The following is a 120,419-nucleotide window of genomic DNA, read 5'->3' as shown; positions in this document are numbered from 1 at the left end:
ATTGCCTCACTGACATTCCTCAGGCCTCACTGGGTCAGCTTTGTCCTCGGGCCTTCAGCCTGGCCCACTAGTGCAGACATTCTCCGTCACCGAGGCTTTGAGATCATGAACACTTGCCTGCAAATCATGACAAATTCCTCCAGTTCGCCAGCCCAGGATGGACCTGAACTTGAGAATTCCAGAACTCTGGCCTTGCCTTCAGTGGTGGTCCACTCCCAGCTGCTTCCCAGCGTGGGCGAAAGGTTGCTGGCTGCTGCTCCATGGTCCTGCCTGTGTGGAGGAGGTCCCTTCGCCCCTGCACCCTGTTGCTCCCTGCTCAGTATCAGATCTGTTCATGATGGCGGAAGATCTGGGAAGTGGAGGCCTGTGTACACCGGTGTTCTGTCTCTTTCTTCAGATGTCACTGGTTCTGCCTCAGGCATGCTTCCCATCAAGTGCCTTATTCATCAACGTGCTCTGAAGCCTGACACACCTCTGCCACCCGCTGTCCCTGCAAGACACCTCTGTTAAGCAGAAAGTTGTTCATTTGTCTCCAGTTAAAAGGTGGGGGGGCCAAGGGCCACTGGCTCTAATCTTTCTCTCTGGCTTGGAGAGCTGTGTACTCCCATTCTGTGGGCTCTGCTTGAATGTGCAGGTGATCGGTTTTACACAAATCATATTTATACCTTTTGTATGCCATATAAATAAAGATAATTTATATAAAAAATAACATTACACAATGTCACCTTCTTTCCAGAATCCCATCCCTTGGGCTTCCTTCTGTTGTGTTCTGTGGGAATGTTCTTTTTTTTTTTTTTTTTTTTTTTTTGGTTTTTTGAGATAGGGTTTCTCTGTGTAGCTTTGGAGTCTGTCCTGGATTATCTCTGTAGATCGGGCTGGCCTCAAACTCACAGAGATCTGTCTGGCTCTGCCTCCCGAGTGCTGGGATTAAAGGTGTGTGCCACCACGGTTTTTTGTTTGTTTGTGTTTGTTTTTTCAGTACTGGGGTACTCCAGGCCTCACGCTAGGTCACACTCTTAGGCAAAAAAAAAAAAAAAAAAGGTCAAAATTGAGCATGGTGACATGTCTGTAATCCTAGAATTTGGGCTGAGTGAGGAGACTTGGGTTACATACTGAGGTCCCGTGTGAGGTTTTTTTTTTTTTTTTTCTTTTTTTTTTTTTTTTTTTAATTTTTAAAATTCAAGGTCTTTAGTCCTAGCTGGCTTAGCACTCACTATATAGACGAGGCTGGTCTTGAACTCAGATCTGTCCGCCTCTACCTCTTGAGTGCTGTGATTAAAGGTAGTTGCCATTATACTCAGCCTCTGAATTTTTTTTTTTTTTAAGACAAAAAAAATCTCATTTTGTCCCAGGCTATTGTTCGAATTCTAAACAGTGTTATTAAAAAAAAACACAGCCAGATATTAGGGCAAATGCTGGAAGGTCAAAGAAAGGAATAAGCCACAGCTCACCTCACCAACTCCATGGAACCCCCTGACTGAATGTCTCTTGAGTCCTCACTGGAAAGGCTCCAGTTGAAAGGAATGCTAATGCCAAAAAGCCTTTAGTTCCTGTCTCCTCGGGCGGGCGCATACACCTTTCTCTGCCCAGCCATCACTTACTGGGATTACAGGACTGTGTGCTTCCCAGTACTGGGATTAAAGGTGTGCGCCACCACCACCTGGCTCTGTTTTCTCCCCTAGACTGGGTCAATCTCTTGTAGTTCAGGGTGGCTGTGAACTCACAGAGATCCAGATGGATCTCTGCCTCCCAATTGCTAGGATTAAAGGTGTGTGCCACCACCACCTGGCCTCTGTTTAATCTAGTGGCTTGTTCTGTTCTCTGATCTTCAGGCAAATTTTATTAGGGTATGCAACATATCACCACAGGCTATCCTCTAACTATAGTTGAGGATACACCTAATGAACAGTCTCTTTTGTAGGCGGCTGTGCTGGATATACATGATCATGTGCACGTGTGTACAGTTACACATGCATGTGGAAGCCCAAGGTTGACCTCAAGTGTCATTCCTAAAGTGTCTCATTTTGTGAGAAAAGGTTTCTGACCTGAGGCTTCAGGTGAGGCTAGGCTGGGTGGCCAGCAGCACCAGGGACTGGCCTGTCTTCCTCAGAGCTGAGATTACAAACCACAAACCAGGCTGGGCAGATCTTTGTGAGTTTGAGGCCAGCCTGGTCTACGTCATGAGTTCCAGAGCAGCCAGAGCTGTGTAGAGACACCCTATCTCAAAAACAAAAACAAACGAACAAACCCCCCACAAACCAGGCCCTTTTGTGCTTTGGTAGTAAGCACTTTTATCAACTGAGCCACCTCCCCACCCATTCACCCCCACCTCACTCCACCCACTCACCCCCACCCTGCCCCAAGATCCCGAGATAAACATCTGTTTCACTACATACATCATCAGTAGGTTGACATTTATCAATTCTTTCATCCTATATGTAATTTTCTAAGTGCACAGGGACATCCACAGGGGAAACACCAGGACATTGCAGGCCACTTGGTCCCCAGCCTCTGGTCCCTTTCTGGTCTCCCTTTAATCAAGGGTTTGCGCTTTTCTTGTTTTTAAATCTCAGTCTTGAGGGGCAATGTGGTATGTGCTATCACATGCCTGTAATTCCAGCACTCCAGTGACTGAGGCCAGAAAGGGGGACCTTTTTTTTTTTTTTTTTTTTTTTTTTTTTTAAATATAAGATCTTTATTGACAGATAATTCACATAGTATACAATTTTCCTGTTTGCACAATTTGATAGACTTTAGTCCAGCATCCTCATAGGCCCATGACACCATCACCACTTCCTTTTTTAGAAAGTCACTGTCTTCAATTTCTTTCTTTCCTTTTTTTTTGAATGCTGAATGCTGTTTATTGAAGGAGGGTGGAGGTCTTAAATACAGGCTTACAGCACAATGGGAGAACCCGGGAGGGCAATCTTGCATCTAAGCTGTTAACGCCCAATATGCTGGATACACAGACAGGAACTTCCCTTAAGCATTCAGGAGGGTGGAATCTCGCAGGGAATTAGCATGGGGGGGGGGATATCAAAGTCAATGTCAGAAAGGGGTACCTTTAAGGCCCATCTGGTCTACACAGCCGAACTAGCAAAAGTCCCAGTCGGCTAAGGACCGAACTCCAGTGCCACACAAACTTTGCTTTTGTTGATAGGAGAGAAAGTAAGACGGTTTTGTGGCGCCACCTGGTGCTCAATAATACACACTACAAGTCCTTAAGAGCTCCAGTGACACCAGCCTGTGTTACAGAATAACTTTTTGTTGTTTTTCCAGACAGGGTTTCTCTGTGTAGTTTTAGTGCCTGTCCTGGAACTCACCCTGTAGACCAGGCTGGCCTCGAATTTGCAGAGATCGCCTGGCTCTGCCTCCCGAGTGCTGGGATTAAAGGCGTGCGCTACCACCAGCCCGCTACAGAGTAACTCTTAAGGTATGAGAACACCAGTAAATTTTTATTTAATTATTCATTCACTCATTTATCCATCCATCCATCCATCCACTTATTTGTTTGTTTGTTTATATATTTGGTGTCAGGGGGATTGAGTCTTGATAGAACTCTTTCCACTAGCCACACTCCTGGTTCCAAAAACTTTTAAAATAAATGTCAGGCAGCTTGTAAAAAAGCAGTTTCCTGGTGGTGGCACATGCCTTTAATCCCAGCACTTGGAGGCTGAGCCAGGCGGATCTTTGTGAGTTCAAGGCCAGCCTGGTCTACAGAGCAAGATCCAGGGCAGCCTCCAAAGCTACACAGAGAAACCCTGTCTTGGAAAAAGTAAAAAAAAAAAAAAAAAAGAAAGAAAGAAAAGAAAAGAAAGAAAGGCAGTTTCCTCTTCTTTGGCGTTTACAATGGGAGACTGCTTCCCTACAGAGACCTTACGTAGAGATAACTCCTTCACCTCTGCTGTACAGTGACAACCGTGGTTCCAGGCTGTTGTGTAGAAGCAAATTTGAAGCTAGCCTGAGCTACATGGAAGTGCCACAAAATAAATAAGCCAACAAATGAACAACTTTTGGAAGTGTGGTATGGTGGCAAACCCTGTGACCCTAGCATTTGAGGAGGGAAGGCAGGAAGATTAGGAGTTCAAGGTCATCCTTGGTACTGAGTCCAAAGCCAATCTGGGCTACATATGTTGGTTTGCTGTCCTGTTTCTGTGATAAACACCATGGCCAAAAGCCACTTGGGGAGGAAAGAGTTGTTTTGGCTTACAAGTTACAGGGAAGCAAGGGAAGGAACTCAGGGCAGGATGTTGGGACAGAAACCGCAGAACACCGCCTACCTGCTTGTTGTCTCAGCTACCCTTTTATTTTTTAAATGTGCAAATAAATAAAAGATGTCAGGGCCTAGACAGACAGCTCAGAGCACTTGTAGCTTTTCCAGAGGACCTGAGTTCAGTCCCTAGTGCTTGCACGGCAGCTCACAGCCTTCTATTACTCCAGTTCCAGGGGATCGACACCCTCTTCTGACCTCAGCAGGCGCCAGGAACACACATGGTGCACAGACCTACTGATGAGCCAGCCTGCCTCCATCTTGGGCTTAAAAGACATCTTATCGTAAAGACAAAGTAGGCTCATTCCTGTTTATGATTAAGCCTCTGTTTCTCAGGGACTGGGCTATGCCCACCTATAACCTAAACAACTAATCGTTCTAAACTGCCTGTCCCAGCAACCATGTCTTTGTTTCAAAAAAAAAAAAAAATGTTTATAACCATCTTGCAACCCTATCTTTGTTTCAAATGGTTGTTATGACTACCTGTTGTTATGACTACCTTGGTATACGACATTGCAATCATGCCTTTGTTTCAGGAGGTCATCAGGACTAACCTGTAGGCTTGTGTTCTGCTCCAGTAATCCTTCCTATTTGCCTGCTGAATCCCCCATTTGTAAACCTCTTACCCCTATAAAAACCTTGTCTTCCTCATGTCCAGTGCTGACCTCTCAAACTCCACCTAGGAGTTCAGGAATAAAGAGGCCTGTTTTAATCAATTGCTTACCTTTGTTAATGTGGCCACAATGGTTTGGGGGGGATGCTCGTCCTGCATCTTTGGGATTAACAGTACATGCTGGCAAAACACTCATGCGCCTTTTTCTTTTTCTTTTTTGGTTTTTCAAGACAGGGTTTCTCTGTGTAGCTCTGACTGTCCTGGATCTCACTCTGTAGACCAGGCTGGCCTTAAACTCACAGAGATCTGTGGACCTCTGCTGGAATTAAAGTTGTGTGCCACCACTGCCCAGCTAATTTTTTCTTTTCTTTTTTCTTCCTTCCTTCCTTCTTTCCTTCCTTCCTTCCTTTCTTTTTCTTTTTCTTTTTCTTTCTTTCTTTCTTTTTTTTAATAGCAGTTTTCAAGTATGTGACCCAAGATATATATGGTGTCCAGCTCTGCCAGGCCTTTCTGTCCATCAGCCTCAGGCTCCTTTCATGGCTGCCTTCCCCCATAGTTAGCCTGAGCAGGAAAACAGCAGAACAGTGCCCGTGGGCAGGCAAGGAGGAGGCCGGTTTTTGTTTTCTGTTTAAATAAAGTCTTCAGTGGTGAGGGCAAAACCCAGAGCTTCATAAATGGAAGGAACATGCTCTTCAACTAAACTACATCCTCAGGCCCTTGGCTCCCGGTTTTAGAATTTCTACCTTGTGGTTGGGTGGGATCTATCATGTTTAGGCTGAGGGGTCGGATAGCAAATGACAGGAGGGGTGGGGGGGGAGACTTACTCCCACACAGGAAACAAAAGAGAGGGGGGTGGGCCAAGTCCTACAATCCCCACTGGAAGGCACACCCCCACTGACCTAAGGAGCTCCGGTTAGAATCCACCTCCTAAGGGCTCCACCCAAGCTGGTGGCCAGCCTTTTCTATACAAGGGTCTTTGTGTGCCTGTCATTCAACATACAAACTGCAGCAGGGTCCTTCTGGGAGTAGACGTCTTCCTGGCCTGTGGCCACCTTTTAAACATACCTTTAGTTTAAAGGTGGTTCTGGAGCCTTGGGGCAGTACTACATACCTACAATTTGTCCTTCCTATGATTCTCCAGTATCTCTAGAATGATTCGCCAGCAGTTTTCTTTGAAGCTTGAGAAGGGACTCTAGCGGGCCCGAACATGGCTCTGACAGGCCTTGTCCGCCCTTCACCCATTCTCTCTGCCTTGCTAAAACCTGTTAGATTATATGCTTAAAGCTAGCCACCAAGGTCTCTTCCCTTATTTGGCCAATCCCTCCTCCTGAGGCTGACCACCAAGGTCCAGCTGTCAAATATTAAAGTCCAGCATTCAAAAGCCCGCTTTGGCTGCCCTAATTAACCTGTCCAAACAAAATCAAACACCTCATCCTAATACTGGGTTTCCCCTTTACCTTTATAAACGGACACTTGCCTATGGGCCACGTCTGTCTCCTCTCTATCCAGAGGCAGTCCTGTGTCCCTCTAGAACAAATATCCCTTCCCTCCTCCCTTGTCCTCCATCTCCTCTCTTTGTCCCTGTCCTCTGTCATTTCCTTGGTGCTGAGAACTCCATCTTGAGATGTCCTGTGCCCTGTCTGTCTCTTCAGCTTGAGAGCAGGAAGTCTGGGAGGGGGGTGGTTAAGAGGAGATGAGGATGACAGGCAAAGAAAGCCAGGAATGAGATGAACTTAAAACTGAGGGCTGGCTAAGTGGCTTAGCAGGTAAGGGTGCATGCCGCTAAGCCTGACAACCTGAGTTTGATCCCTAGATCCGTTCTCAAAAGTCCTCTGACTGCCACATGCACAAAAGCAAAACAAGATTACTTGCTGATCAATTGTGCTGGTGATAACAAATTCCTAGAACGACAGTTCTAAGAGCTCCGATGGCCTCTTCTGGCCTCTGCGGACATGGCCCTGCCCCACACATATGGACATACACTCACAAGATGTACACACAGGCATAGTAAAATTAGGTAAATCTTTAGAAACAAAAACAGGGCTGGTGAGGTAGCTCAGTGGATGAAGAGGCTTCCTGCCATGAGGACACAGAGCCTGACAGTATGAGTTCAGTCCCTGGGACACAGTTGGCGGAAGGAGAAAAGAGACTCCTGGAAGTTGTCTTCTGGCTTCCATGTGCACAAGAAACAAATAACTATAGTTAAAAAAATATTTAAATGTGTGGGTGACTGTTTGCTTGCATGTATGCATGTCTGTGCATCATATGCCTGCAGTGCCCGAGGAGGCCAGAAGAGGGCGTCTGGAACTCCTGGAACTGGAGTTAACACATGGTTGGAAGCCGCCAGGCTGGGAACTCAGCCTCCATCTTCTGCAAGAGCAACAAAAGCTGTTAACTGCTGAGCCATCTTTCCGGCCATGTTGTTTTTCTTTCTGAAACAGGGTCTCACTCTACAGCCCAAGCTGGCCTGGAATTCATTATATAGTCTAAGCTGACCTCAAACTCATGGCAATCCATCTGCCTCAGCCCCTGGAATACTGAGGTTACAGGCATGAGTTGCCACTTCTGGTATTTAAGCACTTCTTTAAATAATTTTACCTCCAGGGCTGGAGACATGACTGTTCTTCCAGAGGACCGGGGTTCAATTCCCAGCGCGTACATGGCGGCTCACATCTGCCTGTGACTACAGTTCCAGGGGACCTGACTGATAACATGCTGACACAGGGAAAACTCCAATGCACATAAAAATAGATAAATATTTTTAAAAAAAAGAAAGAAAAAAAATTTTTACCTCCAAACACTGTTAGGTTGTGAGGTATGGGAGGTTTGCTCCTCAGTACACAGGGAAGGGAGACAATTTAACCATTAGGACCTGCTGTTCCCGAGCTTAGTTTACCCAGAGCTTAGTAATTTTGTTATTTTCAGTGCTGGGGGTGGTATCTATCTACAGCCTTGAGCAAGCTAGGAATATCCAAGATCACTGATCTATACTCTCTGCCTAGTAGGCCCCTGCCCGGTGTGCGTGCACGTGGTGTTGGAACGCAGGACTTTGTGTATGCTAGGCAAATGCTCTATCACCAAGATAATCCTCCGGGTGCATCCTCTTTGAGGAAGCAATGGTAAAAGTAACACAGGGCTGGTGAGATGATTGGAACTCAGGTCAGGCTTGTGACTTTGCTGTTACTCCTGAGCCGTCTTGCCTGTCCTTGTTTTGTTTTGTGTTTGTTTTTCGAGACAGGGTTCTCTGTGTAGCTTTGCGCCTTTCCTGGAACTCGCTTGGTAGACCAGGCTGGCCTCGAACTCACAGAGATCCGCCTGGCTCTGCCTCCCGAGTGCTGTCCTTGTTTTTGAGAAACTGGGTCACTGGGAAAACTTTCCAGACTCACGACCTGTGACTTAGCAACAGCTGAAGTAAAAAGACTTTGGATAACGAAATCCACAGAAACCTGGGACGTTCCTCTTTATCAGTGTGCGTGCGTGTGTGTGTGCGTGTGTGTGTGTGTGTGTGTGTGTGTGTGTGTGTGTGAGAGAGAGAGAGAGAGAGAGAGAGAGAGAGAGAGAGAGAGATTGAGAGAGAGAGAGAACCTAGAGGCAGAGAGGCACCAGAGCTCCCTGGAGCTGTAGTTACAGGTAATTGTGAGCTTCCTGTCTTCTGAGTCATGAAAAGAAATCTTTTTTTGTTGTTGTTTGTTTGTTTTGAGACAGGGTTTCTCTGTGTAGTTTTTGGTGCCTGTCCTGGATCTCAGTCTGTAGACCAGGCTGGCCTTGAACTCACAGAGCTCCGCCTGGCTCTGCCTCCCAAGTGCTGGGATTAAAGGCATGCGTCACCGCCGTGGCCAAAAGAAATCTTAGGGGCTGAAGAGGTGGCTCAGTAGGTGTGGTGCTATTCTTGGTTGTCAACTTGACTACATCTGGAATTAACAAAATGGATCACACCTATGAGGGATTTTTGCTTAATTTGAATTGGGGAGATCCATATCTGCCCCCTGGACTCACCTTGTAAACCAGGCTGGCCTTGAACTCACAGAGATCCTCTTGCCTCTGCCTCCCGAGTGCTGGGATTAAAGGGGTGCACCACCACTGTCTGGTTCTAATCTGAATCTTTGAGGTGGGAAGAAACACTCTAATCTGGGACCTGCCTTCTGCTGAAAGTACCTGAAGAAGGCTTTTGCCCTTTGTCTACTTGCTTTTGACTCCCTAGCATGTCCGTTCCTTCATTGGCATTAAATACTACTTCCTGGGGATTCTGATGTATGCCAAAGACCAGCTGAGACATTCAGCCTTATGGACTGAATAACTACTGGATTCTTGGACCTTCCATTCATAGGCAACCGTTATTGGATTAGCTGGACCACAGCCTGTAAATCATTCTAACAAATCCCTTCTCTCTCTCTCTCTCTCTCTCTCTCTCTCTCTCTCTATATATATATATATATATATATATATATGTGTGTGTGTGTGTGTGTATGTATATATACATATGTATGTGTATGTTATACACACACACACACACACACACACACACACACATATATATATATATATATATATATATATATATTTGTTTCCAGAAACAAATCCTTAAAAAAACAATAACAATGACAAAAAGCCCCAAACCTTCTGGAATCAACCTGTGCACACTACTCTGAAAATCTGGCCCAGTGGTGGCGCACACATTTAATCCCAGCACTCAGGAGGCAGAGGCAGTCGGATCTCTGAGAGTTTGAGGCCAGCCTGGTCTAGGATAGCCAGGGCTGTTACACAGAGAAACCTAGTCTCAAAACGAAATAAAACAAAACAAAACAAAAAAACTCTAGGTAAAGAGAGAGGGAGGGTGGGGAGAGAGAATCTGCCCTTTTCATGTAGTAAATCATGGGTATCTGGTTTATTAAAATATCATAGTGTAGGAATTGGAGTGTAGTTCAGTGTTAGAGTATATGTCAGGTCAGGCCCTGGGTCTGATCCTCAGAACCCAACAAAGAAACAGAGAAAACACTAAAGAAAATACTACAATTTTAAACATCCCTCTGTTACCAGCAGCTTCAACCAATTCCATCACACAGATGGGAGTGAATTTGTTCAATAAAGGCTCCTTATAAATATTTTGATTATGAGCGAAGTGGGTTAAAGAAACAGAGTTTATTACAGGAATGGAAATAATACCAAACAGCATATGGTGACACTAATTAATATTCAAGTTTGACCTGGGGCCTAATCAACACAAATACCCTCCCCACATCAAAACCAGCTCTGACCACAACCACCTTGCCTTTGGCCTCCACCCACTTGTTGGACTGGAGCGGTCTGGAGCACCAGTAAATGAGGCAAGTCGTGGGCCATTTGATGTAATAGGAAGAGCTCTGTGTCTTCCAGCTGGATGTAAACAGCTGAAACAAACATTCCCACCAGCAGATTCATTCCTGCGGGTCAGTGAAATAGAGGTCTTGTCTTTTAAGCAGAGCAGATGACTTCTGTAAAGTCCCTGTGGGGGACGGAAAGATGGCTCAGTGGTTATTTAGTGTTCTTGTAGAGGACCTAGGGTTTGGCTCCCAGCACCCACATCAGGCAGCTCACACCATCACTTATAACTCCAGCTCCAGGGGAATCTGACACCCTCTGGCCTAGAGTGGTGCCTGCTGCGTGCATGCACACACATACACATCAATTAAAAAAAATCAATGCTAGCCACCAGCCCCTCAGAATGGGTGCACCTGATTAGTTTTCTTTAGCAGGAAGTGTTCTGAGATGGTCCCTATCTGCTCAGAAAGTAGAATTCCCAAAGACCTAGAACTTTCTAGAAGCCTGTAAGGGTAGGAACTAGGAAGCTAGAAGACACTTTCCCAGCTTGGATCCCCAATGGTCTTGAAGAGAAGCAAGCAAGAGGAGGATCTCCAAGCATCCTCCTCTGTGCTGTCTGTGAGGGGCTGGTCTCCTGCCTACACCCCACACTGTCCTGGCCAGATTCCCCTTCCATAGTGTCCTATTTCCCTGTAGTTCAAATTGTAATTATATTTTATTTTTGAGACAGAGTTTTGCAGTATAGTCCAGGCTGGCCCTGAATGCTTAGCCTTCTTGCTTTGACCTTCTCAGGCCCTTGCCACCAGACCCCCACACCACTTCTGGCCAGGGTGTGATGTGGTCAGCTGTCCAGCTGTAGCAGTTTTTCTATCAACTTAAAGGACAACCTCTAGTCACAGATCACACATGGATTTACCTTTATTTCCAGATCCTGAAGCTCTCTGTTCAGTCTCAGGGTCACTGTGTGTGTTTAGCACAGGACAGGAGTCTCCACATGACGTTCCAGACTGTTGTCTGGGGGTCTAATGACACCCCAAGAAAGTCACACCTGGGTCTAAGTGGTTTGCATGATGGCCACGTCTTCAGTGCAGCCGGTACGAGCCTCACAGTCTGGAGCCCATTTCTCTTACTCTTTGGTCCATGCGGGTCTTAAGCTTCATCCTCCCTTGAGCTAGGATTTCAGGTGTGGGCCACCACACCCTACCGCTTGTTTTGCTCTTAATTTTTCACATCAAACATTCCTGAAAAACCACTTGGCAAACTCATGTGTCCTTCAAGAACTGGATTGAGGTCACCTCACAGACCTGGTAGCAAAGACCTGTACTGTAATTCCAGCTATTCCCACAGCCGAGGCAGGAGAATTGACCAGTTCAAGGCACACCAGGGCTACAGAGTTCAAGGTCAGCCTGAGTAACTCTATAGACAGTCTTAAACACCAAAACAAAGTAAGGCTGGGGCCACAGCATGCTGGTAGAGCATTTGCCTAGCATACACAGAGCCCCGAGTAAACCTCACACTGAGGAAGGCCACCCTATGCCTTGACGTTCACTCTTGAGTTCATGCTGGACGTTGCATTATTGAATTGCTGTCTTGCTTCGACAGTGAACTTCTTGAGGGCAGAGGGGCCTGTTCTGCACTCAGTTTGGTGCCAGAGTCAACAGACACTCCACAAAGGTTTGTTGAATTAAGTGGAAGCACAGTTTGTACTTCCCGCTCACAGATACGCTGCCTTGTGCTGCTCTTTCATGTGAATGGGATATGACCAGGCTTTGTTATGACTCATTATTTAATAAGCACACCAGAATTTATATATCCAAATGAGGGCTGCTTCCTTTAAAGTCTTCACTTTGTGAGGCTGGATGCTACTTAGCCCCGTGATGCCGGCATTTCCGCAGACTCTTTGGACCACCTCTCTTGGGTGCAGCCGCAGCATTTACAATACTTTCTTTCCAACATTTCCCATGCTACCCTCCTCTCATTAATTATGTGTATCTCCATCTTATATTGTTAGTGTTGGGCAAAAGATAAGATAAATCCGGCAATTTACTGCCTTCAAGGGTTTTCTGTTTGGCCAAGGAGATCGGACTGGGAGAAAGAACCACAGCAATAAAAAAATAAATGATAATGTTCCAGAGATTGTTTGATTTTGGGAAATAGCCAAATCTTTTCTTTGGTTTTAAGTTTCCCAAAATGACAACGTGGGTGCTAGAGTTACGTAGTAACTGTAACTGCTTTAAGCCAAATTGTTATAAAGATTACTCAGCCCAAGCCCACGTGTTTCTCCTAAGTTGATTTGGCACGTTTCTATAACACCCGGACTTCTAACTTCATGGCGACGCTGTCCTGTATCCTGGGTCCCCAGTCAGTTCCAGCTCTCTGTGAACCCCTGCCGGGACCCTATATCCTTACTATTCTCCCAGCATCCGGTGAACTTATTAACAGGATAAAGATTCAGGGAGTTACAACCGAGCCCGTGACGGGTCTCCCCTTTCCCTGCTTTCTGAGTGACAGTTCTGCAGATCCCGAGGGACACCAAGGGAACTGAAAGGGCCAGTACTGGGCAGGGCTGGAGAGGGAAAGCGGTGGCGGATCTGGGAGCAGAGCCGGGAGTTCCTGCTTCCTGCTCCCGGAGCGAGAGTCCTCGGTAGCAGCCTCGGGGAAGGGAACAGCCCTTCCTGCTCGCGACCGCGTCCTTCCAGGAGCGCAGCGAGGCGCGCCCCACCCGGGCGGAGCGGACGGTTCTCAGCTGGAAGTGGTGGTGGGACAGCTAGGACTCAACGCCACTCGGGGATGTGGGGAGCTGGATGAGAGCGGCAAATCGGTAGATCAGAGCCTAGGCGAGTGGGCGCGAGCGGCAGAGGCGCCGAGGGACCCACGGGGTCCCGGGGTGTCTGGGCCGTGCCTGGTCCCGTGCCTGCCCGCGGTCCCCTGGGCTCCGCCCCGCCGCGCAGCCCGGCCCCTCTCCGGCCGGGTCTCCTCCCCGAGGTGAGGGTGGCAGCGCCACTCCCTCCGCTCCCTCCCCAGCGGCGCGCGTCTCATTCCAGCGCCCATTCCGCGCATTCCTGCCGGGCTCCTTTGCAAACTCCGGCCCCGGGGGTGGGGACCGCCGCAGCTCCGCGCCCCGGCCCCGCAGCCGTCGCCGCGGCTGGAAGACTTGGCGCCCCGCGCGGACCTGCTGCAGCCGGCCGAGCGCTCCCACCCCACCTCCCGCACTCTGGGACCGGTAAGGTTGCTGAGTTCCGAGGATATGGGCGTCCCGCGTGGTCCCGGGCAGAACCCGCGGGGCACGTGCGGGAGGTGGAGCCCAGGGGCTGGGCAGAGCAGGGTCGCCTGGGTTGAAGTATCAGGAATAGGCGATTTAAGAGCCCCAGCCAGGGCCTTTTCTACTTTTCGCCCTGGAGAAGCGAGCCCAAGAGGGAGGTGTGTTGCTTGGAACTTTTGCAGAGGTCTCCAGGGTTTGAGACGCTGTTGCTCCCCGTGCTGAGGAGTGAGCTCCCCAAACTCCAAGGCACTATATCCCTAGTAAGCAGCCCAGGGGCGCGCCGCGGTGCACACTCTCAGGGGTCTCCAGGCACACCCACACACTCCGATTCTGTGAGTGAGTTCTAGCGAGATCTTACTGTACAGGCCAGCATCCTTAAGTTTTGGGTGTTTCTGAGGGAGAGAGATCTGTGCGCTGTGACTCACCTTGCTTTCAGTAGGTGCATTTGTTTGTGCTGAACGTGACAGTGTGTACATTGTACTACAGTACACCTTGAAGAGGGTGCTGTCTGAAACCCGGAGTGTCGGAGTGGGTGTGTGATGCCTCCTCTCCAGGACTGTCCTCGCTCTGAGGATGTTGGTTCTGGCTCTGACTTCTTCCTGCAGAACCGGAGCAGGAGACAGTGTCTCCAAGTTCTTTGTGTGCAGGAAGAAAAATTGACAGTAGTAGTTGGAGGTGCCCCCCCCCCACTCCCCACTCCATCCCTGCTGGGTTGGGCAGAGCTGGCAGGAGGCAGCCTACACCTGCCCCCGTTCCAGGCAGCTGTCTTTCTGAGGGAGCGTGAATCCTGTTCAGGCGGAATAGTTTAGCGAACTGCTGGAAGGCTGGGCAAAGCTGAGGTCTTTGCCTTTAGGGGATAGGATGGGCTTGGGGAAATGTTTGTGGGGGTGGACCTCCTAAAAGGAAGAGACCTTGTTAGGTTGTTTTCTTTTGGGACCAAAGTCTAGTCTAGCCTGGCCTGCTGTTACTACCCTAGCATAAGTTGGCTTTCATAGAAAAAAAAAAAAAAGCAACGACAAAAAAAAAAAAATCAACTCTTTTTTTGAGACAGACTCAAAAGGCCAAGCTGGCCTTGAACTCACAAGCAGTTTCACCTACCTCAGCCTGCTGGGATTACAGGCCTGAGTCACCAGGCTTAGTTGACCTGTTGGATGTTGGGATGCTGATAGTGTTTCTAAGTTGGCCTCAAGGACGAAAGAGTGTCCATGTTTACGGGTCTGAACTACATCTCAGGGTTCGCCTCTCCTGTGGAATAATCTCTCCTTCCTTAGTAGACTCTTAGACCTAACTATTTCTTAATAGTCAGGGCCTTGCTTGTAACCCAGCCTGGGTTCAAATTGGGTGATCCTCTGCCTCAGCTTCCAGAGCGTTGGGATTACTCCCTCACTCTTCACACCTTGCTACACTACCTCGTCTCTGTGGGGAAAACATGAGCATCTCACTGCCTGAATGCTTCAATGACAGTCTGGAAGGTGAGGGCTTGGACTCGCTAGCTGGGTCCAGGATATTGACAGGAGCGTGGTGTGAGTGTCACAGGCAGGCTTGGCACCAGAGTTTCTCCGATGAACACAACAGAGAGATGAGGGCTAGGGTTTCTTGGAAGGAAGGAACAGAAAACTATGTCAGGAGTGGGGCCTCTCGTGTGTATCCTTCTGTCTATCCTGCTATTGTAGATTAGATGGTCTGCTGGGAAATACCTCATATTCCTAACCGCTTAGGCCATGTGTACTGCTGATTTACAAAAACAGCTCTCCTGTGGTGGAAAAGGCACAGGCATGGGGGTCAGATAGACCCAGGCAGGAATCTTGGCACTCACTCCTTACCTTTAAGGCTTTTGGGCTCAGTTTCCTGATGAGTTACGTGGTGGGAGTCGTGGGGAGGTGGTAAGGGGCTGGGCTGGAGTGGATGGGATGGGAGGTGAGTAACGAAAACTTGTCCTGAAAAGTCAGTGTTTGCAAAGCACCTGATAGCATATCCCAGGGCCCTTGGAAATGGTGTAGCTTATGTTTTCCCAAGCTTGCTGAGGGTGGAATCCAGGGTCTTAATAGCACTTGAAACTAGAGGGTTTTGAATGACTGTTTCTCTGAATCCCCCTTGAGGAACCATACTCTGTTCATCATGTGTATTTTGCCAACATGAACTGAACATTTGCTGTGGGTCCAGTGCCGGGGGGAGGCCTTCCTTTGCTACCAGGTAACATCATTCTCCAGTTCCCATATTCTCATTTCCATTTTGCCTTGCCCTCAGGGTAAAGTTGCTGAGCACTGGGACCCTGTTGGGTACTGTTGGACCCCCTTTGTGGGGAAACTGAGACCTCAGGAGGGACCACAAAATGTTTAGAATTGCACATGCCCAGAGTGGCAGAGCTGGGACTAAAACTCAAGCTCTTCGCGTTGAAGTCTGTCTCATGATTTGTGGATCCCAATATCTGGGCCCTCAGACCCTAGCTAACTTTTGTCCATCCGGTATGGAGACTGTAACAGTCTGACTTGGGTGGTATCTACCATCTTGTGATGTAGGAAAAGTGTATAGCTAACTACTTTGTAGTAGGATATAAGCATGCCAGTCTAGGAGGACCCCAGGAGAGCCATCTAATATTTCTAATATACTCTCCTTCCTCTAAAGGTCTAAGTATTACTGTACCAGGTGGGGTGAAGTAGTATGTATGTGTGTATCTCCTATCTATCTACCTATCTATCTACCTATCTATCTATCTATCTATCTGTCTATCTATCTATCCATCTATCTATGTGTCCATCCACTCAGTCATTTTGCTTTTTGGTTCTAGGTATGGACCCAGGCCCTTAGGTTTGCTGAGTACCTGGCTCCACCACTGAGCTTCCAACCCCAGCTCTATCTTTTCCATCTCCCAGGATGCAAATGTCACAGCCTCCTTTGGCCTCCATTCTGTAGTCTTGTGCTGGTGACTGTCACAAAGTAATAACTATTGCCAAATTTGTGTCTCCTCCTTCTCAGGGGAGGTAGAAGACATTGGTCCCTGACTGTGGCCCTTACCCTTCCTGTAGTCTAGGCTGGTCTGGTGGCAGTTGGAAATTCAAGGCTCCTGGGGGTGGCTTTACCTCTTTGCCCCCTTGACCCTTTGTTGGCAGAAGTGGGAATAGCAGCTCTGTGTAAGGCTCTGAAATTGGAGCTGAACAGCTGCTCCCCAGCACCCTGAGGGCGGGGGTGTCACCAGGCTCAGGGGCCCAGGTGGAGGCTGGGATAGGGCAGACTGCCTCACTGGGCGTGTAGTCTCCATCTCCAGTGTTGCCTTGACCTCTTGTGAAATAGTAGTTTTCTCTGTGCCATTTTTTTAAGGTTATATGTTGGGGAGAGTCTAGTCACACCTGTGTGGTTGTCCCTAGGGCCCTCAGCTGGTGGGACAGGATCTGTGGGAAATTTCCCACTAGAACCTCAGGCCAAGATCTGTTTGCTTGTAACACAGGCCAGCTTCCAGAAAGGTAGGAGGATGGGCCTGCTGCTTTCTGATTTGGGCCAGCTTCTGGGCCAGGGTGGGCAGGCAGGCCCCCATGGGTGGGGACCCAGCTTCCTTTGACCCAAACTTAATGGGAACAATAGACTTCAGAGGAGTCACCAGGGGCAGGAAATGGGAGCTGTGCTAAGGCCAGGGTGACCCTCCTGGGGGATGGGATTGCATATCCGGTTGAGTGTTAGGGCCGGTGCAGAGGGCACTGGGGAGGGGCTGAGATGACACATAGGGTGGGCCCTGGGGTGGGGCTCCCCGCCTAAGGGGGCTGTTGACTCAGAGTGAAACCTGAGCAGAAGGACCCATTATCTGGCTGAGCCCTCTGTTCTGTGTCTTACCAGCAAAGATCTTGTGTCTGGCAATCTTCTGCCGGGTTCCTGCCAAGCTCACTGGGCCAGAACCGTGCCTTCCCCCTTCCCCTGGATCCCCCAGGATGGCTTCGTGAGTTGCCTTGGCCAGGATGAAAGACTAGTGTTGTTTCTTCCTGGCTGCCCTCCAACCTGGCTGCCCTCCACCTTGGCATTGAGCCCCAAGTGATAGTTGTTGGGAGGTGATGGTGGGCAGAGCTCTAGGTAGGGAGACAGAAGCCTTGGTTCACTTGGACAACCGTGAAGAGATTTCTTCAGCCACAGTCAGAGTAAGACAGGCAGAGGGAGATTCCTGCCCGAGGCAGGTGGCGGAATGTTCTAGGAGGCTGGACATTTATCTTGCCTTCGTCTGTGGAAGTGTGGGACAGATTCTGTGTGAGTGCTAAGGTGTACTTTGCTTTGGGAGAAGTGAGAGTCATTCAGTCCATGGGGTTTCTTTCTCTCTCTCTGTTTTTGAGACAGGGTTTGTCTGTGTAGCTTTGGAGCCTTTCCTGGAACTCACTCTGTAGTCCAGGCTGGCCTCGAACTCACAGAGATCCGCCTGGTTCTTCCTTCTGAGTGCTGGGATCAAAGGCGTGCACCACCCCCCACCCCCCAGCTTCCATGGGGTTTCTTTGTTCAGGTTACCAGCTTCTCACAGGTTGTCTTTTGGGGTTCAGAGAACAGCCTTAGGAGTGGCCAACCAGGAGGGGGTGGGGTAGAGAAAACACATGCTAGCCTGATTTATTTCTCCAAGGGACAAGGTGAAGGTTCTGGAAATGGCAGAGTGCTGGGTTTCTCGTTCATCCCTTGCCCAGTTCTAGATCAGGTTTTATTCTATTTACCAGTTAGTTGGTTTGTTTGCTTGCAGTACTGAGACTGGATCCCAGGACCTCAAGCATGCTAGGCAGGTGCTCTGACCCCAGTCCTCCATGGCAGAGTTTTGTGCAAAATCTCTACGGAGAAATGGAGTTTGAAGAAACTAGTCTCTAGCCTGGATTCACTCCGTGTAATCTTTGGATGGAGAAACATTCTTTTTCTTTCTTTCTTGTTTGTGGTGCTGGGGGCCTTATGCATGCCAGGCAAGCTTTGTAATGGGTGACCTGTAACTCTTCAGTAGGTTTTTCAGTGTCGTGGTTCTCCTGGGGACAGGAGAAGTGACTGGTGCGGGTGTGTGGTGAAGGGCTATCCTGGGCACTGAGTGCAGAGCTCACCCTCCATATCCCACAAGGCAAGGGAGTGCTCTAACGTAGGGCCCACAGCTCTCTAGCTTTGTCTCTGCCAGTCCGTGGGTGCTGAGGATAGTGAGCAAGCCTGGATGGCAGAACCAGGTCCATGTCATCTCAACTGGCTAGAATGTCCCAGGAGGTTGGAGGTCACGCAAAAGAAGACATAATTTTTATTTGCCTAGGAAAGAGTTTTCTTCTGGTGCTAGGGACTGAACTCTGGGACTTGCACAGTTAGGTCAGCAAGCACTTTTCCACTGAGCCACATCCCCGGCCCTTTCCAATGTTGTTGTATTGTTTTCTGAGGGGTGGATCTCAAGCTGGCTTCACATTCATTTTGTAGCTGACAAGGACCTTGAACCGACGTCCTCTGCTGGCCTCTACCTCCCTTGTGCTTGTTCCTGGCTAGGTAGCACCGCAGGTGGAGCCCAGGGCAGGCATTCTGCCAAGTAAGCTACATCCCCAACGCTTTTATTTTTGGAGAGAGAGGCTCAGATAGCCCAGGCTGGCCTCACTCAGCCCTAGTCTATTAGCTGTGTGAACTTAAATTCCTTATCTCCCTGCCTCTGCCTCCCGTGTACTAGAACTGCTGTTGAGCTCAACGGTGTCCGACTCCTCGGTTGTTTCAGACAGGGGCACACACTGTAGCCCATGTTGGCCTTGAACTCATGGAAGTCCTCCTGCCTCAGCCTCCTGATTATTGAGATTAGAAGGTGTGAGCCACCACAACTGGGTTTAAAACTTTTTCAAATTTTTTCTTGTTAAATTAATATAGACTCATAGTAAAAACAAAACAACAAAACAAAACAAAAAAAAACCTGGAAAATTAGAAGAAAATTGTGAGGAAAAAACCAAATTGGTCCATAATACAACTTAGGAATGAGGCAGTGGAGTTGTGAGGTTTTTATTCAGCTCCATCACACTCTGGCCACAGCAAGAGCCATGTCTGGCATTTAAAGGTGGAGAATGTCTATTCTGTGAGAATTGTGTTTGCCAGATGTAGCCCAGTGGAAGAGTGTTTGCCTAGATAGTATGACAGGGCTCTGGATTTCATTCCCAGGACCGCTGAAAGAAAAAAGGACAGAATTAAGTTTGCCATTTTTGTCGTGTGTGTGTGTGTGTGTGTGTGTGTGTGTGTGTGTGTGTGTGGCAGTTTTTGCGGCTTTAAACACATATAAAATGTGATTCATTTTCTCCACTGTGTGGTCTGGCGCTGGCATTGGTGACTGATGGAGAACCCTGCTGCTTTCCATTGATGGCTTTGTGGATCTTGAAGAACACATTGTGAATGATCACACACCTATCTCAGCACAGTAGGATTGTGGTATATTGGGAGCATGTCCCCTCCCTGGCTTTGTGGACCAGGAAGTTCCTGAAGCCACTGAGCAGCATGTGCTTGTTGCCAATGCTTGGCACCAGGATGTGGCCCTTTTTTCTTCTCTGCACCGTGTTGGTTGTTTATACCTCTGGGTTCCCACCAGTTACACTTGGTTTACTGGCTAGTGCCAGATGAATAGCTTGGTTCCTTTCTGCATATGTGATCTTGGGCTTCATTGGAGGTTAAAGGGCAGTGGTGATGCCGGGCAGAAGCAGGCAGCAAGGAAGGTAGGGTTTTTGTGTCTCTCTTTTAAATTTTTAAAAATATTATTGTGTGTATGTGTGGCTTGCCTGCATGTGTGTTTGTGCGCCATGTGTGTGCAATGCCCTCAAAGGCCAGAAGAGGGGGTTAGATCTGGGGCTATAGATGGTTGTGAGCCGCCTGATGTGGGTGCTGGGGATCAAACCCAGGTCTCTGCGTCTTTGGAAGAGCGGTCAGTGCTCTTAACTGCTGAGCTGTCGCTCCAGGCCCTGGTTCTTTCTGAGTCAGTTTAAGGAGCTTAGGCAGGCCTTGAGCTCATTATTAGGTGGCCTGGAACTTTGGATCCCCGCTTCTCTGCCTCTGATGGCATTCCAGGCATTTGCCACCATGCCTGCCCAGTGTTTGTCTTAACTGAGGGGGACTGGAAGCTGTGAACCTTGGTGCTGCCACTGCTCACTCCTGAAGACTAGCAGCCCCTCTTTGTGGCCACAGCAGAGGAGGTTCATCAGGTCTGAGTTACTGGTGCAGAGTACAGCGTTTCCTCCCTCAACCCTTGGAGCCCCATCTCAGAATCTGTAGGTGCTGTTTGTTAGGATGGTGTAGAGGAGGCATCCACGCTCTTTGCTGCATGGGAAACTGGACGGATGACCTGGGTTCTGTGGTGCTGAGCTTGAGAGATCCCACCCGTGATGTTAGGGCAACTTCCCCACCAGAGATCCCTACTAGAGGGAGGAAGAGCTGCTTTCTGAACTGGGGGTGACGGTGGGAGAGAGGAGTGTCCGGGCTGGTGGAGAAAGAGAGCAGGAAGGTGGGGCAGTTGTTGTCTGCCCCGCCCCTCATCTTTGTGTTAGAGTCAGGCAACTCCTTGGTCCTGCTCTGAAGCTAGGGTGAGAGGAAGGTGACCCCAGAATGGACTACTAGTCCAGATGTCAGAGGGGAACTACCCAACCGAAATGAAACCTAAGTAAGAAGACTGGTAGATCATTTGGTTAGAGTGTTCAAGGCTCTGGCTCCGTCTTGAGACTGAGGTATGAGGACGGCTTCGGCTCTACAGTAAGACTGTATCAAAAAAGTCAGTGGCTGGGGTAGTGAGCCAGTGGCAGAATGCTTGCTTAGCATGTGAAAAGCTCTGAGTTTGGCCAGGCAAGATGGCGCCACAGGTAAAGGTGCTTGTTGCCAAGCCTGGCAACCTGAGTTCAGTCCTGGGACTTGTGTGGCAGAAAGAGAGAACCAACTCCCCAAATTGTTCTTTGGCCTCCACACTCCTGCAAGTGCCATGTGTGCAGCTCCATCCCCAGCAAACAAATAAAACAAAATGTAATTTGTGTGTGTGTGTGGTGGGGCACACCTTTAGTCCCAGTGCTTGAGGCAGAGGCAGGTAGACCTCTATGAAGCTCATATGTTCCTCTATGGAGTTCCAAGCCTTCCAAGGTCTTTATAGCGAGAGCTTGCCTCAAAGTCAACAAACAACAAACCGCGAGTCTGGAGAGGTGGCGTAGCTGGTAAGACCAAGGACCCAGGTTCAGTTCCCAGCCCCCATGTCAGTTGGGCAGCTCATCCTCTCTGTAACTCCAGCTCCAGAGGCTCCAATATCCGCTGCTGACCTCTGTAGGTGTCAAGCACCGCCGTAAGTGTACATACATACACACAGGCAAAACATTCACACACGTCACATTAAAAAATACTTTAAAATAAATATGTAAAGAAAAAAAAAGCTCTATGCTATGTCCTTAGTACCTCCTAACATTTTATAATATGTTTTGACTTACGGCAATATTATATTTTAGCGTGTAATGGATAGGGGAAGGTCGGTCAGTGATAGAGAACTTTCCTTGCATATGCAGGGCCCTGAGTTCCGTCCCCTAGTACTGGGAGAAAAAGCAAAATGATGAACGACCTAGTTGGCATTATTCATAGAGTATTGAAAAACCACATCTCATCTCAGTGCTATCCGCTGCCTGGGGCTAGTGGGTACTGTTTGGATGGTATAGCTTTCCAGACAGTCTGCTTGAGTCTGAGCCCCTGTCCTGTCCACCCTGGAAGGCCGGCCTGCCTTCCTTCCTTCCTTCCTTCCTTCCTTCCTTCCTTCCTCCCTCCCTCCCTCCCTCCCTCCCTCCCTTCCTTTTTTCCTTTCTTTCTTTCTCTCTCTCTCTCTCTCTTTTTCTTGAGACAAGGCCCCTCTGCAGCCCTGGCTATCCTACAACTAGCTCTGTAGACCAGGCTGGCCTCTAACTCATAGAGATCCATCCGCCTGCTGAGTGCTGAGATTAAAGGCATAAAGGCTTGTGCCACTACCGCCTGTCCAGAACGGCTTTTCTAGGGCAGGTTATGTAACTGTATGGTGTGCCTCAGTTTCCCCTCCACTGAATGAAGATTAAAATGTTCATAGAAACCCATATTCAGTGGCACAAACCTGTAATTCCAGCATTCCGGATGGAGGCTGAGGCAGGAGAATCTCAGAGTTCATGGCAGCCATGGCTCCATGAGACCCCGTCTCAGCCAGAGAAAGAAAGAGAAACGTCAGTAGCAATTTCACAGCATGGATGTGAAGATTAGGTGAGTTAATATTTAAAGTGCTTTGGTCCTTGCCCAGCTCCTCCTAAGCACTGTGTAAGTGTTTGTCAAATAAATGACTTACAGATGGTCCTTAAGAACTAGACACATTGGAATTTTTAAGGAGGGGCTGGTGATATGTTTGGAAGAGTCCAGTTGTGGAGTGGCCTGGGGAGTCCTGGCAGGCTGCGCCTGTACCCTTGTGGTTCTGCTCTGTGAAACTGAATTCAGATGAGGGACACCGTCATCTGTGGCTGCAAATGAGAAAGGACAGCTCTGATATGATGGGACAGTCTCCAGTCCTCTGCCAGGTGGATCTCAAGGGTCTGTCCACCAGGCCTGGGAACTCTGCTGGTGTACGGGAAACAAGCAGAGCTTCTCAGAACTGTTCCTATATAAACTGGTGACCTCCTGTTGTGATGGAGGTGGGGTCACCTCCATCACCTTGGAGTTTATGCAGTTGAGTTTAAGCAGTTCAGCATACAAGTAGACATTGTATGGGTAGCTTTTTGTGCCTCTAGAAAACACTGCAGGAGGGCCTCTTCTGACCTCACCCCTTAACCAACCCACAGCATCCACAAAATACCTACTGTGTGCTCAGTTTGCAGCAAATGTGAATGGAAGGCCTGGTGGTTGGCCTGAGAACTCAGTGCCCACAGCGAATAGTTAATGACAATCTTCAAGATGAAAAAAAGAGTAATTTAGAGGCACAAATGACTCATTCTGATGAGGTTAGGAGGAGCCAAGGAAGGCTTCTTAAAGGAGGTGAGGGAAAAGCTTTGAGAATAGATAGGGCTGTGACAGAGTGCATAGGATAGGGGGACATAGGAGGAGAAACATCTGTGTAGGTTAAAATGTCATTGTATGAGGGCTGTTATCATGTGGTTATAAAAGAGGTAGAGTTCAAAACAGAATGCATGGAGTTAGTTTGAAAAAAAAAAGAGGCAAAGTTGAGGTGCACACATCAGACAGGATGTAGGTGTGTGTGTGTGTGTGTGTGTGTGTGTGTGTGTGTGTGTGTGTGTGTGATGCTGGGGATTGACCTCTGCACTGCTGGGCAGGCAGGTTACCACTGAGCTCTGCCCAGGGCTTACGTTAAATTTACATCAACAAAATGCGCTCTTTATGATGTATAGCTTATGGTTTCTTGACAAATGCATGGAGTTGTGTGTGCACATCACAATTAAGGTACAGAACAGTTTCAACCCCCCCCCCAATATTTCTTCATTTACAGTCATCTCCTCTCCCCTATACGCCGCCCCTCTCTTTTGGTTTTTTGTTTTTCGAGGCAGCGTTTTTCTGTGTAGTCTTGGCTGTTCTGGAACTCACTCTGTAGACCAGGCTGGCCTTAAACTCAGAGAGATCTGCCTGCCTCTGCCTCCCAAATACTGGGATTAAAGGCACAGATTAAAGGCCACCACCACCATCCGCCCCATGCTCATCTCTTAGCAATAATACTATTCTCTAGTCCTATGATTTCCATGCAAACCAAATCATACAGATGTATAGCTCTTTGGATCTGGCTTCTTTAAGTCGCCCTAAGACCTTTGATGGCTATCTATGCTGCTACTTTCGCTTACCTTCAGCTGGCTCCTTTTTAGTACTGAGTAGTGTTCCATTACTGTAAATGGACGTACCGTTTAGTAATCTTGGGTTTTCCAGCTAGTTGTGAATAAAATTGATCTTAGCAGTGTTTTCTGTGTGAACACAGGACTTTCATTTTTCTTGCATTAATACTTAGGAATGGGATGGCTGGGTCTTTCATAACAGATAGATATATGTTGAATGTCTTGAAACTCTGCTATATGGGTCAGGAGAGATGGCTCAGTGGTTAAGAGCACTGGCTGCTTTTCCCAGAGGACCAGGATTCAATTCCCAGCACTCATATGGTGGCTCACAATTATCTGTAGCTCCAGATCCTGGGATCTGGTGCCCTCTTCTGGCCTCCATGGTTGACCAGGCATACAAGGTATATAATCCTCATACATAAATTCAGGCAAACACTCATACATTATATATAAATCTGCCATACTCTTTCTTTTTTTAAATTTATTTATTTCTATTTTATGTGCATTGGTATTTTGCTATGGAACTGGAGTCACAGACAGCTGTGAGTTGCCATGTGGTTGCTGGGAACTGAACTCAGGTCCTCTGGAATAGCAGTCAGTGCTCTTAACCACTGAGCCGTCTTTGCAGCCACCCCACCCCCCCCATACTCTTTCTAGTATGCACCATTCTGTATTTCCACTTAGCAACATGTGAGTGTGTTCCATGCTCATTCTCGTGACTTGGTGTGTCAGGATGTTACTGGTCTTCATTCTACGTGCATGTGAATATGCTTGACTATGTATCTGTACCACTTGTGTGTCTGGTGCCCACAGGGGCCAGAATTAGCATAAGATCCTCTGGAACTGGAGTTACAGGTGGTTGTGAGCCACCTTGTGGATGTTGGGAACAGAACCTGGCTCCTGCAAGAGCAGCCAATGCTTTTAACTGCTGAGCCAGCCTTGGTTTACATTTCTTCTAATGGCTATCGATGCTGAACATCTCACTTGCTTACAACTCTGGTGAAGGATCTGTCCAATTTTTGCCCATCTTTTCTCTAGTTTGGGGCATTCTTTAATAATATACTTTCAGGCTCTTTGCCAGGTATGTTCTTCTTTTGTTTCATTTTGTTTTTGTTTTGAGACAGAGTCTATGTAGCTCTGGCTGTTCTGGAACTATGTAGACCAAGCTGGCTTTGAACTCACAGAGATCTGCCTGCCTCTGCCTCCCAAGTGCTGGGATTAAAGGTGTGCGCCACTATACCCGGCTTCAATGATTTTTTTTTTTTAAGTTTTTATTACTTTGTGGAGGAGGGTAGAGAGCACTATGTGGGCCTGGGTGTGGAATACAGGTGAAGAGGCTTGATGGCCAAGTGCCGTGTGTGTGTGTGTGTGTGTGTGTGTGTGTGTGTGTGTGTGTGTGTGTTTCTCTCTCTCTCTCTTTGTTTTTTTGAGACAGGGTTTCTCTGTGTAGCTTTAGAGCCTGTCCTAGATTTCTCTCTGTAGATCAGGCTGGCCTTGAACTCACAGAGATCTGCCTGCTTCTGCCTCCTGAGTGCTGGGATTAGTGTGCACCACCACTGCCTGCTTTCCTCTCTCTCTCTCTCTCTCTCTCTCTCTCTCTCTCTCTCTCTCTCTCTCTCGGCTTTTCAAGACAGGGTTTCTTTGTGTAGCTGTGGCTGTCCTGGAACTAGCTATGGAGACCAGGTTGGCCTTGAACTCAGAGACCCACCTGCCTCTGCCTCCCAAGTGCTGGGATTAAAGGCGTGCGCCACCACTTAAAGAAAAAGATCCCGGAAGGAAGGTGATTGGTGTGAGGGACTCTGAAAGTGAGTCAAGCGTGGCCTCTCTTCAAGGACAAAGGTGGGACCCAGGCTGAGGAACGGGGACCCCAAAGAGTGGTCTACGGAGAAGAGATACAACAGTGCGTTCTTCTCCTCTTTAAGATCTGCCCTGGCTAAGCACCTGCTGTACAGCCCACTTCAGAGCAAGAGGCTCAGGGGGGCATCCTCTGGCTGGCCAGTGGTACCTGGTCCTCCTTCATGCCTGATGGGTCAGGCTAGGCCATCTCCACGCAGAAGAAAATAAGGGCTATTGCCCCAGCCTGCACCTCAGCCATTTACATGGCCTTGTTTCCAAAATGAATGACCATGTGTTTTGGAATGGGGGTGGGGTGACTGGCAGGCCTTCAGGGGTGCTGGGTGTGTGGCTGAGCCAGAGGGACTCGGTGTGAGTTTCTGGGTCAGGGTGGACCCTCTGCTTTGGTGACCTCAGTCTAGAGTGTCTTCCTCAGCCCTATCACTGTGGCTCTGAGACATTTCTATAGAAAATGACCAAGACTAGGTAGATGCTGCCTGCTGCCTGTTCCTAGAGCTGGGCCTACACCCTTGCCTTCCTGTGTACTGGGAGTGTGGCTCTGTCCACATGGTAAACATTCCTTCTCCAGAGAGGAATTGAGCTTAGTGAGGGGCAGAACTCTAGCCTCAGGTCCTGGATAGACAAGGGTAGCCCTGTATCCCTGGGAGAGTAGTTGAGGGCCAGCTCAGCCCTAAGGGGGAAATAAGCCTTAGGGTGTGCTCTGTCTGCCCCAGGGGACTGCCACCTGATGGATAGGATTACCATGGTCAGCCCCAGGGCTTGGCCGACAAAGACTTTGTATGGAGCTTCCTCATGTTGAGCTGAACTTTTCTGAGACAGGTCTGTTTTGGGTAAAGTTAGCTGTTCTGCTTCTGGTCCTTGGCTGTTAAGGACTGTTATCACTTTTGCTTTAGTATGGAAGCCTGAAAAAAGGTCCCTAGGCTGGGGTTGGGGATTTAGCTCAGTGATAGAGTACTTGCCTAGCAAGCACAAGGCCCTGGGTTCGATCCTCAGCTAAAAAAAAAAAAAAAAAAGTCCCTAGGAAAGAATACAAGAGTTAAATTAACCTTGTTCCAAAATAAATCAACGTTTTAAAAAATAACGTTTGGTAGTGTGTGTGTGTGTGTGTGTGTGTGTGTGTGTGTGTGTGTATTTTTGTTTTTTTGAGACAGGGTTTCTTTGTGTAGGTTTGGTGCCTGTCCTGTAGACCACGCTGACCTCAAACTCACAAAGATCTACCTCCTCTGCCTCCTGAGTGCTGGGATTAAAGGCGTGCGCCACCACTGCCCGTGTGTGTGTGTGTGTGTGTGTGTGTGTGTGTGTGTGTGTGTGTGTGTGTAAGAGGGAGAGAGGGAGCTGAGAGAACAGTTTTTAGGAGTCCATTCCCTTCTTCCACCTTGGGAGCCCTGGAGATCAAACTCACATAGTTAGGATCGGCAGCGGGTGCCTTTACCCACTGAACTATCTAGACTTTTTTTTCTTCACTATGTAGCTGTGCTTGGCCTGTACCTACCACTATGTAGACCAGACTGGCCTCATGCATGATAGGCTGCTCTATGATGTTCCACTTTATTCCCTTGACTGGGTCTTACGGAACCTGGTGATAGACTGGTGGCCAGCAAGCCTGGAAGATCTGCCTGTCTTCACCTCCCCTCTGGCACTGGGAGGTGCAGGTGTGTGGCAGGATCCGAACTCAAGTCCTTGTGTTTGCACAGAGCTGTGTCTCCAGCCCCCAAGTTTTGTCTTTTCTAGAAGAATAGTTGAGACCACAGAGATTCAGCCCTTTCAGACTCTTCTTTCACTCGGCAATCGAATACCTTTCCATGGGTTGATAGCAAATGCTTTTCTCATCACCAAATAATATTCCACTGATCTTGCCGTTTTCTTATTGCAAATGGGGCCACTGAAATTCAAAGAGGGCAAGTGTCTGCTTCTAGAGGTTCCGGCAGTCTACAGCAAACCTGAGCTTGAGCCTAACTCTTTTTTCTTCCATTACCTGTTCCCAGGAATGTAAAACCATATTTCATCATGGCTTCATTACCCGCTGTGGGGCCCCAGACAGAGGGTGGAGGGGTGTGGAAGCCAGTTGCTGTGACCCACTTCCTGGAGATGTTAGGGACAGGTCTGCAGACACCCACGGCTCAGCTGTTTGGAAAGACTAGCTGGGGTCAGGTTCTCCAACTTCCAAAGAGCAGAGCATGATGAGATGCTGATCTGAGCGGCATGTCCTCCCTCCCTCCCTCAGGCTGAGCTTGGGGCTTGTTTCTAAGGACTCTTTACCTTCCTCCATTTCTCTGGGTCTGGGAGCTTCCCTTCCCACCTCTCCTCTGAGAGGGAGGCTCCTCCCTGACTTCCTTCCCCAAGTGCCTCCCCACCCACTTACTTACCTCCCTTTCATTCCTCCTGATTCACACACAGCCTCCCCCTCCTGGGTCCCTCCCTGCACGGTTGCCCGGTTGCCCGTAACCTGGAAGGCAACAGCCCTCCTTATTTATGCTCAGCAGTCAGGTTTGAATTTGTTTATTTATTGGCTCATTTGTTTTAGGGACCTGGGCCTCCTCCTCCATCTGGAGCCTTGCCTCTGAGTAGCTGGAACTTCCAGCAGGCCAGTTCACATGGCCAGTGTGTCAGCTGAATCCTCAGCACTGGAATATTTTGGATGAACATGGAAGTCAGAGAGGTCCTGTAAGGGCTGAATCTCTGCCCTGTCAGGCTCTTTTGTTCCGATGTCTCTTTTCTCTAAAGCTAACGGGCACTTACTGCTGCCTCCTGAGGTTCCCATCCTGTCAAGAGCAAGGCCTGGTCTCTTCCTGGTGGCAGCAAGACAGTGTCTCTGCCCTGGGTGCTTGGGAAGGCCACATACAGCAGGCCAACATTCTGCCACCGAGCCAGAGCCTTGCCTGGACAGCCTGTTTAATTTTGCTTCTTTTTGAGATATAGTTTTATATTGTATCCCAGAATGGCCCTGAACTCAGTGTGTAGCCCTGATTGGCCTTGAATTTGGGATTACAGGCATAAGTCACCACATCTGGCTACAATTTTGGGTGCTAAGGTTCAAACTCAGCGTCTGGCATACACTAGGCAAGTAGGCATTCAAGGAGCTGGTAAGATATAGTTTTAAACTCTAGAAGCATCTTTCGAAGCCAGCACAAAGGCCAAGTAAGCTTTCCAGTGGTGACTTAGGCACAGGGACACCTAGGTTTGGTTTGATCTAATCTGCATTGCTGGGGAGTCATGAAAGGTGGGTGCTGATCCACTGAACCCCAGCCCAGTCCAAGCCTTGATACTCTCTCTCTCTCTCTCTCTCTCTCTCTCTCTCTCTCTCTCTCTCTCAGGCCCCCTTCTTCCCTCCGGCCAGCCAGCCTGACTCTTTGAAAGTCACGCGGGTCAGTTTTTTCTGGCTGGGTAGCTGGCCTAGCCGAGGCCAGTCCACTTTGCTGGACTGTTTTCTTTCCCTGCTCCTTCTCCTTCCTCTATTCTCCAGGAACCCATCTACCCACGGCTGGCAGGAAGCTTTCTTGTTTGGTCAATCTTCATTTCCAAGTACAATCAGGCTGCTCTTCTTCGTCATCTGTACTTTGGACCCGGTCCCCTGAAGGGCCTTCTCGGTCACATCTCTTCCCTGCTGCCTCTTTTTTTCCTTCGGGATCTCACTATGTAGCCCTGGGTGACTTTGAATTCGCTATGCAGACCAGGCTGACCTTGAACTCATAGGTATCCTGCCTCTGGCTTCTGGGATTAAAGGTGTATGCCACCTTGCCTGGCTTTTTAACGACTTTTAAATGCCCAGGAATAGAGCCATGGTGGTACGTTGTCTGTGATGCCCACACTGGGGTATGAAAGCTGAGGCGAAAGCGCCATAGGTTCGAGGCCATACTGGACTACATACAGCAGACGGTGACTCAAACAGTCCTTATGGTGAAATACAGCAGGCCAGACCTGGTGGTGCAGATCTGTAATCTCAGACTGAGGCAGGAGGATCACAAGTTCGGTGCCTGCCTGGGCTTTACAGTGAACTTGAGACCAGGAAGAGCCTGTCTCAAAGGTTAAAAAAGGACTGGGGAGGGGTGGGCATGTATGAGGCTCTTTGTTCAATCCCCAGTACCTCAATTAGTCAATCAAATACACTCGGAGTGTAAAGTTACCCTCATAGCTAGGTTTTGTTTTTCCTTCCTTTCCTTCTTCCTCCACCCCATCTCTTTCTTTCCCTTTTGGATACTGTGTAATCCAGGATGGACTCTAGAGCTTGCAACATGGCTCAGGCTAGCCAACAACTCTTAAGGATTTTGCTGCCTCAGCCTCTTTACCAAGGGTGGTTTGAGAGAGGGTCTCACTGTATAGACAAAGGTGCTTTGAGCTCCCTGAAATCTGCCTCCCAAGTGCTCAGGTTAAAGAGGTGTGTCACAGTGCCCAGTCGACTTAAGTGCTGGGGTCACAGGTGTGTGCTTCCACTTGACCCTACATGGGGGTAGCTCTGGCTGAGTTTCACAGGCTGGTTTGCACCTTGCAAACACTGGGATTGCCAGCATGTGCTAGCTTGCCCAGCTTTTCGTCATGAATACTAAAACCGTTTTTAGTGTATGTTTTGCCAGCATGTATGTCTGTGCACCACACGTGTGCAGTGCCTGTTGGAGGCCAGAAGAGGATGTCAGATCCCCTGGAACTGGACTTACAGATGGTTGTGAACCTCCATGTGGGTGCTGGGAACCAAACCTGGGACCTTTGCAACACCAGCAACTACCTTGACGACTGAGCCACCTCTCCAGCTCCTCATCATAGCTCCTGTTAAGTCTGCAGTTTTATGTCCCTAAGCATGTTCGCAGTTTAACATCACCCCATCACCCATTTCCATAACTTTTCATCCTTCCCAACAGAGTCTCTGTACCAAAAGAATAACCACTGTTTTCCCTCCTCCCAGCGTGGTAACTTCTTTTCAACTTCCTGTCTCTGAATTTGATTGTTCGAAGTACTTCTTGTAAGTGGCCAAAAAAACAAACAACAAACTGTTTTTTGTGTCTGGCTTATTCCACTTAGTAGAATGTGTGCAAGGTCCATCCATGTTGGGGCACGTGTCAACTTTTTTACTTTTTTCTGCCTAAATACTATTCCATCGTGTGGAAGTACCACATTTTGTTTATCATCTGTTGATGGACACCTGGGCTATTGTCACCTTTGGATTATTCTGGGATCTTTGTGCAGGAAGCTCCCCAGCACACTGGCTGTGGTACTCTCAGGACCTTGAGCTCAGCATCCCTCTTCCCAGGACTGCCCATTTACCTAAGCACATGTTATTCTCCCTAGATACCGCCAAGCGTTCTGTTTTGTTTGTTCTTTGAGGCAAGGTCTCAGGTCCAGTGTGGTTGTAAACTTGGTGTCTTTCTATCCCAGCTTCATGAGTATTGATTACACAGCCTCATGCTGTCACGCCCAGCTGGTCTACTGGCTTTTTTCCCCCCCCCCCCGCGGTAATTATGTCCTATAAAGTCACTGAATTAACAAACACCGAACCATTACTCACAGGAGAAACACTGGGTTGCATTCATTCAAGCCTCTGGTCACAAGATTTTTGCCAGCCAATTAATTTATAGGCTTGTTTTGTGGGTGCTTCTCTCCCAAGACACCTTGCTTAATATACATTGTTGATTCATTAGAGGCCCCGGCAGCACCAGAACTCAGCCTGCAGGAAGCTCATCTAGCACACAAGTTTTCTCCCTCAGGTACATTCCAGCCTCCTGTGCATGGGAACAGACAGCTCTTTGCTCGAGGCTGTTCCATTTGCTTTTAGTAAGAATCTTGTATGTAGTGTCAAGCAGAGGGTTAATGGGTGTGATGCTATGCATCAGCCATGAAAAGTGAAAAATAAATAAAAACAGTGAAGCAAAATAAGCTCATAGAAGATAGAATGTTAGTATACACTCACACACACACACACACACACACAATACCTACACACAAGTGTTTATTCATTTGTGTTTTCTCGTTGATTTACATAGAGACTAGAGCTCACTCTATCCCTGGCCAGCTTGAAACTTGACTATGTAGCCCTTGTTCCCAAGTGCCAGAGTTCCAGGTGCGCACCACTGTGCTTGGTGATGAAATGTTAATATTTTTTATGCTTTACAGAGAATATCCACCCCCCCACCTCTGTGTGTGTGTGTGTGTGTGTGTGTGTGTGTGTGTGTGTGTGTGTGATAGTAGCTTTTACTGTCTTAATTACAGCTTGTTTCTTTCTTACATAAGTAATGACTTCTTAGAAATAGTTTGCTTGTTTTCTGTCAATTAAATATTAATACAGGGGGTTGGGGATTTAGCTCAGTGGTAGAGCACTTGCCTAGCAAGCGCAAGGCCCTGGGTTCGATCCTCAGCTCCACCAAAATATATATATATTAATACAGTTTGATTATTTTTCATTCAACTCAGCTAGTTCACTGAAATATTCAGCTAAATAACTCTGGTTATAACTCTAAATAACCAGGTTCTTTTCCTCTTACCAAGTGGACCTTGTGGACTGAATTCAGGTCATTATGCTTGGAGGCAAGTTCTTTTACCTGCTGAGCCATCCGGCCAGCCGAGGGTCCACTTTGAATAGTGAAGTCAGTGGGGCATGGTGGCTCATGCCCTAAAATGCTGGCGTAAAGGAGGCTGAGGCAGGAAAAGTGCAAATTCAAGGCCACAGAATGAGATGAATTAAAATATATGGGAGGACATGTGTAAGTTATAGAATAGAAATACGCTGCCATTCTATACAAGACACACAAGCTTCAGAAAATTTGGCATCCTCTTTCTGGAACCATCCCCTAGAGGTCTACAAATGCTCTGGTCCCCGGTGATGTTTGAGATCACAGATATGCTTGAGTAGATGACCCCACATACAAATCTGAAGACCGATTTACGAGAACTGATTGTACTTGATTTCATGGATGGCTCTGGCTCTCCACCTTGTACATGTCTGACAGAAGAGCATCTTGCACCAGGACTGTGTCTCAGTTGGCTTTGTCTCCAGTGCCTGCCATGTTATGTATGCTCTCACCACTTACTTTTATGTATCTCTTTTTTGAGACAGAGTCTCCACTAGTCTACAATGGCCTTGAACGCTCCATGTAGTCAAGGATGACCCTGAATTCCTGATTCTCTTTCCTCCTCTCTGTCTCTTCCTCACAATTCTGAATAAGTCAGGGGAAGGTAATGGACTGGAACACAGACTCAAGGCATTGCAGCCAGGAAGAGGGACCCACTCTTCTCCTCCTGGGAGTACATCCCTCTGTTGTCTCTGAGACAAATCCAGGTTATGCTAACTGTGAAGCAGAAAGCCCAGGGCTCAGATGTTCAAATCCTAGCCTCAACCAGTTCTGTGGCCATCTGATGGTCACTTCCCCTCTTAGGGTCTCAATTTCCCCACCTAATTCTGAACAACTCCAGGTCTCCTCTGCAAGTGTGTTTCTCTCTCGCACAAAGCTTGGGGACCAGCGTCTCCCCCTTGGGCTTCTCCAGAGGCTGAGGGAGCAGCAGAGCCCTTGCTGATGTCGACTGAAAACCACAGCTCTCAAAGGGAATAAGAGAGAATTTATTCTGGAGCCTTTAATAGTAATCACGGCCCAGGAACCCAGATTTAAGTTACCCCAAATTCCATGTTCCAAGGTAGAAGCGGTTTCACAGGGTTTTTACAGTTTTCCGGTACAGAGAAAGCCACAAGTCCAGGCAAGTTTGAAATGCATTGGTGAGTACATCACAGAGGCGGCTACCGTGAAATGGGATGGGGGAGCTACGGCCTAAGGTGCCCTGTGATGACACTCTTAGCTCCTGGATTGGCAGACACTAGCGCTCTAATGACTTCTAAAAGGATTCTAGTTATGATCACAAATTGTTAGTCCAGATACAGAGCGGGCCAAGGCATGGCTGTTCCAGAAGGCTAAAATGAGACCAAAATAAAGTAATTAGCTTCTGAACCTACAAAATTCCAATCTGTGCACTAATGACATTCCAGTAGGTCCATCAGTCTCTGCAGACACAGAAAGTCCTTCGAGGAGTTTTTTGTTTTTTTGTTTTTGTTTTTGTTTTTTTGGTTCACAGCCAGACACAGCTTCTTTTCATGGAAATTCATTCACACCGAGAAAGACCAGGAAAGCTCACCGTGCGTGCACAGAGAGGCTTGTCTAGCTCCCTTCGCCGGCCACCCTTCTCACATCTGATTTATCCCCCTGCTATGGCCAAACCATGTCCCCTTCCACTGGTCACATAATAGAAGCTTGGTGATTTGCTGTGAGGAAGAGCCTCTGAGCCTGCAGACTGAGCCAGTCACTCACTAACTGTGGGACTTGGGCACAGCAATGCACCACAAAGTGTCTCAGTCTCTCCAGCTGTGAAATGGGCTGGGCCTTACTAGCTCAGAGGGTGTCGGGGGAGGGATGATGTAGTCAAGTGCCTAGTCCAGCTTGGCACGGAGTGGGTCTAGGAAAGTGTTCCCAGTAGTGTCAGTATTAAGGTCATTTACTCTCGGGGCAGGACGTGTCCCTCAGTGTCCTAGGCACCTTCTGCACACTCCCAGTTCTTCAGGCTTCTTTGCCATGTGTACTGGGAACAGTCATGGGGAAGACCGGGGAGGCAAGCGCTCTCTAACCCAGCCTGGCTCTCTCGCATCTAGACTGCCCCCTCCCTGGCCCTCACCTGCCAAAGCCAAGGGAGATGATCAGGTTGTGTGTCAGTGTGCGCTACAAGACCCGGGCCGGGTGACTCCTCCCGCCTTCCACCTTCACCTGGCTTCGGTTCAGAACAGTCCTGTGGTGTGTTGATTGACTGCTGGCAGGGGTTAAATTAGGGCAGGCCTGCCCCCATCAGGGAAGCATCCTGAATGAAGTTGGGATTCAGTAGGAGAGGGGAGGGGGGAAGGGAGGAGAAGACCTGGGCTGTGGAGATGGGTCTGAAACAAGCCTGAGATTTTTCTCTCCTCTCTCCTTTCCTCCCCGCTCCTGAAAGTGGTGGATCGATCCTAGAGCCTGTTGCATGCCTAGGTGCCAGGTAGGCATGCTATCAGCCTGGTTTTTGGGGAGGGTGGGGGCAGTAGTGGAGGTGGTAGACTGTGTCTTATACTGTGGCCTAGCCTACCCTTGAACCTGTGACAGCCATCTTGCCTCACTCAGCTTTCTGAGTGCTGGGGTTACCAACCTGCATCACTATTCTCCCCCCACCCCCACCCTGCAAGACAGGGTTTCCCTCCGTATAGTTCTGGCTGTCCTGGAACTCTCTTTGTAGACCAGGCTGGCCTCAAACTCATAGAGATCCACTTGCCTCTGTGTCCCAAGTGTTGGGATTAAAGGCATACGCCACTAACGCCTGGCCAATTTTTTGTTTTTATTTTTATTTTATTTTATTTTATTTTTTTGAGACAAGGTCTCACCCTTCATCAGTGGGTAGCCAGGAACTGACTATGTAGCCCCAGGCTGGCTTTGAACTTGTGATCTTCCTGCCTCTGCCTCCTGAGTGCTGGAATTACAGGTGTGAGTCACCACACACTGCCTAATTATCTTTCTTTTTGGAGGTAAGGTCAGAGTAGCGAAAGCTCAAAGCCTCTTCCCCACCCTCCTCCTTGAACGTTTCCAGGGCCCTCATATACTTGCCCTTTAGTTTTTGTGATTCCTCTGGATGAGTGGACCGTGGGCTCAGTCTCTCTAGAGCCCAGTCTGGTAGGAATAGCCAGGGCCATTGTACTAGATGGGGCCAGGCCAGTCCCAAATAGTGTCTCTCTGGCTGCATCTGGGTTAGATCAAGGGCAGAGTATCTGGGGTTCAGATTTGTTATTTCTCCTCTGGGTCATCAAACCACGCCGGGAGTTCTGCCAGCCTGGAGGAGAATTCTGTGCTGAAGGGGATTCCCAGCTTGTCCCGCTGTGAATTACTACAGCTGCTCTGTCACCTCCGGTGTCCTTAGGTTAGGGTGGGTCTCCCGGAAGGAAACCTCAGGTTTTCTTTTTCCCTCTCAGTTCCAGTCACAGGTTGGTCATGCATTGCGAGGGCTGTTCTAGCGACTGATGTCAGAGCCCACAGGCAGTGAGAGTCATGGTGTGGCCGGACCTTTGGCCTACACCTCCAAAGTTCTTAGAGGCAGTGGCTGGCGAGGAGGCCGGAGGGAACCGTTTCTGTCTTTGCTCTGAGTGACCAGACTCTTGCCTCATTTCTGTGTCACACCAGGCATGTCTTGTAAACATCAGGAGTTTCAATTTCTGTCACGTCCTGTTTGGATTGGGGACTGTGGGAGTTGGTGATAGATCACATATTGACAGCCCATGAGTTATCTGCACAGACCACCCCCCACATCCCCCACACCATCCCCCCCTCCCCATGTACAAAGGTCGACATGGGATTTTTCCACCACTTTACAATGGTGTGGAAGTGATGCATCGTTCAGTAGAGGTTGTTCTTTGAAACTTGAGTCTTGCTGTTTACCTGGCTAATGATAAACAGTATGTTTTTGTCACATGGAGCAGCGGCAGTGAGACGCAGTACCCAGCCAGCCACACGGTCACAGTGTTGCCAGCATTGCTGAGATGCAGGTATTGAATATATTTCATGCAAAGTCAGAGTGTAAAAGTATGTAGGCAGGGTACAGAGGTGCAAACCCTTAATGCAGCACTTGGGCACCAGAGGCAGGAAGATCACTATGAAGTTGAGGCCAGCCCGATCTATAGAGTTCTAGGCTAGCCAGGGCTACACAGTGAAACCCTAATGTTAGTATTCTAACTTAAAAAAAAAAAAAAAAAAAATCCCAGCCGGGCAGTGGTGGCGCACGCCTGTAATCCCAGCTCTCGGGAGGCAGAGGCAGGTGGATCTCTGTGAGTTCGAGGCCAGCCTGGTCTACAGAGCTAGTCTAGGACAGGCTCCAAAGCTACAGAGAAACCCTGTCTCGAAAAACAAAACAAAACAAAAAAACAAAAAAAAAATCCCACTGAGGGGCTGGAGAGATGGCTCAGCAGTTAAGAGCACTGGCTGCTCTTGCAGAGGACCTGGTTTCAGTTCCCGAGACCCACATGGCAGCCCACTACCATCTGTGACTCTGGTTCTGGGGATCCAACATCCTCTTCTGACCTTTGCAGACATTGAGCACACATCCAGGCATAACACTTCTAGACATAAAATAAAATCTGAAAGAAAGGTTTAATGTCCACAGCTATGGGGAAATAAATTAAAATTGCTTCAAGAGTCTGTCTGTCTCAGTCCAATCAGAATGGCTGTCATCAAGAAATCAGATGACCACAGATGCTGGTGAGGTTGTGGGAGAGGAAACTGTTCTTCACTGTTGGTAGACAGGGAGATTGCCGCAGCCACTGTGAAGTCAGTATGAAGGTTACTCAAATGCTCTCCAACTCATGATCCTCCTGCCTCAGCCTCCGGAATCTAAGATATAAACATGCATTACCACTCCCTTCTACATTCGGGTGTTATTAACCGACTGATAAGTTTACCCAGAATGTATCCCATTGTATGTGGAAGAACATCTATGTTGTGAAATTAAGGTATTATTTGTCCTGGATTAAACAGAGGGAGCCTTTGGCAGAGTCAACTCATTAAGGGTAGGTAATGCTGACTGCCTAAGCTCCTACTACCGATCCAGGAGCAGGGCAGACACCAGTGTCTGGAAGATAATCGTGTTCTTCAGTTGGGGGAACAGGCAAGCTCAAGTGAGATCACAGTCCAGGACTGGCTTGTCACACCAACATTGTGTACTGTGTGCTTTGGTGGCTGGGGAGTGAGTGGGGCTGAGAGATCTATGGTCATGTGGGAGATGGACAGACACGGAGAGGTCTCAGGGTCCAAGGGCTTGGCTGGCAGATGCTCTACCCCAGAGCTACAACCCCAGCTTCTAGCGGTCTGGTTTGGTTGCTTTCTCAGACTGTCCTCCTCTCTACCCACACTGTGCCCCCCAGCAGTGGCTTCTTCATGCATGGCTTGCCGGTCTTCATTCTCGTCTGTTTCTAGAAGAGCACAGGGTTCTGAGCCTTAGAAAGATCCTAATACAATCTCAATTCCTGATTCTTCTGAAATTTCCTCCATGGCCAGCACCTGTGGGCCTTGGGGTAGAGTGGCGTGTTCTTTGGGCCTGGTTGTCCCAAGTAGGACATCTGGTGGCTTTTGGGTGGGGCAGAGAGAGCTAGAAGCCTCCAGGCCAGGGCCTGAGAGCCAAGTCAAGGATTATTTTTATTTCTCTGACCATAGCACATGGTCTGGGCAGCCATGCCATCTGTCTCCCACTCTACCTCTCTCCTGGCAGTCCCTGGAGGGTCACCTGGGGGAGGAGCAGGAGGAGCGGGGAGCATCTCTGGGCTGGGGTTGACTCACTCCATTCTTCTGGCCACAGAGCAGGCTTGTGTGGGCAGTTTGCCTAGTAAGGGTGGGAGCGGCCAGCCAGTCACAACAGGGGACCAGGAGCACCACAGCCACACAGGGCCAGGGCCAGCTCGCTGCAGTAATGAATCCCATGTCCTAGGGCCTTGCATGACCTGCTGCCCCATTTTCTCTGGGAGAGACCCAATCTTGGGAACATGGAGTGCAGATCCTCAGAAAACCTCTCCCATGGGGTAGGCTGGCACAGATGGTCTCTAGTTCCTCCAGTTCTGTTCTTCTGGGCTGTCCTGGGCCCAACTGTGGAGTGTAGGAAAGGGCAATGTTGAGGAGGGGCAAGGCCCAGAGACTACCTCCTCTGGTGGGGGGGCATCACATAAGATGGTATGGGGCTAGCCCCCCTCTCTCTCCATCTTGCCCTCGACTCAGCTCAGAGTGTGTGGCTGTGCTTATGTAAGGCCTGTGGAGAAAATGAAGTCCAACACCAAAACTAATGGGGCCTTCTGCATTAGAAGGTTAATTAATCACTGTTAGATATTAATCTCCATCATTAGGGTTTAAGCTATGTGTACCTGCCAGGCCTGTTTAAGGATTCAGATCTTGCATGCCAGGCTGGGAGCTTAAGAACAGTGGTTATTAAACACCCTGTACTGAGCGCTGAGTGGGAGGCAAGCCCTGTAGTAGACTGTAACTCCTCCCCCACCTACTACCCCTCACGGGGTGGGGGTGGGGCAGGGAACCCAGAGCCTTGACTTACAAGGCAAGAGCTGTCACATGAGTTAACTTAACTCTCTTACCCCATACCTGCACATGCTTATTGACCACTGTGGGTGTACTTGGGGGGGGGGGGGGCACGGAGTCCAGGTGTGGAGCGTAGGCCACAGGCAACGCCGGCACAGAAAGAAAGAACTCAGGTCCCTGGGTTTTATGGGTGAGGTTCTCAGCGATGATGTGATTTACACGAAGTCATAATGTTTGCTGTAGGAGCGGAGCCATCACTGATCTCTCAGTCTTCACACAGCATACCACCATTTAGGACATGAAGCTGGGGGGCAGGGTGGGGACAGACAGCTAACCACCTTGTTAGAGAGCTCGGCAGTCATGGCAGAATCTGCTTGTTAAGGTTTTGTGGAAAACCTTGTGGAAATCTCTGAAATCATAATTTTACTGAAGTTTGTGTCTTTGTTTTTATTTTTCCACTTTTGGCCTGGCTGCCTAAGTGTTGGCTGTCCTGGAGCTCCCTGTGTAGACCAGGCTGGTCTCAAACTCAGGGGTCCACCTGCCTCTGCCCCTGTCCCTGTGGCGTGCCCCACCCCCCCACTGCCTGGCTTTGCATAGTGTTTGAGGTGCTCAAAGTGAACGTCCTTGTTCTTATCTTTAATTTAAAAGGTATTGTTTCAGCAAGAGACCTACTTGTTTTCAGGTGTCTTTGCTCAGACTGAAGAAATTGGTTCCCTTTGTCTCTATCATTTTTTATTTTTATTTTTTTCCCGAGATAGGGTTTCTCTGTGTAGTTTTGCACCTTTCCTGGAACTCACTTTGGAGACCAGGCTGGCCTCGAACTCACAGATATCCGCCTGCCTCTGCCTCCCGAGTGTTGGGATTAAAGGCGTGCGCCACCACTGCCCAGCTGATTTTTTTTTTTTTATTCATTCATTTATTAAATAGTTGTTTTAGAAAGGTCTTAGGTTTTTTTGTTTTTGTTTTTCAAGATAGAGTTTCTTGTATAGCCCTAGCTGTTCTGGAACTCTCTACAGACCAGGTTGGTCTTTAACTCAGAGATCTGCATGCCTCTGCTCCTGAATGCTGGGATTAAAGGCGTGTGGCACCAACACCTGGGTGAAAGTCTTAGGTTTTATCAAATGCATGTTCTAAATTTGTTTCAGAAATGTGGTCTCTGTTAAACTAGCTATCCTTTTCTTGTAGTGCAGGTTGGCACTTGGGGCCTCCCATGCTAAGCAGGTGCTTTACCACTGAGCGATGTCTCTGTATTAGCTTTTGTTCCCATGTACTCATGTTTCTGCCGGACACATTGCTCAATCTCTTTTTCCCCTCATGGCAGGCTCACTTTTGTATACACACCTCTTTATTCCTGTCTTAGTTTTCTGTTGCTGTGATAAAGACAAAAGAAAGCAACGTGGGGAAGAAAGGGTTTGTTTCCGCTTACGGTGTTAGTTCATCATTGAAGGAAGTCAGGGCAGGAACTCAAGGCAGGAACTGAAGCAGGGACCATGAGGAAGGCTGCTTACCCACTCGCTCCCCATGGCTTGCTCAGCCTGCTTTCTTATACACCCCAGGACCACCTGCCTAGGGACGGCACCACCCACAGTGGGGTGGGCCTTCCTGTGTCAATCATTAATCAAGAAAGGCCCCCACAGACTTGCCTACAGGACTCATTCTCAGCTGAGGTTCTGTTTTTTCCAGATGACCCGAGCTTGTGTCAAGTTGACAAAAAGCTACTAACCAGCATAATTCCTTTTTCTTTTCTTTTTTTTTTCCAACATTTATTTTATTTTTAATTATATGAGTTGTGTATGCCTGTGTAGGTGAGTGTAGTTATCCACATAGGTCAGAGGCATTGGATCTCCTGTAGTTACAGGCAATTGTGAGCATCTGAACTGGAGCTCTCTGCAAGAGCAGCACGTGCTTTTATGTGTCTGGGTGTTTTGCCTGCATGTATGTCTGTGCACTACATGAGTACCTAGTGCCTGTAGGGGCAAGAAAAAGGCATCAGATCCCCTGAAACTGGATGACACACTGTTGTTAGCTGCCATGTGGGTGCTGAGACTTGGACCCAGCACTCATAACCTGAGCCATCTTTCCTTTTAAAGATTTATTTTTGATTACTGTTTGTGTGTATCTCTCTCTCTCTCTCTCTCTCTCTCTCTCTCTCTCTCTCTCTCTCTCTCTCTCTCTCTGTGTGTGTGTGTGTGTTGTGTATTATGTGTGAGTGCAGACTGATAGGTACCTTGGGGCACAGGCAGAGATCAGAGAAGAGCTTTTTGCCTGTCTCTGCCTCCCATACCGCTCTGCTGGGACCACAGGTGTTGACCGCCTCATCCAGCTTTTTAGAGGATCAAACTCAGGCCATCTGGCTCACACAGCGAGTGCTTTTACCCACATAAACCATCTCCCTGGCCTGAGTCACTACCTCTTGGGACTGTGTACTTAAACCAGGCAAACTGGCTCCTGGGTTTCAGGGATTGTCCTGTCTCTCCCTCTCACCTCCAGTGGAAGTGTTGTGATTACAGACATGGGCTGCTTCCTTCAACACGTCTATCTAGGGATCCGAACTCTGGTCCTCACACTTGCACAGCAAGTGCTTTACGCCCCCCAACTTGTTTGTTAGGGTTTGAGTTATCTTGAGTCTGTTAGTATTGCTGGTGAAACCCACTATTAGATATATATTTCTTTCTGGCCTGGGGGTCGGTACAGCATCTTTTTAGCACGCAAGAGGCCATGGGTTCCATCCCCACACCATGGGCTCTTTTGTTGTAGCTAATCTGCACATTTTCATCATGGATGCTTTTAAGGTTTGTGTTTGGGCATTGTGTTTATTTGAATTTATCCATCTTAAGATTCATTTTGGTCCCAGAATTAGAGGATTCAGAGCTTTCATCAGCTGGGGAAGTTTCCCTGCCAGCTGCTTCTTTAGCTGTTGCTTTGTTTCATTTTCCAGATCCACCCTTTCCGGAATTGTTTCTTGTGCTCCTAGGCATTGAACCCAGGGCGGTGTCCTTGCTAGGCAGGTGCTACTGAGCTACGGAAGTCCACCATCTTCATCTTTCGCCAGTGTACAGGCCCCAGGTAGGAAGTATGTTCACATCATTGCACAACAACCAGACACTCTGTATCTCTTAGACAACTCCCCATTTCTCCCTCCCCCAGCCCTTGGCAACCTTCATTGTTGATGTTTGTTTTTGCTTTTGGAGGGGCCTGCCACCCGGCTCCCAAATAAATCACTCACATAGGTTTATTCTTAAAAAGAAATGCTCAGCCTTAGCTTGGCTTGTTGCAAGCCAGCTTTTCTTTCTTTCTTTCTTTCTTTCTTTCTTTCTTTCTTTCTTTCTTTCTTTCTTTCTTTCTTTCTTTCTTTCTATTTTTTTCCCCCTGGAGCTGAGGATCGAACCCGGGGCCTTGTGCTTGCTAGGCCATTTTACTTAACACAATATCATCAACACTCATCCGTGTTGTAGCCTGTGGCAGGGTCACCTGCCTTTATAGTGCTAATAGTAGTCCATCGTATACCCATGCCTCATTCTGTGTTCATGTAGGGATGAATGCAGGATATCTTCTATTTTTTGGCTGTTGTGAATAGTGCTGCTATGAACATCAGTATACAGATGTTTCTTGGAGCTCCTGCTTTCAATTCTTTTGAGTATTTGCCAAGAAGCAGGATTGGTAGATCATATTATTATTATTATTATTATTATTATTATTATTATTATTGGTAGTACTGAAGCTAGAACCCTCAAGCATACTCAGAAAACCTCTATCATTGGACTCCACCCCCTGGCCTTCACTTTAAGTTTTTTGAGGATTTTGCATACTGTTTCCATGGCGTTTGTACTGTTTAACCTCCTCCATAATATTTAAGATCCTTGTTGCCCAGAGTTCATTTGGTATGAGACTAAATCTGTCACTAGGCCTTTGTCTCCTACTTCCCAGCCTGTGTGTTCTTAGAGGTATAATCAGAGGGGTCTTTTGTGCTCATTGGACGTTTGGACGTTTGGATGCTGCAGGGAAACTGCAGACTACTGTTTAATCGTCTCTGACTCCTGAGCCCCCGACCTTTCACTGTGTTCCCTAAGTAAGTGGTCAGGTGCTCGAGCGCTCTCTGGGCATCCTGTGTCTTGCGGCCTTCACGGTCCTTCTACCTCTCACCTTTGCCTTGCTTTGGCTCTAACAGGTCCAACGGGCGCTCCTCCAAGCCGAGCCTTGGAGGGCAAGGCCGGCACCATTACCTCCAACGAGTGGAGTTCTCCCGACTCCCCCGAGGGGAGCAGCATCTCTGGGGGCAGCCAGGCACTGGACAAGCCCATCGACAATGATGCAGAGGGTGTGTGGAGTCCAGATATTGAGAAAAGCTTCCAGGAGGCAATGGCCATTTACCCACCTTGCGGCCGCCGCAAAATCATCCTGTCGGACGAAGGCAAGATGTACGGTAAGGAGCCTGTTGGAGCCGGGCAGAAGCTGGCCTTGTAGTTCAGCAAGAATGGACACGGTAACCTTGGGTTCCCTCCAAATGACCTCCTGTGGCGTCTATTGGGCGCACAGCACTTTCTTCTGTCCTGAGTTCCAAGCACCTGAGTAAAGCTTGGGAATGGATGAGGGTGGGAGGGGAATCTGCTGAGGAGACTGTGGGTTAGTAGAAAGAAATTTCCCTTTGTTTATTTAAGGTAGGGTTTCTCTGCATAGCCCTAGTTGTCCTGGAACTCACTCTGTAGACCAGGCTGGTCTAGAACTCAGAGATCCTCTGCCTCCCAAGTGCTGGGATTAAAGGTGTGCACCACTACTGCCTGTCAGTAGAAAATTTTATGAAGATCACTGTGGGTGGAATAGACTATCTCCACAGGGCAGACTAGAAATCCCCCCTTCCCCTCTCCCTCTCCCCCTCCCTCCCTTCCTCTCTCCTCCTCTCTCTTTCTCTCTTTCTAACACATGTCATTATCATCATCATAAGCAAATGCTTGCTCTTCATGCTGTCAACCTTGGATGTGAAGGGTGACAAGAACAGGAGACTTCTTCACCTGGGAGTGTAGCTCTGACCTCACATCATGAGATGTCCTGAGTTTAATCTCCAGTACCACAAAAAGAAAGGAAAAGGAGGGCTGGAGAGGTTGCTCAGAGGTTAAGAGCACTGACTGCTCTTCCAGAGGTCCTGAGTTCAATTCCCAGCACCCACATGGTGGCTCACAACCATCTGTAATGAGATCTAACGCCCTCTTCTGTATACATAATAAATAAATAAATCTTTAAAAAAAAAAAAGAAAAAGAAAAGGAACATGAAGGGATTCATTTTGGGATAGGATTCCTCCTGCCCCCTCCTCCCTCATTCATGCATTTAACACATGCCAAGCATTGTGGGTGCCAGGCACAGGTACAGCAGGTGTGGTCCATGTATATGGAATGGGGAAGCAAACAGCTAACCGTTCTCTAAGGCAGGCCGTGAGGACCCGGCTTCTTGAGTGACCTGGGTGTGGACTAGCATGTTTAGCAGTCACATGGAGAGGACCAGCAGTCTGTATGAGGCCTGTTGACTTTGGAGGAGAGGATTCTGGGAAAGTAAAAGCAGACCCAAACTGAACAGCTGCTGTGCAAGGCCTGGGTCAGGATTAGGTCAGGCTTCCACTCCCGCCGGAAACACCCTCAGGTCCCCATGCTCTAAACAGTATGTGGAAGGGTGGGCACCCCAAGGGCTGATGAAGTCAGGACAGCAGAGGGCCTCTGCCTGGTTCCCACCCCAGCTGCCACCCTTTCCCCCACGGGTTTCCATTCATGGGTTCTCTTCCCCTCTTCCCACAGCACAGGTGCTTTTCCAGCTGTTGGAGGGCTCTGTGTGGGGACTGAGTGTGTTAGTTCCCTAGGGTGATCGACAGGTTCTCACAAGCCGGGTGGCCGGAAGCAACAGGAATGAGTTGTGAGCAGCTTTGGGGGAGAGCATGATCTTGGTGTGCAGGGCTCAGGCATGAAGGTGGTATGCAGAGATTCCATTTAATAATTAGTTAATTATTTTTTTTTGTTTTTTTGAGACAGGGTTTCTCTGTGTAGCTTTGTGCCTTTCCTGGAATTCACTCTGTAGCCCAGGCTGGCCTCGAACTCAGAGATCCGCCTGCCTCTGCTTCCTGAGTGCTGGGATTAAAGGCGTGCACCACCACCGCCCGGCCTTAATTTATTTTTATGTGTATGTGTGTGTGCCTGAGTGTGTATCTGTGCACCACATGCGTGCAGTGCCCACGGAGGTCAGAAGAGGCATCAGATCCCCTGGAACTGGAGTCACCAATGGTTGTGAGCTGCCACATGGGTGCTGGGAACCAAACCCGGGTCCTCTCAAGAACAGTATGTGCTCTTAACCACTGAGCCATTTCGCCAGCCTTCCTCTTACCTTCTTACAAAGACACTACTAGTCATTGGGTTTAGGGTGTGCCTTAGTCCAGTATGACCTCAGCTTAACTAATGCACCCACAAAACCCTGATTCTAAACTAGGTCAGGTGTTGGGCTGCAGTGTGGTTCAGTGGTGGAGTGCTGACCCAGCATACATGAGGCCCTGGTCCCGTCTCCAGCCTCACAGACTACGAAGTGGGCTGGTGCTGAAGCTACAGGTGTAAGTTCTAGGGGGTTACTCCTCAGCTGGGCTCTGGGGTCAGTAGAGCTCCTGACAGCTCCTCTTTTTTTTTTTTTTTTTTCTTTTACATAAAGTCTTCCCCATGAGACCAAAACAATGCTTCCCTTCCCTTCCCTTCGCTTCTCCGAAAGTAAGACCCTTTCACATTATGTGCCCCTCCCCACTTCCACAGACCCCTGTTAAAACTGCTGCCTCCCCACACCTCGGTTCCCAGACTCTCTTCCCAGAGTCTCTCAGATACTCCGAGGATGGCAACCTCTGCTCTGATCACTTCTTGGTCTAACAGTTGCTTCCCCCAGGGAAGCTTCCCAGAGGAGAAAGCTGACCTAGGGAGCTCCCATTCGATGCCAGCTGGGGGCAGTGCTTTCCATGGGGTACCCCCCATAGCTGCCCCAGGGCTATGGGCTCTCCGGTGGAGAGTGAGGTAGACGGCAATCATAATCTCGAGAAGGTGGAGAAAGGCAGGAGGTATGCTGAGGAGGTGAGGATTGTGTGACCGCGGCGTCTGTCAGCACCCTGGTCTGGAAGCCAGAGATTGTGCACGGGACACTGAGAAGGAATCACTGTGTGAAGAAGCAGAGGAGGTGCAGAAATCATTCATTCAGCAGGGGGCAGGAGCCGAGGGTGCTGCCGGTAACTGAGAAGGCCCTGGGGTGGAGCCACAATGTGTACAATCAATATACTAAGCCAGGCGTGGTGATTGCCAAAGGGTTCCCATTGCTGTGATGAAACACCATAACCAAAAGCAAGTTGGGGAGGAAAGGGTTTATTCCACTTATATGTCTACATCTCTCCAGTAGGGCAGGAACCTGGAGGCAGGAGCAGAGGCCATGGAGGGTTATTGCTTCCTGGCTGCTCCATGTGGCTCTCTCAGCTTGCCTTCATTTTTTTTTTTGTTTTTGTTTTTCAAGACAGGGTTTCTTTGTGTAGCTTTGCACCTTTCCTGGAACTCACTTGGTAGCCCAGGCTGCTCAAACTCACAGAGATCCACCTGCCTCTGCCTCCCGAGTGCTGGGACTAAAGGCATGGGCCACCACCGCCCGGCTCTGCCTTCATTTTTATTTTATTTTATTTTTAAAAATTTTTTGAGACACGGTTTTTCTGTGTAACAGTCCTAGCTGTCCTAGAACTCATTTTGTAAGACTGGCCTCTAACTCACAGAGATCCACCCGCCTCTGCCTCCCCAGTGCTGGGATTAAAGGCGTGCGCCACTGTGCCTGGCTTAGCCTGCCTTTTATAGGACCTAGGACCACCAGGCTAGGGATGGCCTCCTCCTCCTCCTCCTCCTCCTCCTCCTCCTCCTCCTCCTTCCCCTCCTCTTCTTCCTTCTCTTCCTCTTCCTTCTGCTCACTCAGCATCATGCTCATGTTGTGGTGTGTGTCAGAATTTCCATCTGGTACGCGTAAGTTCCATACATTCATCACTTAAACCGATGCTTAGATTTCTCTAGTGATTGTGGGTAGCTGTCTCTCCCTACTTTATGTGTAAAGATGTGGGGGTTAGGAAGGTCTCTCAGGTAGTGCGTAGAGCAGGGCTAGCCACCCCCACCCCTTGCTCTCACTCTGAACTCCTTACTGTCCTTCCTGGCCCTGCCTCTGCCTGGCCTTGGGTCAGGTGGGTCAGTCTCTGGACAAGGAGACAGGAGTGTCCTGCTTCATCAGATGACTCACCTGACCTGCGTGAAGGCTGGTCTCGCTGTGAGCCAGACCCGGCTTACCCTGGTCTCTCCTTACCAGCTTGGGGGCGGCCAGCACAGCTGGGAGGTATAGATAGCTCTGAGCTCACCGCAGTGTGTGGGGCAGGCCCCCTGGGAGGCTGACTCAGACCTCCTCTCGCTCTGGCTCTTCTCCTCCGCTCTTCTCATCTTCCCTGAGGGACCTGTTGTGCCCTGTCCTCACCCCTAGTCAGCTGCCAGCACGCTCAAGAGCCCCGTCTTTACACTTCCTGCATGCGGAGATCATTTCCCAAGTGGACCAGCCAGTGGGACCCGTAGTCAGCTGACAGCAGATCCTAGAGTTGAGGCCGTGGCCTTAGTATTTTGAGGACGGGGATTAGTCCTGTTACCAGCTCAGGCCACATTACACCAGAGAAGAAGCCACTGCCCAGAGCCAGGCAGACATGCAGATCCGCAACGCAGATTAACACCTGTTATTTCTGAGCCGAGGCACCCATACCTGTTGGCTGTGGCCCCCACTTGAACACCTCCCATCTCTCCTGGACCAGCTCCCATGCCCGGGGTGCTAACCTCCTGCTTGCAGCTCCCTGCACTTTTGCCCTGTCACTGTGGGACCCTCAGTCTGTTGTTGCCCATCCTCCTCATTCTTCACTCTTGGCTGCATCCGACCTTGCCTTTCTTCGCTCCTTGGCAGCCGAATTGAGTGGTCACCTTCCTCCTCCTCCTCCTTGCTGAGGCTGGCTCCTTAATTCTTTGCATCTCTTCTTTCTGGTCCCAGCCTTCACTTACCTGGAGGTGGCTCTTGTGTGGCTGTGTCTCTCTGGCCCCTGCCTTCATTCCCTGTCTCTTGGATTCTCTGCTGTGTCTGTCCCTGGCCCGCTGTTATGTTAGTCTTATGGAGGAGCATCCATCTTGAATCTAGCTGGGGGGGGGGGGGAATTTCCATTCCCCAGGACTTCATGCTAATGAGATAGACACAGAAGAAATCCCTTTTGTGAGTGACCCAGACAGGCATGTAGGGTGTAGCCAAGAAACTAGAGAGGGCTGGGTTGGTTGTCTTGGGCATTTCTGGAGGGAAATGGAGTCTGATCTGGGGTAGGGGTAGCAAATGTGCTCAGGAAGGAACTAGAGCACTGCACCAGCTCAGAGGATTTGACATGGTGGCATCGAAAGAAAACACTTATCAGGAAAGGACCTCTCGGGTAGACAGAAATGAGTGACACCCCTGTTGAGAGGGAGAATCTGGCTGGGCCTTGGCAGCCTACGGCTGGAGTCTTGTCAAGACTCTCCTTACTGAGGGATGGGCAGAGGCTGGGTGCCCAGCCTGAGCCTAAGCCTCCTGCTCTGTCTTATTGCCATCCCATCCTTCCTTGGTCTCCTAGCCTGCTTTCCACTGCTGTGGTGAAGTAATTTAGGAAAGGGTTGATTTGACATACAGGTTCCAGTCCAACATCAAGGGAAGCCGTGACAGGAACTCGAGGCAGGAGGAACCTTGAGGCAGGAACTGAATCAGATACCATGGCGGGATGCTGCTTCCTGGCTGGCTCCTCATGGTTTGCTCGGCCTGCTTTTCCGTACAGCTGAGGACCACCGGTCCATGAGAGGTATCATTGCCCACAGTACAGGCCAGTCTGATGGAGGCAATTGTTTGCAATCACAGTTCCGTTTTCCCAGACAATTCTCGCTGTGTTAAGGTGACAAAAAGCTAAAAGGATGCTGGGGCTTTTGCCCTTTTTGGTATCACCCTTGTGTCTCCAGTGCTTCCACGGTCCTCTTAGGCCACCACCTCTTTCCGGCCTCTAGAGGCCCGTGGAAGGCTAGGTTTCTTCTACTTATGTTGCCCTAAATGCAGGTGTGATCTGGAGCAAGACTTAACCTTGCCGAGCATTGTGTTTCTCCTCTGTAGAATGTGTAGGTAATACGGCCAGCCCTGAGGGGAGTGTTCTGATTTTCTTTATTTCATGGCAGGAGTATGGGTGTTAAGCTGGTTGTATGGGCAATGGTCAGGACTGTTAAATATATTCACACTTTTTCTTTATTTTTTATTTTTGTCTTTAAAAATCATTATTTTGGGGGCTGGCTCAGTGGGTAAGAGCGCTTGCTGTACAAGCGTGAGGACCTGAGTTCAAATTCTAAGCATCTATGTACAAAGTCGGACATGGCCACAAGTGCCTGGTGGGTAGAGACAGGAGGACCGCTGGAGCTTGCCAGCCCATCTCCATATGCACTGAGAGACCCTGTCTCAAGGGAGTGACTGGGGTGACAGCAGGACATTTGTATTTGGGTGTACCTCTTACCCTCATGTACATAACACAACAGTATTTTTTTTTTGGCTTATTTTGTATGCTTGTGTGTGTATATGTGTGGGTGCTGGCATGTGTGTGGAGGTCAGAGGACAGCTTTCCCGGGGTTCTGGGGATCAAACTGAGATCATCATCATTCTGGAAGCAGACACTTTCATCCACTAAGCCATCTGCCGCACCAGCCTCCCACCCCCAAATGAAGTTTTATGGTGCTGAGGCTGGAACCCAGAGTCTTGTGTATACTTGCAAACACCTTAGCACTGAGTCCCAACCCCAGCTTGGTACATTCGTATCAAATGATGTGCAGCCACCATCCCTATGCATTTCTAAAACTTTCTCATCACCCGCAAATAAAAATTGTACCCATCAAGCAATAACTGCTCATTATTTGGGGCCCCAGTAGCCATGATAACAACATAACAATATCTCTCTCACTCTCTCTCTTTCTCTCTCTCTCCCTCCCTCCCTCCCTCCCTCCCTCCCTCCCTTCCTCTCTTTCTTTCTTTCTTTCTTTCTTTCTTTTTATTTTTTTATCCTTTTTGGTCTTTCAAGACAGGGTTTCTCTGTGTAACCCTGGCTGTCCTGGAACTCTCTCTATAGACCAGGCTGTTCTTGAACTCATAGAGAGCCACCTGCTTCTGCTTCCAGAGTGCTGGGATTAAAGGCAAGTTTTGTCTATCTTACTTTTTATCTCTGTGGATTGACCTCAGAACAGTAGAAAAGTTTACTTCAGTATTGGTGAGGGTTTTTGTTTGTTTGTTTGTTTGTTTGTTTGTTTTTGTTTTGTTTTTTGTTTTTTGTTTTTGTATGGAGGGTAGAAGGCAGGGTTTGGTCTATACGAAACACGTGACCTACCACTGAGCTACAGCCCTAGCCTAAATGTCTGGCTTGCTAGCCCATCATCAGCCAAGGGACTTTCGTGGTTTTTTTTTTTTTTTTTTTCTTTTTTCTTTTTCCAAGACAAGGTTTCTCCATGTAGTTTTCCTGCCTGTCCTGGATCTCACTCTGTAGACCAGGCTGGCCTCGAGCTCACAGAGATCAGCCTACCTCTGCCTCCCGAGTGCTGGGATTAAAGGCTTGCGCCACCACACCCGGCTGGAACTTTTGTTGTTGTGTCCTTTGGCTGTTATGACACTGCTAGTGAACACGAGTGTGTGAATCCAGGAGAGGAAGGAACTGTTGGCTTCTATGGTGTTTTTTATGTTTAATTTTAAAAACAAAAAGCAATGTTTAGCTGGGTGTAGTGGTGCACGCCTTTAGTCCCAGCACTCAAGAGGCAGAGGCAGGAGGATCTCTCTGTGTCTGAGGCCAGCCTGCTCTACATATGGAGTTCTAGGACAGCCAAGGGTACATAATGAGGCCTTGCCTCAAAATAAACAAACAAGCAAACAAACAAATAAATAACAATGTGCCGGGCAGTGGTGGCGCACGCCTTTAATCCCAGCACTGGGAGGCAGAGCCAGGTGGATCTCTGTGAGTTCAAGGCCAGCCTGGTCTACAGACTGAGATCCAGGACAGGCTCCAAAACTACACAGAGAAACCCTGTCTCGAAAAACCAAACCAACCAACCAAACAAATAAACAACAATGCTTACTGTCATTTTCCTTTTGCTGTGATAAAATACCCTGACAGAAACACTTAAGGGAGAAAGTTTGGACTAAAAGTTGAAAGTTACAGTCTACTGTGGAGGGGGTCATGTCAGCGGGAGTCTGAGGCAGCTCGTGACATTGCGTCCACAACTAAGAAATGGAGAATGGTGAACTTCTAAATTAAAAAAAAAAAAAATTGAAGTTTTTATTCTATGTACATGGGTATTTTTCTGTGCACTATGCACATGCTTGTTGCCTATGACAGCCAGAAGGAGAGCATTGGTCTGGGACTGGAGTTCCAGGTGGTCCTGGCAACACGTGGATATTGGGAATTGAACCTTCATCTTCTGGAAGAGCAAGTGCTCTTAACTTCTGACCATTTCTCCAGCCAGAGAATGTATGTGTGTGTGTGGAGTGGGATACGGGGTGGGGGCTCGTGTCATGGCATTCTCATGGAGTTCACAGGATGACCTGTAGCTGGTTGCTGGTCCTCCTCTGCCATGTAAGTGCCAGGAACCGCGGAGCCGGGGCGTCAGTCCTGGCAGCACTACCCTTACCCACCGTCTCACCAGCTCCAAGAGTGATGAATTCTCGTGCTTAGTTTTCCTTTTCTCCTTCCCATGTTTCCAACTCTAAGGTGCTGCCCTTTTAGGGTGGCTCTTTCCAACGCAACATAATCAAGATAGTTCCTCACAGGCAAGTCCTGAGCCAAACTAAATCTAAGTAAAATCCCTCTCGGGTGTGCCTGGTGGCGCCCTTCCTAGTGATTCTAGATCAAGTTGACAATCAGAAGTAACCGTTTCCCATAGCGAATGTCCCACTTTATACCCACCTCCACCCCAGCGAGGCAGAAGGTTCCAGTCTTTCCACATGCCTGCCAACCTTGTTATTTTCCCTTTTCTGTTCATAGCCGTGCGAGTAGGTGTGAGGTGGTGTCTTGTGACAGTGTTGCCGAATGCCATTTCACATGGACACTATCTCTGATGCCACTGTGATGATGAGCGCCCCCCAGAGTTAGGAGAGGGGCAGTGCAGAGAAGACGTAGACCTGAGAGCAGAAGTCCTTTCTCTCAACAAGCTCCATGTTTAGTGGGAACTATGGCACGGAGCTCAACCAAGGAATGCGAAGGCCCAAACCATCAGCTGAGGGGTGGAGGTGAGAATGGGCATACCTGCGTATTCAGGGAAAGCTCTTGGGGGTGCCAGCCAGCAAAGATTTCACCGGAAGTCTTGGGGCCCATTCAGGGAGGACAGTGGTAGTACCTCAGTGGTCCCATTGCTGTGGTCACTTCTTCACAAATAAGCTCCTCCCCCAGCCCTCTGACGTCAGCAGATCTTGGACAGAGAGACTCTACTGCCATCCAGATTAGGGCATAGCTTCTCCTTCCTGAGTCCTAGCCTACAAGAGGGAACGATGACACGGAGCTCAGAGAAGGGCTGGCTCTCTGGAGAGACCTCAAGAGGGTTCTTTAGATTCTCAGCCCATTTTGATTTTTAAAACTTGTTGCATTCATTATAACATACAGCAAGATAATATAACAGGATAATAAACAGGAACACCAATTAAGAGCAGGGCCTGACAGTCTGGGGAAGCATGGCTGACCACCCTGGCCTCCTGCTAAGCAGCTGGTCCTTTACTTCCTTGATGCTGTTTTTATGGCATGGTGAGAGAACAGACTGCCCTGCCTTGGGAAATGAGACGTAGAAGTGACTGTTCCAAGCAGGATTTTGCAGATGGGACAGCAAATCTAGTGGAATTGTGTCTAGGCCCAGGCCCAGGCCCAGGCCCAGGCTGATTGGTGCCGCTTGTGGGAAGCAAAGAGGTCATGAGAAGACCGTGGTAATTTCTCATCAGAGGTCCTCACCCTCAGCCTGTGGTCAGGCCGAGGCACTCCCCCCTTCTTCTTGGGCAGTTCTTCCCAGGGTGGGCCATGGATCTGAGCTCTGTGTTCTAGCTGTTGGACACATGTTCTCTGACAGATGGGTCTACCATCTGTCTGGTGGGGATATCCTTCCCAGCCCCTCCCAGGTCCTCTCTGGGGTGGGCCAAGACCACCTGCCACATTGCAATGTTCAGCTGCTCAGGGTCTCCTCTGAAGGCCAGGGTGGCCTCCTGCTTCCCTGACTTCTGAGCTCAACTGTTGAGCGGCTGACCTGCAGTTATACAGCTGGCGGCAGGGCTGGGACAGGGACATGCCTCTCTTTCTCTCCCTCTGAATTATGTCGACTTTCTATCCTGTCCTCCTTCCTTCCCTCCACACCCCCTTCCTCCCTTTTGTCTCCTTTGGTGGGAGATGTTTTTGAGACATACCACTATATAGCTCAGGCTAGCCTTGAACTCACTGTAGTACAGGCAGGCTTCCAACTAAGAGTCCTCCTGACTCAGTGCTGAGATTATGGGTGTGCTCCACCACTCCTGGTGTTCCTACAGGTTTCTTCTTGTCAAGGCTCCTTTTTACAAGCTTGACATACATGGGAATTCCCTCTCCAGGACCACATTCCCGCCCCCACCGCCCCACACGCTTTCCATCCTGCCTGGCCATCTCCTCTCTGCCCCTAAGTAAATCCATAAGTAGCTAACTCTTTAAAATGAAACAAACAAGAAAGGAGACATAAAAAAAGAGGGTCTTAGGCCAGTCTGCATAAATCTGAATCTCAGCCACTTGAGATCTTGATCTGGAATAACTTACCAGACCTCCCCATCTGTAGCGTGGAGGTGGCCTGCCAGCTGTGTAGAGCTGTGTGAGGATATGCCGCAGGGGTAGAAATACAGATGTGACTCCATATCTGAATTTGTGTAAACACTTCTGCTGATCCGGCGGAGTATCTGGTTACTACTGATAACACTGCAGGAGTCAAAGGGAAGAAATAGCTGATGGTTGCTCTGTGTATATTAGTGTGAACTGGATAACAACCAGTCCTGGAGGCAGTGTGTGGCTGCAGTGACCTTTCCCATGTGACAGGAAGGAAACTCTGACCCTCTTGGCTCCAAACACCCTCAGAAACTCCACTTCCATGCTGGGGCATTCACCTCTGCTGGTTTCTCCTGTGGCAGGAGGCTGATGGCCTGAGGTGAACAGCACAGAGACAGGAGAATGCAAAGTTGCGGACAGCATGCTGAGCAAACAGGACTGGGCACTGTGTGACCAAACCTTAACCATGGAATTAAAAATGGCAGCTCACTGGAGAGAAGGGAGAATTTGGGTTGCTGGAGGCCAGGGAATGTGGAGATGGTGGTCAGAGGTTCAAAGATCCCACTGAGGAGGAGGGAGCTTTTCAGACCTATTATACAGCAAGGGCTGTACCTCAAAATTAGTGAGAGATATTTTCTCTTTTTAGATTATTGACTTGGGGTCTTGTTTTATAACCCTGACTAGCCTGGAAATTTATGTAGTCTAGTCTGTTCTTTAAACTCAAAATGATCTTCCTGCTTCTCTCTCTTGTATTACATACCTGGCTAAAAAAAATTTTTTTTTAAGGAACCAGGGGTGGTAACACACTCATCATACCAGCACTTGGGAAGCTGAGGATGACCCTGAACTTATTTATTTATTTACTTTTTTAAGACAGGGTTTCTTTGTATAGCCCTGGCTGTCCTAGAACTCGGCTCTGAAGACCACCCAGCTCTGCCTCCCTAATGCTTGGATTAAAGGTGTGTACCACCACCGCCCACCAGACTCTAAACTTCTTCTTTTTTTTTTTTTATTTAAAGATTTATTTATTTATTATGTATACAGAAGAGGGTGCCAGATCTCATTACAGATGGTTGTAAGCCACCATGTAGTTGCTGGGAATTGAACTCGGGACCTCTGGAAGAGCAGTCGATGCTCTTAACCTCTGAGCCATCTCTCCAGCCCGTGAACTTTTTCTTAAAGAAAGTTTGAACTAAAATTTCTTTTAAAAAATTACATACTTAATTTTTTTAAAATTTAAATTCCATTTACTTATTTGGGTGGATGGATGTGGGTGGATGTGGGCATGCCACAATGTGCATCTTGAGATCAGAGGAGAACTCCCCTCCCACCAAGTGGGTCCTGGGAATTGAATTCAGTCTTTATAGCTAGCACATTTACCTGCTGAGCCACTTTTGTGACCTCTGTTTATTTGGATTGGTTGGTTGGTGTGTGTATGTATAGGCATACACATGCTATAACATGTGTGTGGAAGTCAGAGGACAAGTGGGTAGTGTCTTTTCCCACCTTTACAATTATGGTTGTTAGGGCTATGGGACAAAGGCTTTTACCTGCTTTGCCATCTGGAGATCCTGATGACCTTGAACTTTTGATCCAACTGCCTACATCTCCACAGTGTTAGAACTATAGGCATGGACCATGACACCTGATTTATGCAGTGCTGGGGGGCAGGGTTGAACATCAGGCTTCCTGCATGACAGTTGAGCATTCTTCTTACTGAGCTGTATCATCTCTCCATGAGGTTTGTGGTTGTTGTTTTGAGAAAGGATTGATCTGGAACTCTGGCTGATCTGGAACTCATTATGTAGACCAAGTTGGCTTTGAACTCAGAGAGATCCACCTGCCTCTGCCTCCTGGGTGCTGAGATTAAAGGTGGGTGTCACCACTCCTGGCTCTAAGGTTTTCTTTTTTCTAATTTATTTGAATCATGAATTTATGTGAACTGCATTCATGTAGGTCCACATTCTGTAGAGCACAGAAGAGGGTACAGGCTTCCCAAGATGTGGGTGCTGGGAACTGTACCTGGGTCTTTCGCAAGAACAGTAGTAGATACTCTTAGGTCAGTGCGCATCCTTCAGCCCTCCCCCTTTATTTACACAGGGTCTTGCTGTGTACTCCAGCTAAGCTTAGGACTTGCAGGAGTTCTCCATTGTGCCAGGATTGCCGGTGTGAGCCACCACACCCAGACCCTAAACCTTTAAACTTTGTTTTTGTTATTGTTGTTTTTAAATTTTTGATAAGTAGGTTTATTTAGGAAAATTAGGCAAACAACTCCCAAGATCTGGATGAGCTTCAAGGGAAGAATACCTTTAATTTAAGAAGAAAAGTCTGTGTGTGTGTGTGTGTGTGTGTGTGTGTGTGTGTGTGTGTGTGTCTCTCTCTCTCTCTCTCTCTCTCTCTCTCTCTCTCTCTCTCTCTCTCTCTCTCGTGCATATGTCCAGCACATACATTTGTCCATAATGCACATGTGGAAGTAAGAGAACAATTTTTGAGAGTCATTTCATTTCTTACACCATGGGTTCTGAGAATCAAACTGAGGTTGCCAGGCATGGCACCTCCTTGGCCCCTGAATTTAATCTTCAAGGCATCTTATTGGAGTGTCAATGACATGTGCTTAAGGCCTACATGGTGATAAGTTTTGGCAGATTTGGGCACCTGTGAAAATATTGCCACCATCAAAATAGTAAGCATCCATCACTGTCTGAGAGGTTATCTTGTCTTCCTTTCGGTGTTAATGACAGAACCCAGGGCCCCGTGCATGCTAGGCAAGTGCTCTACCACTGAGGCACACCCCTAGCCAAGAATGTTCACACCTAATTTTGTGTTTGTAGTCTTTACCTTCTCATTCTTTTTCCTAAAGAGAGTCTCCTGTGTTTTAAATGCCTTTAGCTCCATAGAACTCCCATTGCTTATATACAGAAAAAGCCTCATAAGATTAAAAAGTGCCTTAGGAATTAGGAATAGTCTGAAGGCATTGCTTGACTTCATTTAGCTCCCCTATTTGTCTGTGAAGTCTAAACCAGTTTCCTGCATATTTGATCTCCTTATCATTCAGTTCTCTTTCTTTTTGTCTTTTGTTTGTTCGTTTTTGTTTTTGGTCTTTCCAGACAAGGTTTCTCTGTGTAGTCCTGACTGTCTTGGAACTCACTTTGCAAACCAGTCTGGCTTTGAACTCAAGAGATCTGCCTGTCTCTCCCTCCCAAATGTTGGCATTAAAGGTGTGTGCCACCACCACCTGACTGCCATTCGGTTCTTTATTGTTTGTTTAAGAGCTAGTTATTGCTGGGTAACGATGGTGCACGCCTTTAATTCCAGCACTTGGGAGGCAGAGCCAGGCAGATCTCTGTGAGTTCAAGGCCAGCCTAGGCTATGGAGTGAGATCCAGGACAGGCACCAAAACTACATAGAGAGGGGCTGGGGATTTAGCATGTCTGTTTGTTTCCCTGTGTGTTGGCATCGGGAGTCTTTACTGATCACTCTATTTTGTTCACTCTCATAATTGAACACAGAATTTGCTGATATGGGCTAGTTGAGCTGTCCAGCTTGCTTCAGGGGGTGCCTTATGTCCGCCTTCCAAGCTACCAAGCTTGCCTGGAGTTATATGGGTTCTGGGCATCCAGTCCTCTCACTTGGGCATTTTATCCACTGAATCATCTCCTCAACCTTCCAGGGAGATTTCTAGGTATCTGACAGAGACAAAAAATAACCCCCTGAATGCATTCTCAGGGTGCACTTTTGGGGGAAAGACAGTACCCGGAACATCAGTACATTGCATGGTATATGGATAAAAGTGGGAGTCACAGGAAGGGTAAGCTGAGATGTGCTGGTGGGGAGGACCATCCTTGCTCTCATATCGTGGTCAGGGAAGATGTCACAGACCATGGCATCCATCTCCATCCAGGCCATGAGACCATTCCAGACACTACATGAAGAAGGTGAGGTTCTCTGGTGGAAGGATGGCCAACACAAAGCCTAGTGAGCAAGTGGGCTCAGCATGTTCCAGGAAGCAGCTCAGAATGGCAGATGAAGTGACTGAACTGGTGTGAGGGTGGACAAATGTCCTTCCAGGCCCTCGGAGGGATTTGAACTCTGTGTGTGTGTGTGTGGGGGGGGTGTCTGTGTGTGTGTGTCTGTGTGCCTGTCTGTGTGTCTGTGTGTGTGTGTGTGTGTGCCTGTCTGTGTGTGTGTGTCTGTGTGCCTGTCTGTGTGTCTGTGTGCCTGTCTGTGTGTGTATGTGTGTGTGTTTGCAGGTTCCTTGTGTCCACTAGGAAAGGGCTCTGCCACTGTTCCCAGCTCCCTTCACTCTTTTTTCCCCTCCCAAGTAACTCGATCTCTTATGTTGCTTAAGCTGGTGTCCAGCCCCTGGCAGAAACAATCCTCCTGCCTCTCAGCTTCCCAAGTAGCTGAGACTCCAACGCCACCACTACACCTGGCAGAACTTGGACTCTTTTCCTCTGAGGAAAACAGGGAAGCCAGGGCAGTACTTTTTGGATTTTAGTAGACATGTCAGCTGCTGGGCTGAGAATAGCCTGAAGCAGGGAGCGAGGTGGAGGTGACTGATGATCCAGGCCAGAGCATGGTAGCTTGGACCACAGAACTGAGGTGGGGAAAGAGGCCTAATTCTGGGAATATTTTGGAAGTGGAACTGTGATAGACACAGTCTTTCCTTCATCCATGCTTTGATTTCATTCACCTGGTGCCAGATACTGCAAACGTTAACATACTTGTTTTATGGAACGTGGTCTCGTTATGTAGCCCAGGCTAACTTGTAACTCCTGATCCTCTTGCTTTGTAAGTGCTAGGTCACAGGCATGTGCCTACCCTGCGCACCCTCTCCCTCCCCCCAATTCCCAGCTTTGGAGGTGCAGATTGGAGTGAGAACTGAAGCTTGAGTGTATTCTTTTCCTCTGGGGTACTGAGACTCTAATGGGCGGAGATAACTCATGAGCTGCCAAGGCGTGAGAGAGAGGAGCAGCCCAAGAGCTATCTCCCAGATGGTCCTTGAGGTTCCTAACATCCCCTGCTAGGTTGGCTAGATTTTTGTCAACTTGACACAAGCTAGTAGTCAGTCATCAGCGAAGGGGGTCTCAATTGAGAAAATGTCTCCTTTAGATGGACTGTAGGCAAGCCTGGAGGCATTTCCTTGATTGGTGATTAATGTGAGGCCCAGCCCGTTGTGGGTGGTGCCACCCTTAGGCTGGTGGTCCTGAGTTCTCAGGCTAAGCAAGTCATGGTTGAATGGCCTCTACTTCAGCTCCTGCCTCCAGGATCCTGCCCTGTTTGAGTTCCTGTCCTGACTTTCTTTGATGATAAACTGTGAGGTAGAAGTATAAGCCAAATAAGCCCTTTCCTCTCCAAGTTGCTTTGGTCATTTCATCACAGCGTGTAACCCTGACTAAGACACCTGCCTCCCCTGTCCCTCCAGCTGCCCCACCACTAACGCCGAGACTCGTCACCATATCTCCAGGCTTGGATTGGCCCGTGGCTCCCAAACCTCTTCTCTGTCACCCCTAACTTATCCCTGGCCCTCGTCTCTGAACTCTGGTCACTTCTTTAGGCTAAGAATGTATTCTCCTTCCTGAGGAAGAGACTGATTGAGCTACAACAGACTTGTCCTCCTGCTCCACTTCCTGCCTTTAAGAAAAGAAGTCTGGGTCTTCTCTGTAGCCCAGGTTGAAGGGGTATGGCCACCATGCCTGGCCGTAGTTCTCATTCAGCTAGCATTAAGCTCAGCGTCCTAAGGCAATGAAAATCTGTGTGGTCAAACATAGAAGAAAGACTTTAAGCTAGTGTAGAAGGCTGGGTGGAGGTCTGTGGAGGAAAGTGACTTGCTCTGGTCCCATCATTCCTTTGTAGAGCTGCAGGTTCAAGCCTGGCTCCCTAACCCCACTTCTGTGGTCCTTTTTCTGTATCCAAGCACTGATGACTTAGGCCTCGTGTTTCATAGCTGTAGCACAGTTGCCTGTAGTTAGACGCAGAGCAGAACTGCTGGACATGCCCCTATGGAATGCATTTCCCTAGACGGCTTTGAGGAAGAGACATCCTTCAGGACTCACATTTTTAGGTGCAGACTGATTCACAGAGCGCCCGGGGGCCTGATTCTCTGCTCCTCCTTCCCTTGGACACAGACAAGCTAGTGCTCCCAGGCCAGCACATCTTCCTGGCAGTTGAAGGCTCTTAATTTGGACTTGGCCATGGGGAAAGGTCAGCTTGGGGGCCAGCCTGGCTTTGGCCAAGCTCTCTAGTTACAGCCCAGGTGGCAGGCAGCCGGGTTGCCTCACCTGCCCCTGCAACAGCAGTTCCCTCACATGGCCACTCCAGCCTCAGCTGACAGGGCTGGCCTCTGCTATGCCCTCTGGCCTAGATGTAGAGCAAAGGGGTGACAGTTAGCAGCCTTCCTCTCGCTCAGCTCATGCCTGCCTTCCTCCCTCCCTCCCTTCCCCCCTGTCTCTTTCTGAGACAGGGTTTCTCTTTGTGGCCGTAGCTGTCCTGGAACTCACTCTGTAGACCAGGCTGGCCTGGAACGCAAAAATTTGCCTGGTGCTGCCACCACCACCACCCGGGCATCTGATGTTCTTTGTTCTTTGCTTTTCCCCTACCCAGTGGCCGAGGTCCCACTGAGGCCCACCTGTTCCCCAAGCCTGAACTCATCACTCATCCTCAAACACATCTGTTTCCAGCATACATTGCTCCATTATGTGGATATGTGCCCCCTAACTTAGCTACTGAGTTCTGTTTAGCAGACAGAGGTAGGAGAATCAAGGATGGACATATTTTCTGGCCAGCTGGAGCTAGATAGCCATACGTTTTCTCAAAAAAAAAAAAAAAAAAAAAAAGCAAATGAATATACACATAAAGTAAAGTAACAACTACGAAAACAGGCTGAGGATGCAGCTCAGGTGGGAGAGTGATTGCCTAGCATACACAATGCTCTAGGGTTGGTTTCCAGCACTGTATAAAACCTGGTGTGGTGGCACATGCCTATTATTCCAGCACTTAAGATATGGAAGCAAGATTATCAGGAGTTCAGAGTCATTCTCAGCTACGTAATGAGTTCAAAGTTGGCCTAGGCTACATGAGACCCTGCCTCAATACTAATAAATAAGAGTAATAATGATAATAACCCAATGCATCTTCTTTGATCTCATTTATAGTAACAGAGGGTGTGGCTGGCTCTTACAGTCTTTGAGAGTCCTGGAGACGTAGTATAGCCCCCAGGTGGTGGCTTTTTAGATGTTAGATGTTAGATGAATTCTGCCACTTGGCCTGAGGCAGAGCCTTGGGCTAAGAAATTGCCTGGGTCTTGTTTTTGGTTTTGGTGAGGCCTGATTGAGAATTAAGGCCTTGTGCCTTCTAGACAAATCCTCAACACTGAGCTACATTTCCTGGGAGCTTTTTCTGTCTGAAGAGGCCGGCCTCCTCCCTGGCATCTACCATGCCTCTCATGGCCCTGTTGTCCACCAACCATCTTGAAGTTCCTCCTCATTTTCAGAGGCAGCAGAACCTGGTAGTCTCCTAGACAAGGGCCAGGCACTCCCCACATAGAAAGCCAGGGAGGGGCTGAGGTGTTTAAGGAGCCCTGTGGAATGAGGAGCTTGGGCTGAGGGGCGGTGGCCCATGTGTCCTGATTCTGTTATTGCCATCAGTCTGTCCAGGAAGGGCGTTGTCTCTTCTCACTACTGGGCTATCCCTGTGCTCCAAAGAGGGCAGGAGAGAACTTACAGAGTCCTTATTCCAAGTCCCACCCAAGGAGGGCAGAGTGAGACGCTCACCTTCAAGCACTCCTCACTGAGAGGTTGTGGGTGTTTCTGCAGGTCGGAATGAGCTGATCGCACGCTACATCAAGCTCCGCACAGGGAAGACCCGCACCAGGAAGCAGGTGAGGCCAGAAAGGTTGCCCTACCCACCACACCTGCTCCCAAGGGAGTGGGGGGGGCACCCACTTCTCTCGGTTCCCTGGTCCTTCCCTTCTCTAGACAGTCTAAGTCCCTCTGCAGGGTTCTAGGGGGGAAAGCAGATCATTGACGTCAGCCTGGTGCAGTACTGCCAGGCTCAAGGTGAACCGGGGCAGGCAGGAGTGAGCTCCCCACAAAGGCTGAGCACTGGGGAAGCGTAAGCGGTCTGGGAGGTAGGGACAGGAACTCTCTCTTTCTGCTACAGGTCTCCAGCCACATCCAGGTGCTTGCCCGTCGAAAAGCCCGGGAGATCCAGGCCAAACTCAAGGTAAGGAAAGCAGTGTCAGCAAGGAGAGAACCCTTGGACTTGGGGTGCAGTGGGGGCTTTCTAGAAGTTGGGACTCTTTTTCCAGTTGAGCACGTCTAGCCTGTGGGCTCAGGGGCTCCCACTGTGCTGAGTCTATGTTTTTTTCGCCATTAAGGACGGCCAGGCCTCGCCTGTGGCCTCTCTGTAGATCCATGCATGTGGATGGCAGTCTCCTGCGGGCCCTACCTGGGACTCAGCATTTCTGTGCCCTCTCTGATCTCTGAGAGGGCAGTTCCATCATCTCCCCAGAACCCCCTCAGTATAAAGCCACTTGCAGGTGGGTCCCCTCAGGAAGACAGTCCTCCAGGACTGTGGGCCCAGCATCACCTTTTGGGGAGCATTAGGAGGAAGTGAGCTCTCTATCAGGGAGTTAGTTCTTAACTGCATGGCCTGCCTGGCCACTTGGGAGGAAAGTCTAACATTTGAACCCTTGGATTAGACCAGTAGATACATCTTTATTGAAGCAAAGAGACTCTCATTTTATTCAAAATCTCACCTCAGTATGCCTTCCAGGAGGTCATTCTGGTTGTAGCCAGTTTGGCAAAGAGTAGACCAGGACTCCCCCTACCCGTGCACCAACTTCTGAACAGCCTCTCATACCTAAGGAAGACCCCTGTACTACCTCAGAGCCTAGTTTAAAAGCTGCTGGACTGGACTGGATGACCTCACACTGTTGTGTGTGTGTGGGGGGGGGGCAGGGTTTCTTGTGTAGCCCAGGCTGTCTTGGAACTCACTCTGTAGACCAGGCTGGCCTTGAACTCAGAGAGATCCACTTGCCTCTGCCTCCTAAGTGCTGGGATTAAAGGCATGTTGCACCACCATCCGGCTTGTCCATCACTTCTTATCTGGTGCCAGCCCAGAGGTAGAACCATTGACCTCTGCCTCCTAGGAAGCCACTCCCACTGTCCTCACACTTCCTGTCTTCCTGTCTTCAGCCCAGCTGTCCTCCGCACCGGTAGCTGAGGCTCAGCACCTCCATCCTTTGTTCCCAGGACAGCTGGCCTGCCTACAGCTGTGAATCCCGCCCTGGGACACCCCCAGTCTTAAAGAGCTGCTTGTTCTCCATGTCCCTCTCTGGTGACAGCAAGGACAGAGTAGCTATGTAATGTTTAGAGTGTCTAGGGGACTGTTCAATTCTTTGGGATGTCTCTACCATCCATATTTGCTTCATGGAATCACATGTCTGCTTCTAACTTGAGACTTGAGGACAGCAGTCAATGGATTTCTAGTCAGGCATCAAGAGGAGCCACAAACTTTTTTTTTTCAAGACAGGGTTTCTTTTTTTTTTTTTTTTTTCTGGAGCTGAGGACCGAACCCAGGGCCTTGCAAGCACTCTACCACTGAGCTAAATCTCCAACCCCTCAAGACAGGGTTTCTCAGTGTGGTTTTGGAGCCTGTCCTGGATCTCACTTTCTAGACCAGGCTGGCCTCGGACTCACAGAGATCCACCTGCCTCTGCCTCCTGAGTGCTGGGATTAAAGGCGTGCGCCACTACCACCCGGCCCACAAACCTCTTAAAATACCCAAAGTGTCGTGTATCTGCATCTTCTCAGAAATTGGCCTGAGGAGTCTACCCTACTTTCGAGGCTCCTGGAACCACAGTTATCAAGCTCTAGGATGGACAGAAATCCTTGGGCTTGTTGTACCCCATCTCCGTCTCATGGTCAGGTCCTGCACCCTTTGTGAGCCCCACTCAGTATTCTCATCTAGAAAATGACAGGGTGATAGGTAGGTAAGGTCCCCTTGAAGTGGAAAATACATGACTCCTGACCCTGCCGTCCGGCCACTGATGTCATCCTTACGATGTCCTTTCCCCTTCCTCCTGCCTCACATATTGATGATGTGGTTTCCTGAGCCCTGTCATTTGTTTGGATTAAGGATACAGGAAGGGACACATGTTGCTGGCATGGAACGGATGGAGCTCTCTGGACTCGGGTACAGTTGTTAATCTCGGCAGCCTTGAGGATGTGGCCTGCCAGGTCACCTCAGGGAGAGGCCTGCCTAGGAAGGCTGGTCTAAAATATCTTTTCCTCCTGGAAGTACATGACTTCAGTCGTCAGAGATGGCCTTTGAGAACAAGGCCCAAGTTTAGCCACAGAAGGACAGTGGGCAAGGGTACCCATGACACATCGTACCCACTCACGTCTCTGAGTGGGGAACAAGCCCAGAACATAGTATGGCTTCCATGTCTTCCATAGTGAGTGCTGGCTGCTGCCACATCCTAACACATTTCTACTGCCCCTTTGGCTGGCATGGTCCTCTCTGTTCCAACCTGGAATGTCTTTTTCTCTGTGATGATACAAAAATTCCTCAGACTGGGTAATTACAAAGCAAAAAACTAGTCGTGATTGTATGTTCCTATAGTCTTATCAGGAGGCTGGGGGCAGAAAGATCACTCAAGCCCACATGTTTGAGAACAGCCTGGATAGTATAGGCAGACTCTGTCTTTAAAAAGAGGGGAACTGGGCATGATGGTGTGTGTGTGTGCATAATCTCAGTTACTTGGGAGGATCCAAGTTCAAGGCCAGCCTGGGCATTCCAGTGAGACCCTATCTCAAATTTAAAAAAAAAGGGGGGGGGGGTTGGTGGTATAGTTCAAGGGTGGGGTGCTTCTGTAGAATGGGTAAGGCCCTGAGTTCAAGCTTCAGCATCATGAAAACAATGGATAGGGCCTGTGGATAGAGCAGATGCAGTGGTAGAGTGGGTACCTAGCATTTGCAAGGTCCGAGGCTCAGACTCGACACAAAAGGGAAAATAAAAGAGAGAAAGGTTTAAAGAATAGGTGCTTTTGGGACTGGAAAGTGGTTCAGTGGTTAGAGCCCTTGTTGCTCTGGCAGAGGACCTGGGTTCAGTTTCCATACCTATATAGTAAGTAGCTAATAACTTCAGGCACATAACCACCTGTGACTCCAGTTCCAGGGGACCTGACACCCTCTTCTGGCCTCTATAGGTACCAGGCATGTGCACACTGCACATACATACATCATACATACTTACACACATAAAACAAATAATTACTAGGAAAAAGAACGGATGCTTCTGAGGCCCGCAATCTGAAAACATGACTATAGTATCTGTCCAATATCTGTGAGAGCCTTCTTCCTGCATCAAAACATGCAGAAGGGTACCACCACACGGAGGAAGCTAGCACAAGTCATTCTTCTTTTTGTAGGCCACTAATGCCATCATGGGGACTCACCCTTGTGACTGTGTAATCATCTTCTAAGAGTCCCATCTCTAAATAACCATCAACCTATTAGGGGAACACTTTGGAGCCACAGCATGGATCGATCTCTCTCTCTCTCTCTCTCTCTCTCTCTCTCTCTCTCTCTCTCTCTCTCTGTTTTGTTTTGTTTTGTTTTTCGAAACAGGGTTTCTCTGTGTAGCTTTGGAGCCTGTCCTGGAACTCGCTTTGTAGACGAGGCTGGCCTCAAACTCACAGAGATCCGCCTGCCTCTGCCTCCCGAGTGCTGGGATTAAAGGCATGCGCCACCACCACCCAGCTTGGACCACTCTCTTAAGGCTAAATTCTCTGAGCCCCAGTTCTTCACCTCCTAAGAGGGATCCTGCTGATCCTCTGCCCGCCCAGGGTCAAAGTGAATTAGCGTTTCTCAGGGTCCTCAGTATGTTGTCTCAGGCCACACCCATTTCTAGACTTCTGAGTGGCTTCTGGGTAGACACCTCTTGAGCCTCAGGACTACACTGTATCCATCCTGCCTCAGAGTTGCTGTGTGGCCCGAGGGAGGACTGTCCTGCAGACTGTTAAGCTACAGAGGTATCTGCCAGCCTTAACTCCTGTCTTACTCAAGGCAGACTTAGTTCTACCAAATTTCCATTCACTGGGAAATATTGGTTCCCTAGGCTCTCCATTTTATAAAGATTGTAACCGGGGCTCTGGGTTCAATGGTAGAGCACATGCTTAGTATGCTGGGCTCCATCCCCAGCATTAGGAAGAGAGAGAGGTGAGAGGGAGGGAGGGAGGGAGGGAGGAAGGGTGGGCAGTCAGACAGTCTGACATAGTCTCTAGCTACTTTTATTTTTCCACAACAGATGAGGAAAGTGATCAGAGAAGCCAAGGCCCCGGCTCAGTTACCAGCATGTTAGTACGCCACATCTGGTCCCCAGCTCTGGCTACTGGCACTGGACAGCTTTTCTGCCCCTAAGGCCAGATCATGCCTCCCCTGAGCCTGGCTGGTGGCCCTGCTAAGGTCCTCGCTTCCCATGTCTCCCCAGGACCAGGCAGCTAAGAACAAAGCCCTGCAGAGCATGGCTGCCATGTCGTCCGCCCAGATCGTCTCCGCCACAGCCTTCCACAGTAAAATGGCTCTTGCCCGGGGCCCTGGCTACCCAACAATCTCAGGGGTAAGTGGGGCAGCCCAGAGCAAGAGGCCAACACAGCTTTTCTCATACCTTCTCTTCTGCAGAGCTGGGCACAGTGGCCGGTCTCAGTCCCTCTCTCTGAGCTCTCCCAGAGCCCGTTCTAAACCATGGCTTTGCTGGCGGTGGAGCCACAGTTTGAGGTCCTTAGCAACAACACAGCGGGCCTTTCAAGAGATGTGAGAGGTTGCTCTCATTAGCTGGCTAGATGAAAACTGACTTAGTGTATAGATGAGGAAGCAGAAGTCCAAGGACTGGAGATGAACCCTGAGGCTTTGACGTAACACTATGGAGTCCGCACGTAGCCACATTCACCCTTGACCCCTACTCCTGCTCAGCATCCAAGCAGAGCCCACCTTCCGTGTGGACAGCTGATGTCTAGGGACAAACCTGGGCACGGATTTTGACTTTGTTAGCCCGACAACCAGTCTCTTAGCCATGTCCACATTGCCATGCTTTTGGGGTGTTCCAGAAACGGTCCTCCTTCCCAGTCTTGTCATATAGCCCCTTTGGGGTGCTCCACTTGCTCTGTCTGTCCTCACATGTAGGGAAGGGACATGTTTTGAATTCCACAGGCCTCTCCACCATCGTATTTCATAGGGACTCTTAGAAGGTACTAGTTGTAAATAGATAGGACATAAAATGATTGTGTAGACACTTGGATTACATCATTTTTGGTATTCGAGGTGGGAACCATGTACCTTACGCAAGCTAAGCACACGCTCTACCACTGAGCCCCGGGTAGATTACTTGACTTTAGAACTCCCAACCTTACATGCTGAAGAGCCCCGTGAGTCTCAATGGGAGGGAGAAAGGTGTAGGGTCAGCGAGTCTGGCTCTCCCCGAGGAGCACAGGGAACACTCCTTCGTGTGGCTGCTGCCTGTTAGCATCAGCCAGTTAAACAGAGGCATTGGCTCTTCCTCCTCCCACTGCCGGAGCGGTCTTTCTTTCTCCTTTTACAGCCAGAGGCCTGCGTGGTCTCTCCCTTACAGACTTCCCACAATCCCCGTGGGCTCTGGCCCTATGCACAGCACAGCCAAGCTGAGTCTGTATTTTACCTCCACAGTTTTGGCAAGGAGCTTTGCCAGGCCAACCTGGAACGTCCCATGAGTGAGTATGGTTTGATTTCCTACCTTTCACTCCCTGAACTGGATTTGAACCTAGAATTTTAGGAAATGGAGCCTGGCTTTGGGAGGTGGAGCAGGGGGAGACAGGTTGCAGTGTGAGACTGGCCTTTCCAGGATGGCCATGACCTTAGGAAAAAGGCTTTACTCCCAGACATTAGTCTGCAGTGCCTCCACTCGGAGTGCCGTTTACTGAAGTGCACATCTGTACAGGGTGTAAGAGAGACTCTCAAGCCTGGTACCCAAAGAGACATCTGCTTGCCTAGGGAGAGGGTGTGAGGTGGATTGCCCCAACAGACCTATCACTTCCATGACTCAAACACAAAATCTGAAGGAATTGGCAGGGGTGGGCCCTAGAAACCAATGTCTGCTAAGGCCACCAATGGCCAAGCCGCCAGAGGCACCCTGTGGCTGATGGCCTCCTCTCTCCTTTCTCCCACAGTGTGAAACCTTTCTCTCAAAATGCCTATGCTGTTCAGCCTCCACTGCCTCTGCCAGGTAGGTAGATGGTGCATGATTCCCTACCTGTCATACCCTGTGGCTCCCGCCTCTGGTCCCAGGCTCTCAGCACCTGGGATCCTGTTAGATGTCATGACCTCATGGGTCCAAACTATACATCCCAATTTTCTGGCTGTACCAGATTTCTTTCCTCTGGTCAGCATGCTGCAGCCATGCCTCAGGTGACATGGCATTCTGAGTTGACAGCACATGCTGTACTTCTTGCCAGTTGTGCTCAGGGCTGGCTGGGACACAAAACTGGAAGGAAGTGCCTATGTCCCCAGGCCACTCTTGTGGGGTACATGTGCTGGCTCTTCAGGCTTCCATACTGCCTCTCATTTGGGAGCTGAGGGGTGCTGGTTTGCAAGCCTGACCCCTCCCTAGCACAGGAGACCCTGCTGGCTGGAAAGTGCTGTTGGGCAATGTGACAGAAGCAGCTTGAAGGTGCTGGCTTGGGTCCCCCCTCAGGCCTCAGCGGACTGGCTCTGACCGGCTCTCAAGAGGCTGGCCTCCTCAGCCACCTCCACACTGTAGTTCAGGCCAGGCTTTCAACCTTCCTTGGAGAGTGACCAGCTGTGACATTCTGGCCTCTCAGGCTTTCCTGCCATTCCTGGTGTCTGCTCACTGCTCCTTTCACCCCCACAGGCAGAGTCACAGAGTTGGGCCAGTCCTCATGTCCTGTTCTCTTTTCTGTTCTCTTCCCTCTGTCCATGCTGATGCAGTCTGTACTCAGATCCTCCTAGTTCTCACCTGGATAGCTGCAGTGGCTTCTTAACCGGCTCCCTGAGATTCTCCAAGCATCTCTCACCATGTTATTTCCAGGCCTAACATGCTTGCTGGAACCCGTGGTGCCTTCACGATGAGATCTGAGCTCTGTAGTAGATCTGCAGGACTCCTGAGACTCAGTTACTGTGTTCCCTGCTCTGCCTCTGGGCTGTGGCTAGATTGCTCCTCCAGGGCTGTGGTTCCTCCTACCTGCGCCGCCCATGTCAGGTACCTGCTGTTTATTAGGTACCACCTTGGACTCTGCAGACCTCTGTCTGTCAGGGGTGTTCTTCATTGCCATGTCTGTTTGTGCCCCCCCCCCCCAGCTGGTATCTGCATATACCAGTGGGTTTCCTTTGCTGTATACACAGCAGTTCCTGGTGCACTGGGGCTGCAGGCAGGAGGGGAAGAAAGATTGGGCAGATGCGCTAAGCATGGGCTGGAGTGTTCAGCATGGTTGGCCACTCTTCTGGCCTGGTCTTTCTTGGTCTCCTCTTCCTTTATTTTTATTTTGTTTTATTTTTACCCTGTGCCTGAGTTCACTGCTTCTGCCCAGGATACTAGTGGCCACCAGGCTTCCAGAAGGAACTTGATTTATGCAGACCTTACCTCTAATGTGTCCCCCTCTGTCCCACCCTTCACCCACAGCGAAGAAGAAATGAAAAACTGCCAAACTCGGTGGCAGAGAATGTGCCTAGAGTGCTGTCAACATAAAAACCACAGATCTGCTCTTAAATGGAATAACAGAGAGTTTATTCTGGAGCCATCATGGCTTGGGAACACTGATTTAGATCACCCCAAATTCCATGTTCCACTGTGGAAACAGTTTCACAGGGTTTTCATAGTTTTACTGAACAAAGAAAGATATATATCAAGGCAATTTTCCAGTACACTGATGGGTACACCAGAGAGGCGGGTCCACCGAGATAGGGGAGCTGGCCTATAGGTCTATAAAGATGCTGTCTGATGTCACTCTTAGCTCTTGGATTGGCAGACGTTAACGTTCTGCTGAGTGGATGGCTTCTAGGAGGATTCCACTTATTATCCTGAGGTGTTAGTTCAGACACAGAGTGAGTCAAGAAATGGCTGTGCCAGAAGGCAAACACTAGCCCAAGATAGAGTAATTAGCCTCTGAACCTATACATTTCCGATCTCTCCACAGTACTGAATTCCAATCGGTCCATCGGTCTCTCTGCAGACCCAGAAATTCCTTCCAGGAGTTTTTGTTCACAGCCAGCTAGACACAGCTTCTTTTCAGGAATTTTTGTTCACATTCCTTGCTCTAGGCAGGGTTCCATCCCCAGTATTCCAGGAAAGAAAAAGAGATTGTAAAGCTGACAGTTTCCCAGCCCCACTTAATTCAACCACTGGCTTTCCTTGACTTCGGAGTAGAATCCATCCTGTTTGCCAGCACCCCTGGCTGACTGTGGAGCCACCAGTTCAGACCTGCTCTTCCATGAAGTTGTGGCTTTCCAGATTCCTTCAGCTGGTTCCCAGCCACCCCCACCCCTCCCCTCAACACACACACATGTTGCTTCCCAGCTTGGAATACCCCCCCCCCCAAGTCCCCCCCCCCCCAACTTCAAGACTTCCTTAAGCCTCCCTTTGATTAGCCTCAGGGGCACCAAGGAGTCTTCTGTGATACGGGGCACACTTTATCAGTGCTGACCTAGGCCTGCGTTCATTGAAACCCTATTTGTGGGTGGTATTCCGTGGGTCAACTGGAAGCTTCCTGCTCCGGGGCCTCAGAATCACTGTGCTGGTTGATTCAGCTGGCTATCTTCCTGCCTGGACTGGAAATGGCCCTAGGGCAAGACTCCTGCAGTGCCTGCCCTGGCAGCTTTCCAGACAACCTCCTGGACCGTTCAGCATGCATCTGCCTTGAGCATGGGCCTGTGCAGAAGCCTGGGCCCACTGAGCTGTTCATTTACAGGCTCTGTCCTGCCACTGGGCACACTTTTCACTGGTTTTATCCGGTCTTCACAGAGGATATCGGTGTGAGGGACAAGCAGGGGCAGGTTCCATGTGTCTCTTTCCCTTCATATAGGCTTTGAGTCTCCTGCAGGACCTACCCCGTCGCCCTCTGTACCGCCAGTTTCCCCGTGGCAAGGCCGCAGTGTGGCCAGCTCCAAGCTCTGGATGCTGGAGTTCTCCGCTTTCCTGGAGCGCCAGCAAGATCCTGACACAGTAGGTCTCTCCCATGTGTGACTGTCTTACCCCAAGAGAGGCCATTTTAATCTCAGAGGCTCTGCTACTGCTGTAGGGCCCCAATCCCACAGGCCCTGTCCTCAAATTAGACCTCAAATCCTGAAGTTTCTGTCCCCATGCTATTCATGTCCCTGCCACCGGAGGCCCTGCCCCATGGTAGGTTCCCCAGTACACACCCCCGGAAGTCCTGTCTCCAAGGTAGACTCAGAAGACCCAGAGATCTCACCTTCCATCCCTTGCCTCCTCTGGCTTTCTTACCTTTCTTCCCACTCTCCCCTCAGGGCTTCATAGATTCCTCGTTTTTTTCTTCTCCCCTTGCCTGCCCGCCCATCCCCTCCTCCTTTGCTCTGTTCTTCCCCTTGCTCTCTGTAGATCTCCCACCTCAAGCCTCCTTGGCCTCTTTCTCCCGCTCAGCTCTCAGGCTTCTCCCCTTTCTCCTATGTCTCCTCTTATTCTAGCGTCCTTTCCTCCCAACTCACCCTCCACCCCCCTGTCCTCCACTCCTTGGCTGTGAGGGGCGCTCAGGAAGCTGAGGAGTCTCTGGTGTGTGCTTCACATCCTCAGGGAAACTAGCCAGCTATACAGCAAGTTGCCGCTGACCCGTCTTGTCTCCCTTTTCCCAGTGAGGAAACTGAGGGCCAGAGACGTAATGTGATTTGCTCCAGGTCGTAAGTGAGGCACACGGTTGAGCTGTCTCTCTGCCCCACCCTCCGGCATCCCCTGCAGAGCAATTGTTCTTTGATCCACAGTACAACAAGCACCTGTTTGTGCACATCAGCCAGTCGAGCCCAAGCTACAGTGACCCCTACCTCGAAGCCGTGGACATCCGCCAGATCTATGACAAATTCCCGGAGAAGAAGGGTGGCCTCAAGGAGCTATATGATCGGGGGCCCTCTAACGCCTTCTTCCTTGTGAAGTTCTGGGTAAGCTCCGGGCCTCTCCTTCCGTGCACTGAGGTGGTGAGGAAGCTGGAAAGGAGGAGGCGAGGATGCAGGGAGGCGAGGGACACACACCAGAGGCCACTGCTGCTGGGAGTGCCTGAATGTGGCAGTGAGATGGTAGAGCTGCAGCAGATGACAAAAGGCCTTTGTTTCATTTCTTCCTCCCTCCTTCTGACCTCCTTTCTTCTTTCCATTTTTTACTGTGCTGGAGATAGACAACATTGCCTCCAGCACACTAAGGTAGGACCTTCCTGGATCCCACCCTAGCTCAAGAGGCTTGTTTTTGATGGTGGCTGTGGCAGGGTTCTGGGCAGGAGCCGGACCTTAAGGAGGTGGTAGTGAGGGATGAAAGTCTACATGGAGCTGTTGGTTCTGGGCCTGGTTCTCCAGCTATGAAAAGAGGAGCGTAGCTAAGGATGTCACCTGCTGTAGCCCAGGCTGCCCCAAAGGAAATACCCATATCTGTCTCCAACAGCCCTGTCTACAGACTTGCCCTCTGCCGCTGTCCTCAGTGAATGTTGGGTGCCTAGAGCCAACAGGCGCTCTCCTCTGAGGCTAGGAGGCACAGAACTGCCTTCACAGCTTCCTTCCAGGGCCTAGAACACTCAGAAGGAACATAGGGAGACCAGGCCAATGGCCAGTAAGGGCAGGAAGTCCTTCAGGCACCTGACTGAGCTTCAGACATGGGAGTTTTCCATCTCTGCTTCCAGGCCTGGGAGGCCAGTGCTGACTTCCCGCTTCCCATGGCTGCTGCTAACCCCAGAGGACCACCCAGGTGCTTTCTTTAGTTTCTTTAGCTTGTAGTGTTGGCGAGCCTGCTGTTTAGCTGCTTTTTTTTTTTTTTTTTTTTCCGAGACAGGGTTTCTCTGTAGCTTTGGAGGCTGTCCTGGAAACTAGCTTTGTAAACCAGGCTGGCCTCGAACTCAGAGATCCACCTGCCTCTGCCTCCTGAGTGCTGGGATTACAGGCGTGCACCACCACCGCCCGGCTTAGCTGCTTGTTTTTTAATTTTGTAGTGCTGGGGTTGGAGCCATGGACCCACCTCAGCCTTGGTTGACAAGCATTCCACCAATGAGCTGCACCCCAGCCCTACAGGGCCCCTCTTTCTACCTCCGCCCCAGATTGTCTCAGCCTAACGTGCTCCCGAGACTCTTGGTAATCTGGAAGCTTCTTGTTCTGGAAAGAACATGTTGACAGTAAATGTGCATACAGTATTCCAGCTGGCTGTCGGGCCCTGCCTAGGAATGCCTAGCCCAGCCCAGCGCCGCCTACAGCTAAGGCAGCGCCTGGATCTCTGCAGACTCCAAGTGCTGCATTTAGGGACTCTGGGCCTTACCTTGACGATGTGTACATTTTCTCCTATGACTGCATAGCTAACTAACTCTTCTCCAAACAGGATGGCGCCTTGACCTGGATTTGGGGTAGGCAGGATCTGCTAGACAGAGAGGAGAAAGGCCATTTCTTTTCAGGCAATGTATGAGCAGAAAAGGCAGGAGGTAGCAGGGACCTTTGGAGAAAGGTATGTGAGATAGAATAATAGGAAGCATAGCAGTAGCTGGGCAGTGGTGGCACACGCCTTTAATCCCAGCACTGGGGAGGCAGAAGCAGCTGGATCTCCGTGAGTTCAAGGTCAGCCTGATCTACAAATTGGGTTCTAGGACAGCTAGGGCTGTTACACGGAGAAAACCAAAAAGAAAAAAAAAGAAAAAAGAAAAAGGAAAGAAAGCATAGCAGTTAAATTAAGGTGAGTTGGATGCTAGATCTTTAAATTAAATTCTAGGACTTGGAGTTGAGGATTTAGCTCAGTGGTAGAGCACTTGCCTAGCAAGCGCAAGGCCCTGGGTTCAATCCTCAGCTCCACATACAAGAAAAAAAAGTTCTAGGACTTAATTAGTATGGGATGGGAAGCAGGGAGTGTCTTTTGGGGGAAGGGGTGTTGGTGATCAACACAGGGCCTTGTACATGCTCTACTATTATGCTACATATCATCCCATTGATCTTAGTTAAGTGTGTTCATAGTTGTTAATTAATACCAAGAGTCTTTTAAAAAATTTTAATGATTCCTTTTTACTTTTATTTTATTTTTTTATGAGCATTGATGTTTTGCCTGCATGTATTTCTGTGTGCGAGTGTCGGATCCTCTGGAACTGGAGTTACAGAGAGTTGTGAGCTGCGATGTGGGTGCAGGGAATTGAAGCAGGATCCTCTAGAAAGAGCATCCAGTATTTTTAAACTCTGAACCAACTCTCCAGCCCCCAAGAGTCTTTAATAATGAAAAACATCAGATTCTTGTGTTAATGCCTTCCAAAGTCCCAGAGTGGTAAATTATCGTTTTCTGTTATTTATTTATTTATTTATTGTTTTTTGTTTTGTTTTGTTTTTTTTGAGACAGGGTTTCTCTGTGTAGCTTTGCACCTTTCCTGGAACTCACTTGGTAGCCCAAGCTGGCCTCGAACTCACAGAGATCTGCCTTGCTCTGCCTCCCGAGTGCTGGGATTAAAGGTGTGCGCCATCACCGCCCGGCTATTTATTTATTTTTTTAAAAGATTATTTACATGTTTATTCATATATTTTGTGTATATGAGTGCTCCATCTGCATAAACACCTGCATTCTAGAAGAGGGTATTAGATCCCATTATAGATGATTGTGACCATGTGGTTGTGGGGAATTGAATTCAGGAGCTCTGGAAGAACAGCAGTGCTCTTAACTGCTGAGCCGTCTCTCCAGCCCACAAGCTTCTTTTATATCCTGTGCTAGTAAATATTTAGGTTGCTGTATCTTGATGTCATGACTAAGGTATTATAGAAGAAAAATCAGCCGCATTACTTCGATTTCCCAACACGTCAGTCTACTCACATGGAATGAGTCATAAACACTTTACCAAAAGCCATGCACTGTTTGCATTTTGTTTGACAGTGTAGATTGGTCCCCAAAGAGCTGGAGACTATATTATGACTACATTTCCTTTATTGCATACCTTTTCTTTTTCCTATATGTGAGTGGATTTGTACATGTAAATTGAATATTTTTAGATGAAGTCATTCTTAAAATTTTACAGATTGCTCCCTAAGAACCACCATATAAAATTGGGAGGGAATATTTTTTTCTAATGCTCCTAACTGTTATCTTACTGGTCCCTCCTTCCTCTTGGAGAGCTTTTTCCTGAGTGCCTCCATTCCCTGCTCCTGAGTGAACTGGTAGTTACATAGCTGCGAGCCTGAGCCTCTCCTATGCGTTATCAATAAATAGTCTTTGGGCTTTCACAGTTCGCTTATCGGCACATCCAGCTCATTTGATTGGAGCACATGCTATGGAAAGTTCCAGGAAAAAACCACAAGATGTATCTGTGTCTTAGGGTTTCTATTACTATTGTAAACACCATGATGAAAAGCAATCTGGGGAAGAAAGAGTTTATTTCATCTCTCAGCTTACAGCCCTTCATCTGGGGAAATCAAGGGCAGGAACTCTAAGCAGGAACTGATGCAGAGGCTATGGAGGAGTACTGTACTGGTCTGCTCAGCCTGCCTTCTTTTAGCATTTAGGACCACTAGCCCAGGGATGTTGTTACCCATGGTGGGCTGGGCCCTCCCACATCAGTCAACAAAATGCACTACAGACTTGCCTACAGTCCAGTCTCCCCCCACCCCACCGTCTGTCCCTCCCCCACCCCACCCCCCCCAGACAGGATTTCTCTGTGTAGCTTTTGGAGCCTGTCCTGGAACTCACAGAGATCCTCCTGCCTCTGCCTCCCGAGTGCTGGGATTAAAGGTGTGTGCCACTGCTGCCAGGCCCTGCAGTACAATCTTAACAGGAATTTTCTCAGTTGAGATTCCCTCTTCTCAAATGACTCTGGCTTGTGTCAAGTTGACACAAAACTGACCAGCACAGCCTATAAATGACTCTTCCTGTTTGAAATGTGTGTGTGCATGCTTATACATGATAGAAAAATCTAGGTCAAAAACTATTTTCTCTATTTTTTGCTTGGTGCTAGGTATTGAATGAATGCGTTTTGCACATTAGAGAAGCTACATGCTCTGTGCCTGAGTGCGCGCGCGTTCGTGCACACACACACACACACACAGACAGAGACAGGGTCTTGCTATATATCTTAGGCTGTTCTAGAACTTAAGACCTTTCTGCCTTAGTTCCTGGGTTCTGGGATTGCAATATCCACCACCACACCTGAAGTACCACAGCCATTTGTGAATACATTGCTCCCCTGTCTTCTGATGTGTATGTCTGATGCCATTCTGCTTCCCTATACATAGGGAATTATATGACCTGCTTTTTTATTCTCTGGCTGTAATGACTCCTCCGTTTCTGTGTCTTCCATTTCACACTGATGATCGATCTTTGGGGTATATGTTGTCTTATTTCCCGTCTTCGGCTCTGTACTTGGTAGACACCTTTACTCAGAAGATCCAAGTCTTTCTGTTTGGGAATACTTACGCTTCTTACTCCTTTGACCACGCCTTTCACTCTTTCCTGAATCCCCCAAGCTGCCCTACTCCCTGGCTTATTCTCTTTATTTTTACTTTTTGGGGAGTTGGAACTGAATCTCACTGTATAGTCTAGGCTAGCCTGGGACTCATTCTATAGTTTAGGCCGTCCTCAGACTTGTAGCGATTCTCCTGTTTCAGCCTCCCGGGAGCCAGGGTTACTGGTGTGAGTCATCCATGTGTTTGTGTTTTGTGTCTCTTGTTGGCCTGGAGATCGCTGATTAGGCCCAGGAGCCCCAGGGATCCACCTCTCTCTCTCTAGAGCCTGGATGACAAGTATGGCGCCCAGCCTGGCTTTTCTGTGTGGGTTCTGAGGATTGAACCTAGGCTCTCATTCTTGCAAGGCAAGGCCCTCAACTGTCATTTTATATTTTCCAGTTTATTTGCTCGGGCTCTGTTTCCAGAGACTTTCTTATTTTGTCTTCTAATTTCTGGCTTAGTACAGTGTTATATCTGAGAGCAATTTATCCAAAGCCCAAAGCATTGGTGCATAAATAAGTCAAGTTTTTCATTCCTGTAGAGGGCGCCTCGGGGTAGACTCTCCAGGGATGGTCTGACTGCTCTGTCACATCCCTGTAGCCTGAGTCCTCTCTCCTTTCATCCTCAGTATGTGGCCTCTGTCCTCAAGGTCATGGCCACTGGAATTCCAGCCATCATCTCCACCTTGCCAACATTAGGAAAGAATTCTACAGAGCTCCCTGTGGGGTCCTCTTTAAAGTCCTGTGCAGGGTGTAGTGATTGTGGCTGCACCTTGCTCTGATGAACCAGGGAAATGTGAACTTTGTTGTGGGCTTCAATTAGCATCACTGTGGTATACAGGCAGCCTCCATTTTCCAATTTCTGATGTGTTTTCGGGGACCCTGGATTCCCCTCCAATGCGAGGGGACTAATGGCTCTCTCAGACTGGGCCAGCTGCCCTTGGGATGTGATTGGAGTCAGAAGGGAAGCCCAGCTGGCAGTGGCAAGGTATGTTTATTAGTATACTACCTTGGAGGACAAGACACATTTAGGGCCCTTCTCACTGGCTCCTGCCTTCTTTTAGCTGGTAGATTCCTTTTATTTTTTTTATTTTTATTTTATTTTTTTGGTTTTTTTGAGACAGTGTTTCTCTGTGTAGCTTTGTGCCTTTCCTGGAATTCACTCTGTAGTCCAGGCTGGCCTCGAACTCAGAGATCCGCCTAGCTCTGCCTCCTGAGTGCTGGGATTAAAGGCGTGCGCCACCACCTCCCGGCTATTTTTTTTTATTTTTTTTTTATAAGTTTTGGGTATAGGGAGCCCAGGGCCCCACATATGCCAGGCAATGCCTATATGGAAACAGTACGGCTCCAGAGTCAAGCTGTGGGGCCTCCCAAGCAGAATGCCCCCAGGCACAGATTGGCTGCTCGTCCTGGTCCTGGGAGAGGTTCTGGATTGTTTGAAAGGCTCGGAGGAATGCCAGTTGGTAGCAGAGAGGAGGGCAGACTAAGCTCTGACCATGCACTCTGAAAGGAGAGCAGCTGGACTCTTTTTCTAGATCTTGACATTTCTCCCAGGAAATACTGGCAAAGTCTTTCTTCCGGGGAAGTAAGACCAAAGTCTTCTTCTCCTCCACCTTCCCTCAGGGGACACTGGTAGGGAACTGATAGAAGAAGGAAATGTAGGGGCAGCTGGGACACCAGAAGTCTGACTGGGCTGGTCCCACAGACATGCTCGGTCATGGCTGTATAAACAGCTATGTGGTCATTGCCTTGTATCACAGACTCTGGGGGAGCTCCACAGTGGATCTTAGACCTGGGGCAGTATGGACTTTAAGGAGCATGGTGGATATGAGAGAGCTGTCACAGTGTGACCAGACAGACACTCTCCTAGAGAGCTGGATCCTGAGTGAGTCTTGGCTTCTGTGTGCCTCTCTTTTCCAGTTTAAAGGTTAGTGGTTGTTCCTGTGGGCTCCAGTCTGGGGACTCAGGGAAGACCATGTCCTCCTCTAGCTACAACCCAAACGCCATCGCCTTAGGGAGGCTGAGCTGAAATCAGGAGAGAGAAATCCCAGGCCAGGGCACCTTAGCAGCCATCCTCCGTCTGTCCCCATGTGGGAGGGGCTCAAAGCAGAAAAATGTAGTGAGGAACATTTGCTAAGAGTGAGAGTCTGGGTCAGTCATGGGCAGTCCCCTGCCCCCTGGCCTGCTCCCTCCTCCTACCACTGTCTGCTGTGGGCTTGGCCACACACACTTAGGAAGGAAACCTGTCCAGGCAAGAAAGTGCTGCCTGTCTCACAGGCAACCTTCCTCCTCCTGCCTGTTCGCTCAGTCTGCCTCCCAGGGGCTGGAGAGCCCATGAGAACCTGCTTAGGGCAGAGGCCACTTTGGTTTCCCCCTGTCCAAGCTGCTTCCTGTAGCCCCACTGAGAGTTGGCATTCCCACTGAGGGGCTGTGGTGGTAGTCCTCAGCATGCCTGGGCTTATCCCCAGTGCAGATGGCACCAAGGTGCAGCAGAGGAGGAGGTGGAGCCCTGAAGGCCCAGCTCTGAGAGTGTTCCCACTGGAGTGAGGGCTGGAAATGTAACACACACACACACACACACACCCCGAGAACCTGTTGAAAACTGCTTGTCCTGGCCAGGGGAAGGGACACCAGTCTGCACACTGGGTGGAGCTGGGTAGCAGAACAACTCCCTTTCTACCAATCCAGCCCACAGCTCTCTTCTGGGCCTGACATTCCTCCCAGACACATACCAGCACATGACAGTCAAGGCTTGTCTGCCGGCCACTTGATCCCTCACACCTGTTCCAGGCCCAGTCCATGAGCTGCCCACCCTCACGAACCGCTATGAATAGGGTGCATGGAGGGCGTGGGGTATTCAGAAGCCTGGTCACTGAGCGAGACAGCTGTCCTGGATTACAGCTGCAGGGTAAGGCAGTGGTAGAGTTGGATGGACCCTTGAGCCCAAGGAGCCGCTGAGGCACTGGGGGATGGGTCCTTGGGCATTGGCCACCATTTCCCAGATCGGTGCTTCACAGGCTGTTCAGCAGATTCTAGGGTGATGTCGGACCCCCATCCATCTCACTAATCTTACTTTGTTTAGTTACAAATTCTTTCATAGTACACAGATATTCCTTAGCCTCTTTCTGTCCCACAGTGCCCAGAAATGCTGGGCTGTGGCTGGATGAGTGGTTTTTGTTTTTTATTTGTTTGTTTTGTTTTGCTTTTTGAGACAGGGTTTCTCTGTGTAGCTCTGGCTATCCCGGAACTCACAGAGATCCGCCTGCCTCTGCCTCCTGAGTGCTGGGATTAAAGGCGTGCGCCGCCACCGCCCGGCTGTGAGTGAGTGTTGTAAGGGGTCCTATGGTGGGAGGTAATGACTGAAAAGCTGGCATATGTTTGAGATGGAAGGCTCAAGAACTCAGGGGCCAGTAACTGATGTCCCCTGGGTCCTGGCTGCTCTATCATAGCACCCAGAGAAGTGGACAGCACATGCAGCCTTTATTGGAAGGCCAGGTGTGCCAGGCACTGAGTGAGATTTGTCCAGGACAGGGATCTTGTGCCCCCGTGGACCTTCCCCTGGACACAAGCATGGGATGCAGAGACAGGAAGGCTGCTTTTGTGTGTGGCCTGAGCATCTCTTTGGTATCGGGTCTTCCCAGCATGGTGTGCTGAGTGGTCTTATAAGTAAGTGCTCCATCTACTGACATTTCTATTTAATAGTTAATTTGGCTTATATAAGGACAAGCAGTTTTCAACAGGTTGAGGGGGAGGGAGGGTTACATTTCCAGCAAGGCTTAGAAGGCAGAAGCAGAAGGGATGACGCTGGAGGTCAGCCTGGGCTACATAACAAGATCTTGGCTCAAAGCCACCTTGAGGGTATGCAGCTCTGTGTGGTTAATGAACGTAACATTGGTCAGAGCCCTGTGGCCACAGTGTTTGTCATCTGAGTATTGTCCCCATACAACACCCTGGCCTCATCCCTCAGTGCCTCTACCTTTCCAGGCCGCTGGCTCTCCTGACAACGTTTTGTTCTGCTTTTGCTGCGTGGTCCACATTTCTGCCCTACCATTCTAGTCACAGTGTACTCTAAGCTCATAAACCGTCTCTCAACTTTTTCAGGCCACTCTGACCAACTTGGTCTTCTGGGATGGTCATATGACTTGGAGAAAGTGAGAGAAAGCCTGGGTTCGGGTCCTTGTTCATTTCACTTGTCACAGAAAGACTTTGGACCATGGCTGACCCACATCTCACATGCTCCACACACCCCCCAGCCGCCCTCCCCGACAGGATCATGATGGCGGCAGGATAGGGAGACTGAAGCCATTCTGGGTAGGGAGTGGAGGGTGTTTAGTAAGGGGACTAAACATTGGCTTGGATGCTGTTATAACTGTTTCGTTGTTTTTCCTTCCTCCTAAAGAATGCCTCTATTTAACCCATGCTGAGTGCAGTGAGACATCCTAAAAAATATTTCAGCCTTCTATTCCATAATTGCTTTCCTCACTCAGCATGCTGTGTTCATTCATAATGGTAAAGGCTAGTCATTCTCAGTAGTGTGTGTGTGTGTGTGTGTGTGTGTGTGTGTGTGTGTGTGTCTGTCTGTCTGTCTGTGTGCCTGCATAATATGTCTTCTGTGCCACATTAATTACAGGGTAATTAACACTTCCTTGTCAGCTTACACAAAGATTTTGCTGTTGAAAGGAAGTAGCCAAAGGAGAGAAAACTAGTGCTCGGGTGTCACCTAGTGGTCGTGAGTAAGACTGCTTGTCACCTGCGCTCAAATCCTACCCTGACCTCCCTGGGTTCTCTGCTTAAGTGTTGTGGGTCTCAGAACCAGCCTCATGATTGGCAGCTCACATTGCATTCACAGCCTGCACCCTGGTCCACGTGCCAGTCACCTGCATTGCGTTGTCGATGAAGAAGCCCTACCATGAGGATCAGCCTTCTGGTCAGGCGTAGTGGCGCAGGCCTTTAATCCCAGCACTTGGGAGGCAGAGGCAAGCTGGTCTGGAACATGGTGAGTTCCAGGACAGCCAACTTCCATAGCAGACCTTGTCTCAGAAAAACAAAAAGAAAACAAAGAAGCAGCCTTCTGTAAGTCATCTGTAGGGAAATGGATGGAGTTAGAGATCATCATGTCAAACAAAGTCAGGCCAACCCTGCTAGGCAAATACCTGTTTCCACACATACACACATAAAAATATATAAAATTTTTAAAGGATTCCTTAATTAAAACAAAGAATATGTTAGGACCAGTGAGATGACTCAGAGATTATATGCACCTGCTTCCAAGGCTGAGGACCTGAGTTCAATCCCCAGGATGCACGTAAATAAGAAAAAGCCCACCCCAAAGCAGAACACCCCCAAACCAAAGAGCTAAAGGGTGTCCTTCTGGAAATGTTTACCAAGTTCAACCACATAGGCACTCAGATGACACTGTTGCCATGGTCCGAGGGGACCCAGCTACCTCTTGAGTTAGCAGCAGAACTTGCCATCATCCACTGTTTGCAGGCTTTGCAAGTATACAAAATGCATGAGTTATAGGGTCATGGAGCTTGCATCAAGGTTCTAGAAAAAGCCTGTGAGGCCACACAATGTATAGAAGGGTTGGATTCTCTGACAGGTGTCCCAGTGCCAGCTACATGTGAAGGGAGCCTAAGTTGTAGTAGAGGCCCCAGGACATTGAAGATTCTGGGAATGTGGGATGTCTCTGAAGAAAGCTGCAGGCACCCACTAGAGCCAGCTCATGGGAGAGGCCATGGCTGCAAACGACAGAGCCATAGGAGCTGGAGTGCCCAAGCTCTTGGAGCTCAGATGTCACCATCAGCCCTGCATATCAGATATGGAGCAATAGAATTTCATATTTACTTTGCTGAGTTACAGTCTTTTAAAAAGATTTTTATGTATCTATGTGTATGTGAGCACATGTGTACAGGTGCGCATGGAGGCCAGAAGAGAACATAAGAGAGTGTGAGCTGCCCAGCATGGGTGCTGGGGGCTGAGCTCAAGTTCAATGTAAGAGCACATATGCTCTTAACTATTGAGTTATGTCTTTCCAGTGCCCGAGTTTCTTCTTGCTGCTCTCCTTTTGACATGGGAATGTTTACCTGGTTCCAGGATGAATAGGAAGTATGAGGTTTTCTTTCTGATGTTGCAGGGTCAGTAGCTCAGATTGCCTCAGAAGAGACTTTGCACTCTGGACACTTCTGACTCCGTGTGTTTGCATTGTAAGATGGACACGAACCTTTCTGGGCCAGGGATAGGCTTTGAATCTGCAGTGTCTCCTACTTACAGACTTGCATTTGGGATGCTTGGTCTTTAGCTTGTGGCTCTCTTTGGAAGACTGTAGAGCTTTTAAGAGTTGTGGCCTTGCTGCTGGAAATAGGACACTAGTGGCAAGTCCTTGAAGGTTATACCCACTCCTGGTTTGGGTTTGTGTTCTCTGTGTGCTGTCCTATGCCTTGTGAACAGCCTCGGGATCATTCTGCCATGCCTTCCCTGCTCTGAGGGACTGAGAGAGCCAAGATAAAACCCCCTTAGGTTGTTTGTATGTGGTATTTAGTCACAGCAATCCCAAAATAATTAATACAATATCCAACCAAGAAGTAATTGCCTGGCGCCATGTGGGCAGCTGTGAACTTACTTCTCATTGTTTGGGAAACAAACCAGAATTACATTGAGTCTGGGTGTGGGGAATGGCAGAGGCTTTCTTTTGCTTGCTGTGTATCTTTCTTTGTGGTTTGTTTTTTTGTTTTGTTTTATTTTGTTTTTGTTTTTGTTTTTGTTTGTCCTTCCAGGCCAACAGCAGGCTCTCCCACTGAGCTGTACTTTAAAGTCATGTTCTCTCGTCCAAGATGAAGTGACCAGTGTCGGCACAAGACACTCCCCCCCCCCCCCCCAGATCAAGTTCTCAGCACAGAGATTTATCTGCCTCAGAGGGATAAAGGGCAGGGAATAAGAGACAAAGACAGGAGACGGAGGACAAGGGAGGAGGGAAGGGATATTTGTTCCAGAGGGACACAGGACTGCCTCTGGATAGAAAGGAGACAGACGTGGTCCATAGGCAAGTGTCTGTTTATAAAGGTAAAGGGGAAATCCTGTGTTAGGATGAGGTGTTTGATTTTGATTGGACAGGTTAATTAGGGCAGCCAAAGGGGCTTTTGATTACTGGACTTCAATACCTTGACAGCTAGACCTTGGTGGTCAGCCTCAGGAGGAGGGATTGGCCAAAGAAGAGAACAGACCTTGGGGGCTAGCCTTCGCAATGTAATTGAACGGTTTTTAGCAAGGCAGAGGGAATGGGGGAGAAGGGCAGCAGCTGCCCAAGCCATGTTTGCCACACTCAGGCCGGCTAGAGCCCCTTCACAAGAACCTACACTGTGACCACAACTGTGTCTTCCGTTTCCCCGGCAGGCAGACCTCAATACCAACATCGACGATGAGGGCAGCAGCACCTTCTATGGAGTCTCCAGCCAATATGAGAGCCTGGAGAACATGATCATTACCTGTTCCACTAAGGTCTGCTCCTTTGGCAAGCAAGTGGTGGAGAAAGTTGAGGTAGGAGACTACCCAGTGCGTGTAGGGCAAAGGGGGTGGCCCGTGCGCTCCCTTTTCCTGGAGCGCTCCTGGGGGCAGGATTGCTGAGGGTGGGCCCCAGGTGGCTTCTGCACACCTTCAGGAAGTGTGTGTTTTGGGTTGGGTGTGAAGCATCTAATAAGTTACTGATTTAATTGTCCATCCGTGCCTCAGAGCCCTGGCTGAATTTCCTGGTCAGGATTCCTTTCAAGCCTTTCTTGCAAGCATCCCACATCTTCTAGAGTAGGGCCAAAGCACAGGCTAGCCCAAGGACTTCTCCCCGATCCATCTGTGTCTGACAGCTGGGCCGGGGGATAGGAGTGGGCTTTTTCAGTCACACAGCTCTCTAGGGGAAGAAACAGGTGAGAATAGATATTCAGGGTCTGTTCGCTTCCCGCTTCTTCCTCCTTGAATGTTGAAAGCTCGTGGTGTCCCTGTTTGTCCAGATGTTTGGGCTTTCGTAAGAGCCTGGTATTTGCTCTACCATTGAGCTATACAGTCCTTTGTCCCCTACTCCCCCTTTTGGAGACAGTCTTTAGGTCCCCCTTCCCAGGCACCTCAGCAGCACGCAGCTTTTCAGTTTCGGAGGACCTTGAAGACGTTACACTTGAGCAGAATTCTCTGCCTCTCTCCCACTCACCCTGTCAAAGGCAGGCAGGCTGGTAGTGAACACAAGCTAAGAGGACCTGGGTTTGATCCCTGCACACCTCTCCTGACCCTCACTTCCTGTTGGGGTTGTGTTTACACCCCCCCCCCCCCAGTTACCTCCAAGGAAGCATCAGGTTGTCTTCACCACCCACTGGTCCCAATAGCTGTGACATTCTGCTCTTATTTTGTAATGAGAATGACAGAAAAGGCCCTAAAGCCTCAACACAGCATACCTGTGGCCCTAATGTCTGTGACCCTATGACCCTATGATGTCAGGCCGGTCACCTCCTGGCCCACGTGGGTCTGAATTGATGGTGTCCTCTGTACCTGGAGTTGACAGTCACCCATATCAAACAGCTAGGTGCCAGGCAGAACTTGGGAAGTGACCTTTGCTTCCGGGTCCCAACCCTAGCTGTTCCATTGCCAGGAAGCTTTTGATACACGTTAGATCCACGGAGCCTCACTCATCTAACTTCATTCAGTCTTGGGGATGTAATCCAGTAGTTTCTCTCTCTCTCTCTCTCTCTCTCTCTCTCTCTCTCTCTCTCTCTTTCTCTCTCTCTCTCTGTGTCTGTATTTCTGTGTGTCTGTCTGTCTGTCTGTGTGTGTTTGTGTGTGTGTATCTGTCTGTGTGTGTGTCTGTGTTTCTGTGTATGCGTCTGTCTGTGTGTGTTTGTGTGTGTATGTCTGTCTGTCTCTGTGTGTGTGTATGTTTGTGTGTGTGTGTGTCTGTCTGTCTGTCTGTCTGTGTTTTGTTCTGTTTTGGTGCTATAGATGGACTCTAGGGCTTATAGCTGCTACACATCTGCCCTGCCCCAGCAAAGGCGGTTTTTACAAAGCTCCCATGGTTATGACTGTCATTAAACTTACCAAGGTTTTGAGATGCTCGTGTCTCTATCCAGTCACTGCCCCATGTGCCATCCATGCAGCTCCTATACCAATAGCATCTACCACCAAGCTTCACGCATATGGCGGTTCCATGGCATAGGTACCGGTGCCCTCCCTCACCTCAGTCTCCTGTGCCCAGCTCATTGCCACTACTTCCAGGTCTTTACATTTCCCTCTCCTGGAAGTGTCTGCCTGTCACGTCAGTGACAAAGAGGAGAGGCCTGGCCTAACGTCCAGAAACCTCAGAGGATGGATCTGCTCCTGGGCCATCTTCTGTCCCAGCTTCCCATTGGCAGTGAATGGATTTTTGTACATCCTTGCCAAACTGGGCTTGGGTAAGAGGTGAAGGTATTCTAAGCCTCTGTTGTCCCTGGGGTTCTACAGACAGAGTATGCTCGCTATGACAATGGCCGCTATCTGTACCGAATCCACCGGTCGCCGCTCTGTGAGTACATGATCAACTTTATCCACAAGCTGAAGCACTTACCTGAGAAGTATATGATGAACAGCGTTCTGGAGAACTTCACCATCCTGCAGGTGTGACGTGGAGCAGGTGCCCAGGGTGTAGTGCATAGGCGGGTGGCACCAAGGGCTGCCCTGTCCAGGGCTTTGACACCTCACCTTTGCCTCACCCACAGGTCATCACCAATCGAGACACACAGGAGACCTTGCTGTGTATTGCATATGTCTTCGAGGTGTCAGCCAGCGAACACGGGGCTCAGCACCACATCTACCGGCTGGTGAAAGAATGAGAGACCTGGAGAACGATGGTGGGGGGACAAATCCAGGAAATGGGGACCTGGGAGGGAACCTTCAGGGACGGCCCCCGGAAGTGCCGAGAGAGCTGAGCAGAGGAGAAAACTGCCTGGTCTTGCAGTGCCCAACCCCCAATAAACCCAAGGTGTCGAGTGTTTTCAGAGGAGCTGGTCTGGCTGTATGAGCCCAGAAGGGCAGGGGAGAAGGGGGCACCAGGAAGCAAGCTGGAAGCAAGCCCAGAGATGCCTCCAGATGGTCCAGGAGCCAGAACCCCAGCGGACTCAGCCAGGCATTTATCACCAGACACCAAAGCTCAAGACCCAGTGGTCCCTTCTCAGCTGCCGGAACATTCTGCTGTTGGTCACACTAGTGGCCTGAGGACAGATGGCATGTGGGTCACACAGCCAGAGACGCTGTGCATGCCCAAGTGCGCACTGTCAGCCTGGCCATCCCTGCCTGATGATAACTATGGCAGAGGGCCCCACCCCTGCAAACAGGGCTGGATTTAGATGTGGCTGCAACAGAGTCATTGGCTGGAGACTGGGTAAGAGCTACTCAGGTGACCCTGCGGGGCAGTGGCCCAGACAAGGCTTGGAGGTAGGGAGTCCTGCTTCAGGGCCAGCGTGGGCGCTGCTTGACCCTGCCAGGCTCCTCAGCTTCTCTGTTGGTGCCCTTTCCTCTCTGCTCAGCACTGGTGAGGAGAGGATGTCCATAAAGTACCTGGGTCATGCCGGTCAGTGCTGGCGCACACCTTTAATCCAGCACTTGGGAGGCAGAGGCTGGCGGATCTTTGAGTTCCAGGACAGCCAGAGCTACACAGAGAAACTTTGTCTTGAAAAACAAACAAAACAAAACGAAAGTAGCTGAGTACTGTGCCAGTTAAATGATCTGGTCCTCAGCCCCAGCCCCTTGCTTCCCTCCCTCTGGAAGGCTTGGATCTGGCTCTCTGCTGCCCTCTCAAGGCTTTCTGGTGTCTGCTGCCCCAGGTGGAGCCTCAAGAAGAAAGATCCAACCTGGGTGTGTGTGTGTGTGCCCAGAACTCAGGGATGAATCTGTGGTGATGCAGAAATGGGCAGGGCAGCATTGAGGGGATGCTGCAGAGGTGAGAAACGAGGGCTCTGGAATCAGTCTAACCTGACTTTGATGTGCAGCCTCTGGTGTGTTAATGTCATGGTGCCTCAGTTTTCCCATCTGTAAAATGGGTATAACATTCACCTACCTCGTGTATGAACAGTGCCTCATATAGTGCTGAACACACCCACATGTTCAATAAATATGCATCGGTACTAACCGTGGGAGCTTTGGCTCTAGCTGAGGAGCCAGACTTGGGAGCTATGCACTGGGGTGGGGGTGGGGTGATCCTACAGCAACTGCCCTTCAGATACGGGGATCCAGGGATGTCAGGGAAGAAATAGGCCTTGAGGAAGATGTTCTAAGAGGAGGATGGCTAATATTTATTGATGCTATTTCTGTGGGGGGTTTTTTGGTGCTGGGGCGGACCCCAGGGCTTGGCAGAGGCTGAGTGACTGTGCCAGAAGCTTGCACACAAGCATAGGGAAGGAGTCTGGCTGCATCTCAGATGAGGAATACAGACAAGTCACCCAGTCTTTCTCTAGCCCCCAATTTCCCTCTCTCTAACCCAAAGCAATTTAACCCATCCCTCCCCACCATGTTAGGATGGTGGCCACGGACCTGCTTCCTACTGCACTGTGTAGAGATCTTGCTGTCAAAGGGGGTCAAGAGTCCCAGGAAGACTACTGCATCCCCGGCCCTGTGGTGAGGATTCACCCCTCCATGTACAGGCCTGTGTTTGCAGTGCCCTCCAGTCTTAGCCCTGGCCCTCTCCCCTGTGTATGCTGCCTGGGAGCAGCATTCTTGGAAAGCCTCAGCCTCAAACATCTCAGACTTTTATGTGGGCAGCCTCTTGGGACATGAAGGACGCAACCCTTTCCTGTGCGAAGCAGGTCAGTCCAGATGGTGGGTCCTCAGTGGCCTAACGGAGAGTCACCACAGAAGACAGTAGTCTTAGCTTCCTCTCCACTCGACTCAGTGTGGTACTTGACTAGGGCATCCCACCCCACATGATGATACTGTGCTGGTGCCATGTTTTCTTTTTTCTAGATGAGCTCACTCTGGTCTGGGCTCTCTCCAGTGATCCTCCTGCCTCAGCTTCCTGAGGAGCTGGGACTATGGGTGCTCACCCTTGTGACCGGCAGTCCTATTTTGAAGATTAAGAAAGTGAGGCCCAGAGAGCTTAAGGAAGTTGCTTGGTTGTTGGTGTATTTTTTTTTTTTCATTTGCTTTGTGAGTAGTTGTTTAATTTCTGAGATGTGGCAGGCTCCGGGAATGTGTCCATGAGCAAAACAGCCAGCGAGGCTATGAGCTTACTTTGGACTAAGGAAGGGATGACTGGAGGTGAGCTAAGGAGACTTGCAGGCAGTGGGAAATGCTATGGAGGAAGGGCACCAAGGTTAGCCTCACTTTAGGGGAGGCTGCTGAGGCCCAGAATCTGCACTAACTCTTGAACTACACACAAGTGGATCCGAAGGAACATTCCAAGAGAGAGTGGAGAGTCCTGGAGACAGGGAGGGGATGGGTGTGCCCCAGGGGTATGTTGAGCAACAGAAGTTGGACATACCTCCAGCCAGCAAGGCAGGTAGAAAGGCAGGCGGTTCAGTCTTTGTGTCCCCTGCACTCCCAGTGTGGATGTGGACTTTGGAGTTCTCTCGGGGTGGTAGCAATGCCTGGAGGTGTTAAGCAAGGGAGCACATTCCTTTGATACTATTTTTAGAGAACTGCCCTAGAGCTGTTGGAGTGTGTGTGGTTGTTCTTGAACCCATCCAGCACACTCCTCTGGACATTTGGGGGTGGAAACTTTGTTTTCTGAGTATTCTCTACTTGGCAGCCACGTGAGAGTGGATCAGACAGTGTTACCCATGTCACCCAGCCTGCGAGATGAGGGAGGGCCCCCAAGTCCTGGGAAGAGAGCCCTCTACCCTGGGAGTGAAAACCCTCCTGGTGTTACCTAGTTAGCAGGAAATGGTGGTTAGGGACAGGTGAAGAAGGGCTTTCTGCCTCTCAGGGTCTGACACCAACAGCAGATTGTATCAACGATGTGTCAGAGGAAAGAATGTGTCCTGACCAGAAAAACAAACTCAAGCACAAAACCATAACAGAAAAACCCCAAGAATTAAAAATAAATAAAGCATAAAGAAATCCACAACCCTCCCCCTCCCCATGCATAAAAGGAACTAGTGTGTTTGTGTGTACAAGTAGTGGTGTCGTAGACCTACAGGTGAAGGGGCCTGAGGTGTGGTCTTCTACCTCTGGTCTGTGGTACACCCCTTCTTTGCCAGGCTGGGGGTTGCGTGCAGAAGGCCTGAGGGTAGGCTGTGACAGGAGGAAGCTTCCTGAGACCTTGTCTACCCAGGCAGAGAACAGAGACAACAGAACAGTGTAGGCTTCTCTCAGAGGTTCTGCCCAGTGGCCACCTGCATCTGACCCCTGCTGAAAACCTATTTTCTTTCTTAGAGGTATGGTAACAGGGCAGTGGCACCTTGTATAACTTGTGATCTTACAGATCAGAAAGAAAATCCCCTTTTCCTCAAAGATTTGACTCTATACAGAGAATGTAGTTAACTAATATGTCCAGCCAGGTGCCGGGATGCATACTTTTATTCTCCGCTCCAACACACACTCAGGAGGAAATTGAGGCCAGCATGAACTACACAGTGAAACCTGATCTCTGAAATAAAAATTCTTTAAAAAGTGTCTGAACTCGGCTTTTGTATATATATTCGTGAGTAAGAAAGGGCACAGATGGGCACGGGCCTTTCTAGTGAGGCAGAGCCCAGACAGTGGAAATGATGATTTTTTTTTACACTCACATATGTCTGATATTCAACTTTAAGGCTTTTGTATTTTTTCTATGTAAACCCCCTTCATCTCCTCAAATCTTCAGTAAAGTCTGCTACAAAAACAGAGATCTGCGTGCATGTGATTTCTTTGTGCAGGAGTGGAGATCTGAGACTATTCGTGAAGCACACAAACCAGTGATGTGCATAGGGCACTAGGGCACATGCACACTGGGACTGGCCGGTGCTGAACCAAACCAGTGGGAACAGGAACAGAACTCAGAGCTGAAGAGTTCGAATGCTTTTGAATAGGGCATGGTAAGAGGCTGGCCATTGTTAATATTCTGACCCCAGCCCCTTAAGGAAAACTCTGCCCCCCTTTCCCGCACCCCTGCTGCACTCCCATAAGGTGTGCACCCCTCGACCTCTCTCTCTTTCCCTCTCTTTTTCTTCTTTCCGATCTTCTCTTTGTCTCTCTATTATAATAAACCATTTCTGTGGGGATGTAGCATCTGGGTTGTGAATGTCCACCTGCCGCCACACCCTCGTGGAGTGGGTCACCCACCAGCCTGCTGCTGCATCTGCCCAGCATGCCAACATGTCTCCTTGCATGCACAGGATACCCTTAGGGTCCCCGTGTAATAGTTCATAACAGCCATCATCTCACAACACTACCAAACATGGAATTTGCATCAACTACTGTTCTGTGCTAAACTGAACTAGTTTGGGGTTCAGAGGGGGCTGATGTAGAACCCCACTTGTACCTGCTGCATTCTCTCCCTTTGCTCCCTGTCCTGGGCAGGGAGGCAGGAGACCTTGCCTGGATGACAGGGCCTGCCTTCCTCCATGGGCCAGACTCAGGAAGGACAGACACCCAGATTCTTACTTGAGTCAAGGAGTTGGGTCATTACTGAGAGGAGAGATGGGGCTGAGAAGAGAAGCTATGGCCAACCCTGTGCTGGGACGCGGTGCATTTACAGAGGAGGAGGAGGAGAAGCAGGCGTGTGAGTTGCTCTCAGTAGTCAAGTTAGGGTCATGGGAGGCCTGCTGCTGCTCACAGGGAGAAGAGGATGGAGAAGTGACCATTTCTGACAGAGACTGCCACCTCCTTTTCAAATAACAGGACTAGACCCCTCTGTTTTTATCTAGACACGTGGTCACTCAGAAAAACTTCCTAACTTCCTTTGCAGTCCGATGTGGTTATGTGACTAAGTTTGGCTACTAGAGGTAAGTAGAAATAAAATTTCCAGGAATGACCTAAAAGGGAGCGAGTGTATGCTCTTTGTTCTGAGGAGGTGTTGTTGGGAATGTGCTGTGTGGCTGGATTTTGGGTAGCTACATTAGACTCAGGTGACCTTAGACTGGAAACTACTCAAGATACAGCAGAAAACAAGAGAGAGAGTTCCTCAGCTCTAAGATTTCATGCGAGGGATGGATTTTTATGTTTGTCACTTCCATTATTTTAGTTTTGGGAATTAGCAGTCAAACTGAATTCTAACACACAACAGTGTTCAGTCTGGTAGCAAATTTGGAGGCCACACAGTGAAGGCATAAAGACGATGATGATGATGACTACTATGATGATGGTACCTACCTACGCCTTTTGAGACAAAACCTGCCATCCTGCCTCAGCCTTCCAAAGGCTTCCACAGGCCTTTCTGCCTCCGCTTGGTCTGGCTCCTCAGCCAGCCCCGTGAATGCAGGTGGACTGATCATGGGTGGTCAGGGCTTGCCTGAAGCTGGCTGGGAGGGTGGGAAGCCCAGAGAGGGTACCATCTAGAGGCAGGAGCAGTTCAGTAGTAGATAGAACACTTGCCTAGCATATGCGGCCCTGCCATGTATCCAGGGAAACAAAACAAAACATTAAAGCAAGATGAAGAAAGCATTTATTTATTTATTTTTAATTACACTCATTATATTCATTAATTACACTCATGATATTAATTATATTTGTGGTATTCATTGATTATATTTGCAGTATTCATTCAATAATTATATTTATGATATTCATTAATTACATTAATTATATTGATTTATTACATTCATGATATTATGTCCTGATACTAATGTCCATTTGTGGGGCTTCTCCATCACACAAAACAGAGATTGTGTACTTAGGAAACCATTGCTCTATATTCCTTTGAAACATTTTATGTATAACTACAGGAGAAATAATACATAGATAGCTTGAACATAAAAACAGGTTATAATTCAAATGTCCAGGGTTATTTGAAACAGTACAATATTTTGGTCCAGCAGTCACCTGTGGCAAAGGAAGTCTGCTGCTGTAGAGAGGGTGGGGTGCAGGGGGCTGTGGAGAAGAATTAGGGAAGGCAGCATCGGTGACCAGCTGTGTTCAAGGGAAATGTGTTTGCCAGCCGGCGGCCTCGAGAGCCCATCCTAGAAGTAATCAGGAGTCATCAGATAATTACTCTGAGTCTGCAGAGTGTCTTATGACCTTGCTTTTTTTTTTTTTTAATAAGGATTAGTTGTTTGTTTTTCACCCCCCCCCCCATCGAGGCCAAGCTGGGGATTAGAAATTTGCCACCATATTTTCATTCTGTCTTTCCCCTTCAGTAACATAGTTTTGAGACAGGATCTCCGGCCAGGTGGTGGTGGCATAATTCTTTAATCCCAGCATTCGGGAGGCAGAGATAAGTGGAGTGAGTTCGAGGCCAGCTTGGGCTACAGAGTGAGCTCCATCCAGGACAGGCTCCAAAGCTACACAGAGAAACCCTGTCTTGAAAAACAAAAATTAAACAAACAAAAAAAGACAGGCTCTCACATAGCTCAGGTTGGCTTCACACTCACTTTCTCACTATTTAGCTGAAGATGACCTTTAACTGTTGACCTCTCAAAGACTGAGATTATAGACATGTGCTACCACCTTTGCCTTCAGTGATGCCTTTGCTGACTTCTTTCCAATTCTTTTCTTGAAATCCGGCCCCCAGTCCTGAGACGGACGCTGGGATTTGTGTATACCAACTCTTAGGTGAAGGTGTGCATAGACCGAGTGTCCAGGCTTCGAGCTGCTCACCCACGTTCTCACGTCCCTTGCAGCCAGCCATGTGCCTCCCACTCCCACGCACTTCCCAGGTTCTGCTCTGAGAAACAAGGTGCTCCAGAAAAGCCTGTTCTGTCCAGCCCTCCAAGGCCCCTGTAACCTTGACTCTCCCACCACAGCCTGTGCTGGAGGCACATTAAAGCAAGCCTCCAGTGCCTGCTCCGGGCTGGCCTGGGCCCCTCCCAGCTGTGATCTGCCCACTTGCTTTCTCTTCATCTCCCCAGTCTGGGATTCCTGGCTGTGCTCCCTGGCTTTGATATTTGCCTGTGCACTCTCTGGTTTGGCAACTCACCACATTCCCCTTGTGGCTTTTAGGGCCTCTGGATTTTGTTGGTCAGCCTTCTGCTGTGTCTACTCCTCTGCATTCATTTACCTCCCTACCCTTGCATGAGGAACATTCCCTCTGGTTTGGGCCCTACCGAATCCTATGGCTAAGCCAGGATTGGAAGTGGCCTTACCGTGGCCTGTAGCACCCTAGTTCTGCCTAGTTATGCGTTGAGGGAAACACACATGCAAACCATCCCAGAGCCCTTTCTGACTGTGCCTAAGTCTGGCTCACTCCAGCTGATAAAGATGTGGCTGAGAAAAACACTAGAGCCCCTGCCCTCAAAGAGCATTCAGTGGAAGTCATACGGGGGTTAATGGCGGGTCTATCCTGTGGACTTCACTCACAAATGGCTGCCATGGTATCCATCCCAACTAGTTTTATGGTCTCTTCTCTATTAGATGACAAGGACATGCACAATCAGCAGAAGTGAACCAGGCATTCAGTGACAACAGTCCTGATCTCCTTAGATAAAGGCCCAACTGTTGTACCATGTGGGCAGTGGTGGGGAAGTGCCAATTGAGCTGAGAGCAATTCCAGGCCTTGTTACCTGGTGGGAAAGAGCCTGCGTGTACCCACTGGTGAAGGGCGGCCACTGCGGGAGCTTTTTGGTGAAGGATGGCTGCTTCTGGTTGAGACCTGTGCCTGCATGACCTGGGACTCCTTGGAACTATCAGGTCTTGCTGCCCTCCCTAGTCCTTGGAACTCTACACCTGTAGGTTACTCCTAAACATGTTCAAGTTTGAGAAGTCACCAGGTTGGACTTTTCACAAAGCAGAGAAAGCTCCACCCTCAGGCTGTAATGCATCTCCTCCTGTGCTTTCTTCTTGTAGACAGAGCAGGGCTTTCAGTGGAGTACAGGGGCCTTCTGTCTTTGAACAGCATATTCATCCATACAAAATGACTTTTCTCTTTACAGACAGAGACACCGGGGGCTGAAGAGATGGCTCAGTGTCCAGCAGCACTTGCTGCCCTTGCAGAGAACCTGCATTCAGTTCCCGGCACCTACATGGTGGCTTACAACCACCTGTAACTCCAGCTTCAAGAGATCAAGACACGGCTGGGCCGTGGTGGCGAACATCTTTCATCCCAGCACTCAGGAGGCAGAGGCAGGCAGATCTCTGTGAGTTTGAGGCCAGTCTGGTCTACAGAGCAAGATCCAGGACAGGCACAAAACTACACAGAGAAACCCTGTCTCGAAAAGCAAAACAAAATAAAACAAAACAAAAAAAAACCAACCAAACCAAACCAAACAAAATGAAACAAAAATGAATGCAAAGAAAATTAAATTCCAAGGAGCCACTATTATTCCAACATTATATTGACACATAATCTTTTTTGTTGGTTGGTTGGTTGGTTTGAAACAGAATCTTGCAATGTAGCCTAGCTGGACTAATTCTCCTATCCAGACTCCAGTGTGCATAGCACCACGCTTTGCTATATGTAATCTTTTCAGCTGTCCAAGTTTAAAAAAATAATGTATATATGGGTATTCTGCCTTCACGTGACTACACACCACATGCATACAGCATCCACAGAGGCCAGAAGGCATCAGATACCCTGGAATTGGAGTTATAAACAGTTGTGAGCCACCATGTGGGTACTGGGAATCAAACCCCCTTATCTGGAAGAGCAGCCAGTACTCCTCTCCACCCCCCATCCCTTATTTTAAAAAGTCTCACTCCATTGCCCATGCTGGTCTCATTCTCCTGAGTGCTAGAATTACGAACACAATACAGGCTCAGCTGTATTACTCTGTAACCTAAAATTATCAATGGAATTTTTAATGTCTGAAGAGAAGCTTTATGCTTGGAAAAGAAGATGTGAAGATCTTTGTCTATTGACTTATTTTGAACAATTAAAGGATTGGCCTGAGTTCATTGCCAGCCTGGTCTACAGAGAGAGTTCCAGGGTGTACCCAGAGAAACACTGTCTTGAAAAACTGGGGAAAAAAAAAAGGGAAATGTTACAGTAGTCTCAAAGGACACAGAAAAAATGGATAGATATAAACATTCACTAATAGTTTAAAAAAAAAAAACCCACAAAAACAAAGGCCTCTCAAAGTAGGATTAAAGGGGAGTTTGTTGATCTAGTAAAACCTACAGTGGGTGAAGAAACACCCAGAAGATCCATTTGAAAATCAGGAATAAAATATGAGGGGTGTGCTTTCCGTGAAGTTGAACACCCTTCTAGAGTTGGTAGCAGAACATCCAGCTAAGGAAACACAAGTCTAGGAACTAGAAAGAGAGAAACACTGTTCAGCAAGGCTCGAAATTACAAAAAAGGTTTTGTGGGGGTCTAGGGTCGTCCAGAGATTCACCAGTCTGACTCAAGTTTTGGTTTTAGTAAATTAGAGGGTTTTTTGTTTGTTTGTTTGTTTGTTTTTCGAGACAGGGTTTCTCTGTATATCTTTGTACCTTTCCTGGAACTCACTCTGTAGCCCAGGTTGGCCTCAAACTCACAGAGATCTGCCTGGCTCTGCCTCTCAAGTGCTGGGATTAAAGGCGTGCACCACCACCGCCCAGTTTAGAGGTTTTTTTTTTTTTTTATTTTTTTTTTTTTTTTTTATTAAAAAGAGACGGGTCAGGACAAAACCAGAGTTCTCTAGATAAGGAAGGCCTCAGCTATTGTTAGCCAAAGGATTATATAGGCAAAACCCAAAAAGTTTTAATTTTGGGGAGCCAAATTAACTCATATTCTATCTGGGTTAGGGCAAGGCTTGATTTTGTAACATATGTCCAGCAGGTACCCTACCCATCCAAGCAAGCAGGCATTTCATACAAAAGAAGAATTTAGCAGTCAGTCTGTTTAATCTTGTGACCCATTACCTTGTAGGAATAGCTGTGGTGATATTTTATTTGTGCTGAAATGTGATTTTATTTGTATGTTAGTAAATAAAATTTGCCTGGAGATCAGAGGTCACAAAGCGAGCCATAAACAAAAGTCAGGCAGTGGTAGCATATGCCCTTAACCTGATCACATGACAGGCAGAGTCTCTGTATGGTCAAGGACACACGCCTTTAATCCCAGTACCAACTATAGAGACCTGGAGGTCTGTATAGACAGGCAGTGACAAGGAAGTGATGTGGCTGGGCTTAGAACCAATGAGAAGGCAGAACAAGAAGGCAATGTAAGTGCAGTTTAGACAGGAAGAAGCTCTCTCTGGGGTGAGGTTGTAAACTAAGGCTAGTCATGGCTATTTGCTATTTCTCTGATCTCTTCGGCTATTACCCCTGTATTTGGCTCTGTGTTTCTTATTTAATCAGACTGTTTAGAAATTCGTCTACATATTGCTGGGGCACTGAAATATTTTGCAACAATCAGCATTTTTTTAAGACTAGCATAACTGTTGCAAAATATTTGTTTATACTGTATGATAGTGTCACTGTGATTGATTTTATAAAGAGCTTAACAGTCAATAGCTAGGCAGGAGAGATAGGATTTCTGGGGAGAGAGAGGAAGAGGAATCTGGGCACTTGAATTATGCCAGAGAGATGCCAATGGGACATAGAGGGAGTTGGACATATAGAATAAAAAAAAGTAAAAAGCCACATGGTAAAATGTAGATTAATAGAAGCAGGTAAATTTAAGTTATAAGAGTTAGTGGGACAAGTTTAAGCTAAGCCTGGGCTTTCATAATTAGTGGTTATCCCAGGACTTGACCATTGTCCCAATTTTCTCAGTGTCCCCTAAAGATGCCATCGCCCCAGACAACAGGAAGCAGTCTAGAATACATGACACATTCATGTGGGATGGGTGGTTTTTGGATGTTTATCACCATTTAGGGGGGTTGGTTGCAAGTTGTTGTTGGTCATAGTCAGAGAAGAAGCTGAGCAAAGGAGATTAGATTCAGGGATCTCATTCCAAAAAGAAAAAGAGGGATATAGAAATGACAGGAAATGAAATAAAATAAAATAAAAAAGAAATGACAGGATAAAAAGGCAGATTATTGAATCTACTTTTGAACTAAAAAAGCAATTACTAGTCTTAAATATTTTAGATTAGTATGGATTTTTGTATATTGATACAAATTTAAGGTTATTTTTGTTATACTGTGTATATGTTTCTACTTTTGTTTAAGGTATTATACTTATGCAGTTCACTTAACAATGTAATGTATATTTCCAGTTCTTGAAAACTGTTATTATAAACTATATAAGATAATTAAGAAATGCAGGTTTAGTAGTTTTCTATAACAATCAGACTTGTAGTCATGTTAGGTATGTTTCCAAGGTCAAACAGAAATATATTTTAGATAGATAAGTGGTATTAAAACACTTCAGAGATCTATAGAATATGGCATTTAAGATGTCTTAAGGGGCTGGAGAGATGGCTCAGAGGTTAAGAGCATTGGCTGCTCTTCCAGAGGTCCTGAGTTCAGTTCTCAGCAACCACATGGTGGCTCACAACAAGCATGTAATGAGATCTGGTGCCCTCTTCTGGCCTGCAGTCACACATGCTGTATACAAAATAAATAAATCTTTTTTTTTTAAATGTCTTAATAACAAGGCTTTGCATGACATTGAGACATGTCTGCTCCTGGCAGCACCAATTTATTTCAAGAAAGGATGATGGGTATTGAAGAACCTCTATATGGAGTTTGCTTGCAATGTGGCAAAACTAGCCATTAGGCAAAAAACTGCCCTTGCCTTCACTGTTGACATATGCTGTCCAAATTGGATGAGAAGGACACAAAAGGAAGTGATGGCCAAACTTTGCCAAGACAAGGTAGGACAGTCCTTCAAAATTCCTGCTTCACAGAAAGGTGTGTCAGATATTCTAGGCCTGTAGGCTGAAGATGAATGTCCCAACATTGTAGAGGAACATTGAGTGACTGTCCAGGCAGCCAGCTGTCTTTGCCATTTCTATGGAAGTTGTTTGATTTGCACTTCCTGTTTACTCAGGTAATATTTCCTTCTCCAATCTTTGATGGGGTTGAAGACTAGATAGTTATAGTTATAGTTTTCCTTGTTACCAGATTCAGAGAAGAAATTTACATAAGAGATGCAATTTATAAGGTTGAGAAACATAAAAGCTTAAGTTGTTTATCTAAAAAATGTTTTAAGGTCTAAGATTTTTTTTTTAAAGATTTATTTATTATTATGTATATAGCATTCTGTCTGCATGTATACCTGCAGGCCAGAAGAGGGCACCAGATGTCATTACAGATGGTTGTGAGCCACCATGTGGTTGCTGGGATCAAACTCAGAACCTCTGGAAGAGCAGTCAGTGCTCTTAACCATTGAGCCATCTCTCCAGCCCCGGTCTAAGATATTTTTAGGTTGGTAATGCAAGTTACATCTGTAACTCCAGCTCCAACTTAATTATTCCTACTGTTTTCTAGGGACGAGTTCAGGGCTTGTGTTATTGCCAGGACTGTCACCAAGGTTGTGATATGTCTCAACAAATCCTATTGACAATGCTGAGGTTTTTATTTACTCTCTTATGGCAACAGACTTATCCTTGGTGTGTTTGTACCTATTGTGCAACAGTGTCCTCCAAGATTGAACGAAACATTCCACCCTGATGGGAAGCTCCTTAAGTGGGAAGACAAACAACTCAAAATAGCTTAGAAAATCCCTGAAACTGACATGGATGAAGCCCACTCTCTTCAATGTAATCCTAACCTGGGGAGTCCTGCCCAGTGCCATCTATAGCTGCAAGTAACTACTGCAAGCTTAGAAACCGCTGTTCAACCCACACAAGAACACATGTTCAAACGACATTGTTTAGTGTTGGATTTAGTTTATGAATTGTTTCAATGTTGGATTTAGTTTATGAATTGTTTTTGTTTTCTTCCCCCACCAATGACTGTTTATGCTTTCACTAACTCATTTGCAAACCTTGGCAGTTGTCATTTTCTCATATTTTGTAATTACCAACTCTATTCCTTGTTTGAACTGTTTATTCCTGGAAGGAATGACCATCACAGTGTCATTCCCTACTTAAGATCAGGAGGGACATCAGCAAGAAGAGGCAGGAAGTGCTGATTAGCATCTCTGATGCTGGAGTTGTATCTGTGAAATTGAAGCTAGAGGGGTATATATGTATTTAAAGCTTGAAAATAGTACAATAAAGGACAATGAATCGCACAAACTGATGCTTTTCTGACCCATCAAACTCGACCAGACTTGTATAGGATGCAGAACTGTTGAGAAAAGCATCATGGTTATTTAAAGACACATTCTTTCCCAGAATTAAGACTTGCCTTAGTTTTTGGAAGTTGATTACAAGTAACTATAATGGTAAATATCCATTTTTATCCCAGGTCTCATTGAATCCAAACCTTAGCTTTGTTAGGGCTATATTGAATTATTTGAAAAGTTTTATTCAATTTAAAGTTATGTTTTTTACTTAATTCATTAGATTAATATTGCTGTATCCCATTCTCACTGTGGAAGTGGGGATTTAGGGTTGATATTGCTAATTACACAATAATCCATTTTACATGTGATAAATTGTATTTAACTTTTCTGTTCATTATCTTACAGTTGTGTTTATGTAATTTTTATTTAATAAAGTTTAAAGTTGTTCAGAATATATTTTGTAAGATCTTGTATTCCCCAGTTTTTTTTTTTTTAAATTTTTATGGCATAGTAATGAAATCTAACTGTGTGATGAAACCTAGAAGGCAGGTGCCCAGGGAATGACCTACCAGCTTAAGCCATCTATACACTGTGCACATAAGTGACTGTTATTCTGTTTTGGGCCTCTGCAATGAAGTTAGACTGTTTCAGAGAGGATCTGCTCCCTTGTCTTGGGTTGTAGAGGGAGAATATATGTGGAGCTTAGTTGAGCAGAGTTCAACTTGAGCCCTGTAGAGTTGAAGTGATGGGCAAACTTAATGTAACATACATAGGGGAATTTGTCATTGAAGCTGCTCTTCCTCATTGTAAATGGAAACTCAGGTCCACTGCTCACCACTCTACCAAAAACTAAGAGACTGACACTGGTGTCTTTATCATTTTGTTCAGATTCAGGGAGGGAAAATTTCTCAGTTCTCTTCTGATCTATACATCTACACATCTTTCCTTTTCTGTACATCAAGGACAACACAGAGTTGGGGAAATGGCTCAGTTGGCAAAGCACTTGCCATGTAGGGGCTCACTTAGGATAAACCTTGATGGGTGGCTATTAGACATCAGAGCCCCATCCTTTGTGACAGAGTGGACTTCATCTTATCTCTTTCTTCCAACCACTTCCTTCTGCAAGTATATATCTCTAATCAATTCCTTGAGGACAGAGGGTCATGGAAATCCACTAGAGGGTCCTCTGAACCTTGGTAACATCCAGAATTGGCAGTGTCTCTTTTCAAGTGCTAAATATGTATGTTTTTCAAAAGAGCATTCTACAAGCTTGAGAGATGGCAGGAAAACTGAAGCTCAGTGGTAGATGGAAGGGCTTACCCACTCACCATGTGTAAGGCTGTGTGTTCAATCCTCGGCGTCTCAAAAAAGAAGAAAAATAAGAGTTTGAAAGGGTAACATATACATATTTGAAGAAAGTTTTTCAGTGCCCAATAGGTAATCAATAAATACTACAAACTAAAATAATTAAGTCTACTACATGGAAAAATGCAACATACATGTCAATAAACAGACTATCTAATATTTAAGTACTTAACAAAGAAAGAAAGGAAGGCTATAAATAAAAAGAGGGCTGAATCCCAGCACTCGGGAGGCAGAGGCAGGCAGACCTCCGTGAGTTCAAGATGGAGGATCATGATCAAATATTTAGAAACCAGTCAGTTATTAAGAAAACATCAGTATAAATGTGTGTTTACACAAAACACAGCATACATTGCAGAGAGATTTGAGCTAAGTTTAAAACTAAATTAATGAGGAAATTAAAATAGAGAAAGGTACATTTCATGATACTCAGATAAAGAAGAGCTTCTGAAGCACTAATATATATCAGAAATTACAAAAAAAAAAAAAAAAGAGTGATGCGTTTGGTGCTGTTTAGGAATTTAAAATTGATGTATATCAAAAGATAAGCACTAAAAAGCAAACAATATCAAAATTTATAGCAATTGGGATGGAAAATATCTATCATCAGTGAGGCTAGAGAGTTCATATAAATCAACAAAATGCTAAGAACCTCCTCTCCCCAAGAAAATGAACAAAAATACGCAATTCACAAGTAATATGCAAATACTCAATAAGCATGGGAAAAATAGAAACACAAACAGAACAAAGCAATACTTTTCGATTTATACACAGGTAAAGCCTCTCAAACAATTTAAAAAATCTCTAGATCTATTTGCTTTTCTGTGTATAAGTGTTTTGGCTGCATATACGTATGTGTACCACATGTGTGATGACTACCTCAGAAGTCAGAAGATGGTATTGGATTCCTTGGAACTGGAATTATGGGTAACAGGGAACCAAACCTGTGTCCTGTTGCAAGAGCCACAAGTGATCTTAACTGCTGAGCCAACTGTCTTCAGTACACCCCCGGCCACCGCCCCAGTAAACAAGATTTAGAGAATACTCTTGAAAATGTTCAGCTAAGGGCTGGAGATAGAGCTCAGTGGTAGCATGCTTGACTAGCATGCATAAAGCCCTGTGTTTGATCCTCAGCACACATAAACCAGGCATGGTTGTATATTCTTATGATTCCACCACTGGAGAGGTAGGGGTAGGGGGATCACAGAGTTCAAGATCATCCTCAGCTACACTGTAAGTTTGAGGTCAACCTGAGATACATGTGTATGCTTTTCTTTGAGTTTTTATCATCAGCAACAATATTGCTATGAGCTACAGATATGCCATCAGTGGTGCCAGGAGCTGGAAAACATGAAGGATATTTTACAGAAAGCATAAATGGCACAACTGTGTTCTGACATCATAAAATAATTTAAGTTGAGGAGGTTATTTCTCATAGCCTGTGTGGCTAATGCCATTAACACTCTATTAGACTTCTCATTTAATATCCTGTGTATACCCCATGCCAAATGGCAGAGAAAGAACATCTGGATTGGTGGACTGAAGGACACTTGTTCATAATACATCCTTGTGAGCCAAATAGCTGTCAGGGTATTCCAATAATCAAGAAACATCTGGAAACTTGTTGACGTCTCTAGCTCCAGGAAAAGTCCCAGAGAGGCCCCTCCATGAAACCAAAGCCTGCGATGTTATTAATAGCAAGGTCTGTGCAAAACAGCACTAAGGTCTGGCAGCTGAAGAGACCCACAGATGGGTACCTTTGGTGGGTCACCAAGTTGTAGCTTCCAAACGCTCGTGGATTTGGCACTCTGTGGGAAATGTGCAGTAAATGGCCAACTTCCAAGCAGTTGAACTGCAGATGGCTCTGTTCCTCCATACCACATCTCTTCATGCTCACTTGGTGTGCCATGTGATGTAGCGAGCCTACAGTAAAGGTAACGAGTCTTTGCAAGAGCAGAGCATGGGTGCCAGTGAAGCTATGATGTTACAGTTACAACTTACATGGTCCAAGAGGCCTGGCAGGAACCTCACAGTGAAACCCTTCTGCAATGGAATCAGTAATGCATCCTTCCAAAGTAGCTCAGCATGGATTTCCTAAGGCCAACTAGTGATGTGGGCTGGGCAGTGATCATTGTTGGGCCTGAAAAACCAGCAGAGCATTGGCTGCTGCTGAAGCTCTTGCTATGGAAGCATGAGGATTTGGGTTTGGATCCTTAGTATTTATGGGAGAAGCCGGGTGTGGCAGCATTGCCTGTGACCCCAGGCCTGGGAGGCAGCCATTGGAGGATTTTGGGGACTTGATGGTCAGACAACCTAGCCAGTCAGTGAGCTCCAGATTCAATGAGAGGCCTTGTCTCAAAAAATAAAGTGGAGTCCTTAATCCCAGCACTCAGAAGGCAGAAGTATGCAGATCTCTGTACGTCCCAGGCCAAATTGGTCTATATAGTGAGCTCCAGGCCAGCCAGGGCAACACAGAGAGGCCCTGCTTGCAGTCTCAGGGGAAAAAAAGCCGGGGGAGAGTGGGGGGAGGAGCGGTGGCAATGGAGTCTTGGGACAGCAGAGGAAGGTTAATGGTTCTGTTGATGTAACGATGAGCCAGGAACTTACCAAGCATCGTTAAGAGGCATATTATGTTTAAGTACTATAAAATATATGGGCAAGTATGTTAAAGGAAGAGGCCTGACACTGACCTCTGACCTTCCTTTACACATGCATGCATGAGTGTGTGTACCTGCACACATGTGTACATATATACATATGCACAAAGACATGGACTCCAGTAATTTGTGCACTGTGAAGTATGCCAAAGCCAACACAAAATGGTATTTAGTATATGCTCTCCACTCCTGTTTGTCATCAAGACATGGCAGGGATCCTACGTTGTACAAATCAAATGCAAGTATGCCATTTAAAATATAAAGCAGCCGGGTGGTGGCGGCGGCGGTGCACGCCTGTAATCCCAGCACTCGGGAGGCAGAGGCAGGTGGATCTCTGTGAGTTCAAGGCCAGCCTGGTCTGTAGAGCTAGTCCAGGACAGGCTCCAAAGCTACAGAGAAACCCTGTCTCAAAAAACCAAAAAAATAAAAAATAAAAATAAAATATAAAGCAAAGTAAGACAGGGACTGGAGAGATGGTTGAGATGGTTACAGAGGATCGAGATTTAGTTCCTAGCACCCACATGGCAGCTCACTACTGTATGGTTGATATATTATACATCCCAAAAAACTTAGCTGGGGGGTCAGAGAACAGAATAGCCTCTTGATTAGACATAGAGGCCAGACAGTGGTGGCACCCACAACTTTAATCCTATCAATCAGGAGGCAGAGATCTATCTGGATCTCTGAGTTCAAGGCCACACTGGGAACAAAGCCAGGCAGTGGTGGCACACACCTTTAATCCCAGCACTTGTGATCTCACACCTTTGCTTGGGAAGGACACATGCCTTTAATCCCAGGAAGTAATATGGCAGGACACAGAAAGGTATATAAGGCATGAGGAAACAGAAACTTGCTCTCTTGAGGCTGAGGACCAGGAACTAGAGGCCTTTTAAGCAGTTCAGCTAAGACCCTTCCAGGTGAGGACTCAGACGCTTCAGTCTGAGGAACCAGACTCAGCTGAGAAGTTAGAGAGGTGAGGTTGGCTGTGGCTTGTTCTATTTCTCTGATCTTTCAGCATTCACCATAATGTCTGGCTCTGGGTTTTGTTTTTTGTTTGTTTGTTTTTTTAATTAATAAGACTGTTTAGCAATTCATGTTACACTACTGTCTTCAACTCCAGTTCGAGAGGAGACAGCGCCGCCTCTGAAGGCACTTGCAAGCACCTGCATCTGGTATACAAACACACTCAGGCCCACACACATGAATAAAATCAACAAATCTTTAGAAACAAAGAGCCGGATGAAAGCCCAAAAGGGGAACAATTATGTCTTATAAAAGAGCTGATTTTAAAGCAGGACATGGTGGCCTCTGCCTCTAATCCCAGCACTCAGGAGACATAGACAGAAGAAGCAGATGTTCAAGGTCATCTTCTGCTACACACCGAGTTTGAGTCTATGTAAGGCCCTGTCTCAAAAACAAACAAAACAAAACAGAACTGGAGAGACAGTCTAGCAGTTAAGAGCACTGGCTGTTCTTCCAGAGGATCTGGGTTCTATTCCCAGCACCCACATAGCAGCTCACAACTGTTGTTAACTCCAGTCCCAGAGGATCTGATGCCTGCTTCTAGACTCCATGTGCATAAACACACACATAGGGAAAACACTCTTTTTTTAAAAAATTAATTTAGTTATTTTTCTATTATCAGCTTGATACAGTATAAATTCTTATCCTAATAGTGAAATGTTTGATTGAGGCTTGCCCAGTAATTGAGTCCCCCCTGCTATGTAGCCTCCCTGGTTCTGTGAGTTGCAGTCTGGTTGTCCTTTGCTTTATATCTAGAATCCACTTATGAGTGAGTACATGCCATGTTTGTCCTTCTCAGTTTGGGTTACCTCACTCAGGATGATATTTTCTAGTTCCATCCATTTGCTTGCAAACTTCATGATGTCACTGTTTTTCTCTACAGAGTAGTACTCTGTTGTGTATATGTACCACATTTTCTTAATCCATTCTTCAGTTGATGGGCATCTAGGTTGCTTCCAGGTTCTGGCTATTAAAAATAGTGCTGCTATGAACATAGTTGAGCATGTATCTTTGTGGTATGATTGAGCATTCCTTGGGCATATGCCCAAGAGTGGTATGGCTGGGTCTTGAGGTAGATTGATTCCCAATGGGAAAACACTCTTAAACATTAAAAATATAAATAAACAAATATTTAAAAAATAAAACAGGGTAGAAAGATGGCTCAGTAGTACTCACTCTTTTTTTTTTTTTTAAAGATTTGTTTATTTATTATGTATACAACATTCTGCCTCCATGTAATCTTGCAAGCCAGAAGAGTGCACCAGATCTCATTATAGATAGCTGTGAACCACCATGTGGGTGCCGGGAATTGAACTCAGGAACAGCAGTCAGTGCTCTTTTTTTTTTTTTTTTTTTTTTTTTTTTTTTTTTTGGTTTTTTGAGACAGGGTTTCTTTGTGTAGCTGTGGAGCCTGTAGCCCAGGCTGGCCTCAAACTCACAGAGATCCACCTGCCTCTGCAGTCAGTGCTCTTAACCTCTGAGCCATCTCTCCAGCCCCCAGTACTCACTCTTAACTGCATATTTTTGTGCAGTTTTGCTGTATATAATTAAAATGTTCTACTGTAGATATCTATTACTTTGAAATGAGGAACAAATTTTACAAAAAAACGACTCTACAAATGACTATATATTATCTACCTTGTCCTTGGAGAAACAACGTGGCTGAAAAGAAAAGACACAAATATGTTTTAAAATAGGAAAGTAAATACAGTCTTCTTGCATATACAGACCAATACTCTTTGCAGAGCTCCATTGAGGATACACCATTCACACTCCTTAGGCTCCTTGGGAATAAACTGAGGTCTGCAGCCAACACTGCTTACACAAACATGCCTTAAATGCTATGTTTATAGAGCTCACGCACTAGGAAACCGAAGGATCCTGTCAAAACCATTATATGACAGGTTTCTTGAGATTTGTCCTCATTTCAAATCTGCCTGTTTGGAAAATTCTTCTCCCACTCAACATCAAAGTCACGACTGGGTTCAAAGTTCACATGCTCTGACACTCAAGCAGCAATAACTTGAAGCCGACACACGCGGAACACTGGGAATGCTCTCTTAGGGCCCTACAAAGACAACAGAATCTGCGCACCCAGCTCAGCCTCTGTGAGAGCTTTGTCACTGTTTGACGTTTGGAACAGCACTGCTGTAGGAGCTTTGGAACCAAAGTGTCAAACTGACAGAAGGAGATGGATAGCGAGGCGCTGGGAAAGCGCTGCAAGATGACCTGAGGCTGATGTAGTTAGCATATTACAGTTCGACCACTCAGACCTGCAAGGCTGACCAGGATGACTGCTTATCTTTTTCTGCTTTATTCAAATTGCGTGTGCATATCCTTTGCCTTGTATAATTTGCCATTCCTATCATGCACCTGACACCATGGCACATCAGCATCCCCCACCCCTATCAGTGCAGAAAAGGACCTAAGCTCTGTTTTGGAAAATCTCAACCCATTTCTGGATTTTCCTATTTTCCCTTCACTTCAACTTACAAATAATCCCCCACTCCACCACCCCTGATCAAAGTTTTCCTGTAAGATGGTCTACCCAAAATTTCAAGATGTAACTCATTTGAGAGACTTCAACCACCTCTGGAGTGGGTACTTTTGTCCTGTAACAAATTTCCCCCAGTTCCTTACTTTGTCTCATCTATGAATTCTTTTTTTTTTTTTTTATGGAGGCAAGGCACACCGGGAAGAGGTTTCTGTCTGGTCTCTGTCTTTGAGGTCTTCCCAGCCTTCCCCACACATAAGGCTAGCATTTATGGCAATTCCTTGAAGGTACAGGAGCTAAAATGAAACACAGTGAAAACGGCAAATTACCAAGGATGCACATGGCCTGTTTTGCTCTGAAATGTGTATTTTTAGTAATGGAATTAATGGTAAACAGAGGACTTTCTTTGTATCAAAGCTGTACTGGTTCATAAGTGATTTTCCATAGACAAATGGAGCTGAAACAGAATTACTACTGCCTTCAGCAATGAAGGGAAACCCTTCAGCCTGGTTGCTGCACCCACAGGTATACATATTTTCACCCCTACCTAAGGAAATACAAATGCTTACTTCCAGGGATACTTTTCTTCAGAGAGTACCCCTCCACCTTCAGGGTTCCCCACTCAGTTTGCATCTAAGATGCTCAGAGAACACCGTTTTTCTCTTAGTGTCTGAAGCAGGCCCTGTTTCTAACCAAGTATTCTCGTGTGATTTTACTCTCTGGTGAAGCAGCCAGCAGGACATATTCCTGGTGCTATCCGAGCAATCTCCCGAGTACCACTTGTTGTTGTTAGTATTCTGGTTACAAAGTTATATATCTTAAGTAAGTGGGCTCCTGCCAACTCTAAACTTTCTAATTACTACATTTTATTCAACTTTATGGTTCTTAGCTGATAGAAAAAAAACACCCCCAATTATATAACACTAGAGACTTTTCAAATCGACTATTAGGTTTGTTTGTTTTGGGACACAGTCTACTTATGGATTCTTGGTTGGTTTGAGACTTGCTATGTAGTTGGAATAAGCTTTGAACTTGCTGTGGTCCTTCTGTTTCTGCTTCCAGGGTGCTGACATTACTGGACTACACCATTACACTGCTTTAAAAAAAAACTTGTTGTTAAACTAATTTGGTGGTTGAGAGCCCCCCTTTTTTTTATCCCAGTAAAACAGGAAAAAAATTAAAACAATAACTATACCTTCCACAAACAAAGGTAAGTGGCCAGGCATTGGTGGTGCATGACATTGATCCCAGTGTTCAGGAGACAGACACAGGTGGATCTCTGAGTTCGAGGACAGCCTGATCTATAGAGTGAGTTCCAGGACAGCCAGAGCTACACAGAGAAACCTTGTCCCAGAAAAAATAAAAAGAAAAAAAGAGGGGTTGGGATTTAGCTCAGTGGTAGAGAGCTTGCCTAGCAAGTGCAAGGCCCTGGGTTTGATCCTCAGCTCCACATACAAAAAGAAAAAGAAAGAAGGAAAGAAAGAAGGGAAGGAAGGGAGGAAGGAAGGAAGGAAGGAAGGGAGGGAGGGAGGAAAGGAGGAAGGGAGGCAGGCAGGCAAGTGTAAATGTGTTTGTTTGTTTTGTTTTGTTTTTTCTGAGATAAGGCTCACTCTATAGCCCTGGCTGGCCTGGAACTTTCTATGTAACATCAAATTCACGGAGATCTATCTGCTTGATTCTCCTCCTGAATGCTGGGATTAAAGGCACATGCCATTAGGCCTAGCATCAAACATTCTGATTTTTATTTGGGTGATAATCCAAATGGTTTATGTCAAATTGAAATGCATTCCCTAAAATAATTCAAACTATAAGACATTGCTAAATAGCTTAAAAATAAGATCTTAATGTTAGTTACTAAAATGTTACGATTTTTTGGGGGGGAGGGGTTTCGAGACACGGTTTCTCAGTGTAGCTTTGGAGCTTGTCCTGGGACTCACTCTGTAGACCAGGCTGGCCTTGAACTCACAGAGATCCACCTGCCTCTGCCTCCTGAGTGCTGGGATTAGGGCCTGCATCACTACCTGCTAAAAATTTTTAATACAAATGACTACCAGTTTTTAGATTCAAAATGCTGTTGAGGGGAGCAATGCTTTAGTCATATAATTCTCTCTCTCTCTCTCTCTCTCTCTCTCTCTCTCTCTCTCTCTCTCGTCTCTCAATATAATCCTGGCTGTCCTGGAACTTGCTAACATAGCAAGACCAGGCTGGCCTTAAGCTCACAGAAATCCCCTTGCCTCTGTCTCCCAAGTGCTTGGATGAAAGGTGTGCAATACCATGCCGGGCTATGAAATGTTTTTAATGGACCAGTCGGGCCTGAAACACCAACGTTTGACACCATGAAATGTTGTGGAATATTATTTTAAGGTGTGTTACTTTTGTTTATGTTGCATTTGCTTAATTCTGTGAAGCTGTGTGACTGTGCCTGTGTAAAACACCTGATGGTCTAATAAAAAAACTGAACAGCCAATAGCAAGGCAGGAGAGAGAGGTGGGGCTGGTGGGCAGAGAGGATATATAGAAGGAGAAATCTGGGACAAGGGCGAGATCTAGAAGTGAGGGAAGGAGGAGGACTCCAGGGGCCAGCCACCCAGCTGCACAGCAAACAGAGTAAGAGTAAGATTTACAGAAGTAAGAGAACAGGAAAAGCCCAGAGGCCAAAGGTGATGGGGTAAGTTAAGGAAAGCGGGCTAGAAACGAAGCCAAGCTAAGGCTGGGCATAATTAAGAATAAGCCTGAGTGTGATTTATTTGGGAGCTGAGTGGTGGGGCCCCCAAAAAGAGTTAAATCCACAACAACATCATTTTGGCTCAAATATCCATCTAGAGCCTAAGAAAGCAGAGAAAACAAAACAAAAGAAAACACCAACAAAAAGGGGATATGGCTCCTTTAAGAGTTTCAGACAGACAGTTTCTGCCGGTCACTGAGCCCCTGAGCAGCTAGCATGTTAAGAAGAAACAAAAAACTAAGTAAAAATGCCTGCTGCAGTGCAGCAGGTTGAATGCAGTTCCTGGTCAGACTTTTTCTTGGGTCTTGGCTTTTAAGACCCGAGAAGTGGGCAGAGCCAGCTGAGAGCCACACACGGAGAATCTAGGTGTAGGTTAGCAGTTTAAATGTTTGCTCACACGGTCAAAAAGACTAGAGACACACAGTTAACAGAGGTCCAGATTGGGAAAAAAAACAAAAACCAAAAAAACTCAAAACAAGTTCCCGTGTGTTTTACAATGTACATAGACTTCAGAAAGAAAGAAAAGCCAGGTGGTGGGTGCACGCCTTTAATCCCAGTACTCGGGAGGCAGAGCCAGGCAGATCTATGTGAGTTTGAGGCCAGCCTGGGCTACAGAATGAGTTCCAGGACAGGCTCCAAAGCTACACAGAGAAGCCATGTCTCAAAATCCAAAAAAAAAAAAAAAAGAAAAAGAAAAACCGGGCGGTGGTGGCTCACACCTTTAATCCCAGTACTCGGGAGGCAGAGCCAGGCAGATCTATGTGAGTTTGAGGCCAGCCTGGGCTACAGAATGAGTTCCAGGACAGCCAGACTACACAGAGAAAACCAGTCTCAAAAAATAAAGAGTATGGACAGTTGTAAAAAGAAAGAAATTGTTCAAAAATGGTCTTTAAAGAGAGAGAATATCCCTGTGCTTTTCCCCAATCTTGGTCTCAACAATTCTCGCTCATACAGTCCCTCCTCTTTCTCGACAATTGGACTCTGGAGCTCCACCTGGGGCCTGGCTGAGGATCTCTGCATCCACTTCCCTCAGTTATTGGATGAGAGTTCCAGCAAGACAGTTAGGGTGTTTGGCTATCCGATCACCAGACTAGGTCAGTTTGGGCTTTCTCTCAACCATTGCCAGCAGTCTACAGAGGATGTATCATTGTGGATTTCTGGGGGCCTCTCTAACATTTTGCTTCTTCCTGTTCTCATGTGGTCTTCATTTATCATGGTCTGTTATTCCTTGTTCTCCCTTTCTATTCTTGATCCAGCTAGGATCTCCTGCTCCCCTAAGCTCTCTTTCCCTCGAAACTTGCCCTTCATTACCCCCACTCATGTCCAGGTTGTTCATGTAGATCTCATCCATTTCTCTGTCATTGGGTGATCCCTATATCTTTCTTAGGGTCCTGTTTTCTAGGTAGCCTCTCTGGAGTTGTGAGTAGCAGTCTAGTTATCTTTGTTTTACATCTAGTATCCTCCTATGAGTGAGTACATACCATGTTTATCTTTTTGAGTCTGGGTTACCTCACTCAGGATGATTTTTTCTAGATCCATCCATTTGCCTGCAAACCTCATGATGTCATTGTTTTTCTCTGCTGAGTAGTACTCCATTGTGTATATGTACCACATTTTCTTAATCCATTCTTCAGTTGGTGGGCATCTAGGTTGTTTCCAGGTTCTGGCTATTATAAACAATGCTGATATGAACATAGCTGAGCAAATGCCCTTGTGGTATGATTGAGCATTCCTTGGGTATATGTCCAAGAGTGGTATAGCTGGGTCTTAGGGGAGATGGATTCCCAATTTTCTAAGGAAGCACCATATTGATTTCCAAAGTGGCTGTACAAGCTTGCATTCCCACCAGCAGTGGAGGAGAGTTCCCCTTGCTCCACATCCTCTCCAGCATAAACTGTCTTCTGTGTTTTTTATCTTAGCCATTCTGACAGGTGTAAGTAAGGTGGTATCTCAGAGTTGTTTTGATTTGCATTTCCTGGATAATTAGGGTTGTTGAGTAATTCCTTAAATGTCTTTCAGTCATTTGAGCTTCCTCTGTTGAGAATTCTCTGTTTAGTTCTATAGTCCATTTCTTAATTGGACTGTTGGGACAAATAGCCAAACTAAAGGAAACACATGAATTATGAGTCAAAAGCTGTGGAACCCCCAAATGGATCAGGCCTTTTGAATAAGTGAGACAATTGAATAGCTTGAACTGTTTGGAAGACACCCAGGCAGTGGGACCAGGACCTGTCCTTAGTGCATGAGCTGGCTGTTTGGAACCTGGGGCTTATGTAGGGACACTTTGCTCAGCCTGGAAGGAGGGGAGTGGACCTGCCTGTACTGAATCCACCAGGTTGAGCTGAATCCCCAGGGGAGCCTTTGCCCTGGAGAAGATGGCAATGGGGGAGGGGCTGGGGAAGGGTAGGGGTGGGGGCGGGAGGGGGGAGGACAGGGGAACCCATGGCTGATATGTAAAACTGAAATACAAATATCCGTATAAAAATTTTTGAAATAAAAAAAAGAGAGAGAATATCTAGAAGAAGAAAAGAGTGAGAACAATTCCAGGGGCCAGCCACTCAGAAAGCCAGGGAGTAAGAAACAAAGAAAGGTATACAGGAATAGAAAAGGAAAAAAGCCCAGAGGCTAAAGATATATGGGATAAGGTAAGTTAAAAAAAAGCCTGGCTATAAACTAAGCCAAGCTATGCCAGCCATTCATAAGTAAGAATTCATCTCAGTGTGATTTATTTGGGAGCTGGCCCCACAACAATGAAAAAAAGTGTATTGTTCTAGTTAGTATTAACTGTCAATTTGGCACAATCTAAAATGACCTAAAAAAAAAGTCTTTTTGGGGGGGGGGTTGAGACAGGGTTTCTCTGTAGCTTTGGAGGCTATCCTGAAAACTCGATTTGTACACCAGGCTGGCCTCGAACTCACAGAGATCCACCTGCCTCTGCCTCCCGAGCTAGGAATCCAGGCATGTGCCACCACCACCTGGCAAAAAAGTCTTAATTGAGTAATTGGTGTCATAAAGTTGATCTGTAGACATGTATGTGAGAGATTGTCTTCATTATCTTAATTATAGAAGAGAGTTCAGCTCACTATGGGTGGCACCATTCCCTGGGCAGGTGGTCATGGGATGTATATGGAAGCTAGCTGAGCTGGAACAGGAACATCTTTCCTTCCTGGTTCCTGCCTTGTGATCCTGCCTGGACTTCCCTCAATGATGGACTGTGACCTAGACATATAAGCCAAATAAACCCTTTCTTTCCAAAGCTGATTTTGGTCAGAGTGCTTTATCACAGCATCAGAAAGGACACTAGGACAAGTGTGTTTAAGAAGTTAGAATGAGCAAAAGGAAAATAGGCTATTAAGTTTCTTTCCAAGTTGTTTTTATTTTAAAAATAGAACCTGATGTGGGATGTCTTTCTGTACACTGTGAATATGCTGTTCCCATTGGTTAATAAATAAGCTGCTTTGGCCTATAGCAAGGCAGCTTAGAGGCAAGCAGGAAATCCAAGGAGAGATACAGGAAAGAAGAAAGACACAAGAGAGACACAAGCCCACTGTCAAAGGAGCAACAAGATGTCAGCAGATGGGTAACGCCACAGCTAAGTGGCAACATATAGATTTATAGAAATGGGTTGATTTAAGATGAAAGAGATACCTGGAAAATGGCTAAAGCCATAGGCCATACAGTTTGTAAGTAATATAAGCCTCTATGTGTTTACTTGGGTCTGAGTGGCTGTGGGTCCACAGGTGAGAAAGATTTGTCTGGACCTGGTTGGGGGGCGGGGGGAGGCCAGGTGAGACCTGAAAAAACTTTTGACTACAAGAACTGATTTACCTTTTCTTTGAAATAAGTCTTCCATTTAAATTATTTTATATAGCATATATTTAAACATATTTAATAAACAGTACCAAAGTTCAAAACTAAGTTTGCAAATACATCTGTTTTTCTTTAGTGCTGGGACTGAATCCAGGACCTCACTCACATATGCGGAATGAGCACTCTATCAACCCACAAAACAACAACAGCCAGTAACAACAAGAAAACCCTTTCAATCATAAAAATGAAAAAATCAAAATGAAATGTTTATTCTGGTGGAATATAAAGCACATATTTCAAACAGTACACATTTATAATCAGCTGCTTCTAACTGGTAATTTTCTTTCTTTTTTAATAACATAATTCTTTATTGATTCTTTGGGAATTTCACATTATGCACCCCAAACCTGCTCACCTCCCTGTCCCTCCATATCTGCCCCTCATCACTGCAGCTTCCATCTACCTCTCCATTCATCCTAGTGGTTTGGGGAGCTAAGGTGTGTCACACATTCTACCCTTTTGTCCAATCCACCCCACCCAAAAATGTTCTTTGCAATGAGGTATTGGTCTAGTTCAAGGCCTCTGGCACACAATCATCATTGGATCCTAACTGAAAGTCCTCTTGTATATCCTGCGGTTACCCCAAGTCATGGAGATCTTGTGGTTATGGTTTCGAAAGACCTGTCCCTTCATGTGCTCCAGCAGGTCATAGATGGACTAGATGTTTGGGTGGGCCAACCCAAGGCCCAGGACATGGGCCTGGGTGGTCTAGCTGGTAATGTTTAAAGTAAAAATTTGCTCAATAAATTGAACTGTATGGCCTGAGGCCCATTAAACCTCACATAGCCAGGGCACAGAGTGCCTCTTACTGGAAGTTCCTGATTGAATTTAGACTGTTTAACTCCAGTATTTGAAAGCTTATACTCCAGTATTTTACAACTCACCTATGCAGTTCTTTGGTTTTCGTACCTACACTTGTCTTGCAATGCTCCAGTAAGAATTAGAGTCAATCCTGCGGTTTCTTCAGTAAATAGTAAAGTGTCAACAAAAGGCAGTTACAATCACTACAGTCAACATCTGTGTTTATTACTAGCTATCCAGAAACCCTCAAAAAACAATGTATTGAGGTATAATTAACACAACATAAAATTAACCCCCTGAGGGGGAGGCATCTTTTCATTCTACAGCCCAAGCTGACCTTGAATTTGAAATCTTCCCAAATTAGCCTTCTCAGTGTTAAAATTACAGGCCTGTGCGGATAGCACACCCAGTTTATTTTCCTTAAAAATGTATTTTGAGGGATTTGGGATTTAGCTCAGTGGTAGAGAGCTTGCCTAGCAAGCGCAAGGCCCTTTTGAAGGTCAGGCATGGTGGCTCATGCCTTTAGTCCTAGGACTCATGAGGCAGAGGCAGGTGATCCTTGTGTGTTCAAGACCAGCCAGGCCTACGTAATGAATGAGGTCCTTGTCTAGGATTACGTGTGTGTGTGTGTGTGTGTGTGTGTGTGTGTGTGTGTGTGTGTGTGTGTACGTGTGTACCTAGAAATTGCTTTTTCTCTAAAATATTGACTCATCATTTGGGCTTCCAAGGAAATAAAAGCCTGGCATCTCTACCTTCATTTCTATCTGTCTCCCTTACTCTCTGGATATGTCATCACATGTATCACCACTCAGCATTAGCTATGCTCATTATTAAAGAAGTGTCTTTTTAAAACCAAAGCTAAAATAAAATAAAATAAAATAAAAACCAAGGCTAGCTAACCTATTTCCAAGAGTTCAGAGAGAAGAGAAACGGAGGCATCTTAACACAGCTTTCATGATGTCCTATTCTGGATCCCAAAAGGATGCCTGCATGTTCCAGACATTGTTTTAAATCTGTAGTTATCTTGGATTCCAGGAACTGCAGCACCTCAAAGAGACTGTCCCCTCCTCAGTGCGAACTTCTACAGGCCGTGTAGAAGCAGAGCAGAGCTCAGCTAATGCTCAACCAGATCACAGAGATAAGGAGCAAGCAGGCCACACAAACAAGCCTGCTTAGTTATCCTTCCTTAACACTTCCTCTGTAAAAACCTGAAGCTCGCATCAGTACCCCAGTGATGGACTTGTGGTCACTGAACTCCATTATCTATACCTCCAACACAGCCACACTGCTTAACCCTTCCCTGCCTGTCAGCACTACGTGCCTCTGTACTTGATGTGGTGTGGCAGACAGATGAGCCTAGTTGATTGGAATTGTCAGAGCTCTTGCCCTAAAACTCCAGTGACGGTCACCATAGTGGTTTGAATTGCATTCCTCTAGGAACTAATAATGCTGCACATGTCTTTTTCATGCTTATGCGCATCTCCAAAGTAGGTTTTCTCTGTATGTGTAGAAATCCATTGAATTCTGCCTCCTCACTGTGAGGGTGAAGACTCACATTCCCACTGTCTTGTAGCTCGAACACTCTCTTGTAGGCGTGTCTCCCAGACTCTGCCATTCAGACAGATGAATGTGGTTGTCTCCAGAAGAAGCTGTTTAGTGTCCCAGTGGTGGCAACGTCCAATCCTGGCTCACAATTGTCATCAAAACATCACTAGGAGTATTTGTCCCAGTGTTTGGGGATGCAACAGCAGTTTCTTTCTTTTCTTTTTTTCCTTCATTCTTCCTTTTTTTTTCTTTCTGAGACAGGATTTCTTTGTGTCTCCCTAGCTGTCCTGGAACTTGCTCTGTAGACCAGGCTATCCTTGAACTCAGAGATCCACCTGCCTCTGATTCCTGAGTTCTGGGATTAAAGACTTGTGCCACCATGCCCAACTTCAACAGTGGTTTCTTAATGAAAATAGTATAAAGCCTTACAGAACCAGTCTCAAGCCAAATGATACAGAACTATCTGAAATTATTGTTATTACTATTATCAGGCTCTCCATCTGTCTCCCAAAGGCTAGGAGTAAAGGCTTGCATTATCATGCCCAGCAGCAATTCTTTGTGCCACTCAATATCTACTTGATAAGATTTTTTTGTGTTATATCATTATTTTGAAAGAAGGGATAGATAGTCTAGCTCAAGACTAAAATTCTAGAATATATGTCAAGTATTTTAGAAAAATACTTAACAGGAATCTACCAAAAATGATAATAAAGTACAGAGAGCAGCTAGCTAACCAATTCAAATTTAATGATAACATTATGAAATCTATCAAGAATACTGCCTTTCTTTCTGAACACCATTCTAACTTAAAAACACTGACCCGACAACCTATGATAATTCATGCTTCAACACTGGTTAATATTTTCTCAACAGTTACAGTAATGACCTTGTCGCTTCAGACACAATAACTGATCATGTGTGTTGCCAATGATAAGTGTGAGCTTTCGGAAAATATATTTTGAAAACCTTTTGTTAGCTACATGGTGAGTCTGACATCTTACCAATCAATACTTACTAGGTGGCAGTGTTAATGAATGGGATTTAAAAATTTTATTGAATGAAATGTGGCAATGTATGGAAGGCCTACATAAATCAATGAACCAATATTTTCCAGAGGACCTATACAAGGCGACAGTAGAGATGGTTCAGCAGCTAAGAGCACTAGTTGCTTACTAGGAGGACTTGGGTTCCATTCCCACACCCACGTGGTGTCTCGTAACTATCTATAACCAGTTCCAACATCCCAACACCCTCTTCTGGTCTTCTGGGAATGGCACACACATGGTGCATAAATATGCATGAAGGAAAAGCACTTACGCACACAAAAATAATAAAAGACCAATACAAACTTAATACTGTTAAAATCATGTATATCTTCTAAATTGTAAAAGAGCCATTCATGTGCAAAATGAACCAATTCATTTTAGCCCAACAAGGCCTGAAAGCTTGCTGATAGGGTTTTCTAATTGACTTAGTAATTCACTTTAAGAAACTATCACTCTCAAATGAAAATGTTCTAAAACTGAATTTTCCCCCTTGATATGGTTTTTTGTTTTTTAAAGTTCTGTTTTATTATTTTTAATTATTTGTATGTGTGTAAGTCTGTGTGTAAATATATGCACACAAGTGATGGTTGGTGCCCACCGAGAACAGAGGCATTGGGATCCTTCTGGAGCTGGAGTGAGTAGTTGTGAGCTGCCTAACATGGGTACTGGGAATTTACCTCTGGTCCTCTGCAAGAGCAGCAAGGCTTTTCATTACTGAGCCATCTCTCCAGTTTGTTTTTGATTTTTTTTTGAGACAGGGCTTCTCTATGTAGCCCTGGCTGTCCTGGAACTCTGAGATTTACTTTCCTCTGCCTCCCACCCTAGGGTCCGCACCTCCCACCTCTTTGGAAGGACCTCCCCAGTGACCTCCTGAGCTTCTGCGAGATTCTGAAGCTCGGCTGGGTGGGAATAGGATGCGCTGGGGCGCGATCCATCCCTTTGACCAGCTGAGAGGAGTATCGAAGCATCATCTGCAATCCGCCCACCCTAGCCACCGCCAGGAGCGACTAGCCAGGTAAAGACAAACGCTAGGCACAGGCCAAACCGACTTGCAGGGAGCGCCAAGTCCCCGGCCCCAAGGTGACCCATCCACACCCGCACGTTTAAGTACCTCCCTCAGGGTATTGTTCCACACCTGGCTCCGCCCCCGAGCGACAAGCCACGCCCTCACCGTTTCTTTCCTCCCCCACCTCCACGTCCAGGCTCCACAAGCCCGCTCCTCTTTCTGCGCGCCTAAGCTCCTCCCTCAGCGGAATTACTGCCGACCCGGGCTCCGCCTTCTGCGCGCCTAAGCCCCGCCCTCAAGCTGTAGTTCCATACCCGGGCTCCGCCTTCTGCGCGCCTAAGCCCCGCCCTCAGTCCATAGTTCCATACCCGGGCTCCGCCTTCTGCGCGCCTAAGCCCCGCCCTCACCTTGTACCTCCACACCCAGGCTCCGCTTCCCGGTGCTCAAGCTCGTCCCCTCGCGCTCACCGGTCACAGTCGCGCGCGACCGGTGGGGTACTTCACAGGCGGGATACCTCGCAGGGTAGAGGCGGGAAGCCGGTGGCTCAGCGGTGACAACCCGGCCCAGAGACAGAGTCGCATTTCGGAGCGTCCACACGTAACGCGGCCCCTCACACACGGAGCCCGAAGTCCACGGGAAGGGGAGCCCAAGGCGGCCTTGGAGAAGCTGTAGGCGCAAGCTGACCGGCGGCGGAGTCTCCCTCAGCCTCAGGAAGGCACTCCAAGACGCCCGCCCGGAGCCGATCCCCTTTCCCATTGAGAGCCGCCCCTCCCCCTCCGGGGACCGTTACCGTTGCGCCCTGAAGGAGCGGTACAGAGATCGGCGCCAGAGTGGCCCTGGGCACCGTTTGTCTAGGGCACGCTGGCCTTTGGCTTTGAAGGTAGTGCTCCGGGCCTTTGGGTTGTCCGTGGGGCACACGGTACATCACTTTTCTATAGCGATTGTGCCAGGGGCATGGGCATGGGCATGGGCGGGAACTAAGTCCCACAGGCAGTGCCAGCAACGTGCCCAAAGCACCAAGCTCTAAGGCGAAGCCACCAGGCAACCCGGTTTTGTGCTAAACCGCAGTAGGCTTTCTTTTGTCGGGGCCATGCAAAGATAGTAACAGCAGCCATTCGTTCAAGGATGTAGATTAAAGTAGCTCCCAAATCCTGAGGGTGGTGTGAATTATAGTTAGTCCCCGCCTCCAAGGGTTCATTAAGACAGCTTCACATGCCTTGAGGCTGACAGGAGTTACGCAAGACTTATCATTTCATTCAGTTTACCTCCCTTATAATCCCGTTCACACTTTACTCTCTGTATTATTTTTCGCTCATTCACTAATTTCGTTTTCATCCTGCCCAGATTCTCTACCCACTTCCTTCCCAGCATTGCAGTTGGGTCCTTGTAGCTCCGGTGTCTGCTGTAGACTCCACTCTCTTCCGTACTCAAGACTACTAATCCTTAAAGGATGCGCTGCCAAACAAGGTGACTGGATGCCTGCCAGGCAAGCATATAATAGAGATCATTTCTTGGGTATCCAGGTAACTTAGCCCAGAAAACTCTTTCATTATTTTTCAAGACATTTCTCCCCTGAGCCTTAAAGTCTAGTGGAATTGTAACTTATAAATATATCTTAAAGGGTATTTTTTTTTTTTCCTGGGGAAAAAAAGCTTTACTGCGGGGTTGGGGATTTAGCTCAGTGGTAGAGCGCTTGCCTAGCAAGCACAAGGCCCTGGGTTCGATCCTCGGCTCCAAAAAAAAAGCTTTATTGCATATGGAAATCAATAGCCTGGAGGTAATTAAGTTTTTTAAATAATTTTATGCTAAAAGGTTCATGTGTGTAAATGTTTTTATTTGTTGCATCATTAGTGTGCTCAGGAAGTTTTGGAGCATTTCAGTTTCAGATTTTCAAGATTAGGGACTCTTAACCTTTTTGGTTGTCTAATTTTTGTTTTCTTTGGAGATTTTTGGTTGGTTTTCTTTCTTCTACTTCCAGGTCTTGGAGGAGATGTCTCAATATATTGCCAAACCCCAAGGCACAAGTAATTCTTCTGCCTCAAGTGTCCCATATGCTGGAATTACAGGATTGTGGCATCATACCTCCTAC

At 47.7% G+C, this 120,419-nt stretch overlaps 1 protein-coding gene across 1 annotated transcript; it reads left to right on the top strand.

The window, feature by feature from the left end:
- Positions 1-42,090: 42,090 nt before the first annotated feature.
- Tead4 (TEA domain transcription factor 4) lies at positions 42,091-87,240 on the top strand (the record flags this gene model as incomplete). The annotated part of the gene is made up of 12 exons (XM_036181957.1): positions 42,091-42,175; positions 43,278-43,532; positions 61,788-61,852; positions 62,134-62,196; positions 66,469-66,597; positions 67,680-67,723; positions 68,180-68,235; positions 71,048-71,187; positions 71,958-72,131; positions 84,020-84,163; positions 86,102-86,254; positions 86,356-87,240. Coding segments are annotated over 12 exons (1,422 nt in total), but the record flags the coding sequence as incomplete, so codon positions are not given.
- Between the last annotated feature and the right edge of the window lie 33,179 nt (positions 87,241-120,419).

Source organism: Onychomys torridus, chromosome 3 (assembly GCF_903995425.1).
Source record: "Onychomys torridus chromosome 3, mOncTor1.1, whole genome shotgun sequence".
In the NCBI taxonomy this organism is placed as follows: Eukaryota; Metazoa; Chordata; class Mammalia; order Rodentia; family Cricetidae; genus Onychomys; species Onychomys torridus.
The sequence above is the reverse complement of the archived record's forward strand: the minus strand, read 5'-3'. Positions and strand labels throughout refer to the sequence as shown.